Source organism: Ranitomeya variabilis, chromosome 6 (genome assembly GCF_051348905.1).
Source record: "Ranitomeya variabilis isolate aRanVar5 chromosome 6, aRanVar5.hap1, whole genome shotgun sequence".
NCBI lineage: Eukaryota > Metazoa > Chordata > Amphibia > Anura > Dendrobatidae > Ranitomeya > Ranitomeya variabilis.
The window spans coordinates 388611235-388755413 of record NC_135237.1 but is presented as its reverse complement, the minus strand read 5'-3'; positions in this window follow the sequence as shown (position 1 = coordinate 388755413).

Genomic DNA, 144179 nt, shown 5'->3' with positions numbered 1-144179 from the left:
ACTGTTGACTGTGCGTACAGCACTTCTGGACGGCAACTGGCGGTGTTGGAGCCCAGGGACAGGTGGAGGAGGAGGAGGTTGGAGGAGGTTGGAGGAGGTAGGAGGGATTGCCACACACACAGCAGGGGAACAGCTGACGTTACTGAACCCCAATAACAGAGGAGCGACTGTTGACTGTGCGTACAGCACTTCTGGACGGCAACTGGCGGTGTTGGAGCCCAGGGACAGGTGGAGGAGGAGGAGGTTGGAGGAGGTAGGAGGGATTGCCACACACACAGCAGGGGAACAGCTGACGTTACTGAACCCCAATAACAGAGGAGGGACTGTTGACTGTGCGTACAGCACTTCTGGACGGCAACTGGCGGTGTTGGAGCCCAGGGACAGGTGGAAAAGCAGAGGAACACAATGTAGGCCGAAGCCTGAGAAAGTCGAAAGGGAACCTTTAACCCCCCCCCAAGGCGTTTGTAGCTGAAAGAGCCAGCTTGTGCAGCACAAAAGATGCAAAAGGAAAAGGTGGCTCTTTTCATCATGCTCCTTGCAAACACAGAACTAAACACTTATAAAATGTGTCCCCTGCAACCGTAAAACCGTCCCGGAGGTGGGACTTTCCTTCGTAATGTGACGCAGCACAGCCGTCATTCCTACCCCCCCGGCGCCGCGCACCGGCTCCTCAGCGTTGTTTTATTCCGTCCCGGAGCCTGCGCTGTTATGTTATCCCGTGGCCAGGCACACTTAGCGCTGCCCGTCTTCTGGCATCATTTGGTGTCAGGATGGCTGCGCCTGTGCGGCCGCGCTGGCAGAGAGCCCGCCTCGCAGTGTCTTCTGATTTAATCCCACTGGGGGCCTGGGATCCATGGACATGCGCAGTGCATATCCTCGCCTCTCACTCCCCTCCCTACGGCTTCTTAAGACTGTGCGGTGTCACGGCCGTGGCATGCTATTAGGGACCAGCTGACACCGAACAGTCTGAAGAAGCCATAGGGAAATGAGTGAGAGGTGGAGGTTCAGATATGCACTGCGCATGTCCATGGATCCCAGGCCCCCAGTGGGATTAAATCAGAAGACACTGCGAGGCGGGCTCTCTGCCAGCGCGGCCGCACAGGCGCAGCCATCCTGACACCAAATGATGCCAGAAGACGGGCAGCGCTAAGTGTGCCTGGCCACGGGATAACATAACAGCGCAGGCTCCGGGACGGAATAAAACAACGCTGAGGAGCCGGTGCGCGGCGCCGGGGGGGTAGGAATGACGGCTGTGCTGCGTCACATTACGAAGGAAAGTCCCACCTCCGGGACGGTTTTACGGTTGCAGGGGACACATTTTATAAGTGTTAAGTTCTGCGTGTGCAAGGAGCTAAACAAAAATAGCTACCTTTTCCTTGTGCAGCATTACTGCTGCACAAGGTGGCTCTTTCAGTAACAAACGCCTTGGGGGGGGGGGGACAGATTCCCTTACATTTCAGTTGTTGTGTCAGCGTGGCGGTCGCATGACACATTGCTGTTGTGAATTTGGATTCTGGGCTCCCCCGGTGGCTACTGGTGGAATTGAACTGGTGTCTTCATCTTCTCTGTTCACCTGTTCCCATCAAGATGTGGGAGTCGCTATATAACCTTGCTGCTCTGTTAGTTGCTTGCCGGTCATCAATGTTATCAGAAGCCTCTCTGTGCTTGTTCCTGCTCCTAGACAACTACTAGATAAGTTGGACTCTTGTCCATGTTTGTTTTTGCATTTTGTTCCAGTTCACAGCTGTAGTTTCGTTACTGTGTCTGGAAAGCTCTTGTGAACGGGAATTGCCACTCTGGTGTTATGAGTTAATGCCAGAGTTTTAAAGTAATTTCTGGATGGTGTTTTTTGATAGGGTTTTCAGCTGACCATGAAAGTGTCCTTTCTGTCTTCTGCTATGTAGTAAGTGGACCTCAAATTTGCTAAACCTATTTTCATACTACGTTTGTTATTTCATCTCAACTCACCGCCAATACATGTGGGGGGCCTCTGTCTCCTTTCGGGGTATTTCTCTAGAGGTGAGCTAGGACTAATATTTTCCTCTGCTAGCTTTATTTAGTCCTCCGGCTGGGCTGGGCATCTAGAATCAACGTAGGCATGCTACCCGGCCACTGCTAGTTGTGCGTTAGGTTTAGTTCATGGTCAGCTCAGTTCCCATCTTCCAAGAGCTAGTTCCTATATATGCTTATGCTATGTTCTCTTGCCATTGAGATCATGACAGTTTGACCGGCCCGCAAAGTGTTAATTGTTTGGGCTGAAGCAGGAGAAAAAGAAGTGTTGAAGGGAAATTTTTTTTTTTTTTTCCCCTCAGAGTTTGGCTGCCTAGCCCTTAATTGCTGTCTAGCTGCTTCTTACCTCCTCTTAACCCTTGAATGGCTCTGTGTCCACCTGTTTGTAATGGATCTTCAGAGTGTAACTGCAGGTTTGAATAATCTCGCCACGAAGGTACAAAATTTGCAAGATTTTGTTTGTCATGCACCTGTATCTGAGCCGAGAATTCCTTTGCCGGAATTTTTCTCGGGGAATAGATCCGGGTTTCAGAATTTTCGAAATAATTGCAAATTATTTTTGTCTCTGAAATCTCGCTCTGCCGGAGACCCTGCACAGCAGGTCAGGATTGTGATTTCCTTGCTCCGGGGCGACCCTCAAGACTGGGCTTTTTCATTGACACCAGGGGATCCTGCGTTGCTCAATGTGGATGCGTTTTTTCTGGCCTTGGGGTTGCTTTATGACGAACCTCATTTGGAGCTTCAGGCAGAAAAAACTTTGATGTCCCTATCTCAGGGGCAAGATGAAGCGGAAATTTACTGCCAAAGATTCCGTAAATGGTCTGTGCTTACTCAGTGGAATGAGTGCGCCCTGGCGGCGACTTTCAGAGAGGGTCTCTCTGATGCCATTAAGGATGTTATGGTGGGGTTCCCTGTGCCTGCGGGTCTGAATGAGTCCATGACAATGGCTATTCAGATCGATAGGCGTTTGCGGGAGCGCAAACCAGTGCACCATCTGGCGGTGTCCACTGAGAAGTCGCCAGAGAGTATGCAGTGTGATAGAATTCTGTCCCGAAGCGAGCGGCAGAATTTTAGACGGAAAAATGGGTTGTGTTTCTATTGTGGTGATTCTACTCATGTTATATCAGCATGCTCTAAGCGCACTAAAAAGCTTGGTAAATCTGTTTCCATTTGCATCTTACCGTCTAAATTTATTCTATCTGTGACCCTGATTTGCTCTTTGTCATCTATTACCACGGACGCCTATGTCGACTCTGGCGCCGCTTTGAGTCTTATGGATTGGTCCTTTGCCAAACGCTGTGGGTATGATTTAGAGCCTTTGGAGACTTCTATTCCTCTGAAGGGGATCGACTCCACCCCATTGGCTAATAATAAACCACAATACTGGACACAAGTAACTATGCGTATTAATCCGGATCACCAGGAGATTATTCGCTTTCTGGTGCTGTGTAATCTACATGATGATTTGGTGCTAGGATTGCCTTGGCTGCAATCTCACAACCCAGTCCTCGACTGGAGAGCTATGTCTGTGTTGAGCTGGGGATGTAAGGGGGCTCATGGGGATGTACCTGTGGTTTCCATTTCATCATCCATTCCGTCTGAAATTCCTGAGTTCCTGTCTGACTATCGTGACGTCTTTGAAGAATCCAAGCTTGGTTCGTTACCTCCGCACCGAGAGTGCGATTGTGCCATAGATTTAATCCCGGGTAGTAAATACCCAAAGGGTCGTTTATTTAATCTGTCTGTGCCTGAACATGCTGCTATGCGAGAATATATAAAGGAGTCCTTGGAAAAGGGACATATTCGTCCATCGTCATCTCCCTTAGGAGCCGGTTTTTTCTTTGTGTCAAAAAAAGACGGCTCTTTGAGACCATGTATTGATTATCGGCTTTTGAATAAAATCACTGTTAAATATCAATACCCATTGCCGTTGCTGACTGATTTGTTTGCTCGCATAAAGGGGGCCAAGTGGTTCTCTAAGATTGACCTTCGTGGGGCGTATAATTTGGTGCGAATCAGGCAGGGGGATGAGTGGAAAACCGCATTTAATACGCCCGAGGGCCACTTTGAGTATTTAGTGATGCATTTTGGTCTTTCTAATGCTCCGTCAGTTTTCCAGTCCTTTATGCATGATATTTTTCGCGATTATTTGGATAAATTTATGATTGTGTATCTGGATGATATTCTGATTTTTTCGGATGACTGGGACTCTCATGTCCAGCAAGTCAGGAGGGTTTTTCAGGTTTTGCGGTCTAATTCTTTGTGTGTGAAGGGTTCTAAGTGTGTTTTTGGGGTACAGAGGATTTCCTTTTTGGGATATATTTTTTCCCCCTCTTCCATTGAAATGGATCCTGTCAAGGTTCAAGCTATTTGTGATTGGACGCAGCCCTCTTCTCTTAAGAGTCTTCAGAAATTTTTGGGCTTTGTTAACTTTTATCGTCGATTTATTGCTGGTTTTTCGGATATTGCTAAGCCATTGACCGATTTGACTAAGAAGGGTGCTGATGTTGCTGATTGGTCCCCTGATGCTGTGGAGGCCTTTCGGGAGCTTAAGCGCCGTTTTTCCTCTGCCCCTGTGTTGCGTCAGCCTGATGTTGCTCTACCTTTTCAGGTTGAGGTCGACGCTTCTGAGATCGGAGCTGGGGCAGTGTTGTCGCAGAAAAGTTCTGACTGCTCCGTGATGAGGCCTTGTGCCTTCTTTTCCCGTAAATTTTCGCCCGCTGAGCGGAATTATGATGTTGGGAATCGGGAGCTTTTGGCCATGAAGTGGGCTTTTGAGGAGTGGCGCCATTGGCTCGAGGGGGCCAGACATCAGGTGGTGGTATTGACTGACCACAAAAATTTGATTTATCTTGAGACCGCCAGGCGCCTGAATCCTAGACAGGCGCGCTGGTCATTATTTTTCTCTCGGTTTAATTTTGTGGTGTCATACCTACCGGGTTCTAAGAATGTTAAGGCGGATGCCCTTTCTAGGAGTTTTGAGCCTGACTCGCCTGGTAACTCTGAGCCCACAGGTATCCTTAAGGATGGAGTGGTATTGTCAGCCGTTTCTCCAGACCTGCGGCGGGCCTTGCAGGAGTTTCAGGCGGAGAGACCTGATCGTTGCCCACCTGATAAACTGTTTGTTCCTGATGATTGGACCAGTAGAGTCATCTCTGAGGTTCATTCTTCTGCGTTGGCAGGTCATCCTGGCATTTTTGGTACCAGGGATTTGGTGGCAAGGTCCTTCTGGTGGCCTTCCCTGTCACGAGATGTGCGAGGCTTTGTGCAGTCTTGTGACGTTTGTGCTCGGGCCAAGCCTTGTTGTTCTCGGGCTAGTGGATTATTGTTGCCCTTGCCTATTCCTAAGAGGCCTTGGACGCACATCTCGATGGATTTTATTTCAGATCTGCCTGTTTCTCAGAAGATGTCTGTCATCTGGGTGGTGTGTGACCGTTTTTCTAAGATGGTCCATTTGGTTCCTCTGCCCAAGTTACCTTCTTCTTCCGAGTTGGTTCCTCTGTTTTTTCAAAATGTTGTTCGTTTGCATGGTATTCCTGAGAATATCGTTTCTGACAGAGGGACCCAATTCGTGTCTAGATTTTGGCGGGCATTCTGTGCTAGGATGGGCATAGATTTATCTTTTTCGTCCGCTTTCCATCCTCAGACGAATGGCCAGACCGAGCGGATTAATCAGACCCTGGAGACATATCTGAGGTGTTTTGTGTCTGCTGACCAGGATGATTGGGTTGCTTTTTTGCCATTGGCGGAGTTCGCTCTCAATAATCGGGCCAGCTCTGCCACCTTGGTGTCCCCGTTTTTCTGTAATTCGGGGTTTCATCCTCGATTTTCCTCTGGTCAGGTGGAATCTTCGGATTGTCCTGGAGTGGATGCTCTGGTGGAGAGATTGCATCAGATCTGGGGGCAGGTGGTGGACAATTTGAGGTTGTCCCAGGAGAAGACTCAGCTTTTTGCCAACCGCCACCGTCGTGTTGGTCCTCGGCTTTCTGTTGGGGATTTGGTGTGGTTGTCTTCTCGTTTTGTCCCTATGAGGGTCTCTTCTCCTAAGTTTAAGCCTCGGTTTATCGGCCCGTATAAGATATTGGAGATTCTTAACCCTGTTTCCTTCCGTTTGGACCTCCCTGCATCCTTTTCTATTCATAACGTTTTTCATCGGTCATTATTGCGCAGGTATGAGGTACCGGTTGTGCCTTCCGTTGAGCCTCCTGCTCCGGTGTTGGTTGAGGGTGAGTTGGAATACGTTGTGGAGAAAATCTTGGACTCTCGTGTTTCCAGACGGAGACTCCAGTATCTGGTCAAGTGGAAGGGATACGGCCAGGAGGATAATTCTTGGGTGAATGCATCTGATGTTCATGCCTCCGATCTGGTTCGTGCCTTTCATAGGGCCCATCCTGATCGCCCTGGTGGTTCTGGTGAGGGTTCGGTGCCCCCTCCTTGAGGGGGGGGTACTGTTGTGAATTTGGATTCTGGGCTCCCCCGGTGGCTACTGGTGGAAATGAACTGGTGTCTTCATCTTCTCTGTTCACCTGTTCCCATCAAGATGTGGGAGTCGCTATATAACCTTGCTGCTCTGTTAGTTGCTTGCCGGTCATCAATGTTATCAGAAGCCTCTCTGTGCTTGTTCCTGCTCCTAGACAACTACTAGATAAGTTGGACTCTTGTCCATGTTTGTTTTTGCATTTTGTTCCAGTTCACAGCTGTAGTTTCGTTACTGTGTCTGGAAAGCTCTTGTGAACGGGAATTGCCACTCTGGTGTTATGAGTTAATGCCAGAGTTTTAAAGTAATTTCTGGATGGTGTTTTTTGATAGGGTTTTCAGCTGACCATGAAAGTGTCCTTTCTGTCTTCTGCTATGTAGTAAGTGGACCTCAAATTTGCTAAACCTATTTTCATACTACGTTTGTTATTTCATCTCAACTCACCGCCAATACATGTGGGGGGCCTCTGTCTCCTTTCGGGGTATTTCTCTAGAGGTGAGCTAGGACTAATATTTTCCTCTGCTAGCTTTATTTAGTCCTCCGGCTGGGCTGGGCATCTAGAATCAACGTAGGCATGCTACCCGGCCACTGCTAGTTGTGCGTTAGGTTTAGTTCATGGTCAGCTCAGTTCCCATCTTCCAAGAGCTAGTTCCTATATATGCTTATGCTATGTTCTCTTGCCATTGAGATCATGACACATTGCCGGCTACACAGCTGGGGATCAGCTGACGTTACTGAAACCCAATAACACTGGGTCGTATGTTTTGACTGTGCAGACGGCACTTCTGAGCCTCAACTGGCGGTGTTGGAGCACAGGAATTTAAGTTCAGGTGGTAGAAAGATGAACACAACAGGAGACCTGGATAACGTATACAGTGACCTAATTATTTAATCAGGAGGAGGAGTGGCAAATTCCTGCGAGATCCAGGCCTTGTTCATTTTCAGGAAAGTAAGCCGGTCAACGTTATCGGAGGATAGTCGCATGCGACGGTCAGTTAGTACACCACCTGCAGCACTAAAGACACGTTCCGATAATACACTGGCCGCAGGGCAAGACAGCACCTCCAATGCATACTGGCTTAGCTCTGGCCATGTATCCAGCTTTGAGACCCAAAACTTGAAAGGGGAAGAGCCGTCTGGGAGTACAGCAAGAGGGCAAGACATGTAGTCTGTCACCATCTGACGGAACCGTTGCCTCCTGCTGACTGGAGCCGTCTGTGATGGTGTAGACTTTTGTGGGGGGCACAGAAAACTGTGCCACAGTTGGGCCATACTGGTCTTGCCTTGGGCAGAGGCACTGCTTCTGCTCCCTCTTTGTGCAGAGCCTCCACCACTGCCTGGACGCACTGAGCTGCTTTGGAATGCACTAGCAGCACTTCTCTCAGTTGGAATGGAGAAGATGATGGAATTGACCAGTGTGTCTTGGTACTCCCGCATTTTTCGCTCACGGTTCAACGGTGTGATGAGGCTTTCTACGTTGTCCCGGTAGCGAGGATCGAGGAGGGTGAACACCCAATAATCAGACATGTTGAGAATGTGGGCGATGCGGCGGTCGTTTCTCAGGCACTGCAGCATGTAATCCACCATGTGCTGCAGACTGCCAACTGCCCAAGAAACGCTGTCCCCTGCTGGAGGCGTGATCTCTGCCCGCTCGTCATCACCCCACCCTCGCTGTACACACTGAGTACTGGACAATTCGGTAACTCCCTCCTCTGGACGGATGTCTTCCTCCTCCATTGACTCCTCCTCATCCTCCTCACAAACTGTCCCCTGCCTAAGCGTTTGTGAGGAACCACGTGGCGCTGACTGTCCAGAAGATGATGGAAATGGTGAATCCTCATCCTCCACCTCTTCCACAACATCATCCCTTAGCGCTTGCAGTGATTTTTCAAGCAGGCAGATAAGGGGGACAGTCATGCTGACTAGTGCATCATCTGCACTCGCCATCCGCGTGGAATAATCAAAGGGACGCAAAACCTGGCAGACGTCAATCATAGTGGCCCACTCTGTGGTTGTGAAGTCTGTACGGCGCTGACTGCGACTTTTTTGCGCCTGAAGCAGCTGGTACTCCATTACAGCTTGCTGCTGCTCACACAACCGCTCCAACATATGTAACGTGGAATTCCACCTGGTAGGTAGGTCACATATGATGCGATGTTCCGGCAGGCGGTGTCGGCGCTGCAGAGCCGCAATGCGCGCTTTTGCCGTGCTGGAACGCCGCAAGTGAGCACACTCTAGGCGGACCTTGTGCAGCAGTGCATCAAGATCCGGATAGTCCCTCAAAAAGCTCTGCACGACCAAATTGAGCACATGTGCCAGACATGGGATGTGAGTGAGGTTGCCGAGGCCCAGAGCTGCCACCAGATTTCGGCCATTATCACACACTACCATGCCTGGCTGGAAATTCGCTGGCACAAACCACACATCGCTCTCCTGCTTGATGGCATTCCAGAGCTCCTGCGCTGTGTGGCTACGATTCCCCAAAAAAATTAATTTCAAGACGGCCTGTTGACGTTTGGCCACGGCTGTGCTCATGTCGGTCGTAACAGGTACACGTTCATCACGGGTCCATGTGGAGGTGGACTGTGACGGCTCCTGCAGCGATGATTCTGAGGAACTGGTGTAAGAGGAGGAGTCAATGCGTACAGAATGGATTCCTGCAATCCTTGGAGTGGGCAGGACACGTCCTGCGCCACTCGCACGGTCTGTACCCGGCTCAACGACATTAACCCAATGGGCAGTGAGGGAAAGGTATCGCCCCTGTCCATGTTGACTGGTCCACGCATCGGTGGTGAGGTGGACCTTGCTACTGACGGCGTTCAGTAGCGCGTGTTTTATGTGTCCCTCCACATGCTTGTGCAGGGCAGGGACGGCTTGCCTGCTGAAGTAAAAGCGGCTGGGCACATTGTACTGTGGGACTGCCAATGACATCAAGTCACGGAAGCTGTCAGTCTCCACCAGCCTGAATGACAGCATTTCCAGTGAAAGAAGTTTGGCAATGCCTGCAGTCAGAGCCTGTGCTCGTGGGTGGTTTGACAAGAAAGGCCGCCTTTTCTCCCATGCCTGTACTACCGATGGCTGTAGACTGGGCTGGGAGTGTGTGGATGACTGGGAAAGTGGTGCTGCGGGTGGAATTACAGCGGGTCTCTGGACAACAGGGCCAGAGGTTCTTCCACGGCGATCCTGGGAGGAAGCCGAACCAGCTGCGTGTGAGCTAGAGGAAGAGGCAACACGAGCTGAAGAGGTGGTAGCTGCCGCTGTTGGTTGGCCTACCTCTTCAGTGTGTTTTTCTAACAACGCCGGGTGCCTGGTGCGCACATGTTTCCACATGTTGGAGGTATTGAGGCTGCTGACATTTCGACCTCTTTTGACTTTGTGATGACACACGTTGCATCTGACATAGCAAATGTCATCTGCAACTGTGTCAAAAAAGGACCAGGCACTGCAAGTCTTGGGAGCGCCCTTTTTGGCTTTTGGAAGAGACATGCTCCTAACGGGTGCCAAAGCGGAGGCTGCAGGATCCGCAGTCTTCCCCCTCCCTCTCCCTCTTTGGGCCGTACGGAGAATCTCTTCCTCAGAGCTGCTCCCACCACCTTCCTGTCCCTCACGCCAAGATGGGTCGAGGACCTCATCATCTACACTACCCTCTGCCCCCAACTGCTCCTCCTGGGTAGTCTCAGCAGCAGAGCACGCACCAGTAAGTGGCACCTGAGTGTCATCATCAGCTGATGCGGCCTGCGATGTGGTGACCGGAGCCACTGGCCCACCCGCCTCTTCAGAGGAAGACAGAAAAAGCTGTTGGGCATCACTGCACCCTGCCTCTTCTTCCATTTCTCCAATGCTGCTTGGCTGGCCCCCTGTTTCCAAGCCAAGAGATTCAGAGAACAGAAGTAGAGACGGCTCCTGTCCTGGGCTCTCTGTCTGCCTGGGCAATTTGGCAGGTGGTGAAGAGACAGATGGCTGCTCTCCAGTGCTCTGTGTCTGAGAGGATGTGGCACTAATGGAAGTTGATGCATTAGCTGCCATCCATCCGACAACGGCTTCAATTTGGTCTTCACGCAGCAGCGGTGTACGGCGCTCTGACACAAAGCTGCGCATGAACGACTGTTGCCTGGTGAAAGTGGGTGCTGATGAGTCACCGGTGCCCGCAGCAGGCACAGAATCCCCACGTCCCCTCCCTGCTCCGCGCCCACGCCCACGTGCCTTACTCACTGCCTTCTTCATCTTGGTTGACTGATAAAGATAAGCAGAAAAGTACTAACGGATTTGTGTGCTTATTCCTGAGCAACTCCTCCTAACAGGTATAAGAAACACTAATTTTCTAAAGTGTGGACTAGACTTTAATATGAGCTAATGTGGCCTACAGAAATGTAAAGTGGTGTAACTGGTGTGTTTGGTGAACTTTATTATTTATTTCTTTTTTGGGGGCTGAACTGACAACAGATAGAGCTGCAGTCACACAGAGACCGTGCAGACAGACGTAAACGGCGCTGCAAGGCCCAAAAACCCTCCTCTACTTTATCCTATGTAGTGTTTTTCCACAAATTAGCTGGAGACGGGTGGAAAGACACTAATAGGATTTTTTTAAATTAATTAGCAGCAGACTACACTACTTGAAAAAAAATTAAAATTGATTTGGCGGTATGACGCAGTGAACAACCCTGAGCTGGAGACAACCAGGCTACGGCTGCTCACAGACTACAGGGCGAGCTGCAGTCACACGGAGACCGTGCAGACAGCCGTAAATGGCGCTGCAAGGCCCAAAAACCCTCCTCTACTTTATCCTATGTAGTGTTTTTCCACAAATTAGCTGGAGACGGGTGGAAAGACACTAATAGGATTTTTTTAAATTAATTAGCAGCAGACTACACTACTTGAAAAAAAATTAAAATTGATTTGGCGGTATGACGCAGTGAACAACCCTGAGCTGCAGACAACCAGGCTACGGCTGCTCACAGACTACAGGGCGAGCTGCAGTCACACGGAGACCGTGCAGACAGCCGTAAACGGCGCTGCAAGGCCCAAAAACCCTCCTCTACTTTATCCTATGTAGTGTTTTTCCACAAATTAGCTGGAGACGGGTGGAAAGACACTAATAGGATTTTTTTAAATTAATTAGCAGCAGACTACACTACTTGAAAAAAAATTAAAATTGATTTGGCGGTATGACGCAGTGAACAACCCTGAGCTGCAGACAACCAGGCTACGGCTGCTCACAGACTACAGGGCGAGCTGCAGTCACACGGAGACCGTGCAGACAGCCGTAAACGGCGCTGCAAGGCCCAAAAACCCTCCTCTACTTTATCCTATGTAGTGTTTTTCCACAAATTAGCTGGAGACGGGTGGAAAGACACTAATAGGATTTTTTTTAATAAATTAGCAGCAGACTACACTACTTGAAAAAAAAAAAAAAAAAAAAAAACAGTATGAGGCAATGAACCACCCTCCCTGAACTGAATACAACCAGCTATGGATGGCCTATGTGGCTGCACTCAGACTAGAGAGTGGGCTGCACTCACACACACACACACACACAGACCTTGCAGATCGCTGTGAAAACAGCGCTACAAGGCAAAAGCAAGGTGACTAGTAGGTGAACACAGCGGTTGCTAAATTAGCCTTTGGAAAGCACAAAGAAGCAAATCGCTATCTCTAAACTGTCCCTCAGTCAGCAAACAGCGTCCTGTCACTAACTGAATTCACAGCAGAGTGATCGCAAAATGGCGCCAGCGACTTTTAAACTGCATCATGACATCATTTCAGCAGCCAATCACAGCCTTGCCAGTACTTTCATGCCCTCCATGCTAAACAGGATGTGCCCACACTTGGAATCATTCTCATTGGCTGAATTTCTGAATTTTGAATCTTGGAACTTCCGATTCCGGTATCCGATACGCGGCAAGTATCGGAATACCGGTATCGGAATTCCGATACCGCAAGTATCGGCCGATAGCCGATACTTGCGGTATCGGAATGCTCAACACTACTGATGCCCTCTCTTGGAGTTTTTTGCCTGATTCCCCTGGGGTTCTTGAGCCGGTTGGTATTCTGAAGGAGGGGGTGATTCTTTCTGCCATCTCCCCTGATTTGCGACGGGTTCTTCAGGAGTTTCAGGCTGATAAACTGATCGCTGTCCAGCGTGGAAACTGTTTGTTCCTGACAGATGGACTAGTAAAGTGATTTCTGAGGTTCACTGTTCTGTGTTGGCTGGCCATCCTGGGATTTTTGGTACCAGAGATTTGGTTAGTAGGTCCTTTTGGTGGCCTTCTTTGTCACGGGATGTGCTTTCTTTTGTGCAGTCCTGTGGGACTTGTGCGCATGCCAAACCTTGCTGCTCCCGCGCCAGTGGGTTGCTTTTGCCTTTGCCGGTCCCTGAGAGGCCTTGGACGCATATTTCTATGGATTTTATTTCGGATCTTCCTGTTTCCCAGAGGATGTCGGTTATCTGGGTGGTCTGTGACCGGTTTTCTAAGATGGTTCATTTGGTACCTTTGCCTAAATTGCCTTCCTCTTCTGAGTTGGTTCCGTTGTTTTTTCAGCATGTGGTTCGTTTGCATGGCATTCCGGAGAATATTGTGTCCGATAGAGGTTCCCAGTTTGTTTCTAGGTTTTGGCGGTCCTTTTGTGCTAAGCTGGGCATTGATTTGTCTTTTTCTTCCGCATTTCATCCTCAGACAAATGGCCAAACTGAGCGAACTAACCAGACTTTGGAAACTTATTTGAGATGCTTTGTGTCTGCTGATCAGGATGATTGGGTGGCTTTCTTGCCATTGGCCGAGTTTGCCCTTAATAATCGGGCTAGTTCTGCTACCTTGGTTTCACCATTCTTTTGTAATTCTGGGTTTCATCCTCATTTTTCTTCAGGGCAGGTTGAGTCTTCTGATTGTCCTGGGGTGGACTCTGTGGTTGACAGGTTGCAGCAAATTTGGGCTCATGTTGTGGACAATTTGGTGTTGTCTCAGGAGGAGGCTCAGCGTTTTGCCAACCGTCGTCGGCGTGTGGGTTCCCGGCTTCGGGTTGGGGATTTGTTCTGGTTGTCTTCTCATCATGTTCCTATGAAGGTTTCTTCCCCGAAGTTCAAGCCTCGGTTTATTGGTCCTTATAGGATTTCTGAGATTATCAATCCAGTGTCTTTTTGTTTGGCCCTTCCAGCCTCTTTTTCCATCCATAATGTTTTTCATAGATCTTTGTTGCGGAAATATGTGGTGCCCGTGGTTCCCTCTGTTGATCCTCCTGCCCCGGTGTTGATTGATGGGGAGTTGGAGTATGTTGTGGAGAAGATCTTGGATTCTCGTTTTTCAAGACGGAGGCGTCAGTATCTTGTCAAGTGGAAGGGTTATGGCCAGGAGGATAATTCTTGGGTTGTTGCCTCCGATGTTCATGCTGACGATTTGGTTCGTGCCTTCCATTTGGCTCGTCCTGATCGTCCTGGGGGCTCTGGTGAGGGTTCGGTGACCCCTCCTCAAGGGGGGGGGTACTGTTTTGAATTCTGTTGTGGGTTCTGCTCTTGGGCTCCCTCCGGTGGTTATAAGTGGTAGTGCTGCTGTTTGTCCTTCACAGCAGTCATCAGGTGCGTCCACTTCGGACGGGGCTATTTAGTCTGGCTTCACCCTTTAGTGAGTGCCAGTTGTTCATTGTTTCTGTAGGATTCACATCCCTTCCTGGTTGCTCCTGTTTGCAGTTCATTTCTACAAGATAAGTTCTGCTTGTTTTTCTGCCCACATGTTGTGGGCCTCATTGTTCAGTGCATTGCATGTTTTTTCTTGTCCAGCTTTATCTGTGTAAGGATTTATGCAGCCAAGCTGGAATCTCTGGAGAGGCAGATTTAACCTCCATGTCTTTAGTTAGATATGGAGTTTTTGTATTATCTGTGGTGGACATTTCATAGTATTTTAATACTGACCGCATAGTTATCTGTCCTATCTTTCCTATTTTAGCTAGATTGGCCTCCTTTGCTAAATTCTGTTTTCAGCCTGTGTATGTTTTTTCCTCTCCTCTCACAGTCAATATTTGTGGGGGGCTGCCTATCCTTTGGGAATTTTCTCTGAGGCAAGATAGTTTTCCCTTTTCTATCTATAGGGTTAATTAGTCCTCCGGCTGTGTCGAGGTGTCTAGGATTGGTAGGTACATCCCACGGCTACTTCTAGTTGCGGTGTTAAGTCCAGGGTCTGCGGTCAGTACAGTTACCACATTCTCCAGAGTAGGTCTCATGCCACTCCTAGGCCACCAGATCATAACAGTACAACTGGCCAACAATGAGTTAACCGCATCTCAAAAGAAGAGAAAGAAAGTGCTGAGCCATTTTTTTTTCTGTACTCTGTTGTGTTTTTTTTTCCCTCTTTATCTCTGGGTGGCTCAGGAGTTAGGCGCTGACATGGATGTTCAGGGACTTGCTTCTCGTGTGGATCAACTTGCTGCTAGAGTACAGGGTATTTCTGATTATATCGTGCAGACTCCTGTTTTAGAGCCTAGAATTCCTACCCCCGATCTGTTTTTTGGGGACAGGTCCAAATTTTTGAGCTTTAAAAATAACTGTAAACTGTTTTTTGCTCTGAAGCTCCGTTCCTCTGGTGATCCCATCCAGCAGGTAAAAATTGTCATATCTCTGTTGCGTGGCGACCCTCAGGATTGGGCATTTTCCCTGGAATCTGGGAATCCGGCCTTGCTTAATGTAGACACCTTTTTTCAGGCGCTTGGGTTATTGTATGATGAACCTAATTCTGTGGATCACGCTGAGAAAACCTTGTTAGCCCTTTATCAGGATCAAGAAGCAGAAGAATCATATTGCCAGAAATTTAGAAAATGGTCTGTGCTTACTAAGTGGAGTGAGGATGCTTTGGCGGCAATTTTCAGAAAGGGTCTTTCTGAATCTGTTAAAGATGTTATGGTGGGGTTCCCCACGCCTGTAGGTCTGAGTGATTCTATGTCTCTGGCCATTCAAATTGATCGGCGCTTGCGTGAGCGCAGAGTTGTGCACACTATGGCGTTGTCTTCCGAGCGGAGTCCTGAGCCTATGCAGTGTGATAGGATTGTGTCTAGAGCTGAACGCCAAGGATTCAGACGTCAGAATAGGTTGTGCTTTTACTGCGGCGATTCTGCTCATGTTATTTCTGATTGCCCTAAGCGTACCAAGAGAATCGCTAATTCCGTTACCATCAGTACTGTACAACCTAAATTTCTGTTATCTGTGACCCTGATCTGCTCATTATCGTCATTTTCTGTCATGGCATTTGTGGATTCAGGCGCCGCTTTAAATTTAATGGACTTAGAATTTGCCAGACGTTGTGGTTTTCCCTTACAGCCTTTGCTGAGTCCTATCCCTTTGAGGGGCATTGATGCTACACCATTGGCTAAAAATAAACCTCAGTTTTGGACACAGTTAACCATGTGCATGGCGCCAGCCAATCAGGAAGATTGTCGTTTCCTGGTGTTGCATAATTTGCATGATGCTATTGTGCTGGGGTTTCCATGGTTACAGGTACATAATCCAGTGTTGAATTGGAAATCTATGTCAGTGACTAGTTGGGGTTGTCAGGGGGTTCATGATGACGTTCCTCTGATGTCAATTTCCTCCTCCCCCTCTTCTGAAATTCCTGAGTTTCTGTCAGATTTCCAGGATGTTTTCGATGAGCCCAAGTCCAGTTCCCTTCCACCGCATAGGGACTGTGATTGTGCTATTGATTTGATTCCAGGCTGTAAGTTCCCTAAGGGCCGACTTTTCAACCTGTATGTGCCTGAACATGCCGCCATGCGGAGTTATGTTAAGGAGTCTTTGGAGAAGGGGCATATTCGGCCATCTTCTTCTCCATTGGGAGCAGGTTTTTTTTTTGTTGCCAAGAAGGATGGCTCCTTGAGACCCTGTATTGATTATCGCTTCTTGAATAAGACCACGGTCAAATTCCAATACCCTTTGCCTTTGCTTTCTGATTTGTTTGCCAGGATTTAGGGGGGCTAGTTGGTTTACTAAGATTGACATTCGAGGGGCATATAATCTTGTTCGTATTAAGCAGGGTGACGAATGGAAAACTGCGTTTAATATGCCCGAGGGCCATTTTGAATATCTTGTGATGCCATTCGGACTCTCTAATGCCCCATCTGTGTTTCAGTCCTTCATGCATGATATTTTTCGGAATTATCTTGATAAATTCATGATTGTATATTTGGATGATATTTTGATTTTTTCAGATGATTGGGAGTCTCATGTGAAACAAGTCAGGATGGTATTTCAGGTCCTTCGTGATAATGCCTTGTTTGTGAAGGGGTCTAAGTGCCTCTTTGGAGTACAGAAGGTTTCTTTTTTGGGCTTCATTTTTTCTCCATCATCTATAGAAATGGATCCGGTTAAGGTTCAGGCCATTCATGATTGGATCGAGCCCACATCCCTGAAGAGCCTTCAGAAATTTTTGGGCTTTGCTAATTTTTATCGCCGTTTCATTGCCAACTTCTCCAGTGTGGTTAAACCCCTGACCAATTTGACGAGGAAGGGCGCTGATGTAACGAATTGGTCCTCTGAGGCTGTTTCTGCCTTTCAGGAGCTTAAGCGCCGATTTACTTCTGCCCCTGTGTTGAGTCAGCCGGATGTTTCTCTTCCTTTTCAGGTTGAGGTTGACGCTTCTGAGATTGGGGCAGGGGCCATTTTGTCTCAGAGGAATTCTGATGGTTCCTTGATGAAACCGTGTGCCTTCTTTTCTCGAAAGTTTTCGCCTGCGGAACGCAATTATGATGTCGGCAATTGTGAGTTGTTGGCTATGAAGTGGGCATTTGAGGAGTGGCGACATTGGCTTGAGGGGGCCAAGCACCGTATTGTGGTCTTGACCGATCATAAGAATCTGATTTACCTCGAGTCTGCCAAACTGCTGAATCCTATACAGGCCCGATGGTCCCTGTTTTTCTCCCATTTTGATTTTGTTGCCTCGTATCTTCCGGGTTCTAAGAATGTTAAGGCTGATGCCCTCTCTTGGAGTTTTTTGCCTGATTCCCCTGGGGTTCTTGAGCCGGTTGGTATTCTGAAGGAGGGGGTGATTCTTTCTGCCATCTCCCCTGATTTGCGACGGGTTCTTCAGGAGTTTCAGGCTGATAAACTGATCGCTGTCCAGCGTGGAAACTGTTTGTTCCTGACAGATGGACTAGTAAAGTGATTTCTGAGGTTCACTGTTCTGTGTTGGCTGGCCATCCTGGGATTTTTGGTACCAGAGATTTGGTTAGTAGGTCCTTTTGGTGGCCTTCTTTGTCACGGGATGTGCTTTCTTTTGTGCAGTCCTGTGGGACTTGTGCGCATGCCAAACCTTGCTGCTCCCGCGCCAGTGGGTTGCTTTTGCCTTTGCCGGTCCCTGAGAGGCCTTGGACGCATATTTCTATGGATTTTATTTCGGATCTTCCTGTTTCCCAGAGGATGTCGGTTATCTGGGTGGTCTGTGACCGGTTTTCTAAGATGGTTCATTTGGTACCTTTGCCTAAATTGCCTTCCTCTTCTGAGTTGGTTCCGTTGTTTTTTCAGCATGTGGTTCGTTTGCATGGCATTCCGGAGAATATTGTGTCCGATAGAGGTTCCCAGTTTGTTTCTAGGTTTTGGCGGTCCTTTTGTGCTAAGCTGGGCATTGATTTGTCTTTTTCTTCCGCATTTCATCCTCAGACAAACGGCCAAACTGAGCGAACTAACCAGACTTTGGAAACTTATTTGAGATGCTTTGTGTCTGCTGATCAGGATGATTGGGTGGCTTTCTTGCCATTGGCCGAGTTTGCCCTTAATAATCGGGCTAGTTCTGCTACCTTGGTTTCACCATTCTTTTGTAATTCTGGGTTTCATCCTCATTTTTCTTCAGGGCAGGTTGAGTCTTCTGATTGTCCTGGGGTGGACTCTGTGGTTGACAGGTTGCAGCAAATTTGGGCTCATGTTGTGGACAATTTGGTGTTGTCTCAGGAGGAGGCTCAGCGTTTTGCCAACCGTCGTCGGCGTGTGGGTTCCCGGCTTCGGGTTGGGGATTTGTTCTGGTTGTCTTCTCATCATGTTCCTATGAAGGTTTCTTCCCCGAAGTTCAAGCCTCGGTTTATTGGTCCTTATAGGATTTCTGAGATTATCAATCCAGTGTCTTTTTGTTTGGCCCTTCCAGCCTCTTTTTCCATCCATAATGTTTTTCATAGATCTTTGTTGCGGAAATATGTGGTGCCCGTGGTTCCCTCTGTTGATCCTCCTGCCCCGGTGTGGATTGATGGGGAGTTGGAGTATGTTGTGGAGAAGATCTTGGATTCTCGTTTTTCAAGACGGAGGCTTCAGTATCTTGTCAAGTGGAAGGGTTATGGCCAGGAGGATAATTCTTGGGTTGTTGCCTCCGATGTTCATGCTGACGATTTGGTTCGTGCCTTCCATTTGGCTTGTCCTGATCGTCCTGGGGGCTCTGGTGAGGGTTCGGTGACCCCTCCTCAAGGGGGGGGTACTGTTTTGAATTCTGTTGTGGGTTCTGCTCTTGGGCTCTCTCCGGTGGTTATAAGTGGTAGTGCTGCTGTTTGTCCTTCACAGCAGTCATCAGGTGCGTCCACTTCGGACGGGGCTATTTAGTCTGGCTTCACCCTTTAGTGAGTGCCAGTTGTTCATTGTTTCTGGAGGATTCACATCCCTTCCTGGTTGCTCCTGTTTGCAGTTCATTTCTACAAGATAAGTTCTGCTTGTTTTTCTGCCCACATGTTGTGGGCCTAATTGTTCAGTGCATTGCATGTTTTTTCTTGTCCAGCTTTATCTGTGTAAGGATTTATGCAGCCAAGCTGGAATCTCTGGAGAGGCAGATTTAACCTCCATGTCTTTAGTTAGATATGGAGTTTTTGTATTATCTGTGGTGGACATTTCATAGTATTTTAATACTGACCGCATAGTTATCTGTCCTATCTTTTCTATTTTAGCTAGATTGGCCTCCTTTGCTAAATTATGTTTTCAGCCTGTGTATGTTTTTTCCTCTCCTCTCACAGTCAATATTTGTGGGGGGCTGCCTATCCTTTGGGAATTTTCTCTGAGGCAAGATAGTTTTCCCTTTTCTATCTATAGGGTTAATTAGTCCTCCGGCTGTGTCGAGGTGTCTAGGATTGGTAGGTACATCCCACGGCTACTTCTAGTTGCGGTGCTAAGTCCAGGGTCTGCGGTCAGTACAGTTACCACATTCTCCAGAGTACGTCTCATGCCGCTCCTAGGCCACCAGATCATAACACTGCGCCCCCCTTAATATCCATCCTGGTTTTTTTTCTTGCCCCGCTCATGTATCCATCCTACAGCCCCCTTATATCCATCCTGATCCTTTTTTCCTACCCCCATATATACATCCTGCCTGTCCCCTTATATCCATCCTGATCCTTTTTTCCTGCCCCATATATAAATCCTGCAGCCCCCTTATATCCATCCTGGTCCTTTTTTCCTGTCCCCATTTATCCATCCTGCAGCCCCCTTTTATCCATCCTGGTCCTTTTTTCCTGCCCCCATATATCCATCCTGCCGCCCCTTATATCCATCCTTGTCCTTATTTCCTGCTGCCCATATATTCATCCTGCTTCTCCCTTATATCCATCCTGGTCCTTACTTCCTGCCCCCATATATCCATCTTGCCCCCCCTTATATCCATTCTGATAATTTTTTCCTGTCCCCATCCCATATATCTATCCTGCTGCCCCCTTTTATCCATTCTGGCCCCCATATATATGCATCCTGGCCCCTTATATATACCCATCCTGGTCCCTCGTCCTCTCCCCCCAAAAATCCATCCTGCCCCCCATATATATGCATCTTGGCTCTACCATATATAAATCCTGGCTTCCCATTTAAATCCATCCTGCCCCCATATATCGATTCTGACCCCTCATATACTGTATATGCATCGTCGCTCAACCATAAATCCATCCTGCCCCCATATATCTGCATTCTGCCCCCCCATGTATACACATCCTGGTCCTTTTTTCCTACCCCCCAATATATCCATCCTGCTGTCCCCAAACATGTATCCTGGTCCTTTTTTCCTGCTTTCCCATATGTCCATCCTGCCGGCCCCCTTATATCCATCCTGGTCCTTTTTTCCTGCCCCCCTCATGTATCCATCCTACAGCCCACTTATATCCATTCTGATCCATTTTTCCTGCCCCATTATATGCTTCTTGCCGGTCCCCTTATATCCATCACAGTCCTTTTTTCCTGCCCCCCTATATTCATCCTGGTCTTTTTCCTGCCCCCATATATTCATCCTCCAGCCTCCCTTATTTCCATCCTGGTCCTTTTATCCTGCCCCCATATATCCATCCTGCAGCCCCCCTTATATACATCCCAGTCTATTTTTCCTTTCCTCCATATGTTCATCCTGCTGCCCCCCTTATATCAATCCTGGTCCTTTTTTCCTGCCCCCCATATATTCATCCTGCCACCCCCCTCATAGCCACCCTGGTCCTTTTTTCCTGCCCCACTCATGTATCCATCCTATACCTCCCTTATATCCATTATGATCCATTTTTCCTACCCCCCATATATTCATCCTCCAGCCTCCCTTATGTCCATCCTGATCCTTTTTTCCTGCCCCATATATAAATCCTGCCACCCCCCCCTTATATCCATCCTGGTCCTTTTTTCCTCCCCCCATATATCCATCTTGCAGCCCCCTTATATCCATCCTGGTCTTTTTTCCTGCCCCCATATATCCATCCTGCAGCCACCCTTATATCCATCCCAGTCTATTTTTGCTTCCCCACATATGTCCATCCTGCTGCCCCCCTTATATCAATCCTGGTCCTTTTTTCCTGCCCCCCATATATTCATCCTGCCACCCCCCTCATAGCCACCCTGGTCCTTTTTTCCTGCCCCACTCATGTATCCATCCTATACCTCCCTTATATCCATTATGATCCATCTTTCCTACCCCCCATATATTCATCCTCCAGCCTCCCTTATATCCATCCTGATCCTTTTTTCCTGCCCCCATATATAAATCCTGCCAACCCCCCTATATCCATCCTGGTCCTATTTTCCTGCCCCTATATATCCATCCTGCAGCCCCCCTTATATTCATCCTGGTCTATTTTTCCTTCCCCACATATGTCCATCCTACTGCCCCTCTTACATCCATCCCGGTCCTTTTTTCCTGCCCCCCTATATAAATCCTGCCCCCCTCCCACCTTATATCCATCCTGGTCTTTTTTCCTGCCACACTCATGTATCCATCCTACAGCCCCCTTATATCCATCCTGATCCTTTTTTCCTACCCCCCATATATACATCCTGCCCGTCCCCTTATGTCCATCCTGATCCTTTTTTCCTGCCCCATATATAAATCCTGCCACCCCCCCCTTATATCCATCCTGGTCCTTTTTTCCTCCCCCCATATATCCATCTTGCAGCCCCCTTATATCCATCCTGGTCTTTTTTCCTGCCCCCATATATCCATCCTGCAGCCACCCTTATATCCATCCCAGTCTATTTTTCCTTCCCCACATATGTCCATCCTGCTGCCCCCCTTATATCAATCCTGATCCTTTTTTCCTGCCTCCCCATATATTCATCCTGACACCCCCCTTATAGCCATCCTGGTCCATTTTTCCTGCCCCAATATATCCATCCCGCAACTCCCCTTATATCCATCCTGGTCCTTTTTTCCTGCCCCATATATCCATCCTGCAGCCCCCTTTATATCCATCCCAGTCTATTTTTCCTTCCCCCATATGTCCATCCTGCTGCCCTCTGTTGTGAATTCTGCTCTTGGGTTCCCTCCGGTGGTTGTTGATAGTAATGCAGTTGTCCCTGGGTTGCAATCCTGGGCAGGTGTCCCTGCTGATTGCAGCTCTGACTGGGATATTTAGGTGTGCAGGATTCATTAGCCCTTGCCAGTTGTCCATTGTTCTTGGAGGTTTTGCATCTCTGTATGGTTCCTCCTGCCCTGCTGCCAAATCAGCAAAGATAAGTGTCTGTTTTTTGTTTCTACAGCAAACATGCTGTGTGCTTTGCAATTCAGTGCTATTCATGGTTTTTTCTTGTCCAGCTTAGACTGTGTTTGGATATTTCAGTCAAGTTGGATTCTCAGGAGAAGCAGATATACATTCCATGTCTTTAGTTAGATGGTGGAATTTTTTGTATTATCTGCTGTGGATATTTTTAGGGTTTTAATACTGACCGCTTAGTATTCTGTCCTATCCTTTCCTATTTAGCTAGCGTGGCCTCTTTTGCTAAATCCTGATTTCTGCCTGCGTGTGTCTTTTCCTCTAATACTCACAGTCAATATTTGTGGGGGGCTGCCTATCCTTTGGGGTTCTGCTCTGAGGCAAGATAGAATTCCCATTTCCATCTATAGGGGTATTTAGTCCTCCGGCTGTGTCGAGGTGTCTAGGATGTGTTAGGTACACCCCACGGCTACTTCTAGTTGCGGTGTCAGTTTAGGGTTTGCGGTCAGTACAGGTTCCACCTACTCCTGAGAAGGTCCCCTGCGGCTCCAAGGTCACCAGATCATAACAGCCCCCCTTATATCCATCCTAGTCCTTTTTTCCTGCGCACCCTTATATCCATCTTGCCGGCCCACTTATATCAACCCCAGTCCTTTTTTCCTGCCCCCATATATAAATCCTGCCCTCCCCCCCTATATCCATCCTGGTCCTTTTTCCCGCCCCCATATATCCATCCTGCAGCCCCCCCCCTTATATCCATCTTGGTCTTTTTTCCTGCCCCCATATATCCATCCTGCAGCCCCCCTTATATCCATACTGGTCTATTTTTCGTTCCCTACATATGTCCATCCTGCTGCCCCTCTTAAATCCATCCCGGTCCTTTTTTCCTGCCCCCTTATATAAATCCTGCCGCCCCCCACCTTATATCCATCCTGATCCTTTTTCCTGCCCCCATATATCCAATCTGCAGCCCCCTTATATCCATCCTGGTCCTTTTTTCCTGCCCCCATATATCCATCCTGCAGCCTTCCTTATATCCATCCTAGTCCTTTTTTCCTGCCCCATATATTCATCCTGCAGCCCCCTTATATTCATCCTGGCCTTTTTTTCCTGTCCCCCATTTATCCATACTGGCGCCCCCTTATATTCATCCTGGTCTTTATTTCCTGCCCCCATATATTTATCCTGCCGTCCCCTTTAATCCACCCTGGTCCTTCCTTCCTGCCCCATATATCCATCCTGCCCCCCCTTATATCTATTCTGGTCTTTTTTTCCTTCCCCCTCCCATATATCCATCCTGCTGCCCCCTTATATCCATTCTGGTCCTTTTTTGCTGTCCCCCATATATTATCCTGCTGCCCCCCTTATATCCATCCTGGCCCTCATTCTGCCTCCTCCCTTATATCCATCCTGGTCCCCATATATCTCCATTCTGGTCCTTTTTTCCTGCTCCCCCATATATCCATCCAGCTTCCCCCTTATATCCATCCTGGTCCTTATTTCCTGCCCCCCATATATCCATCCTGCTACCCCCCTTATATCCATCCTGGTCCTTTTTTCCTGCCCCCCTCCCATTTATCCATCCTGGCTCCTTATCCTGGCCTCATGGAGAGACGGAGAAAGAGAGACAGACAGAGAGACACAGACAGAGTGACATAGACAGACAGAGAAACAGAAGTTTCCTCTTACCTTCCTGCGCTCCGGCATTGGCATTCTCCTCCTCCTCTCTGCAGGTTGGGGTGCACATAGTAAAATGACCACCAACCTAGCAGAGGCCGGCTGCTGATGTGCGCCCATCGCATGCGCCTCATGACACTGACGTCATATACCATTGATGATGGGCGCACAATTGACAGCTACTATTGGGATGCGCGCCGCAGCAGTTCAGGTAATGAATGCTGAATGCGTGCGCCCACGCCCCTGCACTTTCTCTGTCTGAACTTTTAAAGGGCCCACGCCCCTAAAAGCCGCAGACTCTTTCTTTTTCATTTCTTCTTTCTTCTTCTCCTTCTCTCCTGTCCCCAGAGACAAGGGCCCACCGAGGATTTCCCCGATACCCCGCCAGGCCAGTCCTACACTGGGGTCACCGATGAGCGGATTTCTAGCACGATTGCCGGAAGTGCATGTTAACTTCTGCTGTCAGCGTTTGACAGCAGCATTTAAAGAGTTAATAGCTGCAGGTGGATCGCAATTCCACCTGTGGCTGTCCAGGCACCTGTCAGCTGTTTAAAACAGCTGACATGTTCAGGTATAGATGTGGGCTCCCCTCTATAGCCCACATCAAAGGAAGGGTGTCAGACATCGGTGTAAATTTATGCCCGAAGTTTGAAAGGGGTTACAAAGTTTGCTGCAGAATTTCAAAGTGGAAGCTTTGAATGAGGAGCAGGTGGCTATGGAGCAAGATGATTTTAGAGTGACTGATACTGCACAGCCCAGCCACACACAAAATTCTCAGACCACATTGGGTGATGACAAGGAACAGGAGGAGGAAGAGGAGGAACAAAAGTTTTTGGTCTGAGCAACTAAGGGGACTCCCAAGCCCAGCTTCATGCTTGTCTAGTGTAGATGGCCAGAAGAGGAGGAGGAGGAGGCGGTGCATCATGAGAAGGTGAGGATGGTTTGTGTTCGTCCTGGTGGGGACACTGAAAGTTTGACTCTTTGTAGTCTGCCACACGTGGCACAGTTAATGTCCATATGCCTTCCCAAGACCATTGCGTGAAACACATTTTATCCACCATGAAATACTGACTGTGCACCTTTCTTGACCCATGGTACAAGGAGAAATTTCCTTTTCTCATGTCGGAGGTAGACGGGCCTTTTTCAGTGCATGCATGCCAGAGGGCCGTTGTGGAAGACTTGATGAAAAGATTACCCTCAGACAAAACTGCTGGCAGAGGTACCAGCTCTTTCCATCCACAGGTAAATCTACTCACTTACCCGGGGTCTGGTTTTCTGTTCAGGACGGAGGCAGTCAATTGTTCAGTCTAAGATGAATGTCGAAGGAGAAATTAAATCTCGCTGGGGCCTCCAAGTTGTTAGAGAAGGGATTTCCAACCTACTCAGGTATTCTGTCTTTTAGGTACCTACGCACGCAATGAAGCAATAATCAGAGAGACACACGCTCGTTGTCTGTCCAAATAGTCTCATGCTCTTTATTTTTAGGGCTGGGCTTTTAAAGGCCCAAGATCAAAAGGAAATGTAGAGTTACATAATAAATTGGCACATATGCATGGTTTACACAATGGGTTGTCATATACATCCTGGAACACAAGATAGACAAGGTGAAAAGAATGTAGGGAGTCTTTGCACATGCCTGTGGTTTTATGAGATGTTGGCTGGACATTGACATTTCTGGATGTTTTTCAAACAGAAAAACATAATCTGGGCAATAACAACCTAATGACCAGATGTCCTTGACATTTTCTGGGAAATTCTTGACCACTGTTATTTAAGATATATGGGAAATGAGACTCAGATGATGACCTTGTGCAATACTTATGTCTTATATGTATACAAACAGCAAGTTGCCAGGATCCAGGAATTGTTGATTGCATTGAAAGCCTCAAATGAGTAGAGGGCTTGTATTATACAATCAGTTTTGGGAGTTCCAGTACCCATAACTGCAGCACTGGACCATTCCTCCATGATGGCCCACCACCAAGGAAATCATCTCCTCTGCATAGGCGTACCAGTGTTTAATGAGTCTATAACAAATATTGATGAATATCTGCAAAGCTTTGAGAATCGTATTTGATGTATTGGTCAGTAAAGACCTTTATCAAATATACAAAGTATGGAAGAAGAAATAAAAATGGTGATGCTATGGATATGGGGAAATCCATCACTAGAGCATGGAGTTTACAGCCAACACACCCCACTGGAGACCCGATATGCCCGACGATCCTAGAAGAACCTTCAAACAAGGATTTGAGTTGCCACTAGCCATTCAATCAGTACTATCCTGCTACCTAGCAAAATACCCACCTGGACAAAGGTTTACAAGCAGGACCTGTGCTTTGCCCAACCTAAGGCGCTGATACATGAGCGGGCAACTGGGACACACAGCCAAATATTGCCTACAGAGTCGGGGCACCATGCCTGGAGCCCATCTGCAGGAGCATATTGTCAACATCTACCAAGACAAGCCATCAGGGTCTGAGGGACGATACCTCCAGGATATACCAGAATAGGATGAAGTGATATATCCTGTTCACATTATATGGCAGATTGACCACCCTACGCCAGCCACACATCCATAGCAACATCCAACTGGTCAAGGTCAGAGATATGAAGGCCAAGGGACCTCGGAATACAGGGTATTCCAACACCCTGGTCAGCTCAGATATTGTCTCCCCAGAACACCATTTACCAAGCTGCCAAGTAACCATGATGTCCCAAGTTGAGGATCAGTATTCAGGGAATAGGCACATTTACGTGGGCAATTTACCAGCCTATGTAAGGGAGAAGGACCTGGAGGAGTTGTTTAATCAGTGTGGGTGGATCCGTTTCATCAAGCTGAAGAATCAGAGTGGAGGCAGCACCACACAATTTTCCTTCATCTGCTTCTAGGATCCGCGGTATACAGAGGATGCCATGTTTGGATGCAATGGATACGAGTTTGGTTCTTATCGGTTATGTGTGTAGTTTTCTTGGAAAAGCCTGAGGCCAGGGGGAGAATACAGAGTGTCGGGCAGGAGGAAGAGACCCCCATCCCAGCGAATAAAATACAAATTACTTGTCTCATGGCTTCCCCAATTGGCAAGATCATAGGATCTGAAAAATCATTTGAGAGAAGCTGGAAATGTTTGCTTTGCTGATGTAAAGAAGAATGGGAATTGTTGAGTGTATTCACAAGGAAGACATATAAAATGTTTTGAGGGAGCTGGATGATGCAAAGTTTTGTTTCCATGAAGGTGAAACCACTTACATTCATGTGCTGAAAGAAATGCCAGGACTGTCCCTGACAAATGGAGAAGGATGATCGGAAGCCTATCACGTCTGGCTAGTTAAGAAGGGGGAAGAAATGTGATGAAACAGCATTTATTCTTAATTATGCCAGAAGTACATTTAGTAGGCCCAGGGACAGGCACTATTGTTCATGTTAGTCTGAAAGTTGACTCTTGTAGATTAAATTCATGTTTGTGAATTGTTGATTGGCTGCAGTACACATTGTTTCTGTCCATGCAGCTTATGGATTTACTAGAATTGGGAAACAAAGGCACAGGATAATTGGACAATCAACATTTGTTAATATGTTGATTGAAGGACAGTTGTGGGTAAAAAAAAGATCTGAATCCTTACACAGACAGAATCTACATGACAGAAGCTAGGGCACCAAAGCTCCAACTCAGTGGAATAGAGGTTTGTCTCTACAGGACTTCAGCTTAAGGGACCACAGCCCCAGCTGGATGACTACAGATGTGCTCCTTTGACCATCACTAAACCCTCAAAGATGTTTTGAAAATCCACATTGGGACTATCAGGTCACCTGACCTCAATGGACTGTGTCATCTTCCTAAGCTTGCCGCTACCTCTTCTCTGTGGGTGCCCCCCAAAAGTGGAGTGCCACTGGTTGGGGTAGTTGACCCTGGAAGCCCTAAAGTCACAGATGTTCTAATTCTGGGTGAGCCAGCAGAAGGGTGAGACTGTCAGTGTGTTACCCTCTTCCTGTGTTGTCTGAGTAGTATTTTGTCCATGGGAAAGAGGTACAAGAATTCAGTGGGATGAGCCCTGGTCTAAGTGGTTTTTCTGAAGACATTTTGGTCATCGGATGGGAGCACCCACTGTCCCTTGTCTATCCACATCCCCAATTGTTTGAATTCTGTGATTGACATAAATATGTTGCCTGTTTGTAGTTCTCCCTCCGTATTACAAAAATATATTGGAGGTCATTTAATGATCATTATCAGCTTTAAATGGGCCCTTAAACAGAATCTGTCAGCAGGTTTTTGCTATGCAAACTGAGGACAGCAAGAGGTAGAGGTTAAAACACTGAACTCAAGGATGTGTCACATGATAGACTGTGTGCTGTTTACTTAGACAGAAGCATTAATCACCTTGTGATTAACATTGCTGTGAATAGCTGGCTGCATGCTTGCAAGTCTGACTCAACCCCCTTCTGTGATAAGCAGCTCACTGTCAATAGACTGTGTACACTGATAGCCTGGTGTGAGAAGGGGCAGCTTTCTCAGCTCTGCTGCATTGCTAAATAGAAAAACTATGATTGTTTTGCACTGACAAGCAATAATACAAGGGTGGACATTGACAGCTTGGGGCCCCTGTGCAAGAAATGTGTCTGGGCATCACTCCTTTTATGGCAACAAAAATATATATATATATATATATATATATGCCATACATACATACTGTATATATCTTACACAGTCTCCTTTATTATGTATATTGCCGTCCCTTATTATGAAGTGCCCTCTATTGTTTTGTATAGCACCGTCCCTTACCTATCAAATTATATAGAGCTTTGTTTTATATTACATTCGGTTCTCTCTTTTTAGATATATAATGCTGCTGGCGGTGATAATGAGCATGCAGAGAGGTAAGTGGTGGTGTCATGTGTGTGTATTTTAACCATACATTGGGGTGGTGGAAAGGGCAATGATGAAGGTTTGGGAGAAGGCAATCATGGGGGTGGTGGAGAGAGCAATGGTGAAGGTGGAGGAGAAGGCAATCATTGAGGTGGGGCAGCAGGAAATGATTGTGATGGGGAGCAGGAAATGATGGTGGGGGACAGGGTAAAGATGGAGGTGGTGGAGAAAGCAATGATGGAAGTGGTGGAGTGGGCAATAACAGAGGTGGGGAGAAGGTAATGGTGGATGTGGGGGAGAAGGCAAAGATGGAGGTGGGAGAAGGCAATGATGGGATTATGGAGAGGGCAATGATCGGGTGGGGAGAAGGCAAAGATGGAGGTGGGAGAAGGCAATGATGGGATTTTGTAGAGGGTAATGATGGGGGTGGAGGAGAAGGCAATCATTGAGGTGGGGCAGCAGGAAATACTTGTGATGGGGAGCAGGAAATGATGGTGGGGGACAGGGTAAAGATGGAGGTGGTGGAGAAGGCAATGATGGAAGTGGTGGAGTGGGCAATAACAGAGGTGGGGAGAAGGTAATGGTGGATGTGGGGGAGAAGGCAAAGATGGAGGTGGGAGAAGGCAATGATGGGATTATGGAGAGGGCAATGATCGGGTGGGGAGAAGGCAAAGATGGAGGTGGGAGAAGGCAATGATGGGATTTTGTAGAGGGTAATGATGGGGGTGGTGGAGAAGGCAATGATGGGGTGGGGGATGCCCTCCCCACCTTCTTCATTGCCCTCTCCACCACCTCCATCAATGCCCTCCCCACCACCCCAATCATTGTTCTCCCCACCACTTCCATCTTTACTCTGTCCCCCACCACCATCATTTCCTTCTCCCCATCAAAATCATTTCCTTCTCCCCACCCCGGTCATTGCCATCTCATCGACCTCCCTCATTGCTCTCTCCACCACCCCCATCATTGCCTTCTTCCCCACCTCCATCATTGCCCTCTCCACCACTTCAATGTATGGTTAAAAAAACACCCACATGACACCACATCTTACCTCTCTGCACGTTCTTTATCAACGCCGGCAGCATTATACACTGCGTGGTCAAAATTGTTGGTGCCCCTCATTTAATGAAAGAAAAACCCACAATGGTCACAGAAATAACTTGAATATGACAAAAGTAATAATAAATAAAAAATCTATGAAAATAAACAAATAAAAGTCAGACATTGCTTTTTAACCATGCTTCCCTTCCACAGAATTTTAAAACAATAAAATAAAACTCATGAAATAGGCCTGGACAGAAATATGGTACCCTTAGCTTAATATTTTGTTGCACAACCTTTTGAGGCAATCACTGCAATCAAACGATTGTAACTGTCAATCAGACTTCTGCCCCTCTCGACAAGTATTTTGGCTCACTCCTCAAAAGTAAACTGCTCCAGTTGTCTCGTGTTTGAAGGTTGCATTTTCTAGACAACATGTTTCAGCTCTTTCCAAAGATGCTCAATAGGATTTAGGTCAGGGCTCATAGAAGGCCACTTCAGAATAGTCAACTGTTTTCCTCTTAGCCATTCTTGGTTGTTTTTAGCTGTGTGCTTTGGGTCATTATCCTGTTGCAAGAACCATGACCTGCGACTTAGACCAAGCTTTCTGTCACTTGGCAGCATATTGCTCTCTAGAATCCCTTGATAGTCTTGAGATTTCATTGTACTTTGCACAGATTCTAGACACCCTGTGCCAGATGCAGCAAAGCAGCCCCAGAACATAACATCCTCCATGTTTCCCTTTTGGGACAGTGTTCTTTTCTTGATATGCTTAATTTTTCCATATGTGAACATAGAGCTGATGTGCCTTGCCAAAAAGTTAAATTTTTGTCTCATCTGTCTATAGGACATTCTCCCTGTAGCTTTGTGGTTCGTCAACATGTAGTTTGGCAAATTACAGTCTGGCTTTTTTATGATTTTTTTCAACAATGGTGTCCTACTTGGCCGTCTCCCATAGAGTCCACTTTGGCTCATTCAATGACGGATGGTGCGATGTGACACTGATGTTCCTTGAGATTAAAATTTACCTTTAATCTGTTTAGAAGTTTTTCTGGGTTCTTTTGTTACCATTCGTGTTATCCGCCTCTTTGATTTGTCAGCAATTTTCCTCCTGCGGCCACGTCCAGGGAGGTTGGCTACAGTCCCATTGATGTTAAATTTGTGAATAATATGTGCAACTGTAGTCACAGAAACATCAAGCTGCTTGGAGATGGTCTTATAACTTTTACCTTTAACATGTTTCTTCCTAATCTCCTGAGGCAACGCTTTCTTTCACTTCCTCTAGTACATGTTGAGTGTGATACACACCATGTCACCGAATAGCACAGTGAGTATCTGTAGCCCACTCACTGATTCCAAGATTATAGGCACCTGTGATGCTGGTTATTGGACACACCTTGATTTAACATGTCCCTTTTGTCACATTATTTTCATGGGTACCATTATTTCTGTCCAGGCCTATTTCATGAGTTTTATTTTTAAAATTCTGGGGAAGCCTGGTTGAAAAGCAACATCTGACTTTCATTTGTTCATTTTCATATATCTTATATTTCTTATTACTTTTGTCAGATTCAAGATTTTTCTGTGACCATTATGGGTTTTTCTGTCACTAAATTAGGAGTACCAATAATTTTGACCACGTGTATATATCTAGCAAGAGAGGACCATATGTAATAAACAACAGGGCTGTATATAATTTGATAGGTAAAGGACAGTGCTATAGAAAAAAAGAGCAGGCACTGTGTTATAAGGGACGGCAATATACTGTACATAATAAAGGAGACTATGCAAAATATATGTGTATGTGTGTGAATGGCATATATATCTCTTTGTCACCATAAAAAGAGTGGTGCCCAGACACATTTCTTGCACAGGAGCCCCGAGCTGTCAGTGTCCGTCCCTGTATTATTGCTTGTCAGTGTAAAACAACAGCATTGCTGACCTGCTCAGTCATCTATGTGATCGCAGTTGTGTAGTAACTGTTGTGGAACCAAAGGTCAGCAGTGCAACCTGGTACGGTTACATTTTTCCTTCAGTGCCAACTATAAATGAGCTGAACAGTTAAAGATGTATTTTCATGCTATTGAATTGCTCTAGTGAGATAGTCAGCATGAAAAAAACAAGTTTACAATTGATTTGATGTTTTTCTATCTGGTTAGATTTTCCTGCATTGAGAGCTTTTGTCCTATATAGTGCACAGATTGTTTCCATGGAGCTTGGAACCAGCGCCTGGCTGAGTGTGCATTATTTTTACATTCTAAGAGAGGAGTTAATTACTAACATCCAAGTCCATTTTCTCCAGCCTATTGATTACTACGCAGCAGTTAGCTGCTCACCTCCATCCCCTTTTCTCTTAGCTCCTGACATGGCTCATCAGTTCTGCAGAATCATAATTACTGGAACCCCAGCATCAACCGTTTCCAGAACAGTTATCCTAAGCATGCTTGACTGTTTACTGAGCTATGTGCTTGTGCAATGTTGTTCCTGTCATATCTATATGAAAATACAGTGATGACATTTTACACTGACAAAACATTAATGTGAATGAAGCTAGTTACTTCAACTGTCACTCAAGAAGAAGCACATTCCCCAAGCAACTAGGAAGTAAGGAGACTACATAGCTCTGAGTGGCTCCAGAGGTAACTTGAGAATACCTCTTTAAGTTGTGACTAGTGTTCAGCATTCCGATACTGCAAATATCGGGTATCGGCCGATATTCGCTGTATCGGAATTCCGACACCGAGTTCCGATATTTTTGTGATATCGGAAATCGGAATCGGAAGTTCCTATAAGTTCCCAGGCGTGTGCGGTGCATATGGTTCCCAGGGTCTGGAGGAGAGGAGACTCTCCTTCAGGCCCTGGGATCCATATTCATGTAAAAAATAAAGAATAAAAATAAAAAATATGGATATACTCACACCTCCGACGGACCTGGACCTCAGCGGTGCATCCGGTAGCCTCCGTTCCTAAGAATGCAGTGAGTGTAGGACCTGCGATGATGTCGCGGCTTGTGATTGGTCATGTGACCGCTCATGTGACCGCTCACGTGACAGCGATGTCATCGAAGGTCCTTCACTCTGCATTCTTAGGAACGGAGGCAGACGCTTGCAGCAGTGAGGTCCAGGGCTCGTCCGAGGGTGAGTATATCCATATTTTTTATTTTTATTCTTTATTTTTTACATCAATATGGATCCCAGGGCCTGAAGGAGAGTTTCCTCTCCTTCAGACCCTGGGAACCATCCAGGATCACTTCCGATATTTGTGTCCCATTGACTTGTATTGGTATCGGGTATCGGTATCGGCGATATCCGATATTTTTTGGATATCGGCCGATCAAATCCGATACCGATACTTTCATATATCGGAAGGTATCGCTCAACACTAGTTGTGACTCCTTTTATGTATACAATGATTAATGTTCATGTTAATTTTTAGATCTAGAAAACTGTACATTATGGAACATTGAATTAATATCAAATTAATGTCTAATCAGTAGGAGTATCGTGCTCATGAATTCTGTTCTTGTATATTTGCTTCAAATTACTTCTGTCTCCAAGTGTCCTGTGTCTCTTCTGTACTGTCTTTAATTAGCACTTTATTGGCTTGACGTCTGAGATTTAGTTGCTTAGAAAACTTTCCTGGTGCTGCCAAATGGTCAAAAGCAGGAGGCTATTAAATATAGTCTTATGAAGTAGATATCTCTGTTCATCATTTGTATTGCTTTGTGAGTTTAAGAAAGTGTTTCAGATCATAAGAGTCTTAAGGGAGACAAGGCTGCAAAATGATGTATTTGAAAAGTCTCCTCACATCATTAATTACAGAACATAAACTACTTAGTTATATTTTCATAATTGGATCCTTGACCCTTTTTAATCAACTGTAAGTTGTTCTGTTTTGCATAGTTAAGAGGTTACACATTGAATGGTCACTTGTGTTTAGACAATTCTTTCAGACAAAACAGAACTAAGAAACCTCCAAACAAATTTGAGACATTTGTTTAGTAAAGTTATTTTGATGAAGTTTTACAAATGTTACCTATGAACCATATATTTATTAATGAGTGCTTATATATATATTCAAATTTAGAATTTCATTACATAAAAAAGGTAAATAAATCAGTTTTATCAAGAGTTTAATTACTGAAGGGAAAAAAATATGCTAACCATAAATCCCTATGCATATGAGCTTATACAATCTCTGTGTGACCATGTTCAATGTTTTTCATGGGCCTGTACTAACCCCCTAGGTTAAATCAGCGCTACAACATAACCGACTTTCCCTGGAGCATCCTGCAATTTTTACAATTAATAAAACATATTTCACTTGTGCATGAAGACACACTACAGTAAGGGCTTGTAGATTTCTACCAATGCAATGTTACAGAAATTTGCATTGAATATCTAGTATACAGTTGGGACCAAGAGGCCTGAGTGAAGCTGTCTCTTTTTGTGTCAAACCCTCATAGGAGTTCAAAGATGGCAAAGTGTTCAATTTTAGCTGCCACAACAACACATTGTAAAAAATTGCTTTGCACTCTCACCACTGTTATTCAATGAGGCAGTGTTTCCTCATCTTGAATTAGGCTGAGGAAAAACCACAGCACGCTGTGTATAGTCAAGTTAGTCATCTGAAACTCACCAATGCAAGACAATGGCTGTGAGAAAATAATCGGACGGCACATGTCTGCAATGACATGCACGGGGGGTCTTCTGCAGACCCCTTCCTGTCATGAAGCAGCAGTGTGCAAAACGTGCATTGGGGTCTTCCTCCTTACAAGTCCTCTACAGGTCGGTCCTATTATGCATTAATTTACATTTGACTTCATTTCAATATTGTGGTGTCTTTTATATGGTGGCAGGATACATCACCATATTAGGTAATTTTGCCTTTCTTTTTCTCTTTGATGTGGATATTAAAAGGATAACCATTTGTGGCTAGATTATACTTTACTCTATATTGCAGAATGACACTGTGCACCTTACTGTATTTATTCATATCATTGACTCAGCTTTAATTTGACCACATCTATAACCTCTATCATATCTCTATATATGCGTATACAACCCCTGGAAAAAAATTATGGAATCACTGGCCTTGGAGGATGTTCATGCAGTTGTTTAATTTTGTAGAAAAAAAGCAGATCACAGACATGGCACATCACTAAAGTCATTTCAATTGGCAACTTTATGGCTTTAAGAAACACTAAAAGAAATCAAGAACAAAAAATGTGGTAGTCAGTAATGGTTACTTTTTTTAACCAAGCATAGGGAAAAATTATAGAATCACTCAATTCTGAGGAAAAAATTATGGAATCATGAAGAACAAACAAACAAAAAAACACTCCAAAACATCACTAGTATTTTGTTGCACCATCTCTGGCTTTTATAACAGCTTGCAGTCTCTGAGGCATGGACTTCATGAGGGTCAAACAGTACTCTTCATCAATCTGGCTCCAACTTTCTCTGACTGCTGTTGCCAGATCAGCTTTGCTGGTTGGAGCCTTGTCATGGACCTTTTTCTTTAACTTCCATCAAAGATTTTCAATTAGATTGAGATCCGGACTATTTTTAGGCCATGACATTGACCTTGTGTCTTTTTTCAAGGAATGTTTGAACAGTTTTTGCTCTATGGCAAGATGCATTATCATCTTGAAAAATGATTTCATCATCCCCAAACATCCCTTCAATTGATGGGATAAGAAAAGTGTCCAAAATATCAACATAAACTTGTGCATTTATTGAAGATGTAATGACAGCCATCTCCCAAGTACCTTTACCTGACATGCAGCCCCATATCATCAATGACTGTGGAAATTTGCATGTGCTCTTCAGGCAGTCATCTTTATAAATCTCATTGGAATGGCACCAAACAAAAGTTCCAGCATGACCTTGAACAATGCAGATTCTTGATTCCTCACTGAATATGACTTTCATCCAGTCATCTACAGTCCGCGATTGCTTTTCCTTAGCCCATTGTAACCTTGTTTTTTCCTGTTTAGGTGTTAATGATGGCTTTCATTTAGCTTTTCTGTATGTAAATCCCATTTCCTTTAGGCAGTTTCTTACAGTTTGGTCACAGACGTTGACTCCAGTTCCCACTCATTTGTTCCTCATTTGTTTTGTTGTGCACTTCCTGTTTTGGAGACATATTGCTTTAAGTTTCCGGTCTTGACGCTTTAATGTCTTCCTTGGTCTACCAGTATGTTTGCCTTTAGCAACCTTCCCATGTTGTTTGTATTTGATCAAGATTTTAGACACAGCTGACTGAACAATCAACATCTTTTGCAACATTGAGTGATGATTTACCCTCTTTTAAGAGTTTGATAATCCTCTCCTTTGTTTCAATTGACATCTCTCTTGTTGGAGCCATGATTCATGTCAGTCCTCTTGGTGCAACAGCTCTCCAAGGTGTGACTACTCCTTTTTTAGATGCAGACTAACAAGCAGATCTAATTTGATGCAGGTTTTATTTTTGGGTATGAAAATTTACAGGGTGATTGCATAATTTTTTCCTCAGAATTGAGTGATTCCATAATTTTTCCCCTATGCTTGGTTACAAAAAGTAACCATTACTGACTACCACATTATTTGTTTTTGATTTCTTTTAGTGTTTCTTAAAGCCAGAACGTTGCCATTTGAAATGACTTTAATTTTGTGCCATGTCTGTAATCTGCTTTTTTTTCTACAAAATTAAACAACTGAATAAACATTCTCCAACGCCCGTGATTCCATAATGTTTGCCAGGGGTTGTATTTTAAGTACCGGGGTGCAGATATATATATATATATATATATATATATATATATATATATATATATATATATGTATATATATATATATATATATATTTATGTCACTGGGACTATGTATTTGTATATAAATCTTGCTTTGTGTATATAACTCCAATTAAATGAGGTAATATCTCCTATTTATTTGATCACGCCCTTTGCATTTATTTTATTACTATTTACATCAATCTGCATTGATATTGTTCTGTTTCACAGACAGGCTCGTATGATATATTATATTCTACATCGTCTCCTGCTTGGACAGGGCACTTTGGTGTTGTTTCATGCTTTTAAGTTGTTTTTGTCTTTATTATATTTATACTTGTTTAATGATATTGTAATAAAATTAAGAGAATTTTACTCAGCTCAGGTTTTCATTTTTCTTCGGTTCCCTTTTCTGTCATGCCAGCCCATCAGCACCCCGCTATCATGTGACAAGGGTGCCAATGGCTGAGTCTTATGGTGAACTCCTGGTGCGCTGGAGTTAAATGCAGCTGTCAGTGATTGATAGCACTATTTAACAAGTTAACAGCCGCTGGTGAATCGCAATTCCATCGACGGCAGTAAGAAACAGATGATAGCTGATAAAATCAGCTGTTATGTGCCAGGAAAGATGTGGGTTCAGCGCCAGAGCCAGTGTCCAAGGGAGGGACATGACCTTTAAAGTATCTATATGTCAAAGGTTGTTAAGGGGTTAAATCAATCCTTTTCCAGTCCTGAAAATAATAATATTGAAATAAATGAATGATTAAAAATATGTTTGTTATCACTGTGTTTGTAAAAGTGCAAACCTTCAAAAGATATGCCTCAGGGCATACGTATTAAAAAAGATTGCCAAGATTGATGTTTTTCTCAGAATTTTTATATTTTTTAAAATTAGTCAAACAAACTGAAAAAAACATATAAACTTGGTATCATTTTAATAATTTTCACACACTGAATAAAGCTGTAACACTTCATATAGGTAGCACAGATTCATTTTTCACATTTTACAGAGCTTTAAATGATAAACTAAACTTCAATTTTCAAAGCTAATCTTAGCTAAGAAAAAACATGCACTCATGCAGCAACATTGATGAAAAAATAAAATGTTATAGAAAGTCCTTTGAAAATAAAATAGGGTGGAAAATAGGTATGGAAAAACGGAAGCTAGAGAACAAAAAAGAGTATATGGGAAAAAGTTTAATCTTTGTTTCCTCTAGGATTATGAATAGTGATGAGCGAAACCGAACAATGAAGTTTGGGGTCTGTACTGAACATCTAGTGTTCGTGCATGGCCCCTGAAATACTCCCGTAAGTCCTTGCTACTGTTTGGGTTCATCAGCCCAAGCAAAGTTTGTTGAAAAGCTGCAGAGCAGCTGATCAAGAAGCTTTGCCAGCCTGATCACTTCCGGCTCAATCGCAGCCAAGATAAGTATTGGCATGGCTATGATTGGCCGGGGCACACCATGTAAAAAAGAATTGAGTAGTCTGCTCTATTTGTGCTAACCAGTGCATATAAAACTGACAGCTGCGGGCTTCAGCTCTCAGCTGTCAGTTTTATATAGACTGTTATCAAAAATAGAGGAGTCTCATGCCAATTTTTTAAACACAGATGATTCTCACAAAATTAGAATATCATCAAAAAGTTAATTTATATCAGTTCTTAAATACTAAAAGAGAAACTCATATATTATACACAGAAGAGTCATTACAAACAGAGTGATCTATTTCAAGCGTTTATTTCTGTTAATATTGATGATTATGGCGTTTAGCCAATGAAAACCCAAAAGTAATTATCTCAGTAAATTAGAATAAATAACAAAAAAACACCTGCAAAGGCTTCCTAAGCACTTAAAAAAGTCCCTTTGTCTGTTTCAGTAGGCTTAACAATCATGGGGAAGACTGCTGACTTGATAGATGTCCAGAAGGCATTGACACACTCTACAAGGTGAGTAAGCCACAAAAGGTCATTACTAAAAAAGTTGGTTGCTCACAGAGTGCTCTATGCAAGCATATTAATGGAAAGTTGAGTGGAAGAAAAAGGTGCACAAGAAACTGGGATAACCACAACCTTGAAAGGATTGTTAAGAAAAGGGCATTCAAAAATTTTGGGGAGATTCACAAGGAGTGGACTTCTGTTGTGAATTAGACTTTTTTGGCTCCCTCTTGTGGTCACTAGTGATATGACTCTGGGATTGTCTTTCCTCAGTTTGGCACCCACCTGGGTCGTTAGTCCAGGGGTGTTGCTATATAAACTTCCTGGATCCTCAGTCCAGTGCCTTGCATCGTTGTAATCAGATCCTTTCTGTTTGCTCCTGTCTGCTGGTCCGGGTTATTGCATAATTAAGCTAAGTCCTGCTTCCTTGTTTTTTGGTTATCTGTATTGCTCTTATTTTCTGTCCAGCTTGTACTAAATGTGATTCCTGTTCTTGCTGGAAGCTCTAGGGGGCTGGTATTCTCCCCCCGGGCCGTTAGACGGTTCGGGGGTTCTTGAATATCCAGCGTGGAAATTTTGATAGGGTTTTTGCTGACCGTATAAGTCATCTTACTATATTCTGCTATTAGTCAGTGGGCCTCTCTTTGCTAAATATCTAGTTCATTCTTACGTTTGTCTTTTCTCCTTACCTCACCGTTATTATTTGTGGGGGGCTTGTATCCAACTTTTGGGGTCTTTTCTCTGGAGGCAAGAAAGGTCTATCTTTTCCCTTCTAGGGTTAGTTAGTTCTCCGGCTGGCGCGAGACGTCTAGAACCAACGTAGGCACGTTCCCCGGCTGCTGCTATTTGTGGTGCTAGGATTAGATATACGGTTAGCCCAGTTACCACTGCCCTATGAGCTGGTTTTTTATGTTTGCAGACTTGGTATGTACTTTTGAGACCCTCTGCCATTGGGGTCATAACAGACTTCTGCTGCATTCATTGCTTCAAGAGCTACCACACTCAGACTTATCTAGAACATGGGTTACAAGTGTCACATTCCTTGTGTCAAGCCACTCATGACCAATAGACAAAGGCAGAAGCATCTTACTTGGGCCATGGAGAAAAGGAACTGGACTGTTGCACAGTGGTCCAATATGTTGTTTTCAGATGAAAGAAAATGTTACATTTTATTTGGAAATCAAGGTCCCAGAGTCTGGAGGAAGAGTGGAGAGGCCACAATCCAAGCTGCTTGAGGTCTAGTGTGAAGTTTCCATCATCAGTGATGGATTGGAGAGCCATGTCATCTGCTGGTGTAGGTCCACTGTGTTTTATCAAGACCAAAGTCAGCACAGCCGTCTAACAGGAAATTTGATAGCACTTCATGCTTTCCTCTGCCGACAAGCTCTAAGGAGATGGAAATTCCATTCTCTAGCAGTACTTGGCACCTGTCCACACTGCCAAAAGTACCAACACATAGTTTAAAAACAACAGTATCACTGTGCTTGATTGGCCAGCAAACTCGCCTGACCTTAACCCCATGGATCTCTATGGGGTATTGTCAAGAGGAAGATGAGAAACACCAGTCCCAACAATGCAGACAAGCTGAAGGCTGCTATCAAAGCAACCTGGGCTTCCATAACACCTCAGCAGTGCCACAGGCTGATCACCTCCATGCCACACTGCATTGATGCAGTAATTGATGCAAAAGAAGTCCCAACCAAGTATTGAGTGCATTTACTGAACATACACTTCAAGCTACAATTTCGGATTTTAAAATAATTTTTCAAGCTGGTGTTATGAAGTTTTCTGAGATAATGACTAATTTACTGAGATAATGACTTTTGGGTTTCCATTGGCTGTAAGCCATAATCATCAACATTAAAAGAAATAAACACTTGAAATAGATAACTTTGTTTGTACTGACTCTATATAATATATGTATTTCAGTTTTTTTTATTGAAGAACTGAAATAAATTAGCTTTTTGATGATATTCTAATTTTGTGAAAAGCACCTGAACATGATTAAAACAATGGTTTGTGGCCCCCCCTATTTTTGACAACCAGTCAAGCTAAAGCAGACAACTGGGGGCTGATATTCTCAGACTGACTGGGAAGGGGCCATGGATATTGGCCCTCCGTAGCCCAAAAATAGCCTGCAGCCATCCCAGAAAAAGTTCATCTATTAAATGTGCCAATTCTTGCACTTTGCCCAGTTCTTTCCACTTGCTCGGTGGCAAGTGGGCTAAATTTTTTGGGATTGATGTCATCTTTATAATGTCATCTGACATCAGACCCACAGGTTAGTAATGGATAGGCAACTATAAGGCAACCCCATTACCAACCCCATAGTCTAAATGTAATAAAAACATTCATTGAGTAAAGTCCTTTAATTGAAATAAAAGTATTCAAAAAATCCTTTGTTTGAAAGAAACACTCCCCACCATCTTTCACCTATGGATGGATTGTTGTCACACAGCTGTGTAACATGGTGATTATTAATTTTAATTTTGCAGTAATAAATAGGTAAAAGAGGGTGAGGAGTATTTATTTAAAAAGGGGGATTTTTATGTGTGTTTTGTTCAATTAAAAGACTTTTTCATATGTGTGTCTTTTTTAATTTTAACAAAAGGGTTAGTAATGGGGTATCTTAGAGATGCCTCTCTATTACTCAACCCTGGGTTTGATGTCAGGAGACATAACATGACATAACAGCTAACATCAACTCCAAAACTATTATCCCACTTGCCACCGCAACACAACAAGAGGGAAGAGCAGAGGGTAAACACCAGATTTGGGGCACTTTGTAGATGTCCCATTTTTGGAGCAGCTGAGGGCTGGTGTTTTTATTCAAGGAGGAAGCCAAAATCCATGGCCCTTTTACAGCCAAAGAATATCAGTTTGCAGCTGTCTCTTTAGGCTTTACATTGGTTACTAATATGACAGGGGATCCCACATAATTTTTTTGGTGGTGTCCCTCCTTCACTAAGCAGTAAAAGATACTCAGACAGCTGTGAGCTGATATTAATAGCTTTGTAAGCTTCATGAATATTGGCCCTTTTCTGGAATAATAACGCCAGCCCCCAGTTGTCAGATTTCCCACAGCTTGTTATAAAAATTAAGGGGGGCCCCACATCATTTTTTAAAATTATTCATCTATTCATTAAAAAAATGCATGTTCAGTAAGCTCTGGTGCAGTATGTAAACAAAAATTAAAGAAAAAAAAGATATGGGGTCTCCGCCATTCTTGATAACCTGCGCAGTAAAAGCTGATAGCTGCAGGCTGCAGCATCCAGCTGAAAGCATTATCTTGGCTGGTTATCAAAAAAGGGTCCCACGCCTTCTTTTTTAATTATTTAAATTAATAATATAAAAAACTGCGTGAGGTTCCCCCATTTTAGACAACCAGCCAAGCTAAACTGGACAGCTTAGGGCTGTATTCCAAGACTGGGAAGGTAACATGGACATTAGCCCCCAGCCTAAAAAAGCAACTCACAGCTGCTGAAGAAAAGAAGACTCTTTTAGAGGTGGCAATTCTGCCACTTTGCCAGGCTCTTACCATGTGTAGTGGCAAGTGGAGTAATGTTTGTGAAGTTGATGTCAGTTTTGTAATGTCAGCTGACATCAAGGCCATAGGTTAGTATTGGAGAGGTGTCTATAAGAAACCCCCATTACTAATCTCATAGTCAAATGTTTTGTATTAATAATATGGAATATATAATACATATATTAGTATTAATTATTTATTCATTTAAAACATGCACAGTAAAATAGACCCACAATGAATTAAAATTTGAAGTCCGTACCCGACACCTAGTGTGCAGTACCAAATCCCAAACACAGACTTCATACAGGAAGTGTTATTTATGTGCCTAATAAAGATTGGGGAAAAAAAGTGTTTGACTCAACCACCCTTCCATACACCTCCTCCATTTGGACCTCTGTCTCATGGTTCACTTTTTGTTAGTTTTGGTTATTATTTTTTGTCTCTGTTGTTTTAAGTAATTTTCCTTAAAAAAGTGTTGTTCTTCTCCCCACTTCCTCCTTTCCACATCCACCTCCACCCCATCCTTCACCCCTTCCTTCACCCCTTCCACATCTACCTCCACCCCATCCCCTCCTTCTCCCCATTTTCCACTTGGATCTCTGCCTCCTTGTTAAATTTTTTGTTATTTTTTGTGTCAGTTATTTTAAGTAATTTCCCTGTCCCCATTTGTTTGCAGGGCAATTCTCCTGCTCTTACCTTAATTTATCTTCCTTTTACAGCCTCCTACCCCTTACTACCACCATTTAAGAGACATTTTATAACACTCCTTTTTTGTTAATTTAAAAAAAAAATAAAATAAATAATAAAAAAAAATGTGGAATCACCTCCCCCATTTTTAATTCCCAGTCTAGGGAAAGTGGACAGCTAGGGGCTCTCTGTTTTCCTTTAGATGGCTATTAAAAATAGGGGTAACACATGCCATTATTTAAACTAATTTATTATTAAACAAAAAAAATAAATACATGAAAAAAATTATATGGGGTTCCCCTTATTTTTAATAACCAGACAAGGGAAAGCTGACAGCTGTGAGCTGGAGTTATTATTTTGAGAAGGGGTCAATATCCATGAAGCTTCCCAAGCTTTTAATAACAGTTCACAGCTTTATGCAGAGCCTTTACTGGTTAGTAAAAGAGGGATTCCTTAATAAAATGACTTGGGGTCCACCCTAATTTTACTAAACAGCAAAGACTGAACAGACAGCTGCAGGCTCATATTAGTAAGATATCAAGGGGCCCATGGATATTTACCCCCTCCCAGACTAAAAACATCAGCCCTCAGCAACCCCAGAAATGACACATCTATTAGATGCACCAAATGTGCCGTTTAGCCTTGGCTCTCCCCTTTGGTGCAGCGGCAAGTGGGGTAATAGTTTTGTGGTTAATGTGAGCTGTAGTGATGAGCAAGTATACTCATTGCTCGGATATTCCCAAGCATGCTTGGGTGGTCTCCGAGTATTTGTTAGTGCATGGAGATTTAGTTTTTGTCGCCGCAGCTGCATGATTTACGGCTGCTAGACAGGCTGAATACATGTGAGGAATGCATGTTTGTTAGGGAATTCCCACATGTATTCAGGCTGTCCAACAGCCAAAAATCATGCAGCTGAAGAGAAGAAAACTAAATCTCCGAGCACTAACAAATACTCGGAGATCATCCGAGCATGCTCTGGGAGACCCGAGCAATGAGTATACTCGCTCATCACTAGTAAGCTGTTTTATGTCCACTGACATCAAACCCTGAATCTATAAGACACCCACATTACTAACCCAGTTGTAAAAATTAAATTAAGACACACACATTAAAATGGCCTTGAATTGAACAAAAACAAATACAATGATTTTTTTTAAATAAACACTCCTCAGCCTCTTTTATCCATGTATTACTGTAAAATTAGAAATAATAATAAAAAAAATTCCTTACCTGTCCAATCACAATCCATTTGACCCACCAAGAGGCCCACTCTGCTACATCTGGAGTGATGTCATGATGTGATTGCTTAGCAGGAAATCCAGGACACACTGAGCTGAGCCTGAGAACTCAGCTACAGTGTCTAGCGCTGACATCAAAGGTGACTGGAATTCATCGGCTATTAAAAGAGGGTGGGGAGTGTCTCTTTCATATAAACGGAGTCTGTGTTTTTATTTCAATTAAATGATTTTACTCTGTGTATGTTTTTATTCCATTTAGACTATAGGGTTAATAATGAGAGTGCCTTATAGATGCCTATCCATTACTAACCTGTGGGCTTGATGTTAGCTGACATAAACTCCACAAATATTACCCCTCTTGCAACAGGGCAAGTGGGAAGAGCTGGGCAAAGTGCCCGAAATGCCACATCAAATAGATGCACCTTTTCTGGGGTGGCTGAGGGCTGTTATTTTTGGGCTGAGAAGGGCCAATATCCATGGTCTCTTATTAGTCTGAGAATATCAGCCCCAGCTGTCTTCTTTAGCTTGGCTGGTTGTCAAAAAATGGGGGAGACTTCACTTTGGTTTTTTTAAATTATTTATTTAAACAATTAAAAAAAAGAAGGGGGCCCCTGTTTTTTTGATAACCAGCTAATATAAAATTGACAGAGGGGTCCACACCCCAATCTTTTTCTTTTATTTACTTACTGCATAGGCACTGGCTGGTGAATACTCTCATTAGCCAAAACCTATAACTGACGATAACCTTTTTACTGCCGGACAGCACTGTTTGCTGAGACGCTGTCATCTGTGTGACAGCACAGGAACCACAGTGCTCTGACTAGCGGTAACAAATTTGCTAGCAATCAGAGCCGGTGTTTCTCGTACTGTCACACGTATGACAGCGTGGTAAACACCAGATGTTCGGGCCCTCTAATCATTTGAATAGTACCCGAACCAACTTTTTTACAATGTTAGTCTGAACCCAATGGACCCTAACATCCACAAGTGCTCCTCTCTCTACTTATGAGTCCAGCAGTTAATTCGTCAAATTGATCTACTATCACATTATAAGGTTTAAAAAAAAAAAAAAAAACAATAAAATCAGATCAGCTCCACAAGCATTCTAACATTCTGTTAGTGGATTATGCAGCAGAATTATGTCTGTGCACTAAGAATAAAAAGAATAATAAATAATAAAATAGTAATAAAACATGTTTGTGCTGATACAAATATGCTATAAAACTACAAAGTATTTTAATTAAATGTTGTCAGTGGGTTTATTTATGTGCTGTATGAGTCAACATTTCCTGTAACAAAAGCTTTTTTTATATTTTAAGCAGTCTTACTTTTTCTTTTTCCCAATTTTTGCTAATTGCTGCCACTGCTTGTTTAGATATGGCTTGTTGCACTTTCGACAATTCTACTGAAATAGACTGTTGTTGGCGGAACATTAAAAAATCTCACCAGATGTCATCATTAATATGGAAGAATTTTCTGTCGGTTTGCTAAGGTCTCAGAACAAATTTGTGCTACTCAAGTTTTATTATGTCCCACTTTTTAAGTGTATAGCAAACTTTTGTTTATTTATCAAATTATCTTAGAATTTGTACAATATTTACGCTGTACTTTACACAACTAACAAATTTAACAAAATACAACAATATAAACGAGTTATAAAATTCAGTCTCTGAACTTTCATGGAAAGCGTCCAATGCTGGTGTTAAAAAATGCTCAATATTTTGGTAAAACCACCAATAATCTATTTAATATTACATGAAGTATTTGTTATGTACAGTCATGGCTGAAAATGTTGGCACCCTTGAAACTGTTCCAGAAAATGAAGTATTTCCCCCAGAAAATTATTGCAATTTCATATGTTTTGTTATATGCGCTTATTGTCTTTTAGTGTATTGGAACAACACAAAAAAAACAGAGAAAAAGGCAAATTAGACATAATTTCACACTAAATCCCCAAAAATATTTCTGACAAAATTGTTGGCAGCCTCAGCTTCACATTAGGCTGCACACCCTTTGGAAAAAATAACTTCAAGCAATCACTTCCTACAACCATCAACAAGCTTCTTTCACCTCTCAACTGGAATTTTGGATCACTCTTCTTTTGCCAACTGCTGCAGGTCTCTCATATTTGAAAGGGGCATTCTCCCAACAGAAATGTTAAAATCTCTCCATGGGTGTTCAATGGGATTTAGATTTCGACTCATTGCTGGCCACTTTAGATCTCGCCAGTGCTTTGTTTCCATCCATTTCTGTCTACCTCTTGAAGTATGTTGGGGTCATTATCCTGCTCGAATACCCATGACTTATGACCCAAACTCTGCTTTTTGACACTGGGCACTATATTGCAACCCAAAATCCTTCCAATTTCGTGATGCCTTGTACAGTCAAGGCACCCAGTGCCCGAGGCAGCAAAACAACCCCAAAACATCAAAGAACCTCCACGATATTGACTGTAGGTACTGTTTTCTTTTCTTTGAAGTCCTCATTCCATTTTCGGTAAACAGCAGAATGATGGGCTTTCCTAAAAAGCTGTATCTTGGTCTCATCTGCCTGCAAGATGCTATCCCAGAAGGATTTTGCCGGGATAAGTGAGATCAAACTTTGTGAGACGATGGGCTCAACATTTGATTGTCCAATATGAAGACGCCAGAGGAAGCAGGTAGAATCTCATCTGCTATAAATGCATGGTGGTTTCAAAGCCACATGTGGCCAGCAACCTTGCCGATAAGTTGCATCATGATAATATCACAAACCCATTGAATGCTTTATGCATAACTGCTAGCCCCTGATTATCATAACAGTCATGAATTGTGATGAAATGCATAGGGATGACCTATATACTGGAATCTTATTCACTCGTATCATATGCCAGTGAAGATCCTAATAAGGATCTAGGGTTTCTCATGGAATCAGTGAGCTCTGCTGACGAATACTTGCCTTATCATAAATGCAGAGAAGAGTCTTTTCTCTATAACATCAACCAGTGTTTTATTTGAACCCCTAAAATACAATATATTGTTGTTACCATTTTTTCGTTCTCGTGATTTAGCTTATATGTATAGCAGCATCTAGACTAAATGCCTTAATAATTCTTTCTCACTCCAGTTGGATTAGTCAGTGAAAATGTAATTACTCTTGGAGAAACTATAAATATCAGTTTTCTGTAAATGTTTTAAGGATTTTGGCTTACATACATTTTGGCAAAGTGCAGTCTAGCCTTTTTATGTTTTTGTGTCAGTCCTGGGGTGCTCCTGGGTCTACTGCCATAGTGTTTCATTCAATTGAAAAGTTGATGGATAGTTCTCGCTGACATTGATGCCTGCAGCACAGCTTGCATTTGTTTGGAACTTAATTGGGGCTACTTATGCACCTTCTGGACTATCCTGCATTGCAAATTTTCATCACTTTTTCTCTGAAGTCTACGTACAGGGAGAGTAGCTATGGTGCCATTTGTTGTAAACTTCATGATTAAGTTTTGCATCATAGACAAAGGAACATCAAGATGTCTGGAGATGGACTTGTAACCTTGAGAATGTTGATATTTTTCAATGTTTTGCTTAGTTTGGCACACACAGATATGCAATGCAAAGATTGAGGCAAATTCAACCCTTTTTTCTGGTTGCAGGTGTGATCTTTATTTTGCACACACCTGTTACTTTCCATAGGTGAGTTTGAACAAAGATCACATGCTTGAAACAAAGTTGTTTAAGCACATTTTTGGAAAAGTGCCAACAATTTTGTCCAGCCCATGTTTAGGGTTTAGTGTGAAAATATGTCCAATTTGCCTTTTTATATCTGTTTTTTATGTTGTTCAAATATGCACAAAGGAAATAAACATGTGTATAACAAAACATGTGTAATTGCAATAATTTCCTGGGAGAAATACTTTAATTTCTGCAACAATTTCAACGGTGCCAACATTTTCAGTCATGACTGTATGTAACTGACCATGGTTCTGCTCTGTCCATTTTTTACTGCTGGAATAGTGTTCTCGGCAAGAATAATAGAGATTTGGGATACTGCTTGCTAATAGGCCTCTCACAGCTCTCAACCTCTGAAACACACAAAGACGGTAACACCCTGGACCTGGTCTTTGCCCGGCTCTGTTCAATCTCTTACCTAGATAACTCACTACTTCCCCTCTCTGACCACAACATTCTCTCCTTCACACTCTCAACTCCTCGCCCACCCCAGCACCCTCCTACCTACCACACATTCAGAAATCTACATTAACCCTCATACACTTTCAGACTCCTTACACTCATCACTGTCCCCAATCTCCTCTTTTTCCTGTCCTGATCTGGCTGTACATCACTACAATGACACTCTTAGAAGCACCCTAGACCAAGTAGCTCCCCTCACCCTCAGAACCTCCAAACACAGAGTGAAACAGCCCTGGCTCACATCGCAAACCCGATTTCTCCAGCGATGCTCCAGGTGTGCTGAACGCTTATGGAGGAAAACTCGCACCCCAGAAGACTTCATACACTTCAAATTTATGTAAAGGACCTATAACTCTGTCCTTCACCTTGCCAAACAGACCTACTTCACCACTCTGATCTCATCACTATCCAACAACCCCAAGAAACTTTTTGACACCTTTCACTCCCTCCTCAGGCCAAAAGCACAAGACCCTATCACAGACATTTGTGCTGATGACCTGGCCTCCCACTTTATAGAGAAAATAGACAATATCCGTCAGGAAATCCGTTCCCAGACACCAAGTGCAATGACTCCCATTCCTCCCTGCATCTCCCCTGGCTCACTCTCCACATTCGATCCCATCACAGAAGAAGAAGTCTCCAAGCTCCTCTCCTCTTCTCGTCCGACTACATGCACCACCGACCCCATTCCCTCACACCTCCTCCAGTCTCTCTCTCCAGTCGTCACAACTCACCTAACTACAATCTTTAATCTCTCCCTCTCCTCTGGCATTTTCGCCTCCTCCTTCAAACACTCTATCATTACTCCATTACTAAAAAAACCCACCCTTGACCCATCATGCGCAAACAACTACAGACCGGTCTCCAATCTCCCCTTCATTTCAAAACTCCTGGAGCGCCTAGTCTACTCCCACCTTACCCGTTACCTCTCCACTCATTCCCTCCTAGACCCTTCACAGTCCGGGTTCTGCCCCCTACATTCAACAGAAACTGCACTTATTAAGGTGACCAATGACCTGACAGCAAAATGTAACGGTGACCACTCTCTGCTCATTCTCCTCGATCTTTCTGCAGCTTTCGACACTGTTGACCACCCTCTCCTACTCTCTAGGCTCCAGTCACTAGGCATTAAGGACCCTGCTCTCTCCTGGTTCTCTTCCTATCTTTCTGAATGCTCCTTCAGTGTTCTGTTCTTCGGCTCCACTTCATCTCCTCTTCCTCTCACTGTCGGGTACCTCAGGGCTCAGTCCTTGCCCCCCTTCTCTTCTCCCTCTACACGGCCCCAATTGGACAGACCATCAGCAGATTTGGCTTTCAGTACCATCTTTATGCTGATGACACACAACTATACACGTCAGCCCCTGACCTTACCCCCGCTGTACTACAGAACGCCACTGACTGTCTGCAGTCTCTAACATCATGTCCGCTCTCTATCTGAAACTCATCCTCTCCAAAACTGAACTTCTTCTGCTCCCGCCTTCTACTAGCCTCCCTAAACTTGACATTTCCCTCTCCGTGGGTGGCACCATATTAACGCCTAGGCAGGAGGCACGCTGTCTGGGTGTTATGTTTGACTCCGATCTCTCCTTCACCTCCCACATACAATCTCTTGCCCGCTCGTGCCGCTTACACCTAAAGAACATCTCTAGAATCCGCCCTTTTCACACCATGGAGACAACAAAAGCTCTCACTGTTGCCCTAATCCACTCCCGTCTGGACTACTGCAACTCTCTATTAATTGGCCTCCCCCTCACGTGACTTTCCCCTCTCCAGTCTATCCTTAATGCAGCAGCCAGGGTCGTCCATCTGGCTAATTGTTACTCAGACGTGTCCGCTCTTCGCCAGTCGTTACACTGGCTGCCCATTCATTACAGGATACAATTCAAAGTACTTGTTCTCACCCACAAAGCTCTGCACAGTGCGGCACCCCCTTACATCTCCTCCCTCATTTCTGTCTATCGGCCTAGCCGACCGCTGCGCTCTGCAAACGACTTTCGACTAACCTCTGCACTAATCCGTACCTCCCACTCCCGACTCCAAGACTTCTCCCGTGCTGCACCAATCCTCTGGAATGCTCTACCCCAAGATATTAGGACCATCCACAACTTGCATAGTTTTAGGCGCTCGCTCAAAACTCATTTGTTCAGAGCGGCCTATCACGTTCCCTAATCAGTCATTTTATGTTTGTGTGTGTGTGTAGCCCATTCACTATCTCCATCTACCCCCCACCCCCTGAAGATGGCTGGACCATCATTGTAAATACATCATTGTAAATACACACCTGTACTTTGTATCTCCCCACCTCATTGTAGATTGTAAGCTCTCACGAGCAGGGTCGTCTTATTTTGTCTTATTTTGCTTTATTACTGTATTGTTAACATTGTTACCTATGACTGTTGTGTTTGAAACTGTTAAACTGTAAAGCACTGCGGAATATGTTGGCACTATATAAATAAAGATTATTATTATTATTATTAATGCTTTGAGTACTCTATCAGGAGATCTAGTCAAATAATCAATTAAAGTGCATGGCATTCTTTTTAAAACAGCAATGCATTACCCGCACTCCCACTAAGTTATTTTGCTAACCTAATACAGTTAGTATACATTTTTGGGATGTGACTTGTTTTCTTAAATTATTTGTAAATTCACATTAACATACAAAAACTTGTTCAAAGTTTCATCCAGAAAAGTGGGATGATTTTTTTCTCACGGTATCGATGTGCAGTCCGTTTGCAATCAATTTTTTACAGCAGAAACTATTAATCATTTTCACGACCATTTACAGATTCTTATGTTACAAAATTGCAATGTATCTGTAAATGTTGGATGCTATACTGTGGCTGTGTATGGCATCAAATTTTTTCTTAACAACCCATGACATACATGCGTGAGTCTTATTCGATTTCCAGATTAAACTAGTAAATGTTGCCATTTTTTTCACATGCAGATCTGATTAGTGAAAAAATTAGCTCATGTACACTGCCCCATTGAATAATTTGTGTTCTTTTTTTTTTTTTTACTGACAACTGAACAAACAATCTTGTAAACAAGCCCTATTAGTGAATTGCTTTCAGGCTGGATATTTATCGATGATGACAGCTGAACTTATCTTGAATATTCTCTTGCTTATCATTCTGGGACTTGTCCTTCTGATTTGTGACTTTCAGCTCTCTACAATCTGCTTCCTCAAACTCCATTCATCCCCTGGTTCTCTCTTTGGTCATGATTTGTTTATTAGCTACCAATGGGCAGTTGGGTACTACTTTTGAGATTATATCCAAAAGATTCCTTGCCACAAAGGCCTGGTCACAGTAAAGGGGTTGCTGGTTGAAAACCATCAAAGATGTGCTGTCCAGTGTAGCTAAGGCCAAACAAATGATCTCCTCACACATTTCCCTCACTCCTCATAATGTCACCAACATTTTAGTGACACATCATAGTTGGAGGAGCATGCTGCAGGAGAACCTCTGTACTTTTGTTACAGCTATAAGACATATTCAGATTTCTATTTTTCTAAATTTGAGACTTTCTTTATGTATCATACTAGATCAATCTGAAGACAAAGGAGTGGTAAGCATAATCCTGAAGAACATGAAAGAGATGAAAAAGTATGCATTGAGAGAATTTGAAAAATAATATTCTTGTTTTCAAGTTTAAAATGATGCCAACAATTTATTTTTCATTTTACTTTACCTTTCTAAATTGCAACTGCAGCTTTTCATCTAGTTTTTTTCCCTCAGTGTTACTATGCGACCAGTTGACAACCATTTTGTCAAAATGACTTCCACATTAGCGAGTGTCTGTTGTTTAAATCAAACCAACCATAACAAATCAGCTTGCTGAGCTATCCAGCTTACCAATCATCATAATAGCGAAAAACATTCTGAGCTTCCCTTTGAAATATTTTTTTAAAGATAAAGTATTATGCACTGGGTTATCACAACTTGTGAAAAAGTTGCTATTGTTAACATCAGCCTAATGTGTTAATTATTATTAATTGAATCTGTTCTTTCTTTCTTTCCTTCTTTCTTTCTTTTTCTTATTGTATAGTACACTGTATGAAAGAATAAGGTGCACAAAAACACTGCATTTTCTCATAAGTGCTGCAACAGAAGGGCATTTGCAAGGGATACATAATTTTAAGAGTCATATGTAAGTCAATGCTCTTGAACGCTGTATGCAGAGTGAAGCAGGGGAATGACAAGAGAATGAGAAAGACAAGTATGAAAAGAAGAGGACAGTGTAGTGTTGGGGTCATGCTTTGTGCAGGAACACAGTGTAGGACAGATATTTTTATTTAGGAGGATTATAATGATACTGTTATTTTTTGGGGGGCACTATGTCGCGATGTGCTGCAGAAGACCGGAGAAGACGGAAGTCCGCGAAGATGAGTTGTGGATGGGAAAAGTCATGAATGACTTCATTTCAATACGGTCTCATGCTGACTAGCTTCTCTTCGTGCTTTACGTAGGGGCTGTACTTCTTCACTAAATACTGAGGGAGTCAGGAAAAGCAGCTAATCAGCACGTGACTGCAACTATGTAAATCACATATAATTGATCACATGGCGAGAAACTCAAGCTGCTCATTTGTTTTATATATAGAAGGGGTGGTAAACTGAATTTTTGCCCCAGGTGCAATAAAACTTAGATTTGCCTCTGTAGATTACAATTTTGGGGTTACAGCATCTTTATTCTCGTCTCATTCTGCTTGTCAAAATGAAGTGGCCTGACATAAATGCTGATAATCAGGAAAAAAGGAAAATCAATAATTTTCTTTCTTTCACGGCTCATAGGCATGTTTCCGTCTTTTGGCTTAGATTTCGATATATTCCATTTATTGCACATTACTTCACAATATTCTCACTTCTCTCATTATGATATGGGCATGTAGATGTTTAAGTAGAAGGAGTGAGCTCATTTTGTCATCCAATCAACTATATCAGCTGCTGACGTGGCATTAGCCCCTTAGGTCTGCTATCCTAATTAGTTTAGGGATACATAAAGGTCTAATATGTCTGTGGTGTACTACTTCAGTGTTGATGTACCACATTGAAGATGGGAGTAACTTTAGATGTTGAATAAAAATTCAAGATTCAAGTGATATGCAGTGAACTGTTGTAGAAGTCTCATCACCGCCACTCTCTGTGTGTGACTGTGAATCTCTGTATCTGTGATATACTGCAACAACAGCACTTTACGATCTGCTTTTTTTGTTTTCACAGTGACAACAAGTGTTTAGCCACTCACTGCAGATTTGCCAACTAAATTCAAATTCTGAATTTAAGGGTTATTTTTGTTTGGAAATAAGTGTCATGCCTTTGTTTTGATATCTGCCTTTTTTAAAGAAAACTCTCCCTAATTCTGAAACTTAAGCACATATCTTCGACCAAAGTGTGCATGATGTTTAGAATAGATTTTTGACCCCACTACATTATCCAAAACTAGTCTAATATTAGAGGTGTACTCATGCTACCTGAATGCAGTGGCCAATTGCACATGCTTGCTATTGGGATGTGACTCTACCTGAATTTCCTTGTCACGTGACAAGGAAAACTATGTAATTCTGAAACTTTAACCCCTTCCCGACATTTGACGTACTATCCCGTCGAGGTGGGGTGGGCCCCCATGACCGTCGACGGGATAGTACGTCATACGCGATCGGCCGCGCTCACGGGGGGAGCGCGGCCGATCGCGGCCGGGTGTCGGCTGCATATCGCAGCTGACATCCGGCACTATGTGCCAGGAGCGGTCACGGACCGCCCCCGGCACATTAACCCCCGGCACACCGCGATCAAACATGATCGCGGTTTACCGGCGGTACAGGGAAGCATCGCGCAGGGAGGGGGCTCCCTGCGGGCTTCCCTGAGGCGATCGGTACAAGGTGATGTACTCACCTCGTACCGAACGTCTTCTCCCTGCAGGCCCCGGATCCAAAATGGCCGAGGGGCTGTATCCGGGTCCTGCAGGGAGCACTTCCGGGTCGGAGCAGGCTGCAGATGAAAGCTGCAGCCTGCTCCGATGAAAGTATGATCGCAGATCTGATAGAGTGCTGTGCACACTATCAGATCTGCGATCTGTGATGTCCCCCCCTGGGACAAAGTAAAAAAGTTAAAAAAAAAATTTCCACATGTGTAAAAAAAAAAAAAAAAAATTCCTAAATAAATAATAATAAAAAAAAAATATTATTCCCATAAATACATTTCTTTATCTAAAAAAAACAAACAAAAACAATAAAAGTACACATATTTAGTATCGCCGCGTCCGTAACGACCCGACCTATAAAACTGGCCCACTAGTTAACCCCTTCAGTAAACACCGTAAAAAAAAAAAAAAAAAAACGAGGCAAAAAACAACGCTTTATTACCATACCGCCGAACAAAAAGTGGAATAACACGCGATCAAAAAGACGGATATAAATAACCATGTTACCGCTGAAAACGTCATCTTGTCCCGCAAAAAACGAGCCGCCATACAGCATCATCAGCAAAAAAATAAAAAAGTTATAGTCCTCAGAATAAAGCGATGCCAAAATAATTATTTTTTCTATAAAATAGTTTTTATCGTATAAAAGCGCCAAAACATAAAAAAATGATATAAATGAGATATCGCTGTAATCATACTGACCCGACGAATAAAACTGCTTTATCAATTTTACCAAACGCGGAACGGTATAAACGCCTCTCCCAAAAGAAATTCATGAATAGCTGGTTTTTGGTTATTCTGCCTCACAAAAATCGGAATAAAAAGTGATAAAAAATGGTCACGTGTCCGAAAATGTTACCAATAAAAACGTCAACTCGTCCCGCAAAAAAAAAAAAACCTCACATGACTCTGTGGACCAAAATGTGGAAAAATTATAGGTCTCAAAATGTGGAGACGCAAAAACTTTTTTGCTATAAAAAGCGTCTTTTAGTCTGGTTTCACACTTGCGTTTTTATCTGCATGCGTTTTTTAAAAAAACCACGTGTGAAAAAATGCATGTAAACGCGGTAAAACGCATGCGTTTTTATAGAAAAACACAAGAAAACAAGAAAAAAACAAAAAACCCTAACCCTACCCCTAACCCTACCCCTAACCTGAAATACGTGGCACTGAAATACGTGGCACTGAAATATACGTTTATATACGTATATACGTATATAAGTGCCACGATATTTCAGTGGCCACGTATTTAAGTGCCACGTATTTAAGTGCCACGTATTTAAGTGCCACGTATTTCAGTGCCACGTATTTACGTGCCACGTATTTACGTGCCACGTATTTACGTGCCACGTATTTTTCAGTGCCTGAAATACGTGGCACTGAAATACGTGGCACTGAAATATCGTGGCACTGAAATATCGTGGCACTGAAGTATTTACGTGCCACGTATTTTTCAGTGCCTGAAATACGTGGCACTGAAATATCGTGGCACTGAAATATCGTGGCACTGAAATATCGTGGCACTGAAATACATGGCACTTAAATATGTGGCACTTAAATACGTGGCACTTAAATACGTGGCTCTTAAATACGTGGCACTTATATACGTGGCACTTATATACGTGGCACTTATGACTGTCAGAAAATGTTCAGTAAACGGTTAGGGGTGAGGTTAGGGGTAGGGTTTCAGGTAGAATTGGGGAGATTCCACTGTTCAGGCACATCAGGGGCTCTCCAAACGCGACATGGCGTCCAATCTCAATTCCAGCCAATTCTGCGTTGAAAAAGTAAAACAATGCTCCTTCCCTTCCGAGCTCTCCCGTGCGTCCAAAAAGGGGTTTACCCCAACATATGGGGTATCAGCGTACTAGGGACAAATTGAACAACAACTTCTGGGGTCCAAGTTCTCTTGTTATCCTTGGGAAATTAAAAATTTGGGGGGCTAAAAATCATTTTTGTGGGAAAAAAAATATGTTTTATTTTCACGGCTCTGCGTTGTAAACTGTAGTGAAACACTTGGGGGTTCAAAGTTCTCACAACACATCTAGATAAGTTCCTTGGGAGGTCTAGTTTCCAATATGGGGTCACTTGTGGGGGGTTTGTACTATTTGGGTACATCAGGGGCTCTGCAAATGCAACGTGATGCCTGCAGACCAATCCATTTAAGTCTGCATTCCAAATGGCGCTCCTTCCCTTCCGAGCTCTGTCATGCGCCCAAACAGTGGTTCCCCCCCACATAGGGGGTATGAGCGTACTCAGGACAAATTGGACAACAACTTTTAGGGTCCAATTTATCCTGATACCCTTGTGAAAATACAAAACTGGGGGCTAAATTTCATTTTTGTGAAAAAAAAATATATATATTTTCACGGCTCTGCGTTATAAACTGTAGTGAAACACTTGGGGGTTCAAAGTTCTCACAACACATCTAGATAAGTTCCTTGGGGGATCTAGTTTCCAATATGGGGTCACTTGTGGGGGGTTTGTACTGTTTGGGTACATCAGGGGCTCTGCCAATGCAACGTGACGCCTGCAGACCAATCCATTTAAGTCTGCATTCCAAATGGCGCTCCTTCCCTTCCGAGCTCTGTCATGCGCCCAAACAGTGGTCCCCCCCCCCCACAAATGGGGTATCAGCGTACTCCAGACAAATTGGACAACAACTTTTGAGGTCCAATTTATCCTGATACCCTTGTGAAAATACAAAACTGGGGGCTAAAAAATCATTTTTGTGAAAAAAAAAAATAATTTTTATTTTCACGGCTCTGCGTTATAAACTGTAGTGAAACACTTGGGGGTTCAAAGCTCTCAAAACACATCTAGATAAGTTCCTTAGGGGGTCTACTTTCCAAAATGGTGTCACTTGTGGGGGGGTTTAATGTTTAGGCACATCAGGGGCTCTCCAAACGCAACATGGCATCCCATCTTAATTCCAGTCAATTTTGCATTGAAAAGTAAAATAGCGCTCCTTCCCTTCCGAGCTCTGCTATGCGCCCAAACAATGGTTTACACCCACATATGGGGTATCGTCGTACTCAGGACAAATTGCACAACAACTTTTGTGGTCTAATTTCTTCTCTTACCCTTGGGGAAATAAAAAAATGGGGGTTAAAAGATAATTTTTGTGAAAAAATATGATTTTTTATTTTTACGGCTCTGCATTATAAACTTCTGTGAAGCACTTGGTGGGTCAAAGTGCTCACCACACATCTAGATAAGTTCCTTAGGGGGTCTACTTTCCAAAATGGTGTCACTTGTTAGGGGTTTCAATGTTTAGGCACATCAAGGGCTCTCTAAATGCAACATGGCGTCCCATCTCAATTCCAGTCAATTTTGCATTGAAAAGTCAAATGGCGCTCCTTCCCTTCTGAGCTCTGCCCTGCGCCCAAACAATGGTTTACACCCACATATGGGGTATCAGCGTACTCAGGACAAATTGCACAACAATTTTTGGGGTCCAATTTCTTCTCTCACCCTTGGGAAAATTAAAAAATTGGGGGTGAAAAGATCATTTTTGTGAAAAAATATGATTTTTTATTTTTACGGCTCTGCATTATAAACTTCTGTAAAGCACTTGTTGGGTCAAAGTGCTCACCACACATCTAGATAAGTTCCTTAGGGGGTCTACTTTCCAAAATGGTGTCACTTGTTAGGGGTTTCAATGTTTAGGCACATCAGGGGCTCTCCAAATGCAACATGGCGTCCCATCTCAATTCCAGTCAATTTTGCATTGAAAAGTCAAATGGCGCTCCTTTGCTTCCAAGCTCTGCCATGCGCCCAAACTGTGGTTTACCCCCACATATGGGGTATCAGCGTACTCAGGACAAATTGTACAACAACATTTGGGGTCTATTTTCTCCTGTTACCCTTGGTAAAATAAAACAAATTGGAGCTGAAATAAATTTTGTGTGAAAAAAAGTTAAATGTTCATTTTTATTTAAACATTCCAAAAATTCCTGTGAAACACCTGAAGGGTTAATAAACTTCTTGAAAGTGGTTTTGAGTACCTTGAGGGGTGCAGTTTTTAGAATGGTGTCACACTTGGGTATTTTCTATCATATAGACCCCTCAAAATGACTATAACTGAGATGTGGTCCCTAAAAAAAAATGGTGTTGTAAAAATGAGAAATTGCTGGTCAACTTTTAACCCTTATAACTCCGTCACAAAAAAAAATTTTGGTTCCAAAATTGTGCTGATGTAAAGTAGACATGTGGGAAATGTTATTTATTAAGTATTTTGTGTGACATATGTCTGTGATTTAAGGGCATAAAAATTCAAAGTTGGAAAATTGCAAAATTTTCAAAATTTTCGCCAAATATTCGTTTTTTTCACAAATAAACGCAAGTTATATCGAAGAAATTTTACCACTAACATGAAGTACAATATGTCACGAGAAAACAATGTCAGAATCGCCAAGATCCGTTGAAGCGTTCCAGAGTTATAACCTCATAAAGGGACAGTGGTCAGAATTGTAAAAATTGGCCCGGTCATTAACGTGCAAACCACCCTTGGTGGTGAAGGGGTTAAAACAAAAATTGACCTAATCAAGTGTGTGCAACTTTTCAAATTGCATCCAGCAGTTAATGTGATGATAACATAAGGCAGTGCCATCTGATAACACAGTTAAAAAAGTTTATTAATCTATAAATATTTTATTTGGCACCAAAGTGAAATCATTAAATTAGTAATAAAGTCAGAGTAAATAACCAGTAGCAAATAATGTTATGACCATGGCCATGCCGTGTCTGCAATATTTTAGACTACTCTATTGTTTGCCAAGCGCGAAAACTTTTCAATTGTACTTATTTTTACTTCATTTATATTTGCATTATTCTTTTTAACACAGGTTGAGAAAAGACAAAGGTCAATCAAGTTCAATCTTTCTCAGTCAATGTGCATTATTTATCATTAGATTGTTTATAACTAGGGATGATTGGACCCCTGCATGTTCGGGTTCATTGGGTACAGCACAAATGGAGTTAAAAGTTCAGTTCAGTATCCAAACATGGCTCCGAACTTAATTTCAAAACCAATAGTAGCCAATTGTGACCTGAACTTTGATACTTTAAAATGGCTGTAAAATTGTCATGCTAGGGCTAAGGGGCTGAAAAAGTAATCTAAATGGGGGTAAGAGCAGAACAAGTGCCCTTCAAACAAATTTGGATAGTGAAGTTACTTAAAACACTATCAAATTCCCCTAAAAAGGAAATAAATATATATTTGTACCATGTTAGCCAGTAGATAGAGTAATATTTGGAATTGGGAGTCTTCAGTTGTTGATACCTTTTAATGGCTAATTATCACTCTCCCATAATGACAATTCTGTGCTGTGTTGTGTATAAATATGTGATTATTCAGATTTTGTATTAGTCTATCCCTGATAAAGAGGCCTGAGTAGTCTCGAAAGCTTGCAATGTGCTACCAGCTTTTCAGTTAGCCATTGAAAGGTATTAACCACTGAGGACTCTCAATTCCAAATATTATTCCCCAAAAAATTTTCTTAAATTTAGATAAATCTAAAATATTTGTGAAGTGCATTGGATTAAAAGTTTTTTTTAAACTGAGACCCTGTATCGTATCGCAACGGCCACGTACACTATGAAACCTAGGTGCATAAAAGGAGAAAAAAAAAATGTTTTTAACCCACAATACTATCAGCGACATGGGTGCATAAGAGTAGAATTTTTTAATGCACATGACATGACTTACACAGACACAGTTGCAGATTCAAAAAACTTTTGGGTATGCACAATACTATTACAGACAAGTGTGCAGAGAACACAGAGAGTCTTTTTGGAAAACAAAATTAATATAATACTGTCCCTCACTACAGCAGCATCCTGTCCATACAATAATAAAAGATAATAATCTTGAACCAAGAGGAACAGGTCCAAGTGAAGGGGTAGGTAACCATGGTGATGTAGGTGGAACAGGCAAAGGAGGAGTTAAAACTAGCAATCTAGAACCAGGAGATATAGGTCCACGTGGAGTAAGAGGTGGATGTAATCCAACACTATTTTTGTGTTTTGGGATTTCTTTTTGCATTTTTTGTTTGTATTTTTTTTATTTAACTGACTTAAAACAGTCTAGAAATAACAAAACTAAAACTAGAAATCTAGATCCAGGAGGCGAAGGTCCAAATGTAGTACGAGGTGGCCAGAGGCAAGGCAAGAGTAATCAAACAGTTTTTGTGGGATTTTTTTTAATGGAACTTACTTAAAACTACCTAGAGTTAACAAAACTAAAACTAGCAATCTAGAGCCAGGAGATGTATGTCGAATTAGAGGAAGAGGTGGGCATTTTTTGGAGGTAGACGGCACTTTAGCCATCCAGACTGATGTCTTTTGTAAAACAACCACAGTGAATGTTTTAATACAAGCAAAATCTGCACACAGCCAAGCAACTTTCAGGGCCATCCCAGTCGGATAGTTCCTGATAATGAGGCGGATTTGCTCCACTGATAGAAGATTTGAGATACAAGCAGGAGATCTCAGGATGCAATTTGACCAATACGGGCACAGTAAACGTTGTGTTTGATATGTATACAATATGGCTAAAGCTACCCCACGGAATCACCTTCTATATGGGAATAAAAAGAAAGTGAAGGAGAGTGAATGTCATGGGGAGACTAGGTGAGCGAGAGCTAATAACCCGGGCCCCTGCAATTTCCCTCAGACTAGGGAAATCCTGACTGACCCTCTACCTGGAGTTTACACTGATGGTGTGCATGTCCAGGCCTCGAACCTCACCCTGTCTCCTGTTTCAACCCTAGGCTGAAACCACCGCCCACCACCCAGTGAAGAGGTAATACACCAATACCCACAGTTTGCACAGACAAGGATAAAGGAAAATATGCACCACGCCGCAGTCACTCAGGAATAGACTATAAATGTGCACGGCAAAATAAATACAAATATAGGAAGGAGTAAATAAGACTAAGGAAAATACACCACCAGCAACGAATCTCCAACAACCAGCTCTCCACTCCAGACCGAGATAACAACGCACAAGACAGAAGCTATAATTGGCGACGCCCAATGATCAGGAGAACTATTTAAAGGCAATGGGAATGGCCCAGCTTCCAATCCGAGGAGCAGGTAAATTAACCCCGGAACAGCTAGCTAAAATCTAGCCGACGCCAATGAGCAAATAGTGGTCAAAAACGGAACTACCGCTGTCTGTCGAACGACCTGGTCTGAACAGCGTCCGACATGACAGTGAATGAGACTATTAATTTTATCTCTGTATTCAATCATGAAAGGCATAATATGAGAGCTATTTTAACAAGACATTGGCCTATATTGGGTACTGAATCCTCCCTGGGACTGTATCTGGCTGATTGTCCATTTATGACCTCACATAGTTCAAAAAATCTTAAGAATCTTTTGATTAGAAGTCATTACACAGTACCAACCACCAATCCTTTTGGTTCAAGGGGACCTCTGAGGGGCTGTTACACCTATGGTCACTGTCTTGCCTGCACCAATGTCCTTGGCAGTGCTTCCTTTTTTGAAGGAAGTAAACTTTTTCAGATTAGGGAATACATCTCTTGTAGCAGCCCTAATTTTTTTATATTATGCAACGTGTAGCTGTCTAATTATTTACATAGGACTCACGTCGAGAGAATTAAGAGCAAGGGTGAGGGAGCACGTGTGGCACATTGGCGCGGCCAGGACAGTAGGTGGACTTGTCAGAATTAAAGACTATCCCTAAACATTTTAGATTGGTCCATAATTGTGACCCCAAAGAATTTATGGTAAGAGGGATCAATTATTGTTCATACTGGCATAAGAGGAGGGAACACAAAACAACTCCTAGCCAGACGAGAACTAAAATGGATTGTGACTTTGGGGACAGTAAATCTGAATGGCTTGAATGAGGTCCTGAATTTTAATTATTTTTATAATAAGATCATGTTTAAGAAATTAATAACCCCCTCCTGCTAAATTTTTAAATTGAGGTTTGTGTTATATTTTATGTTTTTAATATGGTTTTTGCACTTTATTCACAGTTTCTTGAGCTAAAATATGTTCCCAAAACTATACCTTTTGACCAATGTATCTCATGGTAAATGATAATGAATGTGCCTCATTAATAGATTTAAGACAACTCTTTGCCTGAAATATGAAATTATGGATAAATGGAGGAAATTATTAAGGAAACTGGCATAAATATGGAGGACTTCACCATTGATGACACTGTGGAGTGTATAAACAACATTTTGCTCTAGTATTTATATATTGCCATGATTGGGTGATTGGCTGAATTTAAATATATGCATGCTGGTTTGGATGCAGTGCGTGTGCGCCCGCTTGCCTCCTGCTGCCGCCCCTCTTTATCCGACCACGCCATGTCCTCTGTGCAGGACTTAGAGTAATGGCAACCACTGTGCTCTGACTCTTGTGTGCTTGAGGACCTGGTCAGGTCACGTGGGTACAGGGCGGCTGGCCGCGGATGCATGCACCATGGATATACAACCAATCGGCACCCGGTCATGTGATTGCAAAAAAGTCCTGTTTGAGAAGCAATACAAACCTCCTCTTGAGAAAGCATGGCGAAACGCATGTCGGGGTTGTTCACTGACTTATTTGCGGTGTTTCTTAGCATTTGGTAAGATGGCATTTATATGATGGCTGTACATATTAATATGCTGTGATTTTCTTTGGAACCTGAATACCTGAATTTCTAACCACATCTTTGCAACCTTATTTAACTTCTAATAGGAAAGAAAAAACATTGTTAAAGGACATTTACAATGAATATTAAATTTGCTGCAATATCTATTTTCTCTGAGATGGGGATTTCAATGGGTGGTTGCCAAAGAAACAGGCCATCTTTTTCCAGCTTGTTTCTATACTGTAATGTGATACCTCTAAGTGATACAGTACTGAGTGCAACTTACTGGTATCCTTAATTGCACTTTGTATGTCTTTTCATACTGTTTATGTGTTTAATAAATATTTTTTGCATGACTTTTTAAAACTCTCCTATGTTTTTCCCTTTTTGAACATGTTGCAGATAGTGCAGCAAGAATGTATTCATGTGTCAGGCAATTACATGAGGTCCAAGTCCATGGTTTGTTGGTAGTGAGCCAACACTCAACTTTGTTTCCTCTATCTCCTCCCGCCAATCATGAACATCAGAGAGGGGATCTTTATCCTCTTCATCTCCTGACTGTTGTGCGCACATCACCTCTTCCTCCTCCATTTGTTCCTAGGCTCCTGCACCTTCACTAACAGTTTTTCCAGTACCATGAGTTTTGTAAATGACTAGCAGCTGCTGCTGTGGAAAAAATATAGATTGAACATTGAATACAGACAGTTGACAAGTGAGAAAAAAATTGCCCCACTTTTCTAGATAAAACCTTGAATTATTTTTTATACAGTCATGTGAACATAAACTTGCAATGTAAGTTTATAGAATGTCATAAAAAGGCTCTATCGTCTTTCATTGTAAAAGTGTCTTCTGGCTCACACATAAACTTTAGTTTTATCCAGTGAGTCGGAATATAAGTCGCGTGATTGAGAAGATAACCATAATAGTTTTGTAAACCAGGGAAGATGGCAATCAGTGACTATATTAGGCTACATTCACATTTGCGTTGTGTGGCGCAGCGTCGGAGACGCAACGCACAACGCATGCAAAACGCATGCAAAATGCAGCTTTTTGTGACGCATGCGTCCAATTTTGGCATGATTTTCGGCGCAAAAAAAATGCATCATGCAGCGTCCTGTGCGCCCTGACGCTTGAGCCAAAAATTACACATGCGTCACAAAACGCAAGAAAATGCATGTCCATGCGCCCCCATGTTAAATATAGGGGCGCATGACGCATGCGCCACTATGCATCGCTGAACCTGCGCCCGATGCAACGCAAATGTGAACGTAGCCTTAATGCATTTACACTACATTTACTCTATTTTTATACAGGTTTAGGGAATTAAAATGTTGTGGTAGTGCCTCTTTAAACTGAATTTTGGACACAACCTTTGTTTAGACATATATGAAGTGAATTATGGTATGACACTGTGAGGGGTTGCCATTCAACTAACAGATGAGATTCTGTTGAATTATGGTTACAAATGGAATACGCAAATTGCCTCTTTAGAGAAAAAGAGGATCTGAACTCTATTGCGCCACCTGTTTGAAGTAGCAATCCTACATGTCACAATCAACTCTTTAATGAGTCTTGCAATATGACCTAGGACATGGTGTTTCAAGCTGTTGGCCCTCGTCAGTGCGAAGCATGAGAACTGATTTGGCTAGGTGAGAGGCTCTGGACTGAGGTCTAAGGGGTAAGGTTTCTCCTTGTGGAGAGTGACATAGCAGCTCTGGCTTGTCAAGGTAAGGAGGCTTATTCGCCATGCAATGCTCCCCTGGGAAATGTAATATGCAAATTGCCTCTTCAGAGAAAAAGAGGACTTGAACTTTATAGCGCCACCTGTTGGAAGTAGCGATCCTACAAGTCACAATCAACCCTTTAATGAGTCTTGCAATATGGCTTAGCATAAAAGCCAAATCAGTATCTCAATTTGCAGACACGGTGTTTCGGGCTGTTGGCCCTCGTCAGTGCTAACAGCCCTAAACACCGAGCTGGTATGTCACACTCCACAAGGAGAAACCTTACCCCTTAAGTTACAAAAGGAGACAACTCAATTTAAAAAATTTGGTAGATCTATCCAAATTACTTGCTTTGACAGCATGCTTAAAACTGATGTCTAGCATATACCATACTAGAAAACATATGCGGAATGAGAAAAGTCTTGAAAAAAGCTTATGAAGGTTCTTAATATGAAGGAGATTAATCTTAGATGGTTGAAAAAGCATAGAACATGTGAAGGCAGGTAAGCTAGGACGATGTACAATAAGGAGGTATAGCACTGTGGAAAGCTTTAGGGATGATAATGATTAAACTGAGTGAATGGGCAACCAGTGCAATGAAAGATGGAAGGATCAGAGTAAAACAGAAATATCAGCCTTTACCGTAAAGTGTTAAAATTAGAGGAACACCTGAATTGTATGGTCAAATATTAATTGTACAGACCAATAATAGTAAGTAATAAAATGCAAAATTTATTGAGACAAAAGAAGGGAGGGTAAAAAACAGGGTACTGACAACATACAGTGTATACCCACCAATTACACAGGTGACCAAAACATAGCTGACATAAATGAAAGATGTACAGAAGAGTCTTTACATAAATAAATACAAATTAAATGTACATCAATGCAAAGGATAACATATATTATAATACATGCAAATATATATCCATACTCACGGTACAAAGTTGCAAAAAAATATGTATACAAGTGTATGTGGAACCATGCATACATTTATACACACATACATATAAAAAATGTAAATCACATGCAAATAGTGTTTATGTATAAGTGCATAAGGAAAAAAAGTGCAAAGAGAGCTAAAAATATCTTAGATGCACCATTCGCACAACATATCCAACTAATTTGGACCAGTTAAGAGAAATGATATGTGTCCAACTTAATGTGCTTATCCCTTTAAAAATAGTGATATTGATGGAATGTCAACATGATATGTGCCTATAAAAAAAGCTGATAAACAGGAGAGCAAACAGGTCAGAAATATGCAAAAGATTGCAGTAGGTAGTAAAGTGCAATTATCCATATAGGACCATAATAAGTAATCAAAAAGTGGTGATTCAATGCAAAAACATGGAAAATGGTCTATCTGCAATAGGACACATGGAAGCACTTGTAATAATGCCAAGTGACAAGTTCCATAGATGCTGCAAAAAGTATGTTTGATAATAATGGTGACAAACAAGTTACCTGTATGATAATCGTATAGGCAGGAACGTTCCCCGATGCACGTTTCGGATCAAGTCCTTCGTCGATTTGGCTGGTATACACTGTATGTTGTCAGTACCCTGTTTTTTACCCTCCCTTGTTTTGTCTCAATTAATTTTGTATTTTATTACTTACTATTATTGGTCTGTACTATTAATTATTTGACCATATAATTCGGGTGTTCCTCTAATTTTAATATTTATGTTTCCAAATGGTCTGCCATTTACTCTCTATGCAAGCACTTTTACAAACTTATTTGTGGTGTAAAATCTTTCACGGAATATGCGTTACCTTTACTGCTTTGCTCAATGTGTAATCTTTTTCAACTTTTTTTTAGCGTAAAGTGGAAAGGTGCAACCAACTAGTAATGAGATATTTTTATCAATATGATAATGAAACAGAACAATAATTGGGCATATTTATAAAGGTAAATGTGCCATAATTCTTGCATAATGTGCACCAAATACTGCCTTTCGTATTCATTATGTGTTATAGACACTTTTTATAACTTGTCCAAGAAGTGGGTGTGACCATAGAAAATGGGCATGGCTTATCAGAAAAGGGGCATGGTTTATTGAGCAATAGTGTTGAGCATTCCGATACCGCAAGTATCGGGTATCGGCCGATACTTGCGGGTATCGGAATTCCGATACCGAGATCCGATACTTTTGTGGTATCGGGAATCGGTATTGGGATTAATATCAATGTGTAAAATAAAGAATTAAAATAAAAAATAGGGATATACTCACCTCTCCGGCGGCTCCTGGACTTTACCGCTGTAACCGGGAGCCGTTGTACCTAAGAATGCGCGCTTGAAGGGCCTTAGATGAGGTCACTGCACTCTGATTGGTCCGTAGCGGTTGCGTGACCGCTACGCGACCAATCACAAAGCAGTGACGTCACCTAAGGTCTTTCAAGAGCTTGAAATACCTTAGAAGACGTCACTGCTTTGTGATTGGTCGCGTAGCGGTCACGCGACCGCTACGGACCAATCAGAGCGCAGTGACCTCATCTAAGGCCCTTCAAGCATGCATTCTTAGGTACAACGGCTCCCGGTTACGGCGGTAAAGTCCAGGCTGCGTCGGAGGGTGAGTATATCCCTATTTTTTATTTTAATTCTTTCTTTTACACATTGATATGGATCCCAGGGCCTGAAGGAGAGTTTCCTCTCCTTCAGACCCTGGGAACCATACAGGATACCGTCCGATACTTGGTGTCCCATTGACTTGTATGGGTATCGGGTATCGGTATCGGATTAGATCCGATACTTTGCCGGTATCGGCCGATACTTTCCGATACCGATACTTTCAAGTATCGGACGGTATCGCTCAACACTATTAAGCAACAAAATGCTCCAAAATTGTGGCACAAATTTCTGCTGCAAAATAAGTCAGCTAAAAGGTGTTGTACATTTAGCATAGGCAGTCTTAAAATTGGACACATTTATTAAACAGCATCAACCACTATGATATAGTCACTCCTTTTTAAGACTGTGTATTTCAAGTTAGCACTTATTAAAACATTATTCAGCTTTGATAAATACGTCCCAGTAAGTAAGAAAATGGCTGATTTTGATTTTTTTTACATGAAACTGACAAGAGTATGTCAGTGGTTTAATATGATCCATAAAGAAAATATTTTAAATTAAGCATGAAAAATAAAGATACTACATTAACAGATAATATTAGAATGCTTTTAAATACTTTACAGGTGGCTTAAATTTCCTCAGTATAATAAAGAAACATGCCCTGTCACTTTAAATTGAAGATTAATCATCCTTCATTTAAAAAAGAGCCATCTGTTCGCAAAGATTAAGAAAGTTATAGCACATCCTTGAGAAAAGTTGCAGAAAGTCTTCAGTCTGTCAAGCTGAAATGACATCAGATCACCAAGATTCAATTTTGAAACACTGCAATATAACAATTGGAGAAGGCAACAGCTTTTAACAAAGTGGAAAAGGATTGGTTTGACAGTTTATGAATTACAGAGAGGAAAGTCTGAAAGAAAATGTATGGCATTTTTACAATAAAATCTACTAATAAGAATGAATGAGTCTCTCATGGTTCTGCAGAAAATGTGCTATATCAGTAATGACATTACAGCTTTCCATTTGTAATTAAAGTGCTTAACTTAGATAAAAGGAGATGGGTGTGGAAATATAGATGTCGGTATCGCACAATATGTTTCCACTTTAGTCAAAATAAGCTATTAGCATATTCACCTACTCACTAATTGCAGTCACTGTACATTGCTCTTGTCAGAGGCAGTTAAATCGAGTTTTAGATGTAAGTTGCTATGCAGTCAGCAAGGTAGTCTAAATATAAAATTGTCATGCTATCGTTTTGCTAATGGGCACCACTGAATAATTCAACTGCAATAATAAGGCGAAAATCTGTCTCATATCTCCAGATCATGAGTCAGGATAGTAATTTAGTTTCAGCATCGAAGGTAATGCTTTTTTTCAGGCAGATGAAGAAAAATTCTTCTGCATTTGCTTCATTCATCATGTCAGAAGAAAGAAACAAAAGGGGTGGTGGAATAGCAGCAGGGGAATAATGCTAGGAGGCTTAACATTTGTATACTACTCAATGTCTTCTTTTGTCTCTTCTCTAGAGAGCACTCGACTCTGGGATAAGGATTTTGTTTTATTAGGACTTCTGGGTTAGGTGAATGGAAGGTGATGTGAGTGTGAAGTACAGAGCTAATATTATAGCTCATTTTTATTAAGAAGATAGCGACTACACATTAATCAAGGTTTTGTCTACAGAAGGAGAGATTATATTGCTTCTATTTTAATTTTTATTATTGGATTAAGGTGTATTTAGGTTTTATAAATATGTTTACTATACTGTTTACTTTAGATTTGTTATAGACTAATTATGACTCTGGAAATTATACTAATGGCATTTCTATAAAAAGTGGGTTTTTTATACTGTCACTTTTTAAAATATGCAAAATATAATGTATATATAGAGGGTTTCCTGATTTTTTCATGATTAGTCTACTTGTCTCTTTATGTCATTCTTAATTACTGAGCTATCCAAGAAAAAGAAGGTGATGCAAGCAATAATATTTCTTGTGGGGTCTGACAAATGTAGGGACACCCAGCACCAATTTCTTTGCAAGGAGAAATATATTTATATCACAATGAAAACCAAAAACATGTTACTTTATAATAACTATCTATTGATTAAATTATGGAGTTATTTCTATCTCAGCATTTTCATGGTTGAAAAAAATCTATGGATTATTATTAGTGATGAGCGAATATACTCATTACTCGAGATTTCTCAAGCATGCTCGGGGGTCCTCTGAGTATTTTTTAGTGCTCGGAGATTTAGTTTTTCTTGCCGCAGCTGAATGATTTACATCTGTTAGCCAGCATAACTACATGTGGGGGTTGCCTGGTTGCTAGGGAATCCCCACATGTACTTATGTACATGCTAGCTAACAGATGTAAATCGTTCAGCTGCAGCAAGAAAAACTAAATCTCCGAGCACTAAAAAATACTTGGAGGACCCCCGAGCATGCTCGAGAAATCTCGAGTAACGAGTATATTCGCTCATCACTAATTATTATCATTTTTATTATTATCATTTTTGTCTTTCATTGTGTGACGACAAAGCATTTGATCATAATTATGCCAGATGTGTTTTTTTTGGTGGGTCAAGAGACATAGGCCATTGTTAATATGAGCCCAAGCGTTGACACTTAAATTGATGTATTTTTCTCCTATGGGTCAAGCGAAATAGGCAATTGTTCATATGAGCCTAAAAGTTGATTATTGAATTGATTGTGTTGCTATCCTTGAAGGACAATCAATGTTTGCTAATACATTGACTACCCATTGTATAAGTCCATGTAGCTTGTTGACCTGAAAACAGCGAAGGACAAACTATGCAGATTGATTAAAAACTCAAAGAGTGTTAACCTCATACTGCCTTCCCTCTGACCTTTGGATGATAGTCTGAAGGACCATTGTGAACTATAAAAGGAGGATCTGCTTCTGTACCAAAAAGGACTCTACATAATTACAGCCAGGGAACCATGGCTCCAACATAAATATTTGACATTTTATCAGATGCCAGCTTAGGGGACCACGGCCCCAGGTGGAGGGATATAGATCCACTCCATTGACCATCATTGAACCCATGGGACATTCAGAGAAGCCAGGTAGGGACAATTAGCTCACCTGGCCCCAGGGAGAAGCTTTATTGGGACAATCTGGTCACCTGACCCCATGGAGACGTCTGGAGAAGCCAGGTTGGAACAATCCAGTCACCAGACCTATGGAAACACTGGGAGAAGCCAAGTTGGGACCATCCAGTCACTTAGCCCCATAGAGATATCCAAAGAAGCCAAGCTGGGACAATAAGGTCACCTTAATGGTCCTAAGAATTATTTACCTCCTCTCTGTGGGTGCCCACTGAAAGTGGGGTGCTACTGGTGGGAATAGTTGTCCATGGAATCCCCAAAGTCACAGTTGCTCTAATCTTGGTGAGTCATTGGAAAGGATGAGACTCTGTAATTTGTGTCATTGTCTTTTGCTGGGACCGTACTATATGTTATTGTCTGTTGGTGGATCAATTAAGTTTTGCCTCACTGTTTAAAATCACCCTGTGTTGTCTGAGTAGTATTCTGCCCATGACAACCCATTGGCACCCTGCGATCATGTCATGGGCGCGCCGATAAGAGCATGGAATGATGCACCCCCTGCCAGCACAAGTTATATGCCGCTGTCAGAGATTGAGCAGAATTTAACTGGCTAAAGCCATGGGTTAAGACCCTCAGCTGTTAGAGGCACATGACCGCTGATTAAATCAGTGGTTATGTGTGAGAAAAGATGTAGGGTCGCAAAGTCAGGGAGATGGCATATTACATACCAATACGTCATATTTTGTTAAGAGGTTACCGCTAACTATCATTTTATAATTTTCATTTTTAATTCATAAATCAATAAGCAACTTTATGATATATCTTATCAGAAAAAAATGTTTCTTCTGCCAGATTTGATCAGTCACTATAAAAAATCTCAATTCTGAGGTTACTCTGTATTCAGTGAAGACTTTCAAATTACTGAGATAAGAGAGGAAAATTATTACTGATAATATTTTAACTAGATGAGAGGAAGGAGGAGGAAGAGATTGGCCTTTTGCTCCTCTCTCCTTCCATCAGCGTATGGCCGGAGTCACGTTCAACGTATTAAAAATCGATCTGATTTTGACTGCCAAGAATCGCACAAATGTTCTCCATATGGTGATCCATATGTAATCCGTTTTCAATGCGATGATGTGATTTCTTCACATCTAAGTATCCATGTGACATCTGTATGGCATCCGTATGCCAAGATTTTGTCGCACACTTGCAAAATGAGCAAATTATGGATCTATGGCTTGAAATTCACTAGAAAATAATCCGGAACCCTATTTATTGGCTCAAAAACCAGTCCCCTCTTCCTAGCTTTGTATTACAGTCCTTGTTGGTGTTTTGCTATTGCTGCTTTGTGTGCAGCATTTCATTTAGCCATTATCTTCAACACCACTGAGCGGATTCTTTTACACTGGGTTTTGGCAAAGCGTTTTGGGGAGCCTTACCCAGTGATTGTGGATCCGAGGAGGCGGAGAAGAATGTGGGTACATCCGCTTTTGAGTCGACGGCTGACTAAAGGGCATTTCCACCAGCCATCATGACAAGTTCTTCCAGTATTGTTGGATGAGCGTGCCCACATCTGACATCCCTCTGGAGACTGTGCGCCCTGTGATCACTGACAAGGACACCGTGATGTGCAAGTCTATTTCGGCCAAGGAGCAGCTTTTACTTACTTTACAGTATGCAAAAAAACTCTATGTTGCATCTTTATTTTATGTGGTTATTTGCTAAATACACTGTTCCCTTCCATTTGTGTGAATGGTTTGGTCCCTTTTGAATATTGTTTCTGAAACATTGGCCTTTCACATTTCCTGCTGTTTGTACTCGTATTTGAAATATGTTCCCTAGGCATTGCATACTGATGTCACTTGTTGAGCCTGGGCTTAGTTTGCACTCTCCCTAAATTTTATGGTGTCCTAAACTCGTACGATGATGAATGGCTATATCCGATTCTAATTTTTTATTTTTTTTAGATTCCTATCCACTGGGCTGTCCTATGCGGCACCGCATCTTGAGTTCTTAATAGGCAAATCCACCAACTCAGGCATTGTCCATTCTACGTGAACAGAAATTTGGTCCCGACTGTATCAATCAGTAATGCCTGAGCCCAGAAAACAAGACTGGCTGCGGATAGCCCGTGGCTTTGAGGAGACGTTCCAGTTTTCAAACTGCATTGGATCTCTGGACGGGAACTCAGGCTCCCAATATTATAATTACAAATAATATTTTTTTTAGTGCTGTTGGCACTGGATGACAGCACCTAAAGGTTTATCATTGTAAATATTGGGGCCTATGGAAGAACTGGGTCGGCGGCTGTGCAATAATGAGTTGGACCTCCCACCCCCACGTCAGCTACCAGGTTCTACTCTGGAAGCGGTGCCTTAATGTGATGGTTGCAGATGAGGCCTTTCAATTAACCTGGAACATCATGAGACCCTATCCAAGTAGAACCCTGGACCACCGGCGCAGAAAATTTAATTTCCACCTATCCCGTGCACGACGCCTGGTTGAGTGTGCATTTGACATTCTCTGTGCCAAATGGCAGATTCTGCAGTCAGCCATTCAACTGAGTGAACAGAATGTGAATGAGGTTGTAAAAGCCTGTGTAGTACTTCACAACTTCACCAGAATTAATGACTGTACTGAAAATGATGGCAATGATGTTGTGGATGGTAATAATGCTACTACACATGTACATCATCCATGTCATCAGCCTTCTGGACTCAAAATGCGGGATGTGTTGACTAATTATTTTGTTTCACCGGAGGGATATACTCCATGGCTGGCAAGATAATGCAGTGTTTATGTTATGATTTTTTTAGGTTTTGTTTGTAAAATAAAATTATGTTATTGTTTGCAGTGTGTGATGTGTGGGCTAATAATGTGAAAATACTGATCTGAAACACATCATCTATATAGTGTCAACACAACAAAACACACATATTGAATAAAGTTACTTTACTTAAAAAATGTTTTGAAAAACAAACAACCATGTTAGCATCATATGTCATATGTGACCAAGATAACGGGGCCTCAAACAAGTTTGAAACTAGTCAAAAACTAAACTGATTCCACCTACATTCACAGATACTGGTATGTAGGTGGAGGAAATGGGGGGAGGGCAGCCTGAGTGCTTTGGCTACTTTGTGTGGCTAATTGACTGTGACCCTGAGTGGTGGCTGAGGCTGTATGACAAGGAAGGGACCTGTTGTGTAAGATGGTGGTAATGAGTACATGGGTAGAGATTGATATAATCCTGGGTATTGGCAGGTCTCATTTGCATATACCCCCCAGAATGGCTATGTCACCAAACCCATATAGTGCCCACTCTCCAACCCTGACTAAGGTCAAGTGGCCATACTGGTGAGGTGCAGCTGTAGCCATAAAATGCCCATGTTGTGGCCAGTGTTGGGTTGGGCCTTCATGTGGCTCTGGTGAAGGACTCCGTGTGGGAAGGGGTTCACTCACTGATCTTGCTGGCTCCTTGGGTATTCCAGGCATTTGGAGTTGGTTTTGTCTCAACAGTTGCCATCTTTCTAGGTATGCCAAGACCAGAGTGGGGTTATTGGGTGGGGTGCATGCATCAATAACTATTTGGAGTGCACCTCTAGCCCGCAGCCTCAATTCACGGGGAATCGTGCGCAGATAGCGTGCAAGACTCCGTGAATAGGCCTCTTCACTGTCATCATTGGCAGTATTGGACAGGTAGTCCAATATCCCAGTGTCCACTTGGCATTTTGTACTTATGGTGGCAAGCTCCCTCCTGCATCAGATTACAGCAGGATGTGGTGATGTATCAAGTGGGAGTGTTGGGCTGCTAATGTGACCATGGTAATCCTCTTCTTGAGTTGTCTCCTGTCCTGCAGAAGGCCATGCTGGTGGTGGTGGTTGGTGGCTTGTTGATGGTTGGGAAAATGGTCCAGCGACTTCTTCCCCTTCACCAACAGGGTCGACTTGGACCTCAGAGCCCGATGCAGTCTCTCGCTCAGTAGGGTTTCAGTTCTGATTTTCATGAAAAAAACAAGAAAAACATTACTATTGTACAGTAAGGCTACGTCATATGTGTGGTGATGCCTGCACTTAGAAACAGAGATCCAGAACAAGAGCAAGAAAATTTGAGCGATCATAATAAAGATATTTTTGCTTCTTTGTGCTCTCTGCCCCACTCCTGGCCCACTGCTGCCGCTAACGGCGGAACTGGTCACAGAAACTGTGCCACTGTCTAGTGACATCACACACTGCAAAGTAACGCAAGAAATATTTGACATTTGGAAAACAGTGTTTGCATAGGCAAATGTAGGTTACAGGCTAATGTGGCATGCTAGTTGACAAGTGTAAAGCGTCAAACAGGCAGGATAGTAAACAAAACATCACATTTTGGAATGTACTTACTCAATTTCCTGCTGCACCTCAGGTGCACTTTCTTCATGAATTTGAAACATTTACCCGCGAGCACAGTCTGAATAATGTGCGTCACGTATATCCCAAATTTCTGGCCTCTCTTGCACCAGAACGATCAAAAGCTCAACATTAATGTGTATGGCCATCTTTGTGAATTCCGTGAAGGCATGGTGGTGGCATTTTCTTGAGCTTGCCAGGGTAGTTAGCATGACAAAGCTTCCTGAACAATGGCTGAGGCAATTTCTTGTCACCTGGCTTGCATATTTCTTGCAAGTCAAATTGATGATCCATATGGTGTGCGATTTTTTCTCGCACACAGTCTTGCATTGGCGAGACTCAGCCAACATACAGAGAAAATTGCAGCATGCTGCGATTTATCTTGCACGTACTCTATATGAGAATACACCTCCACAAAAAAGACAATGTATTTGAGGTTATGTTTCTCTGTTTTCACTTGATGGTGTACAGAAGTCTTGCCCAATCCAGCCCTTGTTCATTTTTATAAGAGTCAGCCTGTCAGCATTTTCAGTGGACAGGCGGATGCGCTTGTCTGTTATAAATCCACCAGCAGCACTAAAAACCCGCTCTGACAGAACGCTAGCAGCAGGGCAGGCCAGGACCTCCAGGGCATAGAGTGCCAGTTCATGCCACATGTCCAGCTTGGATACCCAATAATTAAAAGGCACAGAGGAATCCCGGAGGATGTTTGTACGATCAGCAAGGTACTTCCTCAGCATCGTCACAAACATTGCACTTCTTGTGACAGCACCCCTTGTCTCTGTGCTGGCACAATGGGAGGGTCTGAGAAAACTGTCCCAGAACTTGGCCATTGTTCCCCTGCCTGAGCTGGATTGTACTTATGTCTCTCTCACTTGGACTCATTGGTTGTACAACAAACTCTCATGTCTGTTGGCAGAGTTCTGAGATGGGAATTTTTTAAGTAATTCTGCTACAAGGGCCCTCTGGCACTGCAACATTTTAGTACACCTGTCTGCCTCTGGAAGAAGAGATTGAAAGTTCTCCTTGTAGCCTGGGTCTAGAAGTGTGTCACCAACCAGTAATGTGTGTCACCAAAAATTTTAATAATGCGAGGGTCAAGCAAAATGCAGGGCAACATAAAGTCAGCCATGCGTGCCAGACTGCTAACAGGCAAGACTTCCGTGTCCTCACCAACAGGACGACTGACCATGCTGTCCTCCTCATCCTCCTCCTCCCTGTCCTCAGGCCATCCATGCTGAACAGCGGTATGACAGTCGTTCTTCCTCCTCCTCTTCCTCCTCATTGTCTATCAATCCATGTTGGGATGACATGAGCCTGGGCTGAGTGTAATCACCCCATATGGTTTATTGCTCTATGTCATCGTGATCTGCCTGCAATGCATCCTCTTTAATTGTGAGCAGAGAGGTTTTCATAATGCAGAAAAGCAGGATGGTGATGCTAATTATGGTGTCATCGCCGCTCACTATTTTAATGCAGTCTTCAAAGTTTTGGAGGATGGTACATATGTCTGACATCCCTGCCCACTTCTGAGGTCTTATGAGTGGAGTCTGAACTGAATAATGACCACCTTGTTGATGCTGGTAGTCAACAATTGCCCTCTTCTGCTCACACATCCTTACCAACATATGCAGTGTAGAGTTCCAACATGTGGGGACATCACACAACAGTCGGTGAACCGGAAGCTGCAAATGCTGCTGAAGCACGGCAAGGGTGGCTGAAGCTGTAGCTGACTTTCTAAAATGGGCAGATAGATGGTGTACTTTCATTAGCAGATCCGGCAGCTCCGGGTAGCTTTTGAGAAAATGTTGAACGACGAGGTAAAACATATGGGCTAGGCAAGGTACGTTTGTGAGCTCACCTTGTCTCAGTGCTGCCACCAGGTTCCGGCCATTGTCACACACGACCATGCCTGGCTGTAGGTTCAGTGGTGTCATCCAAAAATCTGACTTCTCTTTCAGCACTGTCCACAACTCTTCACCATTGTGCGGTTTGCCACCTAAGCAGAATAGCTTTAGCACAGCCTGTTGCCACTTGGCTGATGCAGTGCTGCAGTTCTTCCAGCTTCTGACTGATGTGCTCATTTCAGAGATGGAGGCTGTAGAGGAGGAGGAGGTGCAGAAGCTGTAGACTGTGGGGGCAACCCTGAAAGATGTAGGGCCCGTAATCCTCGGTGTGGGGAGGATGTGTTCCATCCCAAGGTCTGACTGGGTCCCAGCTTCCACTATGTTAACTGTTGTGAATTCTGCTCTTGGGCTCCCTCCGGTGGTTATAAGTGGTAGCGCTGCTGTCTGTCCTTCACAGCAGTCATCAGGTGTGTCCACTTCGGACTGGGCTATTTAGCCTGGCTTCGCCCTTTAGTCAGTGCCAGTTGTTCATTGTTTCTGGAGGATTCACATCCCTTCCTGGTCTCCCCTGCTTGCTGTTCATTTCTACCAAGATAAGTCTGCTTGTTTTTGCAGCCACATTTTGTGGTCCTTATTGTTCAGTGCATTTCATGTTTTTTCTTGTCCAGCTTAATCTGTGTAAGGATTTATGCAGCCAAGCTGGAATCTCTGGAGAGGCAGATATACCCTCCATGTCTTTAGTTAGATGTGGAGTTTTGTATTTTCTGTGGTGGATATTTTCTAGTATTTTATTACTGACCGCATAGTACTCTGTCCTGTCCTTTCTATTTAGCTAGAAGTGGCCTCCTTTGCTAAATTCTCATTTCAGTCTGTGTATGTTTTTTCCCTCTCCTCTCACAGTCAATATTTGTGGGGGACTGCCTGTTCTTTGGGGATTTTCTCTGAGGCAAGATAGTTTTCCCTTTTCTATCTCTAGGGGTAATTAGTCCTCCGGCTGTGTCGAGATGTCTAGGGAGCGCTAGGTACATTCCACGGCTACTTCTAGTTGCGGTGTTAGGTTCAGGGTCTGTGGTCAGTACAGGTGCAACCTTCTCCAGAGTACGTCCCATGCTGCTCTTGGGCCACCAGATCATAACAGTTAACCCAGTGTGCTGTCAGTGAGATGTACCGTCCCTGCCTGCAAGCATTTGTCTATGTGTCCGTGATTAGGTGGACTTTCCCAGTAACAGCATTGCTGAGGGCACGGATAATGTTGTGGGACATGTGCTGGTGTAATGCCGGTATGGCACACTGGGAGAAGTAGTGGCGACTTGGGACCGAGTACCTTGGGACGGCCGCCGCCATCAGATTGTGGAAAGCTTCAGTCTCAATGAGCCTAAAAGGCAACATTTTGAGAGCAAGCAGACGAGAAATGTTAGAATTTAGTACTGTGGCCTGTGGGGCGTTGGCTGGGTATTTCCGCTTGCATTCCAATGACTGGAGTATAGACAACTGAAGGCTGCACTGGGACAAGGACGTGGACAGGCTTAATGATGGTGCTGATTGAGTGTGGGCCACAACAGATGCAGGGCTAGAGGCATGTTCACATGCATGTTGAACTGGGGATTGGCTTCTACGCAAAACAGTGGAAGAAGCAGTGGTGTCACCTGCAGACAGTGTTCCTGGAGCCTGGGATTCGGCCCACAAAGTCGGGTGCTTTGCTGCCATGTGCCCGATCATGCTGGTGGTGGTCAGGCTGGTAGTTTTGCTTCCCATACTGATGCAGGCATGGCAGGAGCTGCAAATGGCCTAATTGGGGATATCAGCAGAGTCTTAAAAAAGTAACCAGACTCGGGAAGATCTAACAGTTGGCATGGCAGCTTACCTCATGTTGGTGTTACGGGGAATGGATGCACGCCTACTGTCTGTGGCTACCACACTGCTTCTTCCTGCCTGTTGGGGTGATATGCCTCCTTCCCCATGTGTGCTGCTGTCCTTGCTCTGCATGTCCTCCTGCCAGGTTGGGTCAGTCACTATGACATCCACCAACTCGTCTTCCACATCCGCACCTTTCTCCTCCTCCTGACTTTCTGGAAATTGTGTCTCATCATCATCCACCTCTTGTGACACTTTCCCACCATTGCCTTCATGTGACCGTGGCTGTTCAAAGCTTTGGGCATCGCTACATGCGATCTTATCTGGCCCCACTTCAAGTTGACTGGCCTAGAGTCCAGAATCTTGAAATGGAAAACTGAACAGCTCTTCGGAGTGTCCAAGTGTGGGATCAGTTGTCTTAAGGCATTTGGCATGGTGGGAGGAAGGAGGAACAGGGTGAGGAATATCAGGTCCACACTCATGGCTACTCAGACTTGACCGTGTGGAAGACATGGTGGTGGTGGTGGTGCTGGCTAAGTGACTGGAAGCGTTATCCGCTATCCAACCAACAATTATTTCACACTGCTCTGGGTTCAATAGTGATGTGCTGCGGTCCCCTAGAAACTGGGACAGGAAGGTGAAGATGTGGGTCTTTGCTGTGGGCCACTTTCAGCTTGGCCATGGCCTCATCCTCTGCATGCACCATCAGCATCACGTCCACTTGCCCTTTGCCTTGCCCATTTTAAATGAACTACTGAACCATTTCAAAAGCTCAAGACATATTTATTTGGAGCTAAATTATATCTGATCTGTATGCCTGCAAAACTATGATTTTTTCCAACACAGAAACACTAGGCCTCAGCCTGAAATAGCAGACTGTATTAAGTATGTTTTTTATTTTTGGTGAATTTAAAAAAAAAAAAGAAAAAAAAGTAAAACAAGGCACAGAACGATGCAATGTATGCCTGCCAAACTACAATTTTTCACATAGATACACCAGAACTCAGCGTGACATAACAGACTGTTTAATTTTTTGTTTTTGTTTTTGGTGATTTTAGAAAAAAAAAACATAGAACATAGAACAAGGCTAGCACACAGAACTATGCCACTTATGCCTGCGAAACTATGATTTTTCCACCACAGATACACCAGGCCTCAGCCTGACATGACAGAATGTATTAACAATTTTGGGGCTTTTGGTGAATTAAAAAAATAAAAATAGAATAAGGCTAGCACACAGAGCTATGCTACGTATGCCTGTGAAAATACCATTTTTCAAACACAGAATCCCCAGGCCTCAGCCTGACATAACAGACTGTATTAAATATATTTTTGTTTTTTGGTGAATCTTTTTTTTTTTTTAAAGAGTAGAACAAGGCTAGCATACAGAACTATGCCACATATGCCTGCAAAACTACAATTTTTCTACCACAGATACAACAGTCCTCAGCCTGACGTAACAGACTGCATTAAATATTTTTTTTGTTTTTGGTGAATTTTTTAAACAAACAAACAAAAAAGAACAAGGCTAAAACACAGAACTATGCTACGCATGCCTGCAAAACTACAATTTTTCTAACACATAAACACCAGGCCTCAGCCTGACATAACAGACTGTATTAAATATTTATTTATAAAAAAAGAGTTGAACAAGGCTAGCACACAGAACTATGCTACGCATGCCTGCAAAACTATGGTTTTTCAAACACAGATACACCACGACTCAGCATGACATAACAGACTGTATAATTTTTTTGGGGGGGGTTTGGTGAATTTAGAAAAAAAAACATAGTACAAGGCTAGCACACAGAACTATGCTACGTATGCCTGCGAAAATGCGATTTTTCAAACAGATACACCAGGCTTCAGCCTGACATAACAGATTGTATACATTTTTGGGGGTGTTTTGGTGAATTTTTGAAAAAAAAAAGCCACAGAAAACTGCAGCTAAGTATATAGTAAATAAGCAGCATCAGCAGACAGTAATAGAGCTTTTGGAGATATGCAGTGAGAGCTATGCACGCACATATAGTGCCTGCAGTCCTAGCACTGATGTGGATATGCCGTGCCCTGCCTACCTAGCGCTGCAATCTTGAGACCCCTGAATTAGCCCAAAAAAGGACTGTTGATTTCTCAGGAGTTCTGGACTGAACAATTGCAGACCTACACTAACTATTAAAAGGATGATTCTGACCTAATCTCAGTAGCAGCTCTCCCTACACTCGCTAAGTCTGGAGCAGAATGCAGGTCTCTTATAGACCTGATGACGCTGTGCGGCCAGCCAATCACTGTAATACCACAACAAAGATGGATGCGGCATTACATTGCATGGCTGACAATCCCTCCATTGTCATTGGCGCTCTAAAGAGTGCCAGATTTGCAGGGCGGAGACCCGAGCTCCCACCGAATAATCCCTGAAATACTCAGACCCGAACATAATGATACTCGGGTGAGTACTGAGTAGTGGGAGCACGTTCACTCATCACTAACTGTTACCACTTCTTGCACATTCACAATGACTGGAAGCAGGTGGCTTTCAGGAAGCGTTAACTTCATTTTCTCACAGTAGGCCCATTTTTGGTAAGGCTGCCAGGCAACATTTTAATTATTTTTACTTGCAGATTAGCCATATATCTGCAGGTAAATGGCGTTTTCTAAGAGGACAGGTTCCCTTTACTGGCTATTGAGTATGGACACCTTCAAATGCATTTTTTTACTTAATCCTGTAATATTATGTCTGGTCACTGCGTATGGAGTGCTCTCGATAGCTGAACTTGCACTATACCAGACAGTTGACAGTTGTAAAATATTGCTGTTATCTGACTGTAATTTCAGTTTCCAGAGCTCAGCTTTAATTGCTGTAGTTTAACCACTTAAAGCTGCTATGAAATTCTGACAACAGCATTTAAATTGTGATATTGCCAATGTGTGCTATCACTAGCTTCCATGATGGGGTACCATTGGGTTATTTTGGCAGATTTGGATGTGCTGAAAATCACCATTGCCACCATCTTGAACCTCCTATGAAGCCAAGTCTGTTGATAGACTTCATAGGAGTACGTCTTCTTTACCATAAACTGAAATAAAAAAAAGAGTAAAAAAAGTAAAATGTGAAAAAATTAAACAAAAATAAAAATTTGAATCACTTTATTTTTACCACATTAAGAATAAAAAACAAAAAAAAAACTAAAAATGTAAACATATTTGACATAGTCGTGTCTGTAAAAGTTCGGATTATCAAAATACGTAATTAAGTTAAACAATTTGTAAATAGCATAATGAAAAAAAATAAATAAATCAAAATGCTAAACCACAAAAACATGGAATGCGATGCAATCAAGTCATCGTATCTACCCTAAAATGGTATCAATAGTAATATGAGCTTTCCCCGTTCACCCAAAAACTGAAAACATTACGGCTCTTGGAAAATGGTAACACAAGGAAGTTTTACTTCTTGAATAAATCAAAACTTTACATGATAGGTAAGTCCTTAATTGTATTTTTCAGTAGAACCAGGATTCCAGATCATTATTACCATACAATGCATGCAGTAAAATAGAAAACAAAAACAGTTGCGGAATTGTGTCTTGCTTGGAATTGGTTTCCTGCTCTTCAGAACATGATGGTAAAGCATGTAGAAAAGCTGCGGAGACACCATCAGGTGTTTCTTAACTCAAGCAATGAATAGCCAGGTCTTTCACCGGGAAGGAACAACCACGGGAAGGGCAGCATCTAATAAAGGAAAACCACCTATGCCAAAACATGGTATCCATCCAGAGACAGCTGTTTCGGGGTATTTGCCCCTCATCAGTGTGGAGTAGGAAACTAGCTATTAGGAGCAGTGCCTAGTAAAAAGGCTATGAACATAAGGATGAATGACCTCGGGGAGATCAAAACATCCAACACCACGGAGACACCATCACGTGTTTCTCAATGCAGTGATCCAGAACACTGCCCCCATCCCTTATGGGAAATATGCAAATGCTTGTAGAAAAGCCGCGGAGACACCGTCACGTGTTTCTCAACGCAAGCAATGAATAGCCAGGTCTTTCACCGGGAAGGAACAACCACGGGAAGGGCAGCATCCAATAAAGGAAAACCACCTATGCCAAAACATGGTATCCATCCACAGACAGCTGTTTCGTGGGAATTTGCCCCTCATCAGTGTGGAGTAGGAAACTGGCTTTTAGGAGCAGTGCCTAGTGAAAAGGCTATGAACATAAGGATGAATGACCTCGCGGAGATCAAAACATCCAACACCGCGGAGACACCATCACGTGTTTCTCAATGCAGTGATCCAGAACACTGCCCCCATCCCTGGCTTGCACTGTAACATACACTTTTGGGTCACGCAGGGCACAGTGAGAACACAGAATACAGAGTAGTGACATCACTGAGAAGAGGAGCAGAAGCGTTAGTTCACTATATTAGCACATACACAAAACACTAGATTCATATATCCGCAGATTCATTTTAAAAAATCTTCATGGGTGGGCTTTTTTAATGAATCCCAATGGCGAAAAATATGTTTGTCTCAAAATGCATGCATTTTAGTAAAATAAACTAAAAAAAGTCCCTAAAGGCATCTACATCCAGTAAGCATGATCACAGTTATTGTATTAAAGAAATAATGTTACCAGCATCTTAATCATCATTCTATCTTATAACATCTAATCGTTCTACAAGGACCTGCTGTTATCAAAATGTCTGTAAAATGTAAAGCTGCCTTTTGAAACCTAGTTACCAAAAAAACATTGATGTCATTAAATTATCACAAAGATCTCCAATCTCAGCATTTCACAGTATGTGGAGAAAATTATTTATTCGAATACTCCTTTTAACACAGCATGCATTCTTACATGCAGTATTGGAAGATTAGAAAGCTTTCACGTTTTGTTTTGTTTTTTTACTCCCTAGAAAGCAGAAAAATAATAATCTTTTTAAAAAAAAGATCATTGTATTTTTTAGATTGAAAATTAAAAGGTTCTCTTAGAAACATCCTTCTACCTGCTCATGGGTGTTATCAGATATTGCATCATAAAAAATGTAACTTTAAAATATTTTATCTGTATACAGTGTGTCAGCCAGACTGTCATGTTTACATTTAACCACAAAATTGTTTCTCTAAACACAATGCAAACACTAACAGGTTTAATTAGGATCAAATACTAATGAATCCCATAGTACTGAGAAATAAAGTTTCAGCAGCTGTCTTAAATGTTACATGCTAATTAACTTTAATACACTTCAGAAATAATTGTCTGCATTCTTATGTCATAACACTTTTTCTAATTGTACATTAGAGATGTTTGACTGCAAAAAGCACCAATGATTCATTTCTTTTTAAAATATTTGAAAGGAATTTTGTTCTTCTGTAGGAATGTCATCAGTAAGTGTAATCTGAGCACTTCCATTACTGTAGATAGCAAACAGAATTGATCAACAGTACACAGCTGTGGAGAATTAATAATTATGACTCGCTGCACTCATATTTTGCGCCAATTTCAGCGTCCTATTTTCATAATTGCGCATGTCAGGAAATAAAACATAACAGCAGAAAAGAAAAAGGAAACACGTCTCCACAGCTGTGTACTGTTGATCAATTGATATATTGATCAATTTTGTAAAATCATAATACTGTTTTCACTGCTTGAATGCACTTTATATTATTGTCACAGTTATGTATTTTCACTATATGTATGTGTATCATGATTAAATAATTTTGATAGGCTCATAATTTTATATTGACTGTTAAACACTTTTGATGAATTGAATACCTTAAACACTCCACACATGCATTTGTAAAATTGCTTGAAGAAGGTTCACACTTGGAGCCGAAACATCACCTCATTGGCTATTAAACAGCATATCCTTTATTGGAGTGCTGCTTCCATGTATACACTGCTCACACAAATAAAGGGAACACTAAAATCCCACATCCTAGGTATCACTGAATGAAATATTCCAGTTGTAAATCTTTATTCATTACATAGTGGAACGTGTTGAGAACAATAAAACCTAAAAATGATCAACATAAATCACAACTAATATCCCACGGAGGTCTGGAGTTGGAATGATGCTCAAAATCAAAGTGGCAAATTAAGTTACAGGCTGATCCAACTTCAGTGGAAATGCCTCAAGACAAGGAAATGATGCTCAGTAGTGTGTGTGTGGCCTCCACATGCCTGTATGACCTCCCTACAATGCCTTGGCATGCTTCTGATGAGGTGGTGGATGGTCTCCTGAGGGATCTCCTCCCAGACCTGAACTAAAGCATCCGCCAACTCCTGGACAGTCTGTGGTGCAACGTGACGTTGATGGCTGGTGTGAGACATGATGTCCCAGATGTGTTCAATCGGATTCAGGTCTGGGGAACGGGCGGGGCAGTCCATAGATTCATTGCCTTCATCTTGCAGGAACTGCTGACACACTCCAGCCAGATGAGATGTGGCATTGTCCTGCATTAGGAGGAACCCAGGGCCAACCGCACCAGCATATGGTCTCACAAGGGGTCTGAGGATCTCATCTCGGTGCCTAATGGCAGTCAGGCTTTCTTTGGAGAGCACATGGAGGGCTGTGTGGCCCTCCAAAGAAATGCCACCCCACACCATTACTGACCCACTGCCAAACCGGTCATACTAAAGGATGTTGCAGGCAGCAGATTGCTCTCCATGGCGTCTCCAGACTCTGTCATGTCTGTCTCATGTGCTCAGTGTGAACCTGCTTTCATCTGTGAAGAGCACAGGGCACCAGTGGCGAATCTGCCAATCCTGGTGTTCTGTGGCAAATGCCAAGCATCCTGCACGATGTTTGGCTGTGAGCACAACCCCCATCTGTGGATGTCGGACACTCAGACCATCCTCATGGAGTCAGTTTCTAACTGTTTGTGCAGACACATGCACATTTGTGGCCTGCTTAAGGTCATTTTGCAGGCCTCTGCAGTGCTCCTTCTGTTTCTCCTTTCACAAAGGCTGAGGTAGCGGTCCTGCTGCTGGGTTGTTGCCCTCCTACGGCCCCCTCCACGTCTCCTGGTGTACGGGCCTGGCTCCTTATAGCACCTGTAGCCTCTGGACACTACGCTGACAAAAACAGCAAACCTTCTTGCCACAGCTCACAATGATGTGCCATCCTGGATGAGCTTCACTAATTGAGCCACTTGTGTGGGTTGTAGACTCCGTCGCATGCTACCACACGTGTGAAAGCACAACCAACATTCAAAAGTGACCAAAACATCAGCCAGAAAGAAATGGTACTGAGATGTGGTCTATGGTCCCAACCTGCAGAACCACTCCTTTATTGAGTGTGTCTAGATAATTACCAATAATTTCCATCTGTTTTCTATTCCATTTGCACAACAGCATGTGAAATTGATTGTCAAAGTGTTGCTTCCTAAGTGGACAGTTTGATTTCACAGAAGTTTGATGTACTTGGAGTTATATTCAGTTGTTAAAGTGTTCCCTTCATTTTTTGAGCAGTGTATATTATATAGGAGGTACTTAGGTAACCTCCTAGTTAAAAGTCACTATATTCCACCTATTAGAAATGTTTTTGGGACAAAGTGCCCTCATCTGGGATGTTTCCAATATGACCACTGTCTCGCTTGCGCAAATGTCCTGCGCAGTTTCTCCTTTGAATCTTCTGATGGTTCGAAACAATTTTCGATCAGACAGCATTTCACTTGTGGCACTTCTAATGTCATATATTATGCCACATGTGATTTCACTTTGATCTATATAGGCCTTACCTCAAGGGAGCTTAGGACTAGAGTACGAGATCACGTCCAGGACATTTGCGCTGCCATGACGGTGGCCGATCTCTCTGACATGAAGACTCTCCCGCATCACTTTAAAATCTATCACAATTGTGACACTGGGTCTCTTCGGGTCAGGGGGATTAAGAGTTTGCATCTGGATGTAAGGGGTGGCAACTATAAAAAAAACTCCTGGCACAACGTGAGGCCAATTGGATAGTACAACTTGACACCCTGACACCCAAAGGTGAAATGAATCCTACAGCTTTTCTTCATTTTTATAATTTAACTTTATACGTTTTCTCCTAATAAGTCATGTTTGTGACCCATCCTTGTGTCTATTCCCCCACCCCCCTGGATCTAATCAGGATCCTTATAAGTGACCTTTCTATATTGCCCTTTGTTGTTTTTTTAATCATTTTTTACTTTTCCATTATGTTTTTTAACTTCTTATTCATATGTTTTCATCGGCTACAACCTGAATATATCATCATTTCTTCCTCTGGATTGAATAAATCCCATTGATGCTATAATATGATCGGCAATAGTCTTCGGATACTTTTCTATTATCATTTATTGTAACATTTCTGTACATGTGATGTTCTCATTCCAAATTAATAGGGATATTTCTACCTGAGAAGTGAATTTGTTTTCATTTTTGGCATGTTCACAATTATCATTTGGTGGTGTGCATGTCCATTGGTGATCTTCATTCTCCGCCGTCACCACAGCATCTTTCCAGCCTTCTGTACCCAGCTGGAGAATCACTTTTCACATTGTGAGCGCAGTTGTGCTTGACACTTGTGCTGACGCAGGACCTGCCAATCCCACTGTGTATGCACCATTTGAACCGATATTATTGGTCAGATCTGATAACGTAACTGGTTACCTTAATAACCACTAATGCACAGTTGATACTTGTGTTAACACAGGACCTGTTGATTTTACTGCACATGTGCCAACTGAATTGATGCTACTGGTCAGATCTGACCATGCGACCAGCCACTCTAGATATATAAAGGTCTTTGTTTTTCATTATTATTCATCCCCTTGAGAAAGCATCTATACAAAAAAAGCGAAACGTACGTTGTTTTTTTTTCCTTTCCTGTCCGGCGCTGCTAACCCTCCAACTTATATACTGGTAAGCGCTATTTATCTGCATCTATTGATACTATTTTTGGACTATTTGGTCACAATTATTGCTACTATTGATTCTATTAGATGAATGCTCCCTGTTTACTGCTGGCGGGTGCACAGCATCTGTGATCCTTCAGCATTATACTTATGCATTTTTCCTGTGTTTTTATTGTCTATATTTATTATTTACTTTTGTATACCTATTACTAAAGTATCTTTTTTTACCTATATACTCTTTTTTCTCCATATTTCATAAAAATAGTGTAGTCTTAATTGATGATCAGGGGAGATAATTTGCATATTCCTGGTGCATTCTGGGAAGAGTGAAGAATTGTCGTGAGTCTGAGGATCTTTGGGTGTAGCTGGATCGAGCTGATTGAACAAAATGTCAAACCAGGAACTGAAGCTTGAGGGATACAATTTGCATATTCTTGGTGCATTCTGGGAAGAGTGAAGTGTTGCCGCAAGTCTGAGGATCTTTTGGTGTAGCTGGATGGAGCTGCTTGGAGGAAATCATCAAACCAGGAATCAAAGCTTGAGGGAGATGATCTGTTTATTCCTGGTGCATCCTGAGAACAATGGAGAGTCGCCACAAGTCTAAATATCTTTGGTTTTAGCTGGATCCAGCCTTGAGAATCCTATGGCCCCTAATAGAATGGGTGTACTGCCGCAAATGTGTCATGTCCTCCTGGGAGATCTTGGGTAAGGCAATCCTTATGTACTGTGAATTGCAGGTCTTCTAGTTAGCCTGTGTGTTTTGTTCCTCATATTAAATGGACCTTGTTTCCATTGGCGCTGAAGAGGTTAACGACTCTTTGTATGCTGGTTAGAGGCATACAGCTCCATCTTAGAGCTGCTCTTGACTTGCTCGTTTTCTCTCTTTATAAAACCTGGCCACACCATCTCATCCTTGCCTGTGAAAGTTTTCTTCCTAGCTTGCTGGAGTTGGTGTGCTGAAGTTGGAATTCGTTGTTGCTGCTGGAGATTGTTGTCTGCTGTTTTGGGGCGTATGTTTTCTCCATTATTCTATTTCCATTTGGTTTGTGCCTTCCTATCCTTCTCTTTTTTCCTCTCTTCCCTTGATGAGTGTTTTTGTATGTAAGTTGCTTTTTGTTATCCCTGTTTGTCTTATGTGTATACGTTGTATTAGTCCACACAACTGGCCCGCAAGCAGTGAAGAACAAACTATGCAGATTGAGTGAATACTCAAACAATGAGAATTGACTTCATCCCACCTTTCCCTTGACCTGTGGATGATGGCCTGAAGGACAGATGCGAGTATAAAAAGGGACCTATATCCTTTTGTAGAGAGAATCTACATAACAGTAGCCAAGACACCATGGCTCAAACTTGAGAAATATAGATTTGAGAGACTCTGCAAGATGCCAGCTTAAGGGACCATGGCCCCAGCTGGAGGAAAACAGATCTGCTCCATTGACCATCACAGAATATTTGGAGATGGGACAAAGAGGTCACCTGGCCATATACCTAAAATGGACTCTGTCAGCTTTCTAAATTTGCCACTATCTCCTCTCCATGGATGCCCATCAAAAGTGGGGTACCAGTGTTTGGAGTAATTGGCCTTGGAAGCCCCAAAGTAGAAGATGTTCTAATTCCTGGTGAGCCAGTGGAAGGGTATGACTGTGTTAGAGTTGGCTGATTGCAGTAAACAGATTTAATGAGGAAGTACAATCGCAACCCTGGGTTCACCGTGCAGAGATGTAAAACTGCAGCTAATGTGAAAGAGCAACACCCAAAGTTGTATCACTCGCTCACAGTAATGAAGCTGATGCTCTGCAATAAAGCCATGTCAGTCACACACAGCAATGAAGCAGATGCTCAGCAATAGAACCGTGTCATTAAAATAACACGGAGTTTTTAGTAATACTGTTTTTGATCATAAATAGCATAAATGCCTTCCCACCACGACACGTTAACTCTGATCAGGACAGTCCTACACGTCTAATAATAAAAACCTTACCATGTGTAAATGTTGACCTCAGTATATGAATAAGGGCAGACAAAAGGACTGGGCCCAACCAGTGGAACACCAGTCTGGGGAAGCTTACATACTGTAGTTTCCAGCTCAAAAATGTGAGGCCACATCCCGGCTTCCACAGAATGCAATAATATTTTATATGTTATGTGGCCAATGTGAACATGCATTTATGTGCTGCATGTGTACCAACTCACGTCAGGCTCAAATTTTGTGTTTTTTCTTTCTATTATAGCATTCTGTGCAAGCTGGAGTGTGGCCTCCATTTTCTGAGCTGGAAACTATATAAGGCTTCCCTAGACTGGTGTTCCACTGGTTGGGCCCAGTCCTTTTGTCTGCCCTAATTCATATACTGAAGTCAACATTGACACATGGTAAGGTTTTTAATATTAGACTGTGTAGGATTTTCCTGATCAGAGTTACCTTGTCGTGGTGGGATTGCTTTTATGCTATTTTTGATCAAAAACAGTATTACTAAAATCTCTGTTATTTAAATGCACTGTTTGCTTTTTACTTAGTTACAGGAGGGTTTTTGTTTATCTTTTTTCTCTTGTAGGTTTTAATAAACAACAGGGGTTGGAGAACTAAACTACTAAGCAGCTATGATTGCAGAACTAAACAAATTAACACCAGAACATGGAGAAGTAAACTAATAGACAACAGAGATTGGAGAACTAAACTACTGAACAACTTGGGTTGGATAAGTAAACTAGCACACACCAGGGGATGGAGAACTAAAGCTGTAGACACCAATGTGTCACTAGACACCAAGTCTTGGAATCCCAGGGCTTGCGTAACAAACCTCTGTCTGTAACAGTTCCTGCAGTGCTTCTGCCTCCTCCACCTCCTCTATGGATTCCAACTGCACCTTCAAGTTCTGCCTTAATTATACATGTTACAACACTGCAGAGAGAATCCCTCCCCCACCTCCATACTGCACAGCAAGGGCTCACTGTAATCAGGCAGTGTTTACAATAATATGCCTTGGAGATTGCAGTCATGCAGATCAACAGTAGTAGACAGATATCCCTGCTGAGTTTGAGCAATGGCTGTCTACAGTCAACCTGGAGCCAGGGAAGGCAGTGTGCTATAACAGTGCAAACCTGCTGGTGTCCCTATGCCAGGCTAGCCTTACACACACATGCCTTGCATGGTTCGCATCCTCTACCTGATGGTACAGCAATTCCTTCACCACTGTCCCAGCATGGATGCGCTGCTGCAGAAAACCATGTCATGTTGACTTCCACCATTCCACTACAGTTGGTATAGACATCTTTTGGACTACCGGTTAACGAGATGATATGCGATATGAACACACTGTGGAATTAAACTCTGCACATGTTGCAGCGACTGTGGCAGCATCACCGAGACCTTGTGCAGGATGACATTTTTCATAGCCTGGCAAAACAGACATGGTGCAATTCACACTTGTGTACTGGATAAAGATGAAGGATCTCTGTACCCTTCTGTACATTTTCTTAATGGATGCTAAGATGGTTGGGGGTGATGATGCGATCATCTACATGCTGGATCACACTTTAAATAATGTGGTTGAGCAGGTGGTGGTGGTGGTCCTGGGGGAAGAGGAGGAAGCAGAGGAGGATACCTTTAGGGTTAACAATATCTATGAGTTCAGGTCTGTCATCTCGCAGACGTTTGCCATGAGAGGAACAAACGGAGCAGGACCATGAAAAGGATGAGAAGGAAGAGGTGATAAACGCACAACATTTGGGAGAAGAATTCGATAATGATTCTCTCTATGTTGTCCATGGTTGTCAGGAGGGGATGGAGGAGCAAAGTTTGAGTGTTATACCACCACCAACAACATACTGTGGATTTGGACCTCATGAAAGAGACCCACTCATTAGCGTCTTCTTGCAGCACTGTCTGGAACATAATTGTTACTCGTATAGTTATGATTCCAAATAATGTTGACTACTGGGTTGCCAGTGTGTTCTAGTTATATTACAAAATTCCATTTTGCTTGTTGCTTCCCTCCTAGAAAGGGAGGCGCCCATACTGCAGCATCAAAACATAAATTAAGAAACAAAAAACCAGCTCACCAGGCAGCCCCAGCAGGTGCACGGAACTTCCACGTTGATGTGCGTGGTGTTGAACAGACAAAAGAAAGCTTTGACAAAGATCTGCAAAGATCGAAACGCGTAGCTCATGTCCTACCGTGCCATGGAGAGTTATTCAGCCCATGTTTTTAATATGGATCAATAAAGAATCGGAATTTTACAATTTGGAGCTGGAACGAATTTTTTCTTCTTTTGTCAGCATCAAAACATGCTGGAAGACAATCTTGACAGTGGTTTTCCCCAATATAGCAGTGAGGCACACAGTTTGAATCGCAGTGCAAAAACATTAGCAGTCTTGCAGCACTGTAGTCCTGTGTTACAACCCCACCATGGACAGCATCTGCAAAGAGTTTGATGTTGCTCCCATGTTTGTTCCCAGTAATTATTTTTCTACCTACACTACAAAGACATACAGATAGTAAATTTAGATTTTGAGACCCGATGATGACAGTGCCAGTAATGTCTGTAAAGCGAATGTTGAATTACTGACGCTACATAAGTAATAAAAAAAACACAAAAAGTTGAAAGTGATGCTCAGCCACACTCAGGTGGCACACTTATCAGTTTTGTAGATTACTATTATCAGAAAAATGTAAGGATAGTAACACTGTTAGTTGACTCAAAGACAGTGGAGGACTGCCGGTATCGGAGGCCTACTGCCACAACCAACACACATACAGGAGACCCAACGCGGAATCTACACATTTACAAAAAGTAATGTCAGATGCTAACAAAGTGACATCAATTTTACCACAGTAGAAATAGTATAATAGGGACCGACAGGTCTTCCACTAGACCAAACCCAGCAGATGGACATGCAATTTCATATTTCCAAAAATTATTGTTAACATCTCCAAGCAGCAGCAGCAACATCAGGCACACAAGCACCACTAAAGATATCAGAGACTGCAATTACACAAGAACAATGCAGAACACTAAAATCTACAACATCTAGTGACAGAAGTTGTCCGTTGTCTTTGGATAGAAAGTCACATTAGTGGTTCACTAGTGATTTCAGAAACATTAACACCTACACCACATGCAACTCAAACCTCAAGCCTAATCCCTCTTCTCCACAACCTGGCTTTTTCCCAGTCATGTTGCTCAGATAGTGTGCTAGGAGCACACTGTTAGCAAATAAAAATAGCCTTTTTTACTCTGCACAACCTCTGCACACAGCTGAATTTCAGCGGCAAAAAATTAGTAGGTGACATATGGCATGATTAATTACATTACTCACAGCAGAACAAATTGTTTCAGTGTCAATGAGGCCTGTATGACAAAGATCTGCTCCAAAAAAATTCAAAGTGAGATGTCCCCTACTGTTTGAAATTAGTAACAGATTTTTTTTTATTTTTTTGATGGGGATAAGGCCTGTATAACATAGAGTAGATGCTCCAAACAATTTCAAGCTGAGATGTCCCCTACTGTATGACATTAGTAACAGAAAAATCTTTTTGAGCCTGTCGATAAAGCCTTTATAACAACGAGTAGATGCTCCAAACAATTTCAAAGTGAGATGTCCCCTGCTGTATGACATTACTAACAGAATTTTTTTTTGTTTGGGCCTGTCGATAAGGCCTGGATAACATTGACTAGATGCTTAAAACAATTTCAAACTGAGATCTCCCCTTCAGTATTCGGTTAGTAACATAAAATATTTTTTTTTAGTGTGGATGAGGCCTGTATAATCTACAAGATTGTCCATGTTACATAGTTATTATTAAGGTTGAAGGAAGACTTTAAGTCCATGTAGTTCAACCCATAGCCTAACATGCCCTAACATGTTGATCCAGGGGAAGGCAAAAAAACCCCATGTGGTAAGAGTAAGCTCCACCATGGGGAAAAAAATTCCTTCCCGACCCCACATACGGCAATCAGACTAGTTCCCTGGATCAACGCCTTATCAAGGAATCTAATATATATACCCTGTAACATTATACTTTTCCAGAAAGGTATCCAGTCCCCTCTTAAATTTAAGTAGTGAATCACTCATTACAACATCATACGGCAGAGAGTTCCATTGTCTCACTGCTCTTACAGTAAAGAATTTGCATCTGTTATTATGCTTAAACCTTTTTTCCTCCAGACGTAGAGGATGCCCCCTTGTCCCTGTCACCGGTCTATGATTAAAAAGATCATCAGAAAGGTCTTTGTACTGTCACCTCATATATTTATACATTAACATAAGATCACCCCTTAGTCTTCGTTTTTCCAAACTAAACAGCCCCAAGTGTAATAACCTATCTTGGTATTGCAGACCCCCCAGTCCTCTAATAACCTTGGTCGCTCTTCTCTGCACCCGCTCTAGTTCAGCTATGTCTTTCTTATACACCGGAGACCAGAACTGTGCACAGTATTCTAAGTGTGGTCGCACTAGTGACTTGTATAGAGGTAAAATTATGTTCTCCTCATGAGCATCTATGCCTCTTTTAATGCATCCCATTATTTTATTTGCCTTTGTAGCAGCTGCCTGACACTGGCCACTGAATATGAGTTTGTCATCCACCCATACACCCAGGTCTTTTTCATTGACGGTTTTGCCCAGAGTTTTAGAATTAAGCACATAGTTATACATCTTATTACTTCTACCCAAGTGCATGACCTTACATTTATCCCCATTAAAGCTCATTTGCCATTTATCAGCCCAAGCTTCTAGTTTACATAAATCATCCTGTAATATAAAATTGTCCTCCTCTATATTGATTACCCTGCAGAGTTTAGTGTCATCTGCAAATATTGAAATTCTACTCTGAATGCCCCCTACAAGGTCATTAATAAATATGTTAAAAAGAAGAGGGCCCAATACTGACCCCTGTGGTACCCCACTACTAACCGCGACCCAGTCCGAGTGTGCTCCATTAATAACCACCCTTTGTTTCCTATCCCTGAGCCAGCTCTCAACCCACTTGCACATATTTTGCCCTATCCCCATTATTCTCATTTTATGTATCAACCTTTTGTGTGGCACCGTATCAAAAGCTTTTGAAAAGTCCATATACACTACATCTACTGGGTTCCCTTGGTCCAGTCCGGAACTTACCTCTTCATAGAAGCTGATCAAATTAGTCTGACATGATCGGTCCCTAGTAAACCCGTGCTGATACTGGGTCATGGGGTTATTCCTCTTCAGATACTCCAGTATAGCATCCCTTAGAATGCCCTCCAGGATTTTACCCACAGTAGAGGTTAAGCTTACTGGCCTATAATTTCCGAGTTCAGTTTTTGTCCCCTTTTTGAATATTGGCACCACATTTGCTATACGCCAGTCCTGTGGTACAGACCCTGTTATTATGGACTCTTTAAAGATTAAAAATAATGGTCTATCAATGACTGTACTTAATTCCTGCAGTACTCGGGGGTGTATCCCATCCGGGCCCGGAGATTTGTCAATTTTTGTGATTTTTAGACGCCGCCGTACTTCCTGCTGGGTTAAGCAGGTAACATTTATTTGGGAATTTTTATCACTAGTCATATTGGCTGCCATGGGATTTTCTTTTGTAAATACTGATGAAAAAAAGTCATTTAGCATATTGGCTTTTTCCTCATCCACATCCATCATTTCACCCAGACTATTTTTAAGGGGGCCAACACTATCATTTTTTAGTTTCTTACTATTTATGTAGTTAAAGAATATTTTGGGGTTATTTTTGCTCTCTCTAGCAATGAGTCTCTCTGTCTCAATCTTTGCTGCCTTGATTTGCTTTTTACAGAATTTATTTAATTTTTTGTATTTATTTAATGCCTCCTCACTACCTACTTCCATTAATTCTCTAAATGCTTTCTTTTTGTCACTTATTGCACCCCTTACAGCTTTATTTAGCCATATTGGTTTCCTCCTATTTCTAGTATGTTTATTCCCATACGGTATATACTGTGCACAGGTCCTATCCAGGATGCTAATAAACGTCTCCCATTTTCTTTGTGTACTTTTATGTCTCAGGATATCGTCCCAGTTAATTGCACCAAGATCCTCTCTCATCCGTTGGAAATTTTCCCTCCTGAAGTTTAGTGTCCTTGTCACCCCTCTACTACACATCTTATTAAAAGAGACATGAAAACTTATTATTTTGTGATCACTATTCCCCAAGTGACCCCCAACCCTTATATTTGATATGCGGTCTGGCCTGTTGGTTAATATTAGGTCTAGCAGTGCCCCCCTTCTTGTTGGGTCCTGAACCAGTTGTGAAAGGTAATTGTCTCTCATAGTTGTCAAAAACCGATTACCTTTACTGGAACTGCAGGTTTCTGTTCCCCAATCTATTTCAGGGTAGTTGAAGTCCCCCATAATAATGACTTCTCCTTGAGTCGCAGCTTCATCTATTTGCTTTACGAGGATATTCTCCATTGCTTCCATTATTTTTGGAGATTTATAACAAACCCCTATCAGTAATTTATTATTTCTTCCACCTCCCCTTATCTCCACCCACAGGGACTCTACATTTTCATTAGATTCACCTATATTATCACGCAGGATGGCTTTTAATGTCGATTTTACATACAGACACACCCCACCCCCTCGCTTATCTGTACGGTCATTTCTGAAAAGGCTATAGCCCTGCAAGTTAACAGCCCAGTCATGGCTCTCATCCAGCCATGTTTCAGATATCCCCACCATATCATAATTATGTTCCAACAACATTAGTTCTAATTCATCCATTTTGTTGGCGAGGCTTCTGGCATTAGTATACATGCACTTGATGTCCCTCTCTGTACCTCTATTCTTTCTTAAATTACTAACTGTTCTAACCCCATCGCCCATGCCACCGCCACCCCCAACTTCCTTATTTGTGCCCAGGTCTCTATCTGCACTATCTTCCCCCCCTATAAAATGAATACCCTCCCCCCCAATCCCAAGTTTAAACACTCCTCCAACCTTCTAGCCATTTTCTCCCCCAGCACAGCTGCACCTTCCCCATTGAGGTGTAGCCCGTCCCTAGCGTAGAGCCTGTAGCCAACTGAGAAGTCGGCCCAGTTCTGCAGGAACCCAAACCCCTCCTTCCTACACCAATTCTTGAGCCACTTATTAACCTCCCTAATCTCCCATTGCCTCTCTGGCGTGGCACGTGGTACAGGCAGTATTTCGGAAAATACCACGTTGGAGGTCCTTGCTTTCAGCTTGCAGCCTAATTCCCTGAAATCATCTTTAAGGACCTTCCACCTACCTCTAACTTTGTTAGATGTTAAATATTTAGATGCTAAATGTTGTTGGAACACCCTCTTTCCTACAGTAAGTTGCAGGTTTACTGGAGAATTATGGTTGAGGTGTCGTTACATGAACTGATCAGGAAAAGGGTTTTTTTGTATAAGGCCTCTGTTTACTGCCTTAAAGAGGCCTTTGTTAGTAATGGGTCTCTAATAGTGTTGAGCAATACCTTCCGATATGCAAAGGTATCGGTATCGGATTGGATCGGCCGATATCTAGTGTTGAGCATTCCGATACCGCAAGTATGGGGTATCAGCCGATACTTGCGGTATCGGAATTCCGATACCGAGTTCGGATATTTTTGTGGTACCAGAAATCGGAATCGGAAGTTCCCAGTGTATGGTTCCCAGGGTCTGGAGGAGAGGAGACTCTCCTTCAGGCCCTGGGATCCATATTCATGTAAAAAATAAAGAATTAAAATAAAAAATATGGATATACTCACCCGTCCGGCGGCCCCTGGACCTTACCGATTGTAACCGGCAGCCTCCATTCCTAAGAATGAGTTTAGGACCCTCGATGACGTCGCGGCTTGTGATTGGTCATGTGACCACTCATGTGACGGCTCACGCGACCAATCACAAGCCGCGACATCATCGAAGGTCCTTCACTCCCTGCATTCTTAGGAACGGAGGCACCGCTAAGGTCCAAAGTCCGCCGGAGGGGTGAGTATATCAATATTTTTTATTTTTATTATTTATTTTTTACATGAATATGGATCCCACGGCCTGAAGTAGAGTATCTTCTCCTCCAGACCCTGGGAACCATACGCACCGCACACTTCCGATTCCGATTTCCGATATCGCAAAAATATCGGAACTCGGTATCGGAATTCCGATACAGCAAATATCGGCCGATACCCGATATTTGCAGTATCGGAATGCTCAACACTAGTCTCTAACCCACAGTATTGGTCTTTATTTGATCTATCGGCGGGGTGCTAACCCTGGTGTTTAGGCTTATAGCCCCAATGACCTAATACTCTATTATATATATATTTATATATATTTTTTTCCCTTGTTACTAACGCATTATTCAGAGGAAATGGTGTACTCCCCTCTTTTATGTTTTAGCTAGGTGATAATCGGCTTTTTCATCTTATGAGGGGGCTAATGATATTTGCGCGTCCCCTTTTTATCTGGCGCCACCGCCTTTTCTGCCTACTCTTTCCGCTTTTTCCATGTTTATTGTATCTTCATTATAGCCCAGTGCAAGACAGGTACTGGTTACGCCTGTGCAGTATTGTCGAAATAAGGAATTATTGTGTTCCGACGTTCTGTGTTAATACGCAGGTGTTATTTCATCTGCATATATGGAGCTATTTTCTTGTGTTATAGGGTGGGCATTTGAGATGCATGTACAGTTTAGTTTTTTGGTATCTACATAGTGCCACTATCCGGGCTGATTGTAAGACAGGCACTGATTGAGCCTTTTCTGTTATGACCCCAATGGCGAGGGTCTCAGAGGAACGTGGAAGTCTGCAGAATACAAAAATCCAGCTCATAGGGCAGTGGTAACTGGGTTGACCATATATCTACTCCTAACGCCAACACTAGAAGTAGCCGGGGATCATTCCTACGTTGATTCTAGATGACACGCGCCAGCCGGAGAATCTAGCTACCCCTAGTAGAGGAAAACAAAGACCTTTCTTGCCTCCAGAGAAGGGGACCCCAAAGCTGGATAGAAGCCCCCCACAAATAATGACGGTGAGGTAAGATGAAATGACAAACACAGAAATGAACCAGGTTTAGCACAGAGAGGCCCGCTTACTGATAGCAGAATAAAGAAAGGTAACTTATATGGTCAACAAAAACCCTATCAAAATCCACACTGGAAATTCAAGAACCCCCGAACTGTCTAACGGTCCGGGGGGAGAACACCAGCCCCCTAGAGCTTCCAGCAAAGGTCAGGATATAGATTTGGAACAAGCTGGACAAAAATACAAAACCAAAACAAATAGCAAAAAGCAAAAGGCAGACTTAGCTGAAATAACTGGAACCAGGATCAGTAGACAAGAGCACAGCAGACTAGCTCTGATAACTACGTTGCCAGGCATTGAACTGAAGGTCCAGGGAGCTTATATAGCAACACCCCTAACTAACGACCCAGGTGCGGATAAAAGGAATGACAGAAAAACCAGAGTCAAAAAACTAGTAACCACTAGAGGGAGCAAAAAGCAAATTCACAACAGTACCCCCCCCTTAGTGAGGGGTCACCGAACCCTCACCACGACCACCAGGGCGATCAGGATGAGCGGCATGAAAGGCACGAACTAAATCGGCCGCATGAACATCAGAGGCGACCACCCAGGAATTATCCTCCTGACCATAGCCCTTCCACTTGACCAGGTACTGAAGCCTCCGCCTGGAGAGGCGAGAATCCAAGATCTTCTCCACCACGTACTCCAACTCGCCCTCAACCAACACCGGAGCAGGAGGCTCAGCAGAAGGAACTACAGGCACAATGTACCGCCGCAACAAGGACCTATGAAATACATTGTGAATAGCAAACGACACAGGAAGATCCAGACGAAAAGATACAGGATTAAGGATTTCCAATATCTTGTAAGGCCCAATAAAACGAGGTTTAAATTTGGGAGAGGAGACCTTCATAGGAACAAAGCGGGAAGAAAGCCATACCAAATCCCCAACGCGTAGTCGGGGACCCACACCGCGGCGGCGGTTGGCAAAGCGCTGAGCCTTCTCCTGTGACAACTTCAAGTTGTCCACCACAAGATTCCAGATCTGCTGCAACCTATCCACCACAGAATCCACCCCAGGACAGTCAGAAGGCTCCACATGACCCGAAGAAAAGCGAGGATGGAAACCAGAGTTGCAGAAAAAAGGCGAAACCAAGGTGGCGGAACTAGCCCGATTATTAAGGGCAAACTCAGCCAACGGCAAGAATGTCACCCAATCGTCCTGATCAGCAGAGACAAAACACCTCAAATAAGCCTCCAAAGTCTGATTGGTTCGCTCCGTCTGTCCATTAGTCTGAGGATGGAAAGCAGACGAAAACGACAAATCAATGCCCATCCTACTACAAAAGGATCGCCAGAACCTGGAAACGAACTGGGATCCTCTGTCTGACACAATATTCTCAGGGATGCCGTGCAAACGAACCACGTTCTGGAAAAACACAGGAACCAGATCGGAAGAGGAAGGCAGCTTAGGCAAAGGAACCAAATGGACCATCTTGGAGAAGCGATCACATATCACCCAGATAACGGACATGCCCTGAGATAGCGGAAGATCAGAAATGAAATCCATGGAGATATGTGTCCAAGGTCTCTTCGGGACAGGCAAGGGCAAGAGCAAACCGCTGGCACGAGAACAGCAAGGCTTAGCTCGAGCACAAGTCCCACAGGACTGCACAAATGACCGCACATCCCTTGACAAGGAAGGCCACCAAAAGGACCTGGCCACCAGATCTCTGGTGCCAAAAATTCCCGGGTGACCTGCCAACACCGAGGAATGAACCTCGGAAATGACTCTGCTGGTCCACTTATCCGGGACAAACAGTCTGTCAGGTGGACAAGACTCAGGCCTATCAGCCTGAAATCTCTGCAACACACATCGCAGATCCGGAGAAATAGCTGACAAGATAACTCCATCTTTAAGAATACCAACAGGATCAGCGACTCCAGGAGCATCAGGCACAAAGCTCCTAGAAAGAGCATCGGCCTTCACATTCTTTGAACCTGGTAAATACGAGACAACAAAATCAAAGCGGGAGAAAAACAATGACCAGCGGGCCTGTCTCGGATTAAGGCGTTTAGCAGACTCGAGATACATCAGATTTTTGTGATCAGTCAAGACCACCACACGATGCTTAGCACCCTCGAGCCAATGACGCCACTCCTCAAATGCCCATTTCATGGCCAACAACTCCCGATTGCCCACATCATAATTTCGCTCGGCAGGCGAAAACTTCCTAGAGAAAAAGGCACAAGGTTTCATAACAGAGCAACCAGGGCCTCTCTGCGACAAAACGGCCCCTGCCCCAATCTCCGAAGCATCCACCTCAACCTGAAAGGGAAGTGAGACGTCAGGCTGGCACAAAACAGGTGCCGAAGTAAACCGGCGTTTCAACTCCTGGAAAGCCTCCACGGCAGCAGGAGCCCAGTTAGCTACATCGGAGCCCTTCTTGGTCATATCCGTCAAAGGTTTCACAATGCTAGAAAAATTAGCGATAAAACGACGGTAGAAGTTAGCGAAGCCCAAGAACTTCTGAAGACTCTTAACTGACGAGGGCTGAGTCCAATCAAGAATAGCTCGGACCTTGACTGGGTCCATCTCCACAGCAGAAGGGGAAAAAATGAACCCCAAAAAGGGAACCTTCTGTACACCAAAGAGACACTTTGAGTCCTTGACAAACAAAGAATTTTCACGCAAAATTTTAAAGACCAACCTGACCTGCTCCACATGCGAATCCCAATCATCAGAAAAAACCAAAATATCATCCAGATAAACAATCAAAAATTTATCCAGATACTTCCGGAAAATGTCATGCATAAAGGACTGAAAAACTGAAGGCGCATTGGAGAGCCCAAAAGGCATCACCAAGTACTCAAAATGACCTTCGGGCGTATTGAATGCGGTTTTCCATTCATCACCTTGCTTAATGCGCACAAGGTTGTACGCACCACGAAGATCTATCTTGGTGAACCACTTGGCACCCTTAATCCGGGCAAACAAGTCAGACAACAGCGGTAAAGGATACTGAAATTTGACAGTGATCTTATTTAAAAGCCGATAATCAATACAAGGTCTCAAAGATCCGTCCTTTTTTGCCACAAAAAAGAATCCCGCACCAAGAGGGGAAGAAGACGGACGAATATGTCCTTTCTCCAGAGACTCCTTGATATATGAACGCATAGCGGTATGTTCAGGTACCGACAGATTAAACAGTCTTCCCTTAGGAAATTTACTGCCTGGGATCAAATCTATAGCACAGTCACAGTCCCTATGAGGAGGCAGTGCACTGGACTCAGACTCACTGAAGACATCCTGATAATCAGACAAATACTCCGGAACTTCCGAAGGCGTAGAAGAAGCAATAGACACAGGCAAGGAATCCCCATGAATACCATGACAGCCCCAACTTGAGACTGACATAGCCTTCCAGTCCAGGACTGGATTATGGGTCTGTAACCATGGCAGCCCTAAAACAACCAAATCATGCATTTTATGTAAAACCAGGAAACGTATCACCTCGCGGTGTTCAGGAGTCATGCACATGGTAACCTGTGTCCAATACTGCGGTTTATTTGCTGCCAATGGTGTAGCATCAATACCCCTAAGAGGAATAGGATTTTCTAATGGTTCAAGAGTAAAACCACAGCGCTTAGCAAATGAGAGATCCATGAGACTCAGGGCAGCACCTGAATCTACAAACGCCATGACAGGATAAGATGACAGTGAGCAAATCAAAGTTACAGACAGAATAAATTTAGGTTGCAAATTACCAACGGTGACAGGACTAACAACCTTAGCTATACGTTTAGAGCATGCTGAGATAACATGTGTAGAATCACCACAGTAGTAGCACAAGCCATTCCGGCGTCTATGAATTTTCCGCTCATTTCTAGTCAGGATTCTATCACATTGCATTAAATCAGGTGTCTGTTCAGACAACACCATGAGGGAATTTGCGGTTTTTCTATCACATTGCACCGAATTAGGTGTCTGTTCAGACAACACCATGAGGGAATTTGCGGTTTTGCGCTCCCGCAACCGCCGGTCAATTTGAATAGCCAGTGCCATAGTATCATTCAGACCTGTGGGAATGGGAAAACCCACCATAACATTCTTAATGGCTTCAGAAAGGCCATTTCTAAAATTAGCGGCCAGAGCACACTCGTTCCAATGTGTCAGCACGGACCATTTCCGAAATTTTTGGCAATACACTTCAGCCTCGTCCTGCCCCTGAGACATAGCCAGCAAGGCCTTTTCTGCCTGAATCTCAAGATTGGGTTCCTCATAAAGTAAACCGAGCGCCAGAAAAAACGCATCAAGATCAGCCAATGCCGGATCTCCTGGCGCCAGCGAAAAAGCCCAATCCTGAGGGTCGCCCCGTAAGAACGAAATAACAATTTTTACTTGCTGAGCAGAATCTCCAGATGAACAGGGTCTCAGGGACAAAAACAATTTACAATTATTCACGAAATTCCTAAACTTAAACCTGTCTCCGGAAAACAGTTCAGGAATCGGTATTTTAGGTTCTGACCTAGGATTCCTGATAACATAGTCTTGTATGCCCTGCACACGAGTAGCCAGCTGGTCCACACTTGTAATCAAGGTCTGGACATTCATGTCTGCAGCAAGCATAGCCACTCTGAGGTAAAGGGGAAAAAGGAAAAAAAAAAAAAAAAAAAAAAAAAAACTCTGAATCTTCTTTCTTATAATCCCTCTTCTGCAATGCATTAAACATTTAATACTGGCCTGGCAAACTGTTATGACCCCAATGGCGAGGGTCTCAGAGGAACGTGGAAGTCTGCAGAATACAAAAATCCAGCTCATAGGGCAGTGGTAACTGGGTTGACCATATATCTACTCCTAACGCCAACACTAGAAGTAGCCGGGGATCATTCCTACGTTGATTCTAGATGACACTCGCCAGCCGGAGAATCTAGCTACCCCTAGTAGAGGAAAACAAAGACCTTTCTTGCCTCCAGAGAAGGGGACCCCAAAGCTGGATAGAAGCCCCCCACAAATAATGACGGTGAGGTAAGATGAAATGACAAACACAGAAATGAACCAGGTTTAGCACAGAGAGGCCCGCTTACTGATAGCAGAATAAAGAAAGGTAACTTATATGGTCAACAAAAACCCTATCAAAATCCACACTGGAAATTCAAGAACCCCCGAACTGTCTAACGGTCCGGGGGGAGAACACCAGCCCCCTAGAGCTTCCAGCAAAGGTCAGGATATAGATTTGGAACAAGCTGGACAAAAATACAAAACCAAAACAAATAGCAAAAAGCAAAAGGCAGACTTAGCTGAAATAACTGGAACCAGGATCAGTAGACAAGAGCACAGCAGACTAGCTCTGATAACTACGTTGCCAGGCATTGAACTGAAGGTCCAGGGAGCTTATATAGCAACACCCCTAACTAACGACCCAGGTGCGGATAAAAGGAATGACAGAAAAACCAGAGTCAAAAAACTAGTAACCACTAGAGGGAGCAAAAAGCAAATTCACAACACTTTTCTATATCATCCCATAGAGGAATCAGTATGTATGACGTTCTTCCTTAACATGAAGGTGCCGCCTCAATACTTTATTTGTTTATGCTCAGTTAACATGGTGCCTAGTGTGTCCGGGTTTATGGCACCTTCATCACAGCCCAGTGTAAGACAGGCATTGGCTACGCCTGCGCAGTACTGTTTTAAGTAGGAATTATTATGTTCCGATGTTCTTCATGTGAACACGCAGGCTCTGTTTTCAGCATTATATAAGTGGGGCTTCTATGGTACAGGGCGGATATCTGAGATTCATGCACAGTCTAGTTCCTTTGTATTTATACAGCGCCGGCGTTCTGATTGACTGAAAGACAGGCATTTATTGAGCCTGTGTTATACCTTCTCATAGAGGAATCAGTATGCATGGACGCTCTGCCTTGATATGTAGGTGCCGCCTCAATATGTTACTAGGTCACTCTGAGTTACCATGGCACTGAGTGTGGGGCGGGCTCTCTTCAAGCCTGCATAGTGCTACTGACATTCAGGAAGTGCTTCACTGAATTCCACATGCGGCGGTCTGCACACAGCTGCGACCAGGATAGACATCATGAAACTTGTATTTAAGGTAAAGCTCACACAGCGGTAGGTACCCCTGACGAAGCCTCCTGAGTGGGGCGACACGCGTCGGGTCTCCGCTTCTCCTGCGCCACTTTTTTGACCATGTCACACACTTCTAGCCCATGGTATTGTATTTGCAGGGCTGTGTATGGTGCTCCGTGGTATTTTACTTGCATTTAACCCCTTGTGGTGATGCAAGTTAGCATTATTGCTTTTGTGATATGCCAGACAGGGATTTGTCTTTATTAAGGGGCAGTCTTTTACAGCTGCATTAGTGACTGTATTCAATGTATTATGTAATAATTTGGTAAAATTGCCCTTTACTCTGTCTTCTGTCATACATATAATAAGCTTGTTTTATTGAATTGTGTGTATTTTGGTGGTGATGTCCATATAGGTATTGCCCCATTAGGTATTGACCTATGGTCTATGGCGCAGGTGTTAGCCCTATTTTGGGCTGAATTTTCAAGGGACAAGAATGTTGCCTTTTTTAATTGTTTTTAAGTGTGTGTTCACTTTATTACCTGTTTTCATGTGTACTGTAGTGTACCAATAAAAATTGTATATATTCTAGCTGAATCCTTGATATGGTGATCCCCATTTGTATGACCTTCACTTTTCTCTTGTGTCCTCTGATCAGGAAAAGGGCCATGACAAAGGGGGAATGGGAACGTACAATGGGATCAATAACAGGGCGGCTATGGGAAGTACAATATCCAGGATCCAGCCTACAACGATTAATTATTTACCCTACACCAATTACCAGAGAAAGCTTGATGCTCATCAGAAGATAGGTGTAACAGATACACATCTCAAGCTAGATATAATAGAAGCCCATGAGCAATATAATGCCAAAGATTCACATAATATAGAAGATAGGCTCAAAATAATTTCCAACTCAGATCTCAGCTTCTGTATTACATTTAAAAAAAAAAATTAAATAAATTAATTTTAATGTGCAACAGCTCTGCACACAGAACAATTTTAACGCCACTAACTGAAAAGGCTGTATCAGGTTTATCAACATAAAAAGTTAAATATTTTAAATAACAATACTGTATATTAATTTTTGTAATGTGTTTTATATGAGGTAGATGTTATCCTTCTTGTCTGTATTTACCCTTTTCCTCCTTGTCTAGCGAAATATATCGGCCTACAAGACAATAGAGAAATCTATTCATTATTCACTGTTATTACATAGACTGGAGCCTGGAGGAAAGGGATGTAGCAGCATTTTCTCTAAGTGTCTTTTACTGTATGAAAATTGGCAAACACCCTGAGACATGTATCTTCAAATGGGGTTTCTGGTTGAGCTTCTTATCCTAATTGAATGCTCCTCTACTCCAGTCCTCATGCATAGCCTAATACTACATAAGCATAAATACTATAATACTATACTACAGCATACTATACTACTGTATAGCATAATAATATACCATAATATTAAAGAAATCTTGAAAATGTAAGATTGCTACATCCAATAGGTGATGCTTGAGTTCAAGCCTTCTTCCTCTTTGAAGAGGCTATTTGCATATTTAAATTCCCAGTTTAGCTTTGCATAGGCTGCAAACCTCCTTACACTTAGCACTGTCTGAAAAGAGAAATAATCACCCTTAGATCTACAATTATTGGTATATCACATAACCAAATCAGTTCTCCTTTTCTTGCAGTCAGTAGGGCAAACACCTCAAAGCACTAATTTGCAAATGGAGTTTCTAGCTTAGTTTCTTATCCTAAGTCATGTGGTTCGAGTCGCTTTTGACTTTAGGTTTTCTACATCCAATAGGTGAAGTCAGGGATGATCAATTCCTGTTCATCTCCGAAAAAGGCTATTTGAATGTTAGGATATGTATGCACACCATCTTTCTCAGGTGGATACATTTCATAACCCTCCTGAAAACGCCCTTAATGAAAGCTCAAAAGAAAGAACTTATGCACTGAAATGTCAGACTGGCTAGCGGTGCATATGTTCAGTCTTTTGTGCTTCTTTCAACTGCTTTCAGTTTCCAAAGCTGCAAATAGGATAAAAGAAGTGACCTGACCATTCTTAAGGAACTCACTAGATTAACAAGTAGAAGTACAAGTTAAAAAATATGTCAGGGGTAAATATATAGCAAACAATGACCAAAAGCTGCTTCGAGAAAAAAAATGCCATTGTTTCCTGGAGAGTCTTCTACTTGAAAAACTCAGTGGGTATGTGTTAGGAGTCGAGTTCCCGCCGCTGCACAGGGGGAATCTCAAGCCATGTCTGCTGCGGTCTCCCATTTTACATCAGCCGCAGTGGAGCCTGCTCAGCGGAGACATTGGTCCCAGTGTCCCACTCAGTCTGATACTGTGCAAAGGGTTACTGCTGCCTTTCCAGGCTCTGCTGTTGTAGCCTGTACTAGTCAGCGGTGAGCAGGCTTTTCTGGGACTAAGTCCTGCTTTGAACACACTGAGCATTCCCAAGGTAAGACCTCTCATTGGAGGTCAGTGGTCACATGCTCAGGTACTGCAGCAGCTATCATTGGTCCTCTAGGAAGGTCCTGAAGTTGCTCAGGTACTGTAGCAACTTCCATTGGTTCCTTAGGAAGGTCCTGAAGCTGCTGCAGCTATAAAAAGTTTGCATGGCCACACGGCCATGCGCTAGTATCACCTCATGTCATGAGCTTGTTATTTGTGTCTACTCCTGTATGTGTGTATTCAGGGACCCGGCTGAAATAGGCCCCTAGAATACCTGCACCTCCGGTGAGGAGTTTGCAAGTATGTGTTCAGGGACCCGGCTGAAATAAGCCCCTAGAATACTGGCACCTCCGGTGAGGAGTTTGCATGTATGTATTCAGGGACCCAGCTGAAATAAGCCCCTAGAATACCGCCACCTCTGGTGAGGAGTGTTTGTGTGCTTTTCTGGGTGCGTGACCACTGACTGCCATCAGCTCAGCAGTTAGCTGTGTTCCCCTGTGACGCTAACAGGGCACAGCACCTTATTTCTAGCGACTCTGTGAAGTTAACAGAGTTCGCTTATACCACCATACAGTGCCGCCATTTGCCAGCAGCAGGTTCCTCTCCTGCACGGTGGACCCCGGGTTGCGAACGCACCTATTTATACATATATTTATACTCGGTGCGTTCCACCAAACCTAACAGTATGTGACATAGTAAGACATAATAAAAAAATGGGAGAGACAAACTCCCATAGGGTAGTATGGTTTGCAAGGTGGAAAATGGGTGTGAATTGTTGCTTACCTGGCAGAGTTCCCATTGTCTAAACTGCAAAACAAACTATGTATATGAATTATTTGCTGCATTCCAACAGATCTTTTTCAGCATAAAATGTACAATGAAATGGAGGAAAGTCTTTAGAGTTCAGGAGAGGAATAATCCACCAGACTCTTCCTTTTCTGCAGCTGCACGGCCATTCAACGCCTTTCCTCCATTTAATTGTAAAATATATCATTTGAACATGTCCTTAACCCCTTCACCCCCAAGGGTGGTTTGCACGTTAATGACCGGGCCAATTTTTACAATTCTGACCACTGTCCCTTTATGAGGCTATAACTCTGGAACGCTTTGACGGATCTTGGCGATTCTGACATTGTTTTCTCGTGACATATTGTACTTCATGTTAGTGGTAAAATTTATTCGATATAACTTGCATTTATTTGTGAAAAAAACGAATATTTGGCGAAAATTTTGAAAATTTCGCAATTTTCCAACTTTGAATTTTTATGCCCTTAAATCACAGACATATGTCACGCAAAATACTTAATAAGTAACATTTCCCACATGTCTACTTTACATCAGTACAATTTTGGAACCAAATTTTTTTTTTGTGACGGAGTTATAAGGGTTAAAAGTTGACCAGCAATTTCTCATTTTTACAACACCATTTTTTTTTAGGGACCACATCTCATTTGAAGTCATTTTGAGGGGTCTATATGATAGAAAATACTCAAGTGTGACACCATTCTAAAAACTGCACCCCTCAAGGTGCTCAAAACCACATTCAAGAAGTTTATTAACCCTTCAGGTGTTTCACAGGAATTTTTTGAATGTTTAAATAAAAATGAGCATTTAACTTTTTTTCACACACAATTTATTTCAGCTCCAATTTGTTTTATTTTACCAAGGGTAACAGGAGAAAATGGACCCCCAAAGTTGTTGTACAATTTGTCCTGAGTACGCTGATACCCCATATGTGAGGGTAAACCACTGTTTGGGCGTATGGCAGAGCTCGGAAGGAAAGGAGCGCCATTTGACTTTTCAATGCAAAATTGACTGGAATTGAGATGGGACGCCATGTTGCGTTTGGAGAGCCCCTGATGTGCCTAAACACTGAAACCCCCTACAAGTGACACCATTTTGGAAAGTAGACCCCCTAAGGAACTTATCTTGATGTGTGGTGAGCACTTTGACCCACCAAGTGCTTCACAGAAGTTTATAATGCAGAGCCGTAAAAATAAAAAATCATATTTTTTCACAAAAATGATCTTTTTGCCCCCAATTTTTTATTTTCCCAAGGGTAAGAGAAGAAATTGGACCCCAAAAAATGTTGTGCAATTTGTCCTGAGTACGATGATACCCCATATGTGGGTGTAAACCATTGTTTGGGCGCATGGCAGAGCTTGGAAGGGAAGGAGCGCCATTTGACTTTTCAATGCAAAATTGACTGGAATTGAGATGGGACGCCATGTTGCGTTTGGAGAGCCCCTGATGTGCCTAAACATTGAAACTCCCTACAAGTGACACCATTTTGGAAAGTAGACCCCCTAAGGAACTTATCTAGATGTGTGGTGAGCACTTTGACCCACCAAGTGCTTCACAGAAGTTTATAATGCAGAGCCGTAAAAATAAAAAATCATATTTTTTCACAAAAATGATCTTTTCGCCCCCAATTTTTTATTTTCCCAAGGGTAAGAGAAGAAATTGGACCCCAAAAAATGTTGTGCAATTTGTCCTGAGTACGCTGATACCCCATATGTGGGTGTAAACCATTGTTTGGGCGCATGGCAGAGCTTGGAAGGGAAGGAGCGCCATTTGACTTTTCAATGCAAAATTGACTGGAATTGAGATGGGACGCCATGTTGCGTTTGGAGAGCCCCTGATGTGCCTAAACACTGAAACCCCCTACAAGTGACACCATTTTGGAAAGTAGACCCCCTAAGGAACTTATCTTGATGTGTGGTGAGCACTTTGACCCACCAAGTGCTTCACAGAAGTTTATAATGCAGAGCCGTAAAAATAAAAAATCATATTTTTTCACAAAAATGATCTTTTCGCCCCCAATTTTTTATTTTCCCAAGGGTAAGAGAAGAAATTGGACCCCAAAAAATGTTGTGCAATTTGTCCTGAGTACGCTGATACCCCATATGTGGGTGTAAACCATTGTTTGGGCGCATGGCAGAGCTTGGAAGGGAAGGAGCGCCATTTGACTTTTCAATGCAAAATTGACTGGAATTGAGATGGGACGCCATGTTGCGTTTGGAGAGCCCCTGATGTGCCTAAACATTGAAACTCCCTACAAGTGACACCATTTTGGAAAGTAGACCCCCTAAGGAACTTATCTAGATGTGTTTTGAGAGCTTTGAACCCCCAAGTGTTTCACTACAGATTATAACGCAGAGCCGTGAAAATAATTTTTATTTTTTTTCTCAAAAATGATTTTTTAGCACCCAGCTTTGTATTTTTACAAGGGTAACAGAATAAATTGGACCCCAAAATTTGTTTTCCAATTTGTCCTGAGTACGCTGATACCCCATATGTGGGGGGGAACCACTGTTTGGGCGCATGACAGAGCTCGGAAGGGAAGGAGCGCCATTTGGAATGCAGACTTAAATGGATTGGTCAGCAGCCGTCACGTTGCATTTGCAGAGCCCCTGATGTACCCAAACAGTACAAACCCCCCACAAGTGACCCCATATTGGAAACTAGACCTCCCAAAGAACTTATCTAGATGTGTTTTGAGAACTTTGAACCCCCAAGTGTTTCACTAAAGTTTATAGCGCAAAGCCGTGAAAATAAAAATTCTTTTTTTTTTTCACAAAAATGATTTTTTAGCCCCCAGTTTTGTATTTTCACAAGGGTAACAGGATAAATTAGACCCCAAAAGTTGTTGTCCAATTTGTCCTGAGTACGCTGATACCCCATATGTGGGGGGGAACCACTGTTTGGGTGCATGACAGAGCTCGGAAGGGAAGGAGCGCCATTTGGAATGCAGCCTTAAATGGATTGGTCTGCAGGCGTCACGTTGCATTTGCAGAGCCCCTGATGTACCCAAACAGTACAAACCCCCCACAAGTGACCCCATATTGGAAACTAGACCTCCCAAGGAACTTATCTAGATGTGTTGTGAGAACTTTGAACCCCCAAGTGTTTCACTACAGTTTATAACGCAGAGCCGTGAAAATAAAACATCTTTTTTTTCCCACAAAAATGATTTTTAGCCCCCCAAATTTTTATTTTCCTAAGGATAACAAGAGAACTTGGACCCCAGAAGTTGTTGTTCAATTTGTCCCGAGTACGCTGATAACACATATGTTGGGGTAAACCCCTTTTTGGGCGCACGGGAGAGCTCGGAAGGGAAGGAGCACTGTTTTACTTTTTCAACACAGAATTGGCTGGAATTGAGATTGGACGCCATGTCGCGCTTGTAGAGCCCCTGATGTGCCTGGACAGTGGAAACTCCCCAATTCTACCTGAAACCCTAACCCAAACACACCCCTAACCCTAATCCCAACGGTAACCCTAACCACACCCCTAGCCCTGACACACCCATAATTCTAATCCCAACCCTAATCCAAACGTAAATGTAATCCAAACCCTAACCCTAACTTTAGCCCCAACCCTAACTTTAGCCCCAACCCTAACTTTACCTCCAACCCTAGCCCTAACCCTAACCCTAACCCTACCCCTAACCCTAACCCTAAACGTGACTGAAATACGTGGCACTGAAATACGTGGCACTGAAATACGTGGCACTGAAATACGTGGCACTGAAATACGTGGCACTGAAATACGTGGCACTGAAATACGTGATACGTGGCACTTAAATACGTGGCACTGAAACACGTGGCACTGAAATACGTGATACGTGGCACTGAAATACGTGGCACTGAAATACGTGGCACTGAAATACGTGGCACTGAAATACGTGGCACTGAAATACGTGGCACTGAAATACGTGGCACTGAAATACGTGGCACTGAAATACGTGGCACTGAAATATGTGATACGTGGCACTGATATGTGGCACTGATACGTGGCACTGAAATACGTGGCACTGAAATACGTGGCACTGAAATACGTGGCACTGAAATACGTGGCACTGAAATACGTGGCACGTGGCACTGAAATACGTGGCACTGAAATACGTGGCACTGAAATACGTGATACGTGGCACTTAAATACGTGGCACTGAAACACGTGGCACTGAAATACGTGATACGTGGCACTGAAATACGTGGCACTGAAATACGTGGCACTGAAATACGTGGCACTGAAATACGTGGCACTGAAATACGTGGCACTGAAATACGTGGCACTGAAATACGTGGTACTAAAATATGTGGCACTGAAATACGTGATACGTGGCACTGAAATACGTGATACGTGGCACTGAAATATGTGATACGTGGCACTGAAATACGTGGCACTGAAACACGTGGCACTGAAATACGTGGCACTGAAATACGTGGCACTGAAATACGTGGCACTATGACTGTCAGAAAATGTTCATTAAACGGTTAGGGGTGAGGTTAGGGGTAGAGTTAGGGTTAGGGTTTGGATCCCTTTATCACCTTGATGGTGGTGGGTGGCTTTTCAGTGTGTTTAAATGCATGCGTTTTTAACGCAAACAAACGCATGTGCTTAAAAACGCAAGAAAATACTGCAGGTTGTATTTCTGAAAATGAACGCATGCAGAAAAAAACCGCATGCGTTTGAAAACGCGACCAAACGCGTACAAAAAAACCGCATGCGTTTTCAATGTTAAATATAGGGAAAAAATGCATGCGTTTTTTGTGCAAAAAACGCTGCAGACAAAAACGCAAGTGTGAAACCAGCGACGCTTTTTATAGCAAAAAAGTTTTTGCGTCTCCACATTTTGAGACCTATAATTTTTCCACATTTTGCTCCACAGAGTCATGTGAGGTCTTGTTTTTTGCGGGACGAGTTGACGTTTTTATTGGTAACATTTTCGGACACGTGACCGTTTTTGATCGCTTTTTATTCCGATTTTTGTGAGGCAGAATGACCAAAAACCAGCTATTCATGAATTTCTTTTGGGGGAGGCGTTTATACCGTTCCGCGTTTGGTAAAATTGATAAAGCAGTTTTATTCTTCGGGTCAGTACGATTACAGCGATATCTCATTTATATCATTTTTTTATGTTTTGGCGCTTTTATACGATAAAAACTAAAATATAGAAAAAATAATTATTTTCGTATCGCTTTATTCTCAGGACTATAACTTTTTTATTTTTTTGCTGATAATGTTGTATGGCGGCTTGTTTTTTGCGGGACAAGATGACGTTTTCAGCGGTACCATGGATATTTATATCAGTCTTTTTGATCGCGTGTTATTCCACTTTTTGTTCGGCGGTATGGTAATAAAGCGTTGTTTTTTGCCTCGTTTTTTTTTTTTTTTTCTTACGGTGTTTACTGAAGGGGTTAACTAGTGGGGCAGTTTTATAGGTTGGGTCGTTACGGACGCGGCGATACTAAATATGTGTACTTTTATTGTTTTGTTTTTTTTATTTAGATAAAGAAATGTATTTATGGGAATAATATATTTTTTTTTATTATTATTTATTTAGGATTTTTTTTTTTTTTTTTTTTACACATGTGGAAAAAATTTTTTTTAACTTTTTTACTTTGTCCCAGGGGGGGACATCACAGATCATTGATCTGGCAGTGTGCACAGCACTCTGCCAGATCGACGATCTGCTGTGCAGGGCTGCAGGCTTACCAAGTGTCTGCTCTGAGCAGACACTCGGTAAGCCACCTCCTTCCCTGCAGGACCCGGATGCCGCGGCCATCTTGGATCCGGGACCTGCAGCCAGGAAGGAGGTAGGAGACCCTCGCAGCAACGCGATCACATCGCGTTGCTCCGGGGGTCTCAGGGAAGCCCGCAGGGAGCCCCCTCCCTGCGCGATGCTTCCCTATACCGCCGGTACACTGCGATCATGTTTGATCGCGGTGTGCCGGGGGTTAATGTGCCGGGGGCGGTCCGTGACCGCTCCTGGCACATAGTGCCGGATGTCAGCTGCGATATGCAGCTGACACCCGGCCGCGATCGGCCGCGCTCCCCCCGTGAGCGCCGCTGATCGGTGATGACGTACTATCCCGTCGGCGGTCATACGGGCCCACCCCACCTCGACGGGATAGTACGTCAAATGTCGGGAAGGGGTTAAAGTCCCATGATATGTTAGAGGAAAAAAAATGAATTATCTTACAGTCTCTCAATGTCTAAGGGGGGAGATGGGGAATTTTACCTGGCTATTTGATTTTCTTGAAGTACCTAGCACAGCAATGACATTATACAAAGAAGAGACCCCAGTCAACCAACATTGGCATAAAAAGTTAAAACTTACAGAAAAATTAAGAATAAATATCAAAAATGCACAGGTTTCACACAACATTTCTGCAATGATTATGCATTACAGTTCATTACAATTAAATTGGAATTTATTTTGTAACAATAGGCATTCTATAAAATATAATGTATATAAGCTATTTTAGCACCAAATTATGTTTTATTGTTATATTTTTAGGACAGCATTACATTAAAAATAGCAGTTAAAATAAATAAAAAAACATAGTAATGGAATCAGTTCAGTTATGTAGATGCTATATTTGTATATTTTAATTTTAATCAAAATAATTTAAAGACTTATTAGCAGAAATGGAATTTTTTCAAGAAACAGTTTAGTTTTTTTCATGTTCTAGCAAAAATACAAGCTAATCACATATAGTGAAATGCTTCACAGATTTCTACAATATAAATATGCTTAAACTGCATAAAAATCTCAATAAGTGAAATAAATAGCTTTTGCCCTACAGCAAAAAAAGGTAATACACCTATGCATAAATAGAGTATCTAATAATAATCATTACTCTGGTAATGAACCAAAGAAGAGAAAAGTAGGAGCATCACACATTCTGTAAAGTATGCCTGATTCATAGTTATACGTTAGTAAGGCATAATATCATTATCACAAAATCCCATGATATTATTAATATCAAAATAATTCATCTGTCTGTTATTATACATAATTTAACCAATATACTGTATGCAAGTCACAAATACCTTTATTTTTTCTGAATAAAATGATAATTTTTGTCAAGTTGCTTGTGAAATATTGATCATAGATTAATGTATAGTTGATCCCCTGACAATGTTATAACCTATTCAATATAGCTGTCGTATTTGCAAAACTTTAAATTAAACAGATGATTGAAGCATGTACTTGGCAACTTTTGCCATTTTTTTTTCAAATTTCTTTTTTAAAGTATCACAGTGTTGAAAGACATTGTTGTCCTAACGTAAGAGTTAAGCTCATCCCACAACAGTTATACTTCCTGATGTTCACCTAACGAAACCTGTTGAATTCAATGGATGGCAAAACCAAACAGAACATCTTCAGGGTGGCCAAAAGGCTGCCAAAACAGCTTAGATTAGGGGGCAGACACTACGAAACATGGCATCAATTAACTCACAGTAGAAATGCTATCTGAAGAAATTTTGTAACGGTGCAGCATGGATGCATGGGGCAAAGCCTGGGACATGAATTGGACCAGCATTTCTAGCTTAAACATTGATCAATAACAGGTGGATGAGTGACAGGTGTAGATCAGGTGCTCTGAGACCCCTTCTACTACAGGCAACCAACCAGATGGAGACCCATCTTGAAGTTTCTACATTTCAAAACATTGTTGGCACACAGCACTAAAGTGGCATCAATTTTTCAGTACATGCCAGAAGACCGCAGTTTCTGATTTTTCCTACTCTCACACTGATTAGAAGCACTTCACCTTCATATTAAACAGTGTAAGTTTCCTTTAGTATTGCAGGGGTTAATCAGCTCAGTTGAGAGCTCCTGGAAGCTTTCCTGTGTTAAGGCTCTCAGCTATGCACTGTTAGCCGCTCCCATCTCCTATATAGTCTGAGCCATGGTTAGCACTCATTGTAAGAGAAGCTTATGCTGCACGGCTGGAGGCTGTTGGTGGTTGTTTTTGATGGATTTATCTGTGACTGTTGCTAGGTTTTGAGTGTGTGATACTTCTTTTTCTTCTTATACTTTGGTTTAACTACATCCTCCACTCCCTGGTGCTTACCTCTGTTGTTTATGTGTGTATATTTGTATGATTGGTATTTTCCTTTATCCCCGTTTGTATCAATTTGTTAGTCTGAAGGAATCTCTGACCCCTGGAAACTCCACAACAGAGTTGTGACAGTATAATGGTGCTCTGATACCCCTTTTCATTACAGGCAACCCACCAGATGGAGACCCAATTAGGAATCTCCACATTTTAAAAAAACTGTTGGCACATGCCACTAAAGTGGCATCAATTTCCACAGAGTAAAAATAGTACCATGGGGCTCTGACACCCATTCTACTACAGGCAACTCACCAGATAGAATCTCAGCTTGGAATCTTCAATAGAGATGAGTGAACCTTTCAAGGTTTGGTTAGATGAAGGATGCAGTGTTCACCAAACAAATTCACCAAACGGTTCATCGAATATACCCAAACCCTATTGAATTCAATAGGATGCAAAACCAAATGCATATGCAACACCTTAACCCCTTACTGACATCGGATGGTATAGTACGTCCGATGTCAGCTCCCCTGCTTTGATGCAGGGCTCCGCGGTGAGCCCGCATCAAAGCCGGGACATGTCAGCTGTTTTGAACAGCTGACATGTGCCCGCAATAGCGGCGGGTGAAATTGCTATTCACCCGCCGCTATTAACTAGTTAAATGCCGCTGTCAAACGCAGACAGGGGCATTTAACTACCGCATCCGGCCGGGCGGCCGGAAATGATGTCATTGCCGATCCCCGTCACATGATCGGGGGTCAGCGATGTGTCAGGACAGTAACCATAGAGGTCCTTGAGACCTCTATGGTTACTGATCGCCGGTAGCTGTGAACACCACCCTGTGGTCAGCGCTCACAGCACACCTGCAATTCTACTATATAGCAGCGAACAGCAGATCGCTGCTATGTAGCAGAGGCAATCGTGCTGTGCCTGCTTCTACCCCCCATGGAGGCTATTGAAGCATGGCAAAAGTTAAAAAAAAGTAAAAAAAATGTGAAAAAAATAAAAAATATATAAAAGTTTAAATCACCCCCCTTTCGCCCCAATCAAAATAAATCAATAAAAAAAAATAAAACCTACACATATTTGGTATTTTTTTGCAATTTCACCGCACTTGGAATTTTTTTCCTGTTTTCTAGTACACGACATGGTAAAACCAATGATGTCGTTCAAAAGAACAACTTGTCTTGCAAAAAATAAGCCCTCACATGGCCAAATTGATGGAAAAATAAAAAAGTTATGGCTCTGGGAAGGAGGGGAGTGAAAAACAAACACGGAAAAATGAAAAATCCCACGGTCATGAAGGGGTTAAGGCTGGGTTCACATTGCGTTCCTGGCGTCTGTTAGATGGACTACGTTACACCGCGGCATAATGCGGTGTAACGTAGTCCGTTAACACCGCCATTGAATGCAATGTCTGACACATCGCTAGCGCACGCCCACAATGGGCGTGCGCTAGCCATGTGTCGTCATTGAGTGACGGACCCTGAGACGCGGGCTGTAGCGTTTCCTGGTCCATCACTGCTAGTGCAGATAGAGCTAGCAGATGCTCTACCTGTTCTAGCGCAATGTAATGTCGGCACTTGCGTTAACAGCAGCCCGTTATTGTACGTGCTGAACGGGCTGCTGCTAACGCAGTGTGAACCTAGCCTTAGGGTGGCAATAAGCTTCCCAACCAGCAGAAATTAGGGGCAGGCACCAGGAAAAGTGGCATGAATTGACACAGAGTACAAATAATATTTCTAGCTCAAACATTGATCAGTAACAGGAGGATGAGTGACAGGTGTAGGCCTGGTGTTCTGAGAGGCCTGCCAAATTCAGGCAGCACACATGACGGAGACCCAACTTGGAGTCCAAACATTTCCAAAAATTAGAGGCAGACAACAGGAAAAGTGGCATCAATTGACCCACTTTAGAAATTTGATTATGGCACAGCAACAGTCATGGGCCATGTTGAGGTAGTAGGGACTGTTCCAGCATTTGGAACTTTGAATTTAAGTTTAAATTAGGAGGAGGAGGGTGAGGGACCAGTGTAAGCCTGCTTTGCTGGGAGCCCTGATACCTCATGCAACAGCTCAAACTGCTTTTCTTCTCAGCCACACTCAGGTTGTACAAATATCAGCTTCATAGACAACTATTTTTAGAAACATTTACTGATGGTAACAGTTGTTGACTGAAGGTAAGTGCAAGATAGTAAACCCAGCACTCAACTTAAGTATATATTGCAGCAAGGTTTATTGTAGTATGAACAATAAAATGTTTCGGTCCGTGGTGACCTTCATCAGTTACACAATGTTCAATAGCAGAAGTAGACCGTAGATAAGTAGTGCCTTTTGCATAAGGCAAGTATGGAGCTTCAAGCGCAATGCAGATCGCTATAGGAGAGAGTGAATGGTATTAGTACCTGGAGTAAATGTGCTCCCTGACACGGAGTCCACCGCTCGTCCACTTGCTGCAATATATACTTAAGTTGAGTGCTGGATTTACTATCTTGCATCTATATGGTTTGGGAACCTAACCCTAGCACCTCCCTTTATTTCGTAGTTGTGCTCACGCTGTCTTTTCTATACGTGAAAGTAAATGCAGGTCTGCCTGATTGGGAGCATTACTGCTTCAGGCAACACACATGAAGAAGACCGAGCTTGGAATTCAAACATTTCCAAAAATTATTGCCATACACCAGTAAAGTGGCATAAATTCCACAGAGTGGAAATACTATAATGGGGCTTTAACTCCCCTTACACTACAGGCAACCCACCAGATGGAGACCCAACTTTGAGTCTAAAGATTTCCAAAAATTACAAAGACAATAGGAAAAGTGACAGCAATTGACTCACAGTAGAAATTTGATAATGGCACAGCAGCATTCAGCCATGGGACATGCATGAAGTATCAGTGTCTGGGACATCATTTAGAGCTTTGAATTTAAGTTTAAATTAAGACAAGGTGTTATGGACTGACATGAGTTGGAGTAGTGGTATTGCAACCACTAGGGGTAACACCAGTGAGAAGTATAGTCAGGAATAGTCAGGGGTCAGTACACAGTATCAGAAATGTAGATAAATAATCAGCAAGTTGCTTAGTCAGGAATAGTCAGCAGTCAGTACACAGAATCAGCAATGTAGTTAAAGGAAAAGCAATTTGCATAGTCAGGAATGGCCAGGGGTCAGTACACAGAGCAGCAATATAGTTAAAGGATCAAGAGCTGGCGCAGTCAGGAAGAGCCAGGGGTTGGTATGTAAGGGTCTACCAGGACCGTAGTTATGGCCGATGACACTGGGGTCTTTGTGTCCTGGCCTCCCCTTACTGAAATATAACATTCTTCTGTCAGCATACCTGTGTCTTCTCTCTCCTCACTGTCAGGGACTCCTCTGCAGTGCTGGGGACTTTCTGCAATCAACTTCACAAGAATTAATTGTTAAATGCAAAACGAAGAACTTTACTAAATACACTTTGCAGCACATTCTTGTCAGAATCAGCATAAACACCAGGCTCCATACAGTACACATCCTGCATCTTTCCTGTACTCAGTCTGGTCTGCAGTCCTGCAGGCACAGTTGAACAATATGCAATCTCGTTCAGTGAGTAAACACAGAAATGTTCAGCCTGACCAGTGCATGGGGTCTGAAGTCTTTAGGGGTGAGCTCCTCCTTCCCTTGAAGGCAGCACAGTTCCTCCAGGCCGGTTTAAACACACATTTTTTTAAAAGTGTGACTCATGTATTCGTGCACTATTATTCGTGTACATTTATTCAAAGTACTTTTTCTAAGTACTAGCAGGTATAACATGGCAGTTAGACTGGGCAGGAGACAGGTAAGACAATCTAAATCTATTCCCTATTAATTTGGAACAGAACAAATACTCACCATATGTATTTGTATATTCTATATTCTGTCTGCTGCATTCACTCACATTCACCGCCCTTGCATAAACTCTTTACACTCCATCCATATTGGCCCCTCTGTCCTTGCTTCTCCTATGTATAGCACTCATGCTCTGTTCACACTGCTTAACAGCGCAGATCCATTCAGTCCCACCATCCAACACAAGAGACGCTCTCACAAATCACTTAACCATCTGCTCACTCTTTCTATCCTCCTTCTCCTAGTCGCTGGAGACATCTCTCCTAACCCCGGACCCCATGTTACAGTCAGTCAAACCTCCCAACTGCTACACTCAGAAACCCCTCTAACCTTATTAATTCCCTGCATGCCTTCTGTCTCTTTCAATTGTGTCCTTTGGAATTCTCGCTCTGTGTGTAATAAACTCTCCTTCATCCATGACTTCTTCCTTTCTAATTCTCTTAATCTCCTGGCTCTTACTGAAACCTGGATACAGCAGTCAGACACCACCGCTGCTGCTGCTCTTTCATATGGTGGACTACACTTTTCTCATACCCCAAGATCGGACAACAGAGCAGGTGGAGGTGTTGGTCTGTTCATTTCACCCAAATGTACCTTCCAAGTTATCCCCCAAGTACCCTCACTTGTATTCCCTTCCTTTGAGGTCCATGTTGTCAGACTCTACATCCCCTTCTCCATGTGTGTGGCGGTGGTGTATCATCCTCCCGACCCCTCTCATCAGTTCCTGGATCACTTTGCCACCTGGCTTCCACACTTTCTCTCCTGTGACACCCTCACACTCATCATGGGTAATTTTAACATCCCCATTGCTTCTCCCCTTTCCCCATCTGCTTCTCACCTTTTATCTCTAACCTCCTCTTTCGGCCTCTTGCAGCATACTAACTCTCCAATGCCTGAAGATGGAAACTCCCTCGACTTGGTCTTCTCCCGGCTTTACTCAGTGGATGATTTCACATACTCCCCTCTCCCACTCTCTGACCAAAACCTTCTTTTATTCTCTATCAAGAACTGCCATCCTGCTCAGGTCACCCCCACTTTCCACACTTACAGAAACATAAAGGCTATTAACACCCAGAAACTTATGAAGAACTTGCAGTTCTCATTGGCCCCAATCTCCTATATCTCATGTCCTGATTCTGCTCTGAAGCATTACAATGAAACCATGCAAATTGCCCTGGATGAAGCTGCACCTCCTATAAATAGAACAGCTCGGCACAGATGGCAACAACCGTGGTACAAGCTGCAAGCACATTTCCTGCAGCGGTGCTCCAGGTGCGCCAAACGTCTGTGGAGAAAATCTACCCGAAGATTTCATCTATTATAAGTTATTGCTAAAAACATTCAACTCTGCCCTTCACATCTCCAAACAAACCTATTTCAACACCCTCATCACCTCACTGTCCAATAACCCTAAATGTCTCTTTGACACTTTTCAGTCCCTACTCAACCCAAGAGTGCAGGCCCCAACCACGGATCTCCATGCTGATGATCTGGCCAATTACTTCAAAGAAAAAATTGACCACATTCGACAGGAAATTATCTCCCAATCCCCTCATACCATGTACTGTCCCCCCTCCGCCACTGCATCTAGTTCACTGTCTGACTTTGAACCAGTTACAGAAGAAGAAGTAATCAGGCTCCTTGCATCTTCTCACCCAACCACTTGCACCAGTGACCCCATTCCGTCACATCTCCTCCAGTCCCTTTCCCCGGCTGTCACCTCTCACCTAACAAAAATATTCAACCTTTCACTCACTTCCGGTATTTTTCCCACCTCATTTAAGCATGCCATCATACATCCATTACTTAAAAAACCATCCCTCGATCAAAACTGTGCCGCTAATTATAGACCTGTCTCTAATCTTCCCTTCATGTATAAACTCCTCGAACACCTGGTCCACTCCCGTCTTACCCACTATCTCTCAGATAACTCTCTTTTCGACCCTCTTCAATCTGGCTCCTGCTCTTTACACTCTACTGAAACTTCCCTCAACAAAGTCTCTAATGATCTAATAACAGCTAAATCTAATGGTAACTACTCCATGCTAATTCTCTTGGATCTCTCCGCAGCATTCGATACTGTGGATCATCAGCTCCTCCTCACTATGCTCCGCTCCATCGGCCTCAAGGACACTGTTCTCTCCTGGTTCTCCTCCTATCTCTCTGACCGATCCTTCACTGTATCTTTTGCTAGTTCCTCCTCCTCTCACCTTCCCCTTACTGTAGCGGTTCCTCAAGGATCAGTCCTAGGCCCCCTCCTCTTCTCTTTGTATACCGCCCCTATTGGTCAAACAATCAGTAGATTTGGGTTCCAGTACCATCTCTATGCTGACGACACCCAATTATACACCTCTTCTCCTGATATCACGCCAACCTTTTTAGAAAACACCAGTGATTGTCTTACCGCTGTCTCTAACATCATGTCCTCCCTCTATCTGAAACTGAACGTGTCAAAAACTGAACTCCTCGTGTTTTCTCCCTCTACTAACTTACCTTTGCCTGACATTGCCATCTCCGTGTGCAGTTCCACCATTACTCCAAAGCAACATGCCTGCTGCCTTGGGGTCATACTTGATTCCGAGCTTTCATTCACGGCCCCACATCTGATCACTGGCTCGCTCTTCTTATCTGCATCTCAAAAACATTTCTAGAATTCGCCCTCTTCTTAGGGTACCGTCACACAGTGCAATTTTGATCGCTACGACGGTACGATTCGTGACGTTCTAGCGATATCGTTACGATATCGCAGTGTCTGACACGCAGCAGCGATCAGGGATCCTGCTGAGAATCGTACGTCGTAGCAGATCGTATGGAACTTTCTTTCGTCGCTTGATCACCCGCTGACATCGCTGGATCGTTGTGTGTGACAGCGATCCAGCGATGCGTTCGCTGGTAACCAGGGTAAACATCGGGTAACTAAGCGCAGGGCCGCGCTTAGTAACCCGATGTTTACCGTGGTTACCAGCGTAAAAGTAAAAAAAAAAAAACCGTACATGCTCACCATCTGATGTCCGTCCGGTCCCTTGCCGTCCGCTTCCCGCTCTGACTGTCTGCCGGCCGGAAAGTGAGAGCATATCACAGCGGTGACGTCACCGCTGCACTCTGCTCTCACTGTACGGCCGGATCTGTCAGAGCAGGAAGCGGACGGCAAGGGACCGGACGGACATCAGATGGTGAGCATGTACGGTTTGTTTTTTTTACTTTTACGCTGGTAACCACGGTAAACATCGGGTTACTAAGCGCGGCCCTGCGCTTAGTTACCCGATGTTTACCCTGGTTACCCGGGGACTTCGGCATCGCTCCAGCGCCGTGATTGCAACGTGTGACCGCAGTCTACGACGCTGGAGCGATAATCATACGATCGCTGCGACGTCACGGATCGTGCCGTCGTAGCGATCAAAATTGCACTGTGTGACGGTACCCTTACTTTCAACTCTGCAAAAACTCTTACTGTTTCACTTATTCATTCTCGTCTGGACTATTGTAACTCTCTACTAATCGGCCTCCCTCTTACCACACTCTCCCCGCTCCAATCTGTCCTGAATGCTACTGCCAGGATCATATTCCTCACCAACTGATACACCGATGCCTCTACCTTGTGCCAGTCATTACACGGGCTACCCATCCACTCCAGAATCCAGTACAAAACTACTACCCTCATCCACAAAGCTCTCCATGGCTCAGCACCACCCTACATCTCCTCTCTGGTCTCAGTCTACCACCCTACCCGTGCCCTCCGCTCCGCTAATGACCTCAGGTTAGCATCCTCAATAATCAGAACCTCCCATTCCCGTCTCCAAGACTTTACACGTGCTGCGCTGATTCTTTGGAATGCCCTACCCAGGTTAATATGATTAATTCCCAATCCCCACAGTTTTAAGCGTGCCCTAAAAACTCATTTGTTCAGATTGGCCTACCGCCTCAATGCATTAGCGTAACTATCCCTGTGTGGCCCATTAAAAAAAACCAAAAAAACAACTTAAACCATAATCAGGTTTCTCGCATCATGTTCTCATACACTTTATACAGTTAATAGCCTCTGTGTCTGTACTGCAACATACTTAGGCAGTGAACTGGTTCATGCAGCTTTACATGAACACCCTAGCCTTACACTATGGCTGGTCCGAATAACTAAAGCAATTGTTACCATCCACCACTCGTGTCTCCCTTTTTCCTCATAGTTTGTAAGCTTGCGAGCAGGGCCCTCATTCCTCTTGGTATCTATTTTGAAATGTGATTTCTGTTATGCTGTAATGTCTATTGTCTGTACAAGTCCCCTCTATAATTTGTAAAGCGCTGCGGAATATGTTGGCGCTATATAAATAAAATTATTATTATTATTGGGTCTGCAGATTCCGAAGATGTGCCCCCCCTTAACTTAAGGAGAGCACAGTCCTGTTTCATTGAGTCCAGCAATTTTTTCCCTCTATCCGGGAATATCACAGAGTCCAAGGTTAAGGGAGACAGTTCCTGCTTTCCAGCAGAAAGGGTGCAATAAGCACAACAAAAACACACACAAAAAGAAAAAAGCAATGCAGTGATCCTTCAATTAGGCTGTCTGGCCATACGACTCCCATCTCTTGGGGTGTTCCAGGGTTCCATTGCCCACAGGGTTGCAGAACCGTCCCATTTACTTCAAGTCACAAATGCAACAAGCACAATGTCACTTTGTCCAATGTACACTCCAGTTCAGCAACACATCTCCCAAGTCACTTTTTCCCACATCGGGCTCCATGCCCGCGCTCCAGTAGATGACCCTGCCGCTGCAGGTGTCTTGTCCTTCTGCCATGACAATGACAGGAGAGAGACAGATCCTGACTGTCAATTAACTGGGAAAACAGGGAGCCGACTGCACCTGCTCCAGGCCCTCATATAACTCCAGGTGAAGACGTGACAGGTCGAGAGGCATGAGGCTGCCACACAGGGCTCACTACCCGGGATGGGAGACCGGGTGACAGGATGAGCATCTGGTGTGAGGGACTGGGGCATGAACCAGCCTTCTGGGGTAAAAGACCGAGGTACACTCATCGCCTCCAGCTCCTGCAGCTTGGCTTTGCCCATCCCGCGAATGTTGGATCCTTCCACAGACACATCTGCACACTCCAGCTCCTGAGACTGAATTTCCGGCGACTGGGACAAACTCATCCTTCAAAAAGAAAGTAGATGGATTTTTTATCTTAAGACAGTCCAACCATTAGGGCTGAATGAATTACAGTCGTATCACTGCTTTCTATAGGTATAGTATCCCCCTCCCCGGGTTCCTATTTACCTACACACATTGGCCTCTGACAGAGGTCATAGGGACACTTTAGGGAGGGACAGCCTACGATGAGTGGGGGCGCCATAACGTAAAATATATAGGGTGCCAACCCCCGCGTTAGGCAGGTTTCCAGCCATCACCATGAGCTATAGGCACATTTCCCTAACCCATTCCCAACCCACACTTTAATAAACAAGTTAACCCTGTTTAAACCCCCTCATGTTTGAGTGCTGTTTTTCTCCCCTTTCTGTCCTAATACAGGGATTATAGGGATAGTTATTAAGGGACAGCCGCCGTTGAGTGGGGGCGCCACAGGCGCAGGGTTCTTTCCAGGGTGCCAACCTCCGCGTTAGGCAGGGTTTAGGAGTGTAGTGTTTGGGGTAGGGGTGTAACAGGGAGCCTTCCTTCATTCCTTTTGATTATTTGGTCCCATGAGTCGGTGGTGTCCCGTACCTTTTTGGAGATATGTGGTTACTTTACGGCAGGATTTTATTACACACTGGCTTTTTGTATGTCTTTTCTCCTCATTCCTCATAATTTTGGACCTATTTAATTTTTTCCTTAGTTGGTAATGAAGTAATCTAGTCTACATTGCACTATATATGGCCTCAGTAAACCATGCTGACGTTGTCTAGCATTATAGTCAGGAAAACACTGCAACATATCGGATGGGGGGATAGGACTATTTTAATAAAAACAATGGGTCCATCCATCTAAGCACTGAGTTCCACAGGTATGCTCATTATGCACATTTGGGCATCACCATTGTGCCATTCAGTCCATTGAGACAATTTTGAGAGAGTCTCACACTGACAATATGTGAGTATGGAGCTTACATGGTTTTTGTGCCGGGCGGCGCATGATAATGGAGTGGAGCGCTTGCGTTCCATCTCCATGACACTCAGCGTTCCACAGCCCGTACGAATGCTCCGATACACTAGATACATTGTGCGCAGTACAGGAAGCGCGTCACACGCCAGGGGCGAAGTCCCAAATAGGCGCTCTTCCGGACTTAGCGCTTTTAAAGCACAGATGGGGTGAGATCTGTAAAGCGGCAGTTTTCTTACTCCCCTGATGAGTCCAATCGGACGAAACACGTCGGGAGATGCTTTGACTGAATGAGGGGCAAGCTCATCCTTCTGAGAGATACGTTAACCCTCTCCAACTTTGGGTGAGATCCAACAGTTTACACAGTGGCTCTATGTTGCGGTATTTGCACATATTGATGCCCGAGGCTAACAGTGCCTGAAACAGAGAGATGGTGGCTGCACTATGGTAACTATTAGGGACGCTCATTTTGAATGTACATGGGGAAGTATGGTCCCGGAACGTTGGTAAAACAGTGAATTATTGTTCAGTCACAGTATATTTGTATAGCCTCTCTTATGCTGCCAAAAAACCTCTGACAGTATCTTTTGTACAAATGGTGATACATGTGGCTATAATGGTATGATCTGCACTTTATTTATGATTGAATATGATCAGTTCAGGCTCCTAAGAAACTGACATTCAAGTGACAATTGGGTTTAGTGCCTACCATATATGACCACTTTCATGTTCTATCGCCATATATGCGTATTGCTAATAAGATAGAATCGGTAACAATTGTAGTATAATTTCACTACATTTTTCATTGCCAATAAGATATTGACAACAGCCCTTAGACATAAGGGCATCTCCTTTAGAGAAGTGGGACACAGCCCATTATACATCGGATAATTGAGCATATCCTACTTGGAGCGCAGGTGGTAGGATGTCTATGGTACTGGTCCTTACTATACGCATAGTTCAAGCGATTTCATAGTACTGTCAGACACGTTTGTTTTTAGTATTTCCTTTTCTTTTTCCATTCTGTGTTTGTCAGGGTTCACTCACTAAAGGGTTCCTTCTTTTTTTGCTATTTTGTATTGTTGTGTGGTCTGTTTTTTGACTATTTTACATAAACCTATTAAAGGTTAAGTTTTATCCAATTGCTATTTACCATTATTCCTTATTGGATTAGTACCCAGCTTATATATATGAATTTCCGGCTCGCCCTTCACTTCTGGCGCAGGTTTCTCCAGGGCAGTCGCTGTTTCCGGTCCCTACTGAGATAACAACTTTGGTTCCAGATGATTAGGTTTCTCCTCCTGGTGCAGCAACGCTGGCTCCGTAAACATAGGCTCCGGCTTCCTGAAAGAAGATGATTCCTCTGACCTCCAACTCTGTGCCTGGGACTTCACCAAGAGTTGATGAATAGGGACCTCCGCTGTGTCTTCCCACATTTTGCTGGGCCATGCACTTTCAACTTCCTGCCACCACCTCCACTCAATGTGGCCTAGGCTGCCGCAGTTGCACATGAAATTTTCTTCTCAGCCCCACCCGCTCCAAGGTGGGGTCCCTTCCAGCTGCTCCACCCATTTTGCTGCCTTGGGTGGTAGAGGGTGAGGTCTCTTGCTTTTCATCTGCACCCAACATGAGCGGACCAGGAGGTGTCACCAGGCAGATTTTCGCGCCATACCTGGGTCAGCACTCCCACAAAGGGTGTCAGCATGGTTGTTGTTCTTCTTTTTGACCCCAAACTCCGCATTCTTCAGGGCCTCCATTTTGGCTACCACAACATTGTCAGTCTCTTTCACGGTATAAGTCAAGTCCAATTTGTTAGTCACTTCAGTCATTTCAAAAGCATCCTCAAATTCTCCATCACTGTTCTCTCTGGTCACAACATTGGCACTCAAATCATCATCATCATCCTCTTTCTTCGCGGGTTTTCCACATTGCGAGGTAGTCACTTCCTGCCAACTAAGCCAAATGTAAGGGTCGACCAGGACCGTAGTCATGGCCGAGGACACTGGGGTCTTTGTGTTCCAGCCTCCCCTTACAGAAAAATAGCATTCTTCTGTCAGCATACCTGTGTCTTCTCTCACCTCACCGTCAGGGACTCCTCTGTGGTGCTGGGGACTTTCTGCAATTGACTTCACGAGAATCGAGACACAGTCCATTTCAAATGCAAAACTATGAACTTTACTCAATACAATTTGCAGCACATTCTTTCAGAATCAGCATAAACATCAGTCTCCATACAGTACACATCCTGCATCTTTCCTCTACTCAGTCCCACTTCCTTCAGTACATTACGGGGTAATAACGCCTTAGGCAATACCGCAGCATTCTCTTTGTCCAGAAACACTAATTCTGCATTTTTCCTCATCCATTTCGCCCCGGACTTGAGAGTATCTGCCCATGCAATGATCTGCCACATCTTGAACCATCTGCGCCTTGTACTTTCCCGGACCGCTTCCTTTCTTCCACGCCAAACTGCAGTAGCTCTGGTGCTGTATATTGTCCTTCTGTCCCTTTAGGACTCTGAATGACTGTATTCTCCACTTGAAACATTACATGGCTGCTGTGGTGTCCTGGGCATAGAGTTGTGGACGCTTCGGGCACCAAGGCCCTTCTGACTACCTAAAGGAAACTTCCCTAGCATACCACACAGCAGCCCCTCCAACACTTAACCATTTACTTACACTATGTTCCCATATATACTATAAATGCTATAGTGCCCCTGATCTAGTGGCCACAATTGGACACTACACTTTCCCTATCCTAAACATAGCATCACTAATATGTACTATACAAAATTTACATTAAGCAAGATGATAATACACTTACTCGCATAGCAGTACACACAGGAGTTAAGAAATATTCCAGCACTGATAATCTATGGGCACTGGGACAAGCGGGAAGAAGCAAGGGTATAAACGTAAAATATCAAACCCTCTACAGGTACACAGTAGCAGCACTATAATCTTGGAATTAAGCAGCAGGTGAAATGTAAGTTTGACTAAAAGCTGGAGCTCAATAATCTTGCAAGGAAGGAAGTACAATGGCAGGTTTAAGTATAGTGTTCAATCAACGTGGAGCCAATTAGGAACTCAGGGTTGAGACAATCAGTAACAACAGACGTACTAGTATCTGGGTTAACAAAGAACTGTCCAGCGAGCTGAATATCTCAAAGTAAAGAGCTGCCACCTAGTGCATAAGAACTGCTGGGTTAGCATCCCGACACGAGGTGGGAGAGGGCCCGATGTAAGCCTGCTTTGCTGAGAACCCTGATACCTCATGCAACAGCTCAGACTGCATTTCTACTCAGCCACACTCTGGTGGCCCAAAAATCAGCTTTGTAGACTACTATTGCTAAAAACATTTAGGAACAGTAACAAAGGCTGCTGACAGAATCTAAGTCAGCTGGTCATGAAGCCCTACTAATATAGGCAACAAACATGAAGGAGATCCAACTTGAAGTCCAAACATTTCAAAAAAATATTAGCACACACCAGTAAAGTGGCATCAATTTCCCAAGAGCAGAAATAGTATAATGGGGCTCTGACAACTCTTCCACTATAGGCAACTCAGCCAATGGAGACCCAACTTGGAGTCTCCACATTTCAAAAATTCCTTGTCACACACCACTAAAGTGGCATCATTTTGACCATGTGAAATTTGTGAAATTACTCACTTAAATTGCTTCTGCTAATTACACTGCTGCTGCTAATGTTTTTGACTATGTCTATGACTATGACGGCAATGCACACTGCATGCCCTACTGCTGTCTTGGGGAAAACCACTCTTCATATTGTCTACAAGCGTGTTTCGATACTCCAGCATGCATGCATCCATTTCCAGGGAGGGAAGCATCTGTCAAAATTTACTCTTGGACCGTGGATCTAACAGAGTGGCAAGCCAGTAGTCAGCACTAATTCTAATCCTAGACATCATGTTACAGAGAGTGCAGCAAGAAGGTACTCATGTGTCAGGTGCTTCCATAAGGTCCAAATTCATGGTGTGTTGGTGGGAGGGTAACACCCAAGCTTTCTTTCTCCGTCCTCTCCCACCAACCACAGATAACAGAGAGGGGATCATTATCCTCTTCATATCCTGACTGTTGCGCATCCATCACCTCATCCTCCTCCATTTTTCCTCAGCTCCTGCAACTTCACTAACAGTTAGTCAGTCTGCTACAATGAGCCCCCCTTGATCGTTGTAATCCACCATCCCATGGTATGTGCCTGTGTGACAAAATTGTGGAACTTAGAGATATTTATTCTTTCTGCATCCTGCTCTGTTTCCACCTCTTCCTCTGGGCTCTACAGCTCCTCCCGCAGACTATTCAATGTGTGTTTCAGCATTTCAATAACTGTAATAGTCATGCTGATGATGACGTTGTCAGCGCTATTCATCTTAGTAGCCATTTTGAAACAGTGCAGAAGAGTGCAGAGGTCCTGTATCTGTGACAGTTATCGCACACGGCAATACAAATATATGCAGCCGCACGCTCCGGTCCCAAGTGCCGGCAGCTAGGTATAGATGCGAGAGACTTGCGCATCACACTGGCAAGTGTAACCCCTACCTTACTTGAAACGTTAGGATTTGCTCGGTTTGAGTAACAAGCATTTGAGCATTTTACTGCTCTCTTACCCCTACTTATCACCATTCAGTATTTGTGTTCTTTAGACTACTTACATTATTTATATGATAGATAATTACTGTCAGGCACAATGCTAAAATAATGATCCCATATATATTCACCCTCTTCTCTATGGCTGTGTCCCCACTGCTCCCTACTAGTGTATTGCTTATTTTGGCAACATGTCACAGCCCTCATACTGTAAATGATGTCTACAGTCAAACATTGACCTCAGTAGTGTCTTGCTATATACAGCTGATCAAAATGATTAGCTGTAGGCAGCTTTCAGTTTATCTCACAACACCTCTTTATCAAACTAATTAAATGATTTAAAAAAGCATTTAAGACATCAGACATGAGGACGGAGTCAGTGCCGTCTCCTGGTTCCTTGAGGCTGGAGATTTTGACAAATCACTTTTGGGTTTTATTTTGAAACTTCTCAATTTTCTTCTTACCCATGATTGTTTCCTTTTTCCCAATCATGTCTATCTCCAGCTTCAGGGAACCATGGGGGTGGCCTGTGCTCCGTGTTATGCAAACTTATTTCTAGGAGCCTGGGAGAGGGTAATCTTTCTAAACGACTGGGTTGAGCAGATAGACAAAGTTCACCACTGGATCCACTACATTGATGATGTGTTCTTTGTTTCGGAAGGAACTATTGAACACCTTGCTAAATTTAAAACAACTCTAAATCAAAACAAACAGGACATCAAACTTACCTTCTCTCATGGCAACTCAGCTTCCTAGACTTTAACATTCAGGTCTCTCCCCAAGGCCAAATTGAGACTGATGTATTCCAAAAACCAACTGCTATGAATACTTTGTTAAAGTAAACTTGTCACCCCCAGGGCATTTTTAAGCAAGAGGGCCATCTTCAGCAGCACTAAGGATGCATTCTGTGAAGGTGGCTCTTATGTTTCTGATCCCTAGTAACACTGTAATATTGACTTTTATAAATTGCGTCCCATACCTGTATTGAGTCACAGAGGTATGGTGTCTCCCCCTGTTTCAGCCACCTCCATACCATCCATCATTTCCCTATTGCGTCTGTGCGCCTCCTCCTGGATTATTGTTACATGCCCGGCACCTGCCCCCATCTCCCTCCTCCTCTTTCTCTTTCCTCCCTTGGCAGCATCTGATGAGCTGACCTGCCAGTGAACTGCGTGGTTGAATGTGGTTTTGCGCACCTTGACAGGTGCAGTTTCTAGAATAGTGTCACTTTTGGGTATTTTCTATCATATAGACCCCTCAAAGTGACTTCAAATGTTATATGGTCCCTAAAGAAATGGTGTTGTAAAAATGAGAAATCGCTGGTCAACTTTTAACCCTTATAACTCCCTACCAAAAAAAACTTTTGGTTCCAAAATTGTGCTGATGTAAAGTAGATATGTGGGAAATGTGACTTTTTAAGTATTTTGTGTGACATATCTGTGTGATTTAACCCCTTAATGTCGACCGATACACCTTTAACGGTGGTAGTTAAGGGTACTTAAACCACAGCACCGTTAATTAATGGCGCAGTGGAAAAAGTGTATAGCGCCCCCCCAGAGTCAGCATTTCTTCGGTATCCCCAGAGAACATGATTCGGGTCAATTTTTACCTACCATGGGGTTGCAATAACCATTATTAACCGTATAACGGCGACCACAAAAAAAGAGCAATTTGCCATTTAATTTCTCTTGCCTCTGATATGATCGCACATTAAATGAGAGAGAAATAGGGTTGCTGATTTCCCCCTGTATCTCCCGGTGTGCCGCAGTATGCCTGGGCCCACTTTCATCCTTCTGCATCCTCCTGCGTCTTCTTCCGGGCAGAAAATGGCGGGCGCATTCACAGTGCACCCGCCGAGATCTGCTGGCCAGCACCCAGCAACAATAGGGAGATTTTTTCCACTGGTTTATTTTGGTCACTGTGATAGACCCTATTGCAGTGATCAAAATAAAAAAAATAGTAAATGAACCCCCATTCATCACCCCTTAGGGAAAAATAATAAAATAAAAAATATATTTATTTCCATTTTCCCATTAGGGTTACAGTTGGGCTAAAGTGAGTTGGGCTAAAGTTAGGGTTAGGGTTGGGGCTAAAGTTAGGGTTAGGCTTGGGATTAGGGTTAGGGTTGGGATTAGGATTAGAGTTGGGATTAGGATTAGGGTTAGGGTTGGGATTAGGGTGAGAGTTTGGATTAGGGTTTGGATTAGGGTTGGGACTAGGGTTAGAGTTGGGATTAGGGTTAGGGTTGGGATTAGAGCTAGGGGTGGGATTAGGGCTAGGGGTGTGTTGATTTAAGTTTGTGGTTATGGTTGAAATTAGGGTTAGGGTTGTGGTTAGGGTTAGGGCTTCACCATTGATTCCAGCCAATTTTGCGTTCAAAAAGTCAAATGGTGCTCCCTACCTTCTGAGCTTTGCTGTGCACCCAAACAGTGGTTTACCCCAACATATGGGGCATCAGCGTGCTCAGAACAAATTGGACAACTTTTGGGGTACAATTTCTCCTGTTACGCTTGGGAAAATAAAAAATGGGGTATAAAAAAATCATTTTTGCAAAAAAAAAATATTTGTTATTTTCACGGCTCTGCGTTATAAACTTTAGTGAAACACTTGTGGATTCAAAGTTCACACAACACATTTAGATACGTTCTTTGGGGAGTCTAGTTTCCAAAATAGGGTCACTTGTTTGGGGTTTCTACTGTTTAGGTCCATCAGGGGCTCTGCAAACGCAATATGATGCCCGCAGACCATTCCATCAAAGTCTGCATTCCAAAACATCACTACTTCCCTTTCGAGCCCCGACTTGTGCCCAAACAGTAGTTTTAGCCCACATGTAGAGTACCAGCATACTCAGGACAAATTGGACAACAACTTTTGGAGTCCTATTTCTCCAATTACTCTTGTGAAAATAAAAAATTGTGGGCTAAAAATCATTTTTGTGGCAAAAAAATGTTTTATTTTTATGGCTCAGCGTTAGAAACTTCTGTGAAGGATTAGGGTTAGGGTTGGATTAGGGTGAGAGTTTGGATTAGGGTTTGGATTAGGGTTGGGACTAGGGTTAGAGTTGGGATTAGGGTTAGGGTTGGGATTAGAGCTAGGGGTGGGATTAGGGCTAGGTGTGTGTTGATTTAGGTTTGTGGTTATGGTTGAAATTAGGGTTAGGGTTGTGGTTAGGGTTAGGGCTTCACCATTGATTCCAGCCAATTTTGCGTTCAAAAAGTCAAATTGTGCTCCCTACCTTCTGAGCTTTGCTGTGCACCCAAACAGTGGTTTACCCCAACATATGGGGCATCAGCGTGCTCAGAACAAATTGGATAACTTTTGGGGTACAATTTCTCCTGTTACGCTTGGGAAAATAAAAAATGGGGGATAAAAAAATCATTTTTGCAAAAAAAAAATATTTGTTATTTTCACGGCTCTGCGTTATAAACTTTAGTGAAACACTTGTGGATTCAAAGTTCACACAACACATTTAGATACGTTCTTTGGGGAATCTATTTTCCAAAATGGGGTCACTTGTTTGGGGTTTCTACTGTTTAGGTCCATCAGGGGCTCTGCAAACGCAATATGATGCCCGCAGACCATTCCATCAAAGTCTGCATTCCAAAACATCACTACTTCCCTTTCGAGCCCCGACTTGTGCCCAAACAGTAGTTTTAGCCCACATTTAGAGAACCAGCATACTCAGGACAAATTGGACAACAACTTTTGGAGTCCTATTTCTCCAATTACTCTTGTGAAAATAAAAAATTGTGGGCTAAAAATCATTTTTTGGCAACTAATTTCTCCTGTTACCCTTGTGAAAATAAAAATTTTGGGGCGAAAATGTAATTTTTTCTGGAAAAATTAGGATTTTCAATTTCTCAGCTCTACGTTATAAACTTCTGTGAAGCACTTGGAGGTTCAAAGTCCTCACCACTAGTGTTGAGCATTCCGATACCGCAAGTATCGGGTATCGGCCGATATTTGCTGTATCGGAATTCCGATACCGAGATCCGATACTTTTGTGGTATCGGGTATCGGTATCGAAACAACATTAATGTGTAAAATAAAGAATTAAAATAAAAAATATTGCTATACTCACCTCTCCGACGCAGCCTGGACCTCACCGAGGGAACCGGCAGCGTTCTTTGCTTAAAATTCGCGCTTTTCCTTCCTTCCGTGACGTCACGGCTTGTGATTGGTCGCGTGCCACCCATGTGGCCGCGACGCGACCAATCACAGCAAGCCGTGACGTAATTTTCAGGTCCTTCTAGGCATTCAGTATTTTAAAATTACGTTCTGGCTTTGTGATTGGTCGCGTCGCGGTCACATGGGCGACGCGACCAATCACAAGCCAGAACGTAATTTTAAAATCCTGAAGGACCTAAAATTACGTCACGGCTTGCTGTGATTGGTTGCGTCGCGGCCACATGGGCGACGCGACCAATCACAAGCCGGGACGTCACGGGAGGCAGGACACGCGCGCATTTTAAAATGCGCGCGTGTCCAGCCTCCCGTGACGTCACGGCTTGTGATTGGTCGCGTCGCCCATGTGACCGCGACGCGACCAATCACAAGCCAGAACGTAATTTTAAAATCCTGAAGGATCTAAAATTACGTCACGGCTTGCTGTGATTGGTCGCGTCGCGGCCACATGGGCGGCACGCGACCAATCACAAGCCGGGACTTCACATAAGGAAGGAAAAGCGCGAATTTTAAGCAAACAACGCTGCAAATCCCCTCGGTAAGGTGTAGGCTGCGTCGGAGAGGTGAGTATAGCAATATTTTTTATTTTAATTCTTTATTTTACACATTAATATGGATCCCAGGGCCTGAAGGAGAGTTTCCTCTCCTTCAGACCCTGGGAACCATCAGGAATACCGTCCGATACTTGAGTCCCATTGACTTGTATTGGTATCAGGTATCGGTATCGGATTGGATCTGATACTTTGCCGGTATCGGCCGATACCGATACTTTCAAGTATCGGACGGTATCGCTCAACACTACTCACCACACATCTAGATAAGTTCGTTAAGGGGTCTAGTGTTAGGGGTCGAGATCCAGTCTCTGCACAGGGGGAAACTCGGGCCCTCTCCGCTGCGGTCTCCCATTCTTCTCCTGCCGCAGTGGAGTCTGCTCAGCGGAGACGTCGGTCCCAGCGGCTCGCTTAGTCTGGCTCTGTACAGAGAGTTACTGCTGCTTTTCCTGCTTCTGCCATTGAAGTCAGTGCTGGGCAGCGGCGAGCAGACGCTTCTGGGACTAAGTCCTGCTTTTCTCGTTCTGAGCATGCCCAGAGTAAGATCTCTCAGTGGAGATCGAGGGTCACATGATCAGACACTGCAGCTAAGGTCCTGTAGGTGCTCAAGCTCTGTGGCAGCCTCTCATTGGTCCTTCCAGGAAGGTCCTGAACGTGCTGCAACTATTTAAGGCTCGCATGGCCGCACGGCCATGCACTAGTATTGCTCTTTATTTATGTACTTTGCGCCAGTGTGGTCTTGTATGAGTGTGTTCAGGGACCCGGCTGAAATAATCTCCTAGAATGCTGGCACCACCGGCGAGGAGTTTGTATGCTTGGGTATTCAGGGACCAGGCCAAAATAAGCCCTTAGAATGCTGGCACCTCCGGCAAGGAGTTTCGTGTGCATGCATGACCACTGACTGCTCTTGTTTAGGCAGTAGCCTGTGCCTCTGTGGAGTCTAACAGGGCACAGTGCTTTGAGTTCTCGGCTGCTCTGTGAAGTAACAGAGTTAGCTAACACCATCATTTAGTTTTGCTATTTGCTAGCAGCAGGTTCTCCTGCACGGTGGACCCCGGGCTGCGAACACATCTATCATAATAAAATCATATATTCATTTGGTGCATTCCACTAGCCCTAACCTAACATCTAGTTTCCAAAATGGTGTCACATGTGGGGGATTTCTACTGTTTAGACACATCAGGGGCTCTCCAAACATGACATAACGTCTGATCTCAATTTTAGCCAATTCTGCATTGAAAAAGTCAAATGGAACTCCTTCCCTTCCAAGCTCTGCCGTGCGCCCAAACAGTGGTTTACTCTCACATATGGGGTATCGGCGTACTCAGGACAAGCTGCACAACAACTTTGGGCATCTACTTTCTCTTATTACCCTTGTGAAAAAAATTGTTTCTGAATTAAATTGTTTGTAAAAAAAAGTTAAATGTTAATTTTTTCCTTCCACATTGCTTCAGTTCCTGTGAAGCACATAAAGAGTTAAAAACGTCTTGAATGTGGTTTTGAGCACCATGAGGTGTGCAGTTTTTAGAATGGAGTCACTTGTGGGTATTTTCTGTCATTTACACCCCTCCAAGGGACTTTAAATGTAACTTGACCTAAAAAATGGTTTTGTAAATATTGTTGTAAAAATAAGAAATTGCTGGTCAACTTTTAACCCTTATAACTTCCTAATAAAAAAATAATGTTTCCAAAATTGTTGTGATGCAAAGTAGACATGTGGGAAATGTTATTTATTAAGAATTTTGTGTGACTTATCTCTCTGATTTAAGGGCATAAAAATTAAAATTTGAAAACTGCAAAATCGTTTCAATTTTCGCCATAGATTCATTTTTTTCATAAATAAACACAAGTCATATTGAAGAAATTTTTACCACTAACATGAAGTACAATATGTCACGAAAAATCATTCTTAGAATCAGTGGGACCTGTTAAACGGTTCCGGAGTTACAACAACATAAAGTGACAGTGGTCAGAATTGCAAAAATTGGCCTGGTCAATACGCTGAAAATTGGCTCTGTCACTAGGGGATTAAGGGCATGAAAATTCAAAGTTGGAAAATTGCGAAATTTTCAATATTTTTGCCAAATTTTAGTTTTTTTACACAAAAACGCAAGTCATGTCAAATAAATTCTACCACTATCATGAAGTACAATATGTCACGAGAAAACATTGTCAAAATCACTGGAATCCATTGAAGCATTACAGAGTTATTACCTCATAAAAGGGCAGTGGTCAGAATTGTAAAAATTGGCCTGGAAATTAACATGCAAACCACCCTTGGGGGTAAAGGGGTTAAGAAGTTCCATCGCTTTCTTAGACTGGTCACCAAACATACCAATCAAGCGTGTGAAGAAGCTAGAATCATCCTTGGGTTTAGGAACAAGGAGAGAGGATCTGCTGGTATGAAGAGTGAAGTTGTGAGACCGAGTCCACTATATCTTCTGGATACCCTCTATCCATGAACTGAATCTACAGGGCTTTGGATTGGTTCTTATAATACAACAGTGAAGAACAATTCCTTTGCAGTCTGAGAAACTGCCCTTTAGCAATCCCCTCCTCGGGGGAAAGGAAAATTACTTTCTCACCCAGGTTATTTGTCGCTGTTTATTTCAGGAATATTGAGGTACAGAGAGGATCAGAGGTCCCTGAAATGGATGGCAATTTTGTCACTTCCAATTTCATTGGTGAATAGAAGGCCTAGGTCATTGATGTTGAGGTAGCTCATGAAGTCCACAAATGATTTGCGGTTCCCGTGCCACAGGATAAGAATGTCGTCAATGTATCACGTCCAGAACAATATCTTTGGGCACCAGATTACATTCTCATCCCTGAAAATGTATGTGTCCTCTTAACAGCCCAGGACCAAGTTAGTATAGGTGGGGGAACAAGGATTTCCCATTTCTGTGACCCTGAGCTGGTGATAGTACTTCCCATCAAGCAGAAAATAGTTGTGCTGAAGCATAAATTCCAGTACCTCCAAAATAAACACAAATAAACCCATTTTGCAGCCCCAAACGGGTACCCCTACTACCGAGAAAATGTTTAACAGCATTTAAACCATCCGTTTGCCGAATACTACTATATAGAATCCCTACATCAGTGGAGGCAATGATGGTATCAGAGTCAACAAATATGACCTCTAGTTTACTGAGATCAGTAGTATCCCTCAGGTATGAGGGAAGGACCATCACAAAGGGTTTCAGGAGTCTGTCAAGATAGATTCTGGAGTTCTGGGAGAGATTCAATCCTAGAAACGATCTGTGATCCCTTAAGGGGGTTTATGCCCTTGTGGATCTTGGGCAATGCATAAAACGTAGCTGTCACGGCGCCGCTCTGCGCTGCTGCTCTGCCTGCCGCTCTGCCCCTCACTCCCTTATCCGCTCACCGGCATACTCACCTGCTTCGGTGCGCTCCTCCTGCAGGTGCGCATTCTTCCTTCTCTTCATGACTCACCGCAGCTTCTGGGATTCCGCCGGCTGCGCGTGTGCACCTCTCACTCCAGCTCCCTCTGCGCACGCGCACTTTCTCTTTTGATATACAGGCGTGCCGCTTCTCCTCCCTTTGATCCTGGAGGACCCTGACCCATAAGTCCTTCTGCGTCCCATGTATTTAAGTTAACCCTTCCTCTGCCTCCTTGCCTGATTGTCATTTGTGCTTCTAATGACCCAGGTCCTCTCTTGTCTCTGCACGGTCCGTCCTGTGTCTCTGCTCAGTCTGGTTCACCTAGTGTCTCTGTCATTTTCAAGTCTTCCCTGTTTCTCCGTTCTAGTCCGGTCAGTTCTGTGTCTCTTCCATGTCCTGTCCACGTTCTGCCTCTGTCTCACCCAGCCATCCCAGTGTCTGCGTCATTTTCAGTTATCTTCTAATCTCTTTTCTTTCCAGTCCACACCAGTCCATCCAACGTCTCTTCTCGCTCGGTCAGACCTACGCTCTCCCTCTCTCTTTTGAACCTCATATTTCCTGTCCCCAGGTGCCAGCTTCTGCGGCAATAGTCTCCATTGGGCCTGCCCCTAACGCTCCCTGTATTGGGGGTGGTCTATCTGGCTAGCTCACCCTTGGGAGGTTCGTTGTCATGGATCTGCGGGTTCACTCTAGGAGTTCCAAAACCTTACAGTAACATCACAGTACAATCAGGCCATGGACCCCGCTGGTACCCCAACTCCTACTCAAAAGGAGTTATTGTTCCTTCGGGAAATCAAGCAAGGATTATGTCCTTTTGAAGTCCATGGAGTCTCTACTCTACTCCCTACAGGCATCCGACCCTGGGAGTGCTTCGCAATTGGCAAGTCTCCAACAGGAGATTGCTCAGCAGCGTAACACTCAAGCTCATATTCTTAATTTCATGGCTTCTGTGGTTGACCGTCTTCGTGCTCTTTAGTCTCCAGCTCCCGTTGCCTCTCAGTCCTCGGTTTCTCACCCACCACATCACCTGGTGAAACCTCCTCACTATAGTGGGGATCCTAAATTGTGTAGAGGGTTTCTTAATCAATGTCAGCATCATTTTGAGTTACTACCCATGCAGTATCCCACTGACCATGCTAAAATTGCTTTTGTTAACTCACACTTAGAGGGCGAGGCTTTAGTGATGGAAAATCCCCTGTGGGAGTGGGATGATCCTCTTGTTTCTCAACTTTCCATCTTTTTAAATACTTTCCGCAAGGTGTTCGATGAACTGGGTCATTTGGCCTCTACCACTGAGTCTCTTTTTAACCTTCATCAAGGAACGCTTTTGGTGGGTCAATACGCCATCTGTTTTCACACTCTTTCATCTGAATTAGGATGGGATAATGAGGCTTTAGTGGGGACCTTCTGCTGAGGGCTTTGTCCTCGGATCAAGGATGAGTTGGAGGGTCGCGACACTCCGACGTCCCTAGAGGATCTAATCTCGTTGGCGACGCACATAGATTTACGTTTTCAAGAACGTACTCGAGAGTCCGCTAGAGAAAGGAGATTTCCTCGTCTCCCTCCTAGTTCCTCCCGTTCATGTCCTGAGTCGACTTCCGCCATCTCTGCCCCTGAACCCATGCAGGTGGATCGTCTTAAGCCTGTGGAGCAGCGTCGGAGAGAGAGGCTTACTCAAGGTCTCTGTTTCTATTGTGGCAGTGCGTCTCATCTTTTGAGTTCCTGTACTTTGAGGCCGGGAAACGCCTTAACCTAGGGCAGGTAAGAGAGGTCTCCTTAGGTATCCCTGAACCCTCACAACCCCTCACTCTTTCAGTTCATTTGCATCTGGGTAATAAGCGTTTTTCTGATTTTGCTTATATAGATACCGGGGCGGCAGGGAATTTCATCCAACTCGAGGCAGTTAGAAGGTTGCGGATTCCGGTCAGATCCCTGGAGACTCCTCAACAGATTGCGTCGGTCGATGGTCAACCTCTGCGGGAGTTCGTTACTTTGGTAACAGAAGAATTGGAACTCCAACTTGGAATCCTTCACCGGGAGAAGATCGCCTTCTATGTGCTGCCCTCCTTGTCCCATACTATTCTGCTTGGCCTTCCTTGGTTGAGGACTCGCGAGCTTTGTCTTGACTGGTGGTCTGGTGACATCCTGCGCTGGGGACTCTTCTGTCAGAATAACTGCCTGCTTCCTGTTATGCCAAGAAAACCTCCTTGTCCAATTTCTGTGCCTGCTAGCTTACCTTCCTCGTATTTGTCTTTCTTGGATGTCTTCGACAAGAAAGAAGCAGAGATCTTGCCTCCACACCGACCATATGACTGCCCAATAGATCTTGTACCAGGCTCCATTCCACCCCGGGGTCAAATCTATCTGTTGTCACCAACCGAGACACATGCCATGACTGAATATGTCCGGGAAAATTTGGCTAAAGGCTTTATTTGCAAGTCTTCCTTCCCTGCAGGTGCTGTTTTTTTCTTTGTTAAGAAGAAGGATGGATCCCTCCATCCATGTATTGACTACCGAGGCCTCAACAATCTCACGATCAAAAACAAGTATCCTCTACCTCTTATTCCAGAGTTGTTCGTTCGCCTTAGGGGAGCACAAATTTTCACGAAATTTGATCTTCGTGGATCATAGCGCGGCCGATCGCTATGACGTACTATCCCATCGGTGGGCATACTGGCCCACCCCACCTCGACTGGATAGTACGTCACATGTCAGAAAGGGGTTAAACAAATCTCATATTTTACGCTATTCATTACCACATTATTGCCGCCCCTTATCAGATGGCTTGATAATGATAGAATTGTCATCACTCAAGCCAACAAGAGCCTTCCTTTCTGTGAATGACAGATTGGGGCGAGTGGTTTTCGATTATTGTTGTTGATCTCCTTGGTGACCAGTTCTTGGAAGATCTCTATACTTCCAAATTCATTTGATGGAGGCATACATGTGCTCTTATTTTTTAGATCCGTAAAGGGACCAGTACTGATGGCTCTACTACTTTATTCTGACAGTGCATTAAGCATTCTTAGATCGGGAAGCTCCTCTGGGGAGATCCTGAGTTGCTGACATTTAGCCAGATCATTTTTTTTTAAAAAAACCTCCTCCACTTCAGTTTTCTAGTGAAGAGATTAAGGTCCTTGATCCATGTGCAGCGCCCCAGAGTCCTGGTCGTTGCAGTAATGTCGCTCTTCCACTAAGGGGAGTGATGTTACGTCTAATTGCACTAAAGGAGTTCACCTGACCAGGTATCACAGTCACACACTACACTTCACACTCCGGCCACCAGGGGGAGCGGTTCTATCTATTAGGCCACTCCTCACACTCTGGTAAAACTGGGGGTTGGATAGGAAGTGAGTCAGAAAGCAGCCTGAGAGAGTTCCAGGAAGGACCTGTCAGGTGTGGGATCCTGACAGTGGCCTAGCAAGGGACAGATCGTTACGGAGCTGCGCCTGCACTGCATAGCGGCAGTCTCCTAAGAAAGGACAAGAAGCGAAGTGTATTGTGGAGAAGTGAGAAACGAGATCACAGCACTAGGAGATAATACCAGGAGGAGTCGTGCCCTAAGATCGTGGCAACATCCTTCTGAGGCGTGTAGCCGGTGGCCGGAACACCGAGGGAGTACTGACTACACGCATTACTCCGAATCATGGCAGGGGCAGCTAATTCCAGGTTGGCTGTCCACCCTTTACACCTACGAAGACAACGGAGGCAAGTTGTGGGAAAGGGGCGTCTCTAGGGTCCCTATAAACTAACTCCAGGCCTACCCCGTCATACAAGTGCGTCCTGTCCATATCATCTGGGGGACGGAGAGAGAACATCAGACAAGATAACGAGGTTGTGAGGACTATCCCGTGGTGCTCAGCAGGGAGGTACTACAACACACAGGCACTGGTAGTAAGGCTACTGATTTCCACCTGAGAAGGGAATTCTGGATGTGCCTTTGGACCGGCCAGTCTCAGCCAGCCCTGTTAGCAGTGCTCTGGATTGTGGATGCTGGAGTCTACAGTAAAAGGTAAAGAGACTGCAACCCTGTGTCCTCGTTATTTACTGCGACCTACACCTTTAATTGGATGCCCCTTAGCAGGGCCACGGACCGGGTTGGGCTACCGTGACATCCCCAGAACCGAGACATAGAGACCCGGTACCGAGTACCCTGCGGCCCTGCGTCTGGGGGTGCTCCACATAGAAAGGGGTCAAACCTTGTATGGACAAAAGTTAGGCCCCTACTCAATAGCGACCTTTCCAAGTCCATAAGTCTATGTTTTGAGTGGTTTATGACCTGGTTATTATGCAGAGCCACTTTGTTCATGACAGATGCTTGTCTAGATTGCTCAGTGTCCCATTGTTGGATGGGATAGATCAAATCCTGAGATAATAAGGACTCAGTTGCCAATCCTCTAAAAAAGAGGAGGAAGCCAACCCAGAGGAAGCTGGATATATTTTTGTTGCCTTGTCCTTGCCTGGTCCCTGCCATCTTTTTTGATTTTCCCTTCTTTCCTGACCCCTTGGTTTGTGAAATTGCCTAGATGGGAAACACCTAGGTCCAGAATCTATGTCAGAGAATTTGATCTGAAGAAGACATATCTGTAGTGGGTGCTTGTGTAGATTGCAAGGATGGCTATGCTTGTTTCTCAAATTCAGCACAGTCCTTGATAAACCGTTTGTGATTTATGTACTAAAATTCAAGTTGAAATCTATCCACTGCAAATTTGAAATTTTCTTCCTTAGCTCCAAAGTCAGGATCAATCTTGAACTTAAGGACACCCTTAACAAAGTCTTTTAGTTTCAGTGACATTTTATCAAAGGTATTCTTTTCCTCCTGTAGCAAGATTTGCATGAACCTCAAGAATGATTACATCAACTTCTCTTCCCACTTTGTTAATAATGTGGCAGATCTGCACCTAGGAGCACGTGTAATAAAGATCCTCAGGCCATGTGAGATGATTTTATGTTAAATGTAGTTGTCCAGTGATTGTTCTTGCCACCACGATTTGTTGTTCTCCTTACAGGCATTCAAAAGGTCCAAAAAGTGATCTGAGGGTTGGACCTGCACCCTCAATGTTAGAGAAGACTTCCCTATCAACATCCATCCATTTCTTGGTGTCAAGTGGCCTTGACAGGAAACCTGCCATAGGTTAAGGTTATATTAGGTTTATTAGGGCTAGCCGCCTAGGAGTTGGGGAACCATACTGTTGAAACTAAGTATGCCAACCTCCACTGATAGGGCATCCCTTAGGGAATTCTAGGGCATACTAGCCCACACAATCTGTAGTTTACGTGTACTCCTTATATTCCACTATATCACTATTTTTTCCAAAATACATCTTCATTCTTTTTTCCATTTTTTTCAATATTTATTTGTTGGTGTTTTTCACTTTTTTCATTTAATAGTAATATTAATAATATATTTAAATTTTTTTCATTGTTTTGCTTTGTACTGATAATGCTATATCCTTTTAACCTATTTCTGCAACATTTAAAACTTTCTAAAAAAAGGTTCAAAAGATACAGAGTCATGGTTTTGGAGTGGCAAAGTCAAAGATGTAACTTGAATTCCATTTAATGCTCACGCATGAACTTAAATAGGCAGTTCATGCTGACAAAAACATTGAATAGAGATAAATTAAAAAGTTTTTCATAAAAGAATGAGCCATAATCCCTACACAGTGATGAGAAAACTCAGTACAAGCTATTATATTTCTTTCATTGCAGTTGCTACTGCCAAAGGTAGCAAAAACATGTTAAGAACAATAATTTTATTTAAATAGCTCCAACATATCACAACTAGGGTTGAGCGACTTTTATTTTTATAGGATCGGGTCGGGTTTCACGAAACCCGACTTTCTCAAAAGTCGGGTCGAGTGAAATCGGCCGATCCTATAAAAAAGTCGGGGTCGGGGTTGGCCGAAACACGAAACCCAATGCAGT